At 38.5% G+C, this 121,896-nt stretch overlaps 4 protein-coding genes across 6 annotated transcripts; 2 read left to right on the top strand and 2 right to left on the bottom strand.

Annotated features, from left to right (window-relative positions):
• Positions 1–8,274: 8,274 nt before the first annotated feature.
• On the bottom strand, positions 8,275–21,962 carry LOC145989971 (uncharacterized). 2 transcript variants are annotated; one of them, XM_083125525.1, is made up of 6 exons: positions 21,832–21,962; positions 16,568–16,646; positions 14,822–14,933; positions 12,594–12,679; positions 9,584–9,740; positions 8,275–8,563 (listed from the first exon to the last, which is right to left on the bottom strand). In XM_083125525.1, exons 1-6 carry the CDS (start codon positions 21,885–21,887, stop codon positions 8,325–8,327), a joined length of 729 nt encoding a protein of 242 aa, XP_082981651.1. In that variant the 5' UTR covers positions 21,888–21,962; the 3' UTR covers positions 8,275–8,324. The 2 variants fall into 2 exon arrangements, with proteins under 2 accessions (XP_082981651.1, XP_082981652.1); XM_083125526.1 differs by having other exon boundaries at positions 21,847–21,935.
• Positions 21,963–22,047: 85 nt separating this feature from the next.
• LOC145990299 (uncharacterized) lies at positions 22,048–31,036 on the top strand. Of its 2 annotated transcripts, none has more exons than XM_083125991.1 (5): positions 22,048–22,213; positions 25,134–25,215; positions 27,382–27,464; positions 28,497–28,650; positions 30,843–31,036. In XM_083125991.1, exons 1-5 carry the CDS (start codon positions 22,145–22,147, stop codon positions 30,983–30,985), a joined length of 531 nt encoding a protein of 176 aa, XP_082982117.1. In that variant the 5' UTR covers positions 22,048–22,144; the 3' UTR covers positions 30,986–31,036. The 2 variants fall into 2 exon arrangements, with proteins under 2 accessions (XP_082982117.1, XP_082982118.1); XM_083125992.1 differs by having other exon boundaries at positions 27,382–27,449.
• Positions 31,037–33,011: 1,975 nt separating this feature from the next.
• Positions 33,012–45,678, top strand: LOC145990301 (uncharacterized). The gene is made up of 6 exons (XM_083125993.1): positions 33,012–33,156; positions 34,388–34,471; positions 36,982–37,111; positions 41,783–41,868; positions 43,489–43,642; positions 45,494–45,678. The coding sequence occupies exons 2-6, from the start codon at positions 34,409–34,411 to the stop codon at positions 45,595–45,597; spliced, it is 537 nt and encodes a 178-aa protein (XP_082982119.1). The 5' UTR covers positions 33,012–33,156; positions 34,388–34,408; the 3' UTR covers positions 45,598–45,678.
• A 5,163-nt stretch (positions 45,679–50,841) lies between these two features.
• Positions 50,842–103,728, bottom strand: LOC145989970 (uncharacterized). The gene is made up of 11 exons (XM_083125524.1): positions 103,452–103,728; positions 98,491–98,649; positions 94,972–95,555; positions 84,777–85,065; positions 82,007–82,530; positions 78,266–78,578; positions 75,948–76,462; positions 68,885–69,173; positions 65,420–65,566; positions 58,071–58,286; positions 50,842–51,722 (listed from the first exon to the last, which is right to left on the bottom strand). The coding sequence occupies exons 1-10, from the start codon at positions 103,596–103,598 to the stop codon at positions 58,113–58,115; spliced, it is 3,141 nt and encodes a 1,046-aa protein (XP_082981650.1). The 5' UTR covers positions 103,599–103,728; the 3' UTR covers positions 50,842–51,722; positions 58,071–58,112.
• Positions 103,729–121,896: the final 18,168 nt, after the last annotated feature.

Genomic DNA, 121,896 nt, shown 5'->3' on the forward strand with positions numbered 1-121,896 from the left:
AGCCCCACGAACCATTCACGGTGGTTAGATTAGATTAGGTTAGGCAAGGCAAGCATAATTAAAATTAGGAATGTATATTTCTTTTTTTTTTAAGTATTGGAAACACAAAATTTTCCGGTAAATAATGAGCAATCGTGCCGATCGCGGACCACCCAATTTCGCTTATTTTGCAATTTCAACAAGTGACCCCCAAATTTTAACTTCAAATTCGTGAGTAGGAGGCCTCAATTAGTGAGTATGCGAAATATTACAAAAATCGGGGAGGGGTCCGGTATTGTAAATTCTGCGCCATCGGGGAGGCTGATAGCTGCTATACTACAAGAAAGCAAGTCAAAATTAAAGTAAAATTTTAACTACAACGACCCAACGACATTTACAATATTGGAAGGACAGAATACTTAAAAATTGATGCTTCAACGGAAGGTAAAAGCGTGGTGTAGTGGCTAGTATTCTCGATAGGGCTGCTAGCGGTCCTAGAATCGATCCTCCTTACGAAGTGTTTCCTTTTTTTCGATTCTCATTTTATTAAACAACGGCATGGTGGCATTATTTGTAATAGCAGTGTAAAGTGGCTACATTGTTATGCATCTGGAATGTATATATAAAAAAAAAACAAATAAATGAATTGACACACGTTCAAAGGGATATTTTCATGTATAAAATCATGAATTATGATACTCTAACGATAATTCTGTACTCGTTTAAAGACATTGACAAATATTAATGAAATAACTCTTTATATTTGTGGCAATTCAGGATATACTAATTTTACCCCTTTTCCCACTCGAGATCAATGCAAGGATACCTCCGCAAATATCGAATGAAAAGTTTTCAACATGTGCAATTCTCCGTTAAATGTTTTCGCCGATTTGTTCTACCTTCGTTTTATTTGTTACAAACAAGTTTTCTTTGCACATTACATGTAGGAGGAGAGTTGCATCTACATTTCACGTTGGTCAGCTCCTTCTACCTGCTTTCAGGAGCGACAGCTTGTATGGTAATGGTTACCGTTAAGGATTGTCAATCTGATGGTCGTAGGTTCAAACCCCTCCGGTGGCAGAAAATTTTCGTAAGTTTTAGACATATCCCATTGTGTTCATTGTCCACGCTGTGTGAAACGGAATGATTCAGTTTGGAATTAACGATGGGGGGAGGGGAAATATTAAATTACATCTTCATTTCAACGAACCGAGAAAAATTGGATAATTCTTATAAATGTTAAAATTACTTTCATGTTTTTAGTTGTATAATCGCAGGTAAAATCAATGATCTTACGTGAAAGATTTCATCTTGCTCTGAACTCAGCCAAAAGGCATATGGCACCGATCTAATACATTCTCCAATATGTTTCAAAACGTTATTGAGTGTTTTGTTTCATGTCGATAATTTGATCAATGCATCAATTCTTGACGCCGAGACGATATTTTCTCCAACTACCTCTTCTCTCCTTTCGTCTCCACTCTCTTCTATTTTCTCTTCTCCTTATTCTTCTCTCCCCTCCTTCTCCTCTGCTTTTATCTCATATCACCTTATCTATTTTTCTCGCATCTTGTCTCCATCCCACTCTTCTCCACTCCTCTTATCTCCTTTCCTGTCTTAGATTTCCGACTCCACTGCACTCTTCTCCTCTTCTTTTCATTCTTCCCTTTTACTCTACTCTCCACTCCCTTCTACTTGTCTCCTCCTCTCCTCTCCTCTGCTCTCCGTTTCCTCCTCTCTTCTTTGCTCCATTTTCCTCATCTCCCCTCGATTTTCCTTTCTTCTCACTACTTCTCCTCTCCTCGTCTATCCTCCTTTCTTCTCTCCTCTACTTTTCCTCTTCTCCTCTCGCTTTCTCTTTCTCCTCTCCTTTGTCGTCTTTCGTTTCCTCTAACCTCTTATCCTTCTCCTTAGGCTCATCAGCGATGAAATACTAGAAAACTTAGTTTCTTTTCTTTTAGAAAGAAATTCGTCATTTGCGATATAATATTGACATTTTTAATAATTTTATACTAAAATACTTCTTTTCATTTCTTTCGCGTATTTCACAAATATCTATTGTGCATGTGGGAACCCTGAAATTGAGCCTAACTCTACACGCAACCCACCAACGCCTTGTGTAAATTGGGTTGCCTAGTTTAAAATGTCGTTGTCCTAAAACTTTTGAGAGACACTGTACAATCGTATCAGTATTTTTCAGGAATTTTGAACCATTCGGAATTGGAACCTACTTCAGTTTTTTTCGACCCTAATTTAAGATTTTTAGAACCTATTTTAGTATTTTAGAACCTAATTTAATATTTTTAGAACCTATTTTGCTATTTTTAGAACTTAATTTAAGATTTTTAGAACCTGTTTTAGTATTTTTAGAACCTAATTTAAGATTTTTAGAACCTATTTTAGGATTTTTAGAGACTAACTATTTTAGTATTTTAGAACCTAATTTAATATATTAGAACCTATTTTAGTATTTTTAGAACTTAATTTAAGATTTTTAGAACCTGTTTTAGTATTTTTAGAACCTATTTTAGGATTTTTAAAAACCCATTTTAGTATTTTAGAACTTAATTTAAGATTTTTAGAACCTGTTTTAGTATTTTTAGAACCTGTTTTAGTATTGTTAGAACCTATTTTAGGATTTTTAGACTATTTTAGTATTTTAGAACGTAATTTAATATTTTAGAACCTATTTTAGTATTTTTAGAACTTAATTTAAGATTTTTAGAACATGTTTTAGTATTTTTAGAACCTATTTTAGTATTTTTAGAGACTATTTTAGTATTTTAGAACCTAATTTAATATTTTTAGAATCTCTTTAATATTTTTAGAACTTAATTTAAGATTTTTAGAACCTCTTTTAGTATTTTTAGAACCTGTTTTAGTATTTTTAGACTATTTTAGTATTTTAGAACCTAATTTAATATTTTTAGAACCTATTTTAGTATTTTTAGAACCTAATTTAAAATTTTTAGAACATGTTTTAGTATTTTTAGAACCTGTTTTAGTATTTTTAGAACCTATTTTAGTATTTTTAGAACTTAATTTAAGATTTTTAGAACCTGTTTTAGTATTGTTAGAACCTGTTTTACTATTTTTAGAACCTATTTTAGGATTTTTAGACTATTTTAGTATTTTAGAACCTAATTTAATATTTTTAGAACCTATTTTAGTATTTTAGAACTTAATTTAAGATTTTTAGAACCTGTTTAGTATTTTTAGAACCTGTTTTAGTATTTTTAGAACCTATTTTAGGATTTTTAGACTATTTTAGTATTTTAGAAACTAATTTAATATTTTTAGAACCTATTTTAGTATTTTTAGAACTTAATTTAAGATTTTTAGAACATGTTTTAGTAATTTTAGAACCTATTTTAGTATTTTTAGAGACTATTTTAGTATTTTAGAACCTAATTTATTATTTTTAGAATCTCTTTAATATTTTTAGAACTTAATTTAAGATTTTTAAAACCTGTTTTAGTATTTTTAGAACCTGTTTTAGTATTTTTAGAACCTATATTAGGATTTTTAGACTATTTTAGTATTTTAAAACCTAATTTAATATTTTTAGAACCTATTTTAGTATTTTTAGAACTTAATTTAAGATTTTTAGAACATGTTTTAGTATTTTTAGAACCTGCTTTAGTATTTTTAGAACCTATTTTAGTATTTTTAGAGACTATTTTAGTATTTTAGAACCTAATTTAATATTTTTAGAATCTCTTTAATATTTTTAGAACTTAATTAAAGATTTTTAGAACCTGTTTTAGTATTTTTAGAACCTGTTTTAGTATTTTTAGAACCTATTTTAGGATTTTTAGACTATTTTAGTATTTTAGAACCTAATTTAATATTTTTAGAACCTATTTTAGTATTTTTAGAACTTAATTTAAGATTTTTAGAACATGTTTTAGTATTTTTAGAACCTGTTTTAGTATTTTTAGAACCTATTTTAGTATTTTTAGAGACTATTTTAGTATTTTAGAACCTAATTTAATATTTTTAGGATCTCTTTAATATTTTTAGAACTTAATTAAAGATTTTTAGAACATGTTTTAGTATTTTTAGAACCTATTTTAGTATTTTAGAGACTATTTTAGTATTTTAGAACCTAATTTAATATTTTTAGAATCTCTTTAATATTTTTAGAACTTAATTTAAGATTTTTAGAACCTGTTTTAGTATTTTTAGAACCTATTTTAGGATTTTTAGACTATTTTAGTATTTTAGAACCTAATTTAATATTTTTAGAACCTATTTTAGTATTTTTAGAACTTAATTTAAGATTTTTAGAACATGTTTTAGTATTTTTAGAACCTGTTTTAGTATTTTTAGAACCTATTTTAGTATTTTTAGAGACTATTTTAGTATTTTAGAACCTAATTTAATATTTTTAGAATCTCTTTAATATTTTTAGAACTTAATTAAAGATTTTTAGAACCTGTTTTAGTATTTTTAGAACCTGTTTTAGTATTTTTAGAACCTATTTTAGGATTTTTAGACTATTTTAGTATTTTAGAACCTAATTTAAATTTTTTTAGAACCTATTTTAGTATTTTTAGAACTTAATTTAAGATTTTTAGAACATGTTTTAGTATTTTTAGAACCTGTTTTAGTATTTTTAGAACCTATTTTAGTATTTTTAGAGACTATTTTAGTATTTTAGAACCTAATTTAATATTTTTAGAATCTCTTTAATATTTTTAGAACTTAATTTAAGATTTTTAGAACCTGTTTTAGTATTTTTAGAACCTGTTTTAGTATTTTTAGAACCTATTTTAGGATTTTTAGACTATTTTAGTATTTTAGAACCTAATTTAAATTTTTTTAGAACCTATTTTAGTATTTTTAGAACTTAATTTAAGATTTTTAGAACATGTTTTAGTATTTTTAGAACCTGTTTTAGTATTTTTAGAACCTATTTTAGTATTTTTAGAGACTATTTTAGTATTTTAGAACCTAATTTAATATTTTTAGAATCTCTTTAATATTTTTAGAACTTAATTTAAGATTTTTAGAACCTATTTTAGGATTTTTAGGGACTATTTTAGGAACCTAAAAGCACACTTTTTAGAACCTAAAAGTCCGAGGTCTACTCATGAGCATGACGAAGAAGCCATAGACGAACTTGTGTTTTGTGCGATCGTGTTCACATAATGAAGTAAGAAATACCTTTCTTCTTCCTGCTGCTATTTTTACTTTTTTAGTATATGAAACAGGTTCCCGCGTAGCCAAATGATTAGAGTTCTTGCATTTGGGGTGACCGGCCCGAGTTCGATTACCGTTTGAAGCCCCAAAGATTTCGGTGTCGACCGAGCATTTTGAGGAAAATTGGGGAGTTACAGGAAGTCAAGCACTACGCTCAGGTATCGAAAGCTACAAGACAGCGGTGATGGGATTCGGTGCGAAGAGCACGCGTTACCAATTGAAAAGGCCGTTTTGCAGACCCCGTCTCTTAGAGCACTGTTGCGTCATGGAGTTTTGTATTTAGTATATTACATTTTCGTATTATCTATTCCGTCTATCAAACCTTTTAGTTGCATGCTCGTTAGCGATATTCCCTTGATATGTAACTCCTCTGGGTCCTCGTTGGCTGATTTGCCACATTCAGCGGCGGCACCAGAATTTATCATCTATGGGTGCTGAGGAGGTGCGAAACAGGGTGCGAAATTCTGGGTGGATGGGGGTAATTTCCCCCCACCAACAATCTTGGCCTCAAAAATCCCCCCCACCAAAAATTTCCGGGGGAGAGTTTTTGTTACAACAAACAAAAGATAAGCAATTATTTTTAATTTCAAATATACTGTACTAAGAATAATATCGAAAACCTACACAAATTAGTGTAGTTCTGAGTGTTCAATGCTTTTTCTCTCAAGAGATCATTAACATATCTACATCAATACGCACAATAAAAGTAAAACAAGAATGCGAGACAATAATAACTATGACATCTAATTGATTTATATTAACATAAAGCAAAACTAAATAAAAACGTACACATAAAAAAACCACTTCAACTAATTCATGTTATTAACATCCTTAACCAGTTAGTAAAGGAAGTAGTTTGCTACATTATAATAGGTATCTGATATACATAAAAGTAACTAATTTTTTGTGTAATTAATAATAATAATATTTTTAATTTAGTAATTTATTTTAACTTTTAATAACATTATAAATATGTATATCGTATAATTTATATGTATGTTTGTGAGGGGAGAGGGTTTGTAGATTAAGATCTTTCTCCCCCCACCAGTCTTAAATGATTTCGCACCCTGGTGCGAAATTAAATTTAGGGGGTGAAAAAAGGAAACATGAAAGCTTTACCCACTACATCAAATACCAATCAACTTTCAGCCCGCTATTGGTCCATGGGCCAGGGTTCGAATCTCGGCCTGGGCATGAGTGTCACTTCATCGTTTCATCATATTATCTCTCATCTTCATCTTCGCGATTAGCGAGAGGTGGCAGAAAAGCGAAGTAAAAATAAATTAAACCAATCTCAATCAAAAATCAGTCAACCAATGGTATAGTGGTAACTAAGTCGCCTTTGATACCCGGTGGTGACGAAAGTCAACAGCCGCTGATCTATGTGGAGACTTTCGTCCAGTGCAGGAAAGTAAATGCAGCTTCCCTTTCAGATTTGGATGAAAGCCTGTTGTAAAGTTCACGCGTTTACTTCGTTAACGTCGAAGAAAATAGCGGGCGAGTTGTTTTCGTCCAAACACACTGAACCTTCAGTCAATGGGCGCAGCTGTCATTCTGCTCGTCTACTCCACGTGGAGTCTCAGTCACATGACTGCGGATACGCTGTTGCCGTACTTTGCAACTTCAATGTGAAGACCGTTGGAAGGTGCTTGTGCGCCGAGGGACAACGTGGCGTAAAGTAGATGTGTGTGGCAACACTTTGCGTTGGATGTGATTGTTGCAGCTGGTGGGCGCGCTCCGTGGACTTCAAAGCCAGCCGGTCGTTGACGTAACTAGCGCGTCGACTATAATACCTAGGTAGCGTTCTCATTTGAAAACAAAATTTTAAAAAGAGGTTCGGAATGGGCTGCGGAAGAAAATTAAGGGCTGTGCAAGCATCCCTTCGCATTCCCTGGTCACACTTACACCGTGGCGTTATGCAGATCTTGGTGCACAACGAAGCCACACGTCCCAGGTTCGAAGACATTGTGTCTATTCCCTCATCTATTTCATTAGTTCGTCACTCATTCTCATCGTCGCGATTAAGCCAAGAGGGAGAAAAGGACGTGAACTGAACGAAAAAGAATACAATACAACCATTATTTTTTAAAAAATAAATTACTTCGTTTATCGATACAGTGGGTATCCTTATTATCTCGGAAGAGAGATCATATGGAATTTCACTTTTGAAGATCGAATGACAAGCAAGTATCTCCACGATAAATGAAAAAAAAAATCAAAGTTGATCTTCTTTAAAAAAATTACGCTCTAGGATTTTGGTCTTTCTAGATTTTTGTCAGATGAATAGTAACCTAGTTATGATGTGATTTTTAACAGGATCTTTCAGTTCGGCGGCCATTTTTCAAAATGGTGCCCATACAATTAGCTGTAGTATATTTGAACAGATTTTTAAGTTAATCCAGAAAAAAACATAGATTTAATACTGTATAATTTATTTAAAGAAAGAATCAAGTTTTTACCTTTAGTAGATGAAATTATATTTCTCATGAAATGGTAAACATTATATCGGATTAAATTATGTTGTTTGCCATTTTTTTTTTTAAAAAAAAATGCCACCATATTTTTCAAAATCGTACTAAATGAATAGGACGTATGAAGTAACTTCCGAAAATTTACAAGTTCATAGTACTTTTGTTAACCTCCTGGAAGATGAGGACTGAGGAGCAAAGTGACGTGTAATTTTTATGATTTTGCAAATGTAAAATTTATTTATCAAAATAGTCCTTGGTGATATTTTTATGGGCTTGAAAACGTTTGGATTTTGACCCACCCCCCAAGTTACACTTATGCTTGAAGGTGCAGTGTAGTCTTAAAAAAGTAACTCGCATAACCCTTAACAGTTCAGAATAATAATTATTGTTGCTATTTCTATTTGTTTTAGGACCTTACCCTTTTTTTTTAAAAAAAAAAAATTGACGGCGTCCATACTGGAATCCTAAAATTAAGCGATCCTCCTGAAAACGGAATGTAAAACTAACAGTAGACCTTGAATGAATCTTAGCAAGCAATAGGAAACAAAGGTTTAATCGTCCTCCACAGAGAGAACGTAAGCCGTCCGTTCAATAAAAAGGAGTGACCTGTTTCCCCCAATCTGATTTATTTGAGCGTAAGCCTATTTCTAGTTAATGGTACACAGAACATCATGACGATCTTTGCCCCAAGATTGAATCTTCTGTCCTTGCACTGCTTCCTGAGGATCCCTCATCAAGTTCATTCTCTCCCCACTCTTCAGTTTCTGTCCTCACGTTGGCAGTTGCTTGCTTTGGAGATAAACTGGTTTCACTGTCGTCTGGAATATGCCTCGTCACGTTAATAATATCTTGCATTACTTCACTGAGCGTAAACCAACTGACAGTTTCCCACACTGTGAGGAAAGCACCTGTGGAATGTTATGAAAATTATCAACTTTTAACGTAGCATAAGTAAATGTTCTCAACTGCAACAATGTTGAAAATCAACGCAAAATTTACAGTATTCCACCGTTAAAATTTAACAGTCTCTCTGTTAATTTACGAAGAACAGGACGCAAGCGTTTTTTCGTGAGCGCATGCGCATCCATGTCGTCATATCTATGTACTATGGGTCTCACTTATCGCACCAAAATCAAACACCTTCTTGGCCAAGCGCTGTATATCGTCTTCTGACGTCAGGCTAAACGCTTTCCTTGTTAGGCTAAAATGTAGTGTATTTATGCGAATACAGTTAAACCTAACCTAACTACGAAAGCATTCCGCGCTTGCGTCAGAAGATGAAATACGAGACTTGACCAGAAAGGTATTTTAGTTGGTGCGACGAGTGATACCCCTATACTATAAATAGAATAAGAAGCAAACATGGTGTCGGTACTTTTGTTATATATGCAGACCCGTTGTACAGCAATTCGACATACAAGAATCAAACCTTTCAAATTTAAATACTTTATCTTGCATAAAGATAGATAATGGTTATAAATTCCAGTTGTGTGCACCATATATATATATATATATATATATATATATATATATTTAAAACTGAATCATTACAAACACATTTATTACGGTTGGCTATGTACTGCAATCGGGGTTAATGTTAAAGAACGGCTGTGGTCACTTTATACAGTATAGTTGGATGGGAACGAAAATTGCCCGTCATTCCGTCATTTATCCAGTCAACTTTTTGTAGTTCTCTTTTGAAAAATAAACTTGGGCGGCCGACTGCATGGCGGAGTGGTTAGCACAGGGCGCTACAAAGTCAGGGGTTTGGGGTTCGAATTCCGGCCTGAGCATGAGTGTTCCTTTATCAAAATCATAATTTCATCACCCATACTCATCTTCAGGTAGTATAACAGTCCCAGCCTAGTCCAATTTCAACAAGCGAGATAATTGGAACAAAAATAACTTTTCAGTTTTCACATACTTACGTATCAGCAGGAAACCTAATAGATGATGAATTATTGCATATTTGTGGACTTCCAAGCTGCAGAAGATGCTCGCCCACGTGAAGATGTTGAGAAGAAGCAAATGAAAGATTTGAAGAAGCGACAGGACAAGCCACTGTGTTCTTAGCAAAAAGTGGTTCTGGAAAAACAAGACCATGCTTAGGCTACATGATTGAATTAAGAAAAAAAAACGAATCTAGCGGGAATTTTGGAGTATCAATTGAGCTACACGGTCTTGAAAGTGAGTTGTCTAGGGTCTGGGTTGAGCACCATATAAAAACAAGCACCAATTTTGAGCTTTGAGCTGAAATTTGTAGAACAGCTACAGCCAAAACTTATATATTGCATTTGAGCGAAATCGGTCAACGATTTCAAGATGGCGCACGTAAAACATATGTATAATACACTTCGCAGCTTGTCAGTTGACAGCCCCGAAAATAAATGATCATTTTCCATTCAATAATGCACGAATAAGATGTCTGAATGTAAAATGCATTATTATTTTTGGAGCTTTTTTTTATTTTCAAGATTACTAAAAACGCCCTTGATACTCACAAATAAATTTGTTCTGTATAAGTAGTAAAATTTTAAGCATATTAGAAATTAAAAGCAGGAGAGCTAATACTCTGTAAATACGTAACATGTCATTACAACAAATTTCTAAAATTATATTGCTTTCAGTTAGGAAAGAATTGTTCAATTATTTTTACATCTTCTAACGAAATACTTGTGATTTATTGGAAAATGTGATGATAATGTTATTGAAACGAAATTATATTTTTTTACAGTAAGAGTGTGCACTGCAACCACACTTCCCTATCAGCCGAATATAGTATTTTGAAAGGTTAATTTCGCAGGAGTAGGTAATGTTTATCGCTCTTCTATGTAGTGTAATTTCCATTACATGTGTGCTGTAGGTAGTAAGTTTGTGAATATTTTCAAATTCGTGCTGATATATTTATTTCATTACACAATGTGAAATATGTACTAGAGTGCCACACACATATCTTTGCCGTTGCGTAGATACGAGTTTTCGTTTCGTCTCCCTCTCTCTTAGCATCACGTGTTCTACCCTGCTCTACAACCTTCGCTATTGTTGCCATATTGTCATTCCATTCCTGGACACACTCGCGCAAACATCATTGAAAACAATTGAATAGCGCTCCAGCTCACGGTTCACACCGTTCGGCAGGGACGGTAATGTGGCAATATAGCACGGCGTAGTGGTTGCTTCTTTTATGCAGTGCATGTTCATTGGCTAGCTAGTAACTAGTGTCGCCAACTGTAATAATGAAGCACTATTTCTGTCACGGAAGGGGAAAGGCAGCTAAAATGACGGTGAGTTTTGTTGGATTGGAAGCACCATATTTTTATTTCTTACTAAGTATTTTACCGGTTTGACGTTGTGTGCGTGTATTGCGTGTGTGTATGTGAAAGTGTGTGTTTGTTAATGAACGTTAAATTCCATAATGCCTCCAGTTCTGTCAAAGTTGAAATCAAAAACCTTGCATAGCCAAACTCGGGAAATTCTAAGCAACGTGCACGAGTTCATGAAGGAGGAAGCCAGTGAAGGTGTTAGCATCCCAATACAGCATTTTGGCAAGAGAGCAGCGGCTGCGACTGGAGTTCCTGAACGAACAATAAGGGCTATCATGAACGAAAGACAATCTCTTGAGATGTCAGAAGGCCCCTCCACATCATTCCACACTCCCGGGAAAGAACGACAAAGACCAGTGACCAAATCGTCAGTGGACGCTTTCGATGAAAACGTTATCCGTAGGCGCATATACGACTACGCTCTGCGTGAAAATGAAGTGCCGACATTGAAAAAATTGCATGTCAAATTACAGGCGGACATAAATTTTGCAGGGGGTCAAGAGAGTTTGCGACGTTTGCTGCGAAAGATGGTATTAATAATGAAATACTAATGATGATAATACTATATCATAATAATGATGGTAATAGTATTGAAATAGCATAAGAAGTCTCATTATTTATTTTATATTTTGATGTTTTACTTAGGAATATATTGATTTTCAATTTCCCGTTGCTGCGTAATGACGGGGGGGGGGGGGTCGAAATGGAGCGGTATCAGCCGCCAGTGTCCAGGGAGGCAAAATGACTAGCGCCGACCCTGGTTCATAGCAAAAGAAAAAGGCGCGCAGCTGAAGCCGGCATCGTTTGTAAATGTACAACAAAGGCAACCGACTGTCGCCGATCTCAGAGAGGAAATAATAATACTGCTTGAGGAGGAGTGTTGTGGTGGAATTGTAGCGGTTTAACACGTTGGCATGTTATTATCTGCCGTTGCAGTTCCATACCAGTGTATACGGGTTTTGGGAATGAACCGGTAGAACGCCACCAGTGCATTAATGCAATGAAAAATAATAGTATTTTTTTTTATTTTGTTTGAAATCACTCAAATAAGGAATCGTATAAAGAAGTCTTCTTTGCAGCATTTTTGGTAATTTTACTTATGTTTCAGTTCATATTTTGCGAATTTTTAGTCCATATGTATGTAGCTACATACAAAGCCACTTGTTAGTACATATTAATCCTAGTCCTGGTATAATGCATGACGTTTAAAACTCAACGTTAGATAGACCTGAATTCTCTAATTTTCTTGTTGTACGTAACAGCTGTGCATCGGCGCACTGCAGCGATTTTTCTATCTGCTCCATTAGCAACACTGGTTCTTGAGTTGTGTCGCGCATCGCACGGCAGAAATATCTGTGCTGGACTCTGCTACCTATATTAATCCTTATTTGCACAACAAAGCAATTTTAGAGTATTTCAACACAATATATATATATATCCTGGGCTTCCTTAGTAGCGATCTAGTATTTGGTACGAGAGGTCCTGGGTTCGATTCCCGGTGAGAATTATGTAAACTTATGTAAAGGCTGAAATTGACATGAATTTGATGAACGTGTAAAAAAATATTTTTTTAATCGAAACTATATAATAATTAGTTAGCATTTAATGAACATACCAACAGTGTTCCAACAACAAGCCCCATGTTGCTGATGGCCATCACAAATGGAGAAGTGAAGTGCACCAACGAGCAAGTATACCACACTGAAATGGGGCAGAATCATAAAGAAAATTAGTCATAAAACGCACTGAATTTTCTTTGCACATGCAATGATATTTTAAACCAAGCCGTATTTGTGTAAGAGCGCTCTCCTATGCACGCGTGGGCTGCAGGGCGGGCAGCATTGCTGTAGGGTTGTAAGAGGGGCTGAAAGAGGGAGTGAACGAGGCTTAAGGCTTCGTCGGTCGCGTTCGTTCAGTGTTAAACCTCTCGTGATCTGATTTCTGAGCAACGGGTGCGATGGGAATTGTAATCATGGCGGAAGAAATAGCAGTTGGTTCAATGAATAGGGAAGAGGCGCCCTTCACCGTAGCTTCCCTATTCCTGTTCGCCTTGAGGTGCAGGCGAGAAGCTCGCACCGCACGAAGAGCTCGCTGACCTCCACAAGTGCAAGCTAGTTGCCCAAGCCTGTTTTAACTTGTCATTGACTGAATACTTTGGTTTAGCCATTTTACAGAAGGGACTACAGATATACTTCAAAGTTGAATGTAGTACAGTCAACGGCAAAGATGATAGTAGGCAAATTGTCCATCGCTATTTTCATTACTTCTTTATTTTGCATTCAGTCTTCTTTTAAGAAAGGAATTCTGTTGATTCGAAGTGGGATATTATCCTCTGCATATTGACGTTTTAGTTTCATTTCAATATCATCAGATTGTGTACAACAGACCTAATGAAAATGGCCATGGACAATTCGCTAACTGTTTCTTTTGCCGTTGGGTGTACAATACATACAGGTTGCCGTACAGCACGGACATACTCTCCTGGACTCTGGCGGAGATAACAAAGATATATTTTTACCAAATTTTGCTGTATATAAATAAAAAAGCTGAATCATATTTCATGTATATTATTTCAAACATGTAAAGTCACCAGCAGTAAAGATGGGACACCTAGATCTTGAAATAATTGCTTCCCTGCAAGGCGTTATGTGTGTTGCATAAGTCTAGGATGGTAAGTGACTTTCAATAGCAATTTTTTAATTGCAACTTCTACCACCGCCGTAGAGTTAGGCAACACACATAACGACTTGCAGGAAGCGTGTACTTCAGGATCTAGGTCTCCCATTTATTTTGCTGGTGACTGTACATATTGTTACGATTATTTCATATTTTATGCACACTTTGATGTGCAATGTAGCTACTTTACATTATTCCTTTCTGTATAAACTATAGCACTACTTTGCATGCCTCGTATTCTAGGTATAAGGAAATAAATATTAGTATTATTATTTTATTTCTATTTAGATTTATATTTATAGTTTTGGTTCGCCCAATACATAGTGGAATATGGAAGTGAATTATGGAACGTAGCAGCAAATAGTCACACCGAGACAATTGAATCCATTCAGAAGTTATTTTTTAGATTACTTTGTATGAAAATGAAGTTAGATATCACTAAAATATATGGAGTGGTTGGAAATACTTAATTTAACAAGTCCTTGAGCTTAAGAAGGAGAGATAAAATTAAAGTATTGATACAAAATAGTTGTCAAATAGGATTGATAGTGAATACTTTAGAAATATAATAGGTTATAAAGTTCCTAAATATAAAACAAGAAAAAGTTCATTATTATCAGTAAAATTGAAAAATGGTGGTGAATTTATAAAAATATTAATTGTTGATTTCAATTATGACTTTCCTTAAATATTATATTAAGGTATAGGATGTGATTTGCTGTAAAAACCATTATGAGTTGATCCTTTGATATTACTCCTTGTGACATAGTACTGTATAAGTTTTTTTTACTGTTCTCAGTACTTTAAATAAACTATTATTACTATTATCATTATTATATCGCCGTCACTTATTCAGTGCAAGTCTTTGTATCATCATGAAGAAGAAAACCGCACATATCGAAAGTAGAGACAATATTTAACGTTGTTAAATTATACATATGGCAACACGGGGGCACTCGGGCACAAGCGAGGGAAGAAAAGAATTTACGGTCTACTTTAGTTCGCGAGTTTACAGAGTTTTTCCCATCCTAGTTGAACTGTAGTTGGAATTACTCGATTAAAACATAACTTACCTCTAAACATTGGAATTATTTGAACAACAGAAAGAAAACGGCGGATTTATGAAATAGGATTTGCTAGAAAGATAGAAATAACAACTTTACGAACCTGCTGTCATTTTATCCTGCAAATAAGACGGTTCGTAGGAAACTAAATGAAAGTAGAGTTCTTGTAGAATGTCACTCTTCGGGGAAGTTACATGAATAAATGTGTACAGTATCTGAAAACATACCCAATCAGTTCTTTAATAAAAATTAGTAATTATTAAAAGATCTCATTATGAATATGTATTAAATATAGGGGTAGCATCGACACTTTGCACAGTCTCGAAAGCAACGTTTATTCTTGGTCTCGAAATATACAGGGTGATTCCGAATTCCTATTACACACTTCTAGGGGTTGTAGAGGGGAGTTTGTAGATCATGTTTTGATAAGAAACCCATGTCCGGAAACGTACCGTTTTGGTACTACACAGATGACAAGATCACATAATTTCACATCTCCGCTTTACCTGCGTCACTACAAGAGCTGCTCGATGTGGCGACCCTGAAGTTCGTTGCAAACAGTGTACCTCCGAAGGATGTTTGCACACACACGCTCAAAAATACCTGGTATGTGCTGAATCGTGTCTGCTGCAACCAGGTCTTCCTCCGACACTACAGGAGTCTCATAAACAAGACTCTTCATGTGGTCCCATACGAAAAAGTCAAGAGGAGTTTGATCCGGCGATCGTGGTGGCCAAGGAGTTGGTCCACCGCGACCTACCCACCTGTCCCTGTATGTTTGATTGAGATGTTGTCGGACGACATGGGAAAAGTGTGCTGGTGCGCCATCATGTTGGAACCGCATGTGCTGTGTATACAGAGGACGTTGGAAGCAGCACACATGGCATCAGGTGACTTAAGACGTCGCCCTCCGTCAATGTGGGTTGCATACCGTGAAGCGGGAGATGTGAAATTTTGTGATCTTGTCGTCTGTGTAGTACCAAAACGGTACGTTTCCGGACCTGGGTTCCTTATCAAAACTTTCTCTACTAAGTCCCCTCTACAACCCCTAGAAATGTGTAATAGGGATTCTGAATCACCCTGTATATACACTCTGTCTCGGAAATCTATGGAGCAAGAACGCGCATAGCAGTAGAAACGGGGAGAAAGGGAGTGAGCGGAGCAAAGCAGTACTCTGATTTTCGCGTTTCCCCTCCATGCAATCCCTTTCCCTCTCAAGCGTTCATTGGTCGAGCCCTCTCGAGTCTTACTTGCGCAGAGGGATTGTTTTCGATCACTTGCTCCAGAGACTTCTCCACAATCGTCGCGATTAATCCAAAGTGGAAAAAACACGGCGTTAAATAGATAAGATTTTTTCAGAAAAATACTCCAAGTTGCGGCTGCTCGTATAATTATTAAGGTTCTGCAAATCATAAATTATATTAGTATGTGCAAAATCATATTAAACCTGATACAGAAAAGTAATCAATGGAAATACGAAATAAGTAATTTTTAAAAATCGTGTTTTGACGTTCATTCTGCAGGTCTAAGACAACAGTACGGAAATACAGGATGTCCCAAAAAAATCTCCGATTTCAACTGACACACACACATCAAATTCTGTATAGAGTTAGACGTTTTTTCACGCCACTTCACGCGTGAAATATGGGCGCCTCTGGTGATATGCAAAATGTCAAAACGATATTCACCTCACACCACAGATTGTGTAACATTTGTAATGAATCTAGCGCTCCTGGTGGTGGAATTGGGAAAGTTATAAACCGCTACAATCAGGGTATTGCTTTTGGGACACCTTGTATAGTAAAATAATGTACTGGCATGTTAACTGTAATAATTACAATAAACTTACAGTGCCACAGAGTCCAATCGCTGTAATTCTGCACGCAGTAAATGTGACCTTCATACCCCGGCCACACTGCCTTTGAAATCTGAAAATAATAATAATAATAAAAATAGATCATGAACTTACACTGCCAACCAGCTACGGTATAAAAAAACCAGCTGTTTTTACAGTATTAACGACTTTACATAGTCTTCCTATTGTAATTTTAATGATCAGTTTCTAAAAATACAATTACGGTGCACAACACTAAACACCGTACCAGCTAACTGTAGACCAGGTGAACGAGAACTGGTCTCTGCGCAAGTAGTGACGCGAGACGGCTCCACCAATGAACAGTGAGAGAAATGGGATTGTGTAATGGGCGACGGGAGTTACCCGATTTCCTCCTTCGCTATGCAGCGTTGCAAACTTTTGAAAAGGATAATACCGAACGCACATGGCAAACGGACCGTATTTTTGTCTCCAGGTCCGTACGATTGGTTCAAGAATTTCTTAGGGGAATATTAGGAATACAACTGCAAGAGCAAATGTTGGCAAGCCGTGCATTTAGCGTACGGACTAAGGTCTGGACCATACGGTTGGCAACGCTGCACTTTCACCACTCGATTTTCCTCCGCCTCGCCCAGGTGTTCATTGGTCGAGCATCCTCGCATCACTACTTGCGAACAGAGCTTCTTTTCGTTCTCTTGCTGCACAGACTCCTGGTACAGAGTACAGATTGTAATAGAAAATTTGATAGTTCATATCGATCAGCAACGCATACTAAGGAAAATGTTCATATCCATTGTGAAATTAAATCAAATGTACAAGGTACACATCGTTGGAGATATGTCTTACTTCAAATATTTTTTTCAAGATTCTTGTAGGGAATTTCCAATAATTGGCGTAGATTTAATTTTGATTTGCCCAATCTCCATAATTTACAGGATATTTGAAGGTTCACGTCGACACTTTACTACGTGGGGTACGCGGACAGTGGCGTACACATGACTTTCGAAAGGGGGAAGGGTATAACCATGAGGAGTATAGAAGTGTATTCTTTTTTAGTAACCAGCCCTGTAGTTTGCCGTCTGTTCTGTTTTTTTTTATTACGGGCCAAAAAGGTGGGCTTTATGACCCCATCAAAAAATCGAAACAGTATCCGCTAATTATCAGTGCTTGGATGTCACAAATATTGATACTACTGATATCGTCCTATATTGATATACAGTAAAACCTCGTTAATCCGAACTCCGATAAGCCGGACAGGCAAGAGGCCCAAAAAAAAGCAGAATGCAAGGTTTTAAATGTGGCTAGAAGTCAACAAGAGAACTTCCCAAAGAAAGACCAATACTACTCCTATCACCTGTCTATAATCTGTGAAAAAATCATCAAGGACAGATTATTCAGATTTACATCTCCGCATATCAGTACTGCCCAACACGGGTTTCTTCCAGGTTGCTCTTGCTTGACTAATCTTTCAGTTCTCCTTTCACATGCCACTAGGGCTATTTCCAAAAAAAATCAGCTAGATGTGATATACTTGGATATTTCAAAAGCCTTTGACAAAATAAACCATGCTCTTCTTATTCACAAATTACGAACTAGATTTAACATACATGGTAAATTTCTCTCCTTAATCCAGGATTATCTACACTCACGGACACAGCGTATCACCCTTTCAAGCGCCTCTTCTGATTTTCTTCCTGTCTTGTCTGGGGTGCCACAAGGGAGTGTCTTGGGCCCTCTCTTGTTCATCCTACACATGGACACTCTCCCTCAAAGACTTTCCTCACTTCCTGTCAATATACTCATGTTTGCTGACAACTGTAAACTTTTCAAAGAAATCTCAAATCCCACAAGATTCTGTGATTCTCCAGAATGCTCTTTCCGAACTAGTCACTTGGTGTAAGCAGTGGAATCTACAACTTAACCCGCAGAAATGTCCCTCCCTCAAACTGTCTTTAAAAAAGAACAAGATACATTCTCACTATGTTCTTGAAAACAATTATATTACTACAGTTGCGACCCAAAAAGATCTAGGTGTTATCATAATTGAAAAATTGAACTTTAAGGAACACATCGCAGCTACAACTAAAAGTGCAATGAGCCTCTTAGGCCTCCTCTACAGATTCACTGAAATTGATACTCAAACTTCACTTAGCCTATTTTTCAAGTCATTCATTTCTCCGATTCTCGAATACTGCTCTCCAGTCTGGGCCAAGGCTTCCAATACAAATCTTTCTAGCATGGATTCCGTCCTCAGCTTCTTTACCGCCATTGTTAATCATAGAATTCCTTCTCTGCGGGATCTTCATAAACCTGACTACTTTGAACATTCACTTACTGCAGACCCGACGCGATATGGCCGATATGAAAATTTTCTACAGAGCATTCCCTGACATTCGCTACGAGACTCGGCGGCAAGCGGCCCGGCATCAGCGCTTGTCTTTCCCGGTGAACGGATCCGCGACAGTCGGTAGAATCTGCTATTAAAATTACAGTTTTCATATTGTGTACTAACCTTGACTACAGAAGGTGTTGAAAATGATGACCCTCTGCTGCAATACATTCCTGGCATCTCCCAAGGAAATTGGCATTTACACGTGCAAGTTCGTCTACTGTAATTCTCCCGATTTCTCGTACAATACTCTCTTTTAACTCACGGATGGTGTGCGGATTGTCTTTGTATACTTTATATTTTATATTTCCCCATTTTTCTTTCTACTTTTATTCAGAACTGACCATGTTACTCTAAACCTCTTTTTTTTTTTTTTTTTTTTTTTTTTTTTCGAGGTGTAATATAGTGGTCCTATGTGGAACGGGAACACCAGGAAATTTCGTTGCAAAACGTCGTCGCACTTCTCCACAATTCCTCTTTCCGAAGTAACACTCGATAAGATAAATCCTTTGTTGTAATGTAAACTTTTGTGGTGTCATATTAAGCCACAATCTTCAACACCCGGACACGACACAACACAACTTCCGATGGAGAATTATACTGGCGTCAGTCTGCAACGTCAACAGAAAGGGAAAGAGAGCGAAGAAAACAGACTGTAGCGTGCGACTGTCGCGGACCCCGTTCGCCGGGAAAGGCAAGCGCTGACGCCGGGCCGCTTGCCGCCAAGTCTCGTAGCGAATGTCAGGGAATGCTCTGTATAAAATCATCAATGGAAAACTAAGATCTGAATTTCAGAGTTCCCTCTCGATCGACCAGAAACACTCAATTGTTCCACAACTCTACCGCTAGGCTTTCCCTTATACAGCGCTCTCTGATCCACAGGCTACCACAGTTCTATAATAAACTACCCACAAACATAGACATTTTTGCCCCTCAAAGTATTTTCCGATCTTCTCTAAGAATGAATATGTAAATCTTTTGTTTGTTATCTTGTTTATGTCTTATCATGTTTATATTTAACCTTTGTTGTTTTTACCTAAAACCATCTTGACTTGTTCTTGTTAATTTATTAGAGTTTTCAGTGTAAAATGACCTTACAAGTGCTGTATCTGAAACTTGGAATAAATAAATAAATTAAAGGCAGTCAACCACTGATGAAATTCTGTTTCCCGCAGACTTTGTACTGTACTGTATTTAGGCCTATGCCCTTTAAATACACCATAATAAACGTGTTTTGTTGCTATAAACGGAGTTTTAATGCACTTTCTACGGTTCTTTTAGGTTATTTTAGTTAATCCGGACTTTCGTTAAACCGGCCAACTTATCCCCCCCATTAGTCCGGATTAACGAGGTTTTACTGTATTGGTATCGAAAATCTGCTGAAGCCTAGTCTAAGTTGATATCATATGATCTTTGCAAATGTCAACCTACGTGGTAGGCTGGTTATCACAGCGCGTTACGACGCAAGGGGTACAGCAGAGGCGTATATTCGGGGCTATCTAGGAAGCCCAGACTCGGGGAATAAAATACAGAAAAAATATCTATCAAAAAATGTGCATACAATTTTTCATTTCAATAAGAAGATGAACCTATTTCTTAGAAGTTGGAAACATTGCCCGCTTTCTTTGAATTCGCGAAACGGCTGGCCCAGCTGGCGGGCAACTCCACGGGGGTGACGGGTAAGCTTGACAGGGCTCCGATCAATGTTGCAAACCAATTTTTCCCACCATGTAATTTCCCCAGGATCGGGGAATTGTGGAGTCAAACTGTTACAGGAGAGAGAACGGGTTGCATATGGCGGGGAAAAAACCCTCTGAACTTCCTCAACAGTCTGGGTCAATGTTGCAAACCAATTTTCCCAGCACGTAATCTTCCCAGGAATGGGGAATTTTGAAGCCAAATTATCGCGCAAGGGGAAAGTGTCATGTGGCAGGGACAAGAACATAATTGAAAGCTTGCAGAGGAGTTGAAAAAGAGGTCGTTGACATTCAAACAACTAGAAATACAGTGGGGAGTAGAAAATTGTTGGCTGAGCGGGAATGGTTTACCGAAATGACAAGGACCAGTTTTAGTCTAGATCGCGTCGAGTGGTCTTGGTGCGTGGAACTTATTTAGAGGCAGCGTGTGAATACAGTAGCGAGTGGATTGTATTTTTGTGAATGATATGTGCTGTGTGTTGTTTAGTGAACTGAAATGAGGGACATAGTTAACAAGCTGTCTTTTCGGCTTACGAATTACGATAAGCTGCAAATCGTTGTGGATTTTTCTTGTATGTCCACTTTATGAACAGATAAGCTAATGGGGATCGGACCTACAGTTAAAGTGGTATCCAAACCACCATGCATCGAACCCGGGACCCCTTAGTTTCAAGGCAACGACGTTATTACTGCGCCAACAAGGAGTACCCGAACTTCAAATCGTGAAAATCGGTAGGTTGAAATTTTATTTTTATTCTCGTATATAGGCCTACATAATATTTCACAATATGGGCCTCTTATTTATGCAAATAAGAATGGAATTTTTGAAATCCTTTCCTTACTGACAGTGTATATTTCCATGTTTTATTTGAGGTATATATTTTTAATCACAGTCACATCACTTCAACCCGCCACCCCAAATGATTTTAAAAAAAAACACCCCCACCAGCAAATTTCTGTCCATTCGAACACTATGATATGGTGCGATAGTCCAGGTTCTTAACCCAGTATACGCTACTGGGGTACAGGATTAGTATCCCGGCCTGGGCATGGTTGTTCTTTGTTAGCGCCTCTTCATCGATTTCATAATATCATCACTCATCCTCATCTTCGTAATTAGCCAAAGTGGCAGAAAAGCGACGTAAAATAAACCAAACCAAACGAAAGAGCAATAGCTAATTTAAGTGACACACCCTACACGAAGGTACCAGACTCGTAACCTCTTCCTACTAACAAACCGGCTTGTCATCACTTTAGAACTGATATGAGTGACAATAGAGTTCTTGGCACTCGTCCGATAATAGCCAGCCGTGTCAAAGACGCCTCAGACAATGTAACAAAGCCTATACCAGTATCCATGAAAGCTTTCTTCATTGTTGGAGTGGTTTCATTCTTGTGAGGCATCCACAGACATTTTGAAAGAGTCACTTTTCAACGTGCGGAGTAACAAACCATACGACGAGCGCATCGATACAAAACTGAGTCCCACTGGAAGTCAGTCTGGCGATGGACAACAATGGGAATGCTAGTGTGCCGCACTGGTTAAATGTGGCAACAATTACGGCGTCATCAGTGGTAAGTTTCCCATGGCCCACAGAGTTACTGTGAGACATAGGCTCTGTCCGAAAGGTACAAAGTAGATACTTGAAGTATGGTCTTGACGGAAGTGACGTCACCTAGTGCAGTTGGAAAGCGCGAAGAACAGAAGCACACAAGTACGCTGCTCGCAGCACAGATGGTTGGTGACTCGGTCACGTGATATCCACACTCGTTGTTCATTTTCGTTTAAAATCGCGGAGATAGAAAGCCAGCAACACGGGTTAAATATACGTTATGGGTCAGCAAGTTGTTGGTTAAAGTGCTTCTAATGTGTGGATATGTATGTGTAAGAACATTTGAAAGTGCTATGTGATATCTATGGTGACAAAACAAGTGTTTAAAACGCGAGGAAAACAACGTGTCCTCAGTTATATCTACTGATCGTATTTGGCGCTGCAGTCGAAGTGCAATTAGAAAGACTTTCACTTCCAGTCCACGACTTCAAGACCGCACTGCAAGAGCATACTCGGAGGATGCTCGCTTGAAGTATGGTCTTGCACTTTTCAGACCCGACCAAAATCTGGGCTCGAAATGGACCGGAACGGTGTTCCAGTTCGTGAATATCTGGAATATTCCCGTTCCGTCTCGTAAGAAATGGCAAGGCAACGGACCGTTCACGTTCGTTTGTGTATTTGATATTTCACCACTTTTTCTTTTCAGTGTGAACTAAATTGTTAATACTCTTTAATTATAGCCTTCATACAAGTTTACCTTCACATGGAAATATGTGCTTGCCGCGAGGGTGTTTAAACGCACAGGCATGTAATTAGGCGGGTGGCCACGTCGGAGGTTTAAGAGGATGAAAAATCTTGGTCTTTGTAATCCATTAATGCGATACAAACTGACAATGTTTGCTCGAAAGGTCAGGACAAGAGTGCCCCGGAGAGAGGTCGGTCTGACGCTCGAATTAGACAACGCACGCAGCCTGGTTAACATTGCCCCACAGTGCGCGGGAACCAGAGACTTCGGGCTCTCGCTTTGCTTTTCCCGTATGTGGCACCAGCACAATTCTGCCCAGCTGCCTACTTTCATGGCCGTGCATTTAGCAGAGTATAAGGGCTTCTGTTGGAGACAAGTACGGATCGCTGGAATTGGAACCAGCACATCACCTGCAGTATTTGTTTCTTCTTGAATTTACCTTTACAGTGTTTTACTGTGCCCTTCCACGTCGTATGCCATGGACTGCATTGTGTAGGCTAGCGAGGCTCTGGCGTCTGGACTCGCTGCCAGTATAATCCTCTGTAGGCAGGGGCGCCGACTTTTCAAAATTATTGGGGGGGCTCTGATCACTGAAATAAATTAATGACTCACTCCCTCCCTTTTTTTAAGTTTTGGCCTCAGTATTCGGAATCTCGTAAAAGCCCATGAATTCCTCAAAAATATCAAAATTTTCTTTAACAGTTCGAATGCAGAATGTCAATTGTTCACATTCCCGACTTTTAATATCTACTACCACGGAGCGCAAAACAGATCTCCCTAATATATCAATGATCTCGTTCTGAATGTCATGCGAGAGCCATTTGTAGCTCGAACGTCCCTTCCACTACCCTAGTTCATGCACATCGTCTTTTGAAACTCTTTCGTAAAAATGTTAATTGTTAACAATACTCATAATTATATACTTACAAGGGAGGTTATCCAAGTGTCCCCCTCCGATTTCCATGAAACTTGGCAGGTGTATAGAGGGGGCCAAAGGAAGAAATACGTGTTTTTTTTTTTTGTTTCGGCTAAAAAACGGTATGAAGCAAATCCCCCCTCCCTCGAATGTCAAGATGAGGAGAAATTGAAGTGGGGATCTGACCTCGAAACCACGTAAATCTGGCATAGGAAGAACACGCACATATAATTGGAACACACAGCACAGAAGTGTAGGATTGTCGGCACCAAATGCAATGCAATTGTAGAGAGATGCCGAATTCATAGACACCGTTGTTCCCGGATAGGCATGGGCATAACAATAGACGGAGCAAAGCAGGGTAACGGAGCGTGGTTAGCCGAAACAAAAAAACACGTATTTCTTCCTTTGGGCCCTTCTATACACCTGCCAAGTTTCATGGAACTCGGAGGGGGACACAGGGGTCAGTCAGATCCCCAATTTAATTTTTCCTCATCTTGACATTTGAGGGGGGATTTGCCCCCTAAACCCGTTTCTTAGCCGAAACAAAAAAGCACGGATTTCTTCCTTTTGGCCCCTCCATACACGTTCCAAGTTTCATGGTAATCGGAGGGGGACACAGGGGTCAGATCCCCACTATAATTTGTCCTCATCTTGACATTTGAGGGGGGGGGGGGTTGCACCCTAAACCAGTTTTTTAGCCTAACCAAAAAACTACGCATTTCTTCCTTTGGGCCCCTCTATACACCTGCCACGTTTAATGGAAATCTGAGGGTGACACTTAGATAACGTCCCTTATGTGTTTTGCTGTCTCTGGTCATAGCCTGCCCCCAAAGTTGGTGGTTCAGCGGTCTCAGCCCCCCAGCGTTGATGGTCTAGAATATTTCAAATGTGTATTTAAAGTTAAATTCATGTGGCACAATTCAGAGTAAACTTTACAAGAGAAGCAAAGTAATACATTAGATCCTCTTAGCAAATTATTTGGGGGACTCTGCCCCACATCGTTAACATTGGGGGGCTCGCCCCCCCCAAGCCCCGTGGAGTCGGCGCCTATGTCTGTAGGGCTAGTGTTGTCCATATATGTTTGTGATTGTCACTTCATCCATCTCGTTTTATCACCATTTATGCTCATTTTCGCCATTATCCAATAGTGGCAGAAAATAAATCTACTCAATCAATCAATAACAGTGCAATAGTAGGTAGCAGTAGCTTTTATTTTTTTTTACTGTAGCTGAATGTGAAATGCTGTATTAAAAATACTAAAATTCTTGTCTGTTGCAGATATTAACTTGGTCTTCATATCTCATCCTTATTCCTGAACTGAGAAAATTGGTTGGCGATGTTCATTTCACTGAAATCCTTTGTAAGTACTTTACGAGAGGTGACTGAAAAGTTCTCGGCCTACCCATGATGCATTTATCGTAGCTGAATGTTACTTTAGCTAATCATAATATATGCCTTTGCAAAGCCCCATACCAAATTTCATAGTACTACCTTCTTTTGTTTTTCATATTTTGATGTTTGAAGTGAAGACTGTGAACATTTTATGAAAAATGGATAAAGTGAGCATTCGTGCGGTTATACAATACCTCCTGAAAAAAGGCATGAGTGGACAGGACATCCACAAGGACATTATGGAAACATTGGTGGAGGATGCCCCATCGTATTCTACTGTGAAAAAGTGGGTGGCGGAATTCAAGAGGGGGAGCACCTCTGTCCAAGATGCACCTCGCAGTGGAAGGCCGGCAACGGCCTGTACTGAAGAAAACATCACAGCAATACAGGATCTTGTTATGGCAGACCGGCGAGTGTCAGAACGTTACATCGCAGAGAAAGTTGGGATGTCCCAGGAGCGCGTTGGACACATACTAACAGTTGTGCTGGACATGCACAAGGTGTCATGTCAATGGGTCCCGAAAATGTTGAGTGCTGAGAACAAACGTCAGAGACACCTCTTGTCTGCAGCAAACTTGACCCTCCTTCAGGCTGATCCTGAGACATTTCTCCAACGTTTTGTAACCATGGACGAAGCATGGGTCCACCACTTTCAGCCAGAGCCCAAAGTGCATTCAAAACAGTGGAAACACCCCTCCCCCCCCCCAAAGTTCAAGTCAGTGAAATCAGCTTCCAAGGTGATCATCTCTGTTTTTTGGGATGTGAGGGGTGTCATCCTGGCTGAGTATCTAAAAAAAGGTGAAACGGTGAACGGTGCATATTATGCTGCTCAACTGAAACGTTTGAGGGAGGCCATCAAGGTGAAACGTCGTGGAATGTTTAAGAAGCGCGTCATTTTCCACCAAGACAATGCACCCGCGCACACGTCCACCATCGAGTCCTGCGGCTTCGAACTGCTTCGACACCCTACCTATTCGCCAGACTTGGCTCCCTCCGACTTTCATCTGTTCCCTAAACTCAAGCAACACCTCGGTTGAATCCATTTTCCATCAGATGATGACATCATGGCTGCGGTGGAGGACTTTTTTGCAGTGCAGGATGAAACGTTCTACAAGGAAGGTATCATGGGCCTACAGCACTGGTGGTAAAAGTGTGTGGCGCTGAAAGGGGACTGTGTTGAAAATTAGCCATGAACGATTGAGCCCCTGGCAACCCTTCATGGGAAGGCCGAGAACTTTTCAGTCACCTCTCGTATATTAGCTGGATCTTTTGTGGTTATATGAAAGTTTTAGTTTTAAGTTTACTTGATTTACAGATTGGCTAATTGGGACTGGACATAAAATTTAAAGTGGGATCCGAACTACTATGTGCCTCCACCAGTATCAAAGCCAGGACACATTGATTACAAGGAAACGCCATCGAAGTTGTATTTGTACATACACATTACACACATTTGCTTGTAAAATACATGTTTCTTGGGAAGCTTTTAGTCTCCCCTTATCTTTTTACTGTGTTGTATGTCCTGTGAAGGTCCCTCTACAACCTTGTACTTTTAATCTTTCTGAACTGGCTATTTACACCCCCTTCTAACTTCAAGGTAAGGGTTTTTATAAAAGAGGATTTTTCCTCCTATTCTTTGAAGGGTGAAAAATTGCCTGTGTGCTGACACATCCAAAACTTTTTGACTCATTCATGCATTAATTTGTTCAAACACACATACCCGTATTATACAGTGCTGTTCACGGTCGAGTTGTCATTAGAGCAGCACACTAGCTGCCAGCATCAAGGCCCACAGCTGTGTGTTGACCTTGGCCCATGCATTTTGGGGACATCTGAGGGAACCCAGCAATACAGCAGTGCATTGCAAGCCACAACCAACATCATTACATGCATGAACTGCCACTTCCTATTGAAGAAAACTGAAGATCGTCCACATTATTGGATCTACAATCCCATTTATTTATTTATTTACAGTCCTACACTGACACCAAAAAGAGTGTACCATTGTTATCCCTGCAGGCCTGTATCAACAATTCTGGCTAGATGTTGAAGATAAGATATCCTAAGTATTGAAAATGTCTCACCTATTTTTGGCTACGGCCAATCTAACAAGACTCTATTTCACATTCCGTAGATTGGATATACGATAATAAGCTGGTGATGGTGCTGTGTGTCATGATTGCTTCCCTGTGCTCATTTCTGGTAAAGAAAATATTTGTGAGTATTCTAGATATTATTATCTTTTTGGGTTTATGTCTGGATGTGTTATGTATTTCTTTAAAATTTTGTCTTTATTTAATAATTTGACAAATTCATTTGATACTAGATTATCAACAATGAAAATATAATGTTCAAATATACATATAAAATGTAAAAACAAAAAGTAGGCTAAAGTTGTCACCTGTGCATTATATACATTCTCGACAAATAGTTATGGCAATTCAATCACTGCCACACAAAACATTTACCCCCATCATTTTATCTGATATCAGTGCAGCCGGCTTGGTGGCGTCACCAAAGTTTCCGGGTATGAGCCCCAGCCTAACCATTGATGTTCTTTGTAAGTATTCATCAATTTCATCTGTATGTCAGTCATTCTCATCATCGTGATTAGCCGAAAGTGGAAGAAAAGCAACACTAAATAGGCATAAAAAAAAATACAAACACATGTATCCATCAATGTTTATCCTGTGGTTGCCAGATATTATACGAGGTTTTTCTACATGTAAAAGTTTCTGTTTTATATTTTAAAATTTAATTTAGTATGTAATGTAATGTGCTAAAATATACAATTGTTGTGTGTTAGTGTATAAAACAAGGATCACGGCAAAGAAGAAATAGGGGAACCCTTTATTCAGAATTTTACTCCTTGAGAAATGCCGTTTTAAGGGGAAAGTTAAGGTAACTCTTGTGTCAAAATGACCATAAATTATTTACCTTTGTGAAAAATTTTCAGGGTACTGTTGCAGAAAATTAAAAGTTCCACAACATTCCTCAAAACATATATACAAAGGTCCAATTTATGGTTATTTTGGCTCTAAATATACCCTTGCACACCCCTCAATACGAGCCTACACTTCCTCCAGATGAAAGGTATGGATAACCCCCTTGGTGAGTGGATGCTTGCACTTCTTATCAATTCTAAGTGAGTAAGGGCTGTCACGTGGTGGAATACAAATGGTGACGACCGTGTCGCCATCTTGCACGCTCTCTCGAAAGATGGTAATCCAAGAAATTGATCTGTTCCAGACAAATCCTTGGGCATCTGCGATGCTTTCCCTCGTGGCGTTCGGTCGAGTCAAGTGGACGAGCGACATCAAAGACCAGATCCGCTCCTTCCACTATGCCATCTGCTGTAGCCGGATAGCAATCCTGCTCTTCAAGTTGGCGTTCATCATGATAGGTAAGGGCAGCGTGCAACAGCAGCATTGCAATCTCCTCGCATCCACAGCAATGCTGAGGACAGGTTGTTCTCAAAATGTTGTTCTGTTTTATGAAAAGTCATCTAAGAAAAACGTATTAAATGTAACATCTAGATGAAAGTGTATAGTTAAGTAACATTAGTACCGAGACCTACAAAATTTAACACTGAAGTGTGTGTCGCAAGTCTTGTGAGGGCCAAGCTCTTCTAAGTGGCTTTTTGTTGGACAGTGTAAAAATTTCATCCCCTCTCTCTATATATACACCTGTCTTCAGGGACATACAGGAGTGGGCATAAGTAGGTATACAGTAATGAGAATTGTAAACGACAAATAAGAAACTGAAAAGAATGAAAATTAACAATTAGTAAACAAAAGACAAACTGAGCAAAGCTGGGAAACTTAATAAAGAGAAATTTTCCTCTAGCCACAAACATATGGTCAAAATACTCATCTCAATACACCTCATATATCTATTATACAACTGTATACCTACTTATGCCCACCCCTGTATATTCTCTCCCAGGAGTCTGTGGAGCAAGTGAACGAAAACCAGTCCACTGCAAAAGCAGTGACTCGAGAGGGCTGGAAAATGAATGTGTGAGAGAGCAATGAATGCATGTTACATGTTGTCTTTTACATATGATATTATGAATATTCTCATTACCTACATATGAGGCGCATCCAGAAAGTAAGTTTCCCTATTTTTTTCCCGTGAAAGTAAACATAATGAGTCGTGTAAATTGCGCATGCGCAGCAGAGCTAAGACGTATCAATCATATGCCAGGCGGACAGATCCCGCCTGGCGCCAGTAGCGAGACAGCAGTGGTCCGAAGTGGAAGCTCGTATTCCTTCTTCCGCCGCATGCCAGTAGCGAGGCAGCAGTGGTCCGAAATGGAAGCTCGTATTCCTTCTCCCGCCGCATGCGAGGTTCGGTCGGTGATAAAGTTCCTGAATGCACAAAGCATTACGCCAATTGACATTCATCGTCAGCTCTGTGAGGTGTATGGGCCGAACATTATGAGTAAGCAGATGGTGCGTCGCTGGTGTCGGCAGTTTTCAGAAGGTCGTTAAAGTGTCCATGATGAAGAGCGCAGTGGGTGTCCGTCCCTCATCACTGATGATCTGGTTGAGCTGGTGCGGCAGCGCATCATAGAGAACCATCGCTTCACGATTACGGAGTTGAGTAGCCTTTTTCCGCAGATATCGCAATCCGTGTTGCATGAGATTGTCACGCAGCGCCTGCTGTTCAAAAAATTGTGTGCCAGGTGGGTGCCGAAAAACCTGACACCCGAACACAAAATTAAACGTTCAGGAGCAGCACTGACATTCCTGCAACGGTACCATGATGACTGCGATGATTTCCTCGACAGGATCGTCACGGGCGATGAGACGTGGATTTCGCACTTCACCCCGGAAACCAAGCAGCAGTCAATGCATTGGCGGCATAGTGGATCTCCGGTCAAGAAGAAATTCAAACAGACGCTGTCGGTACAGAAAGTGATGTGCACCGTGTTTTGGGACAGGAAGGGCATTTTGCTCATTGACTTCCTCCCCAGAGGTGAAACGGTGAACGTTGACCATTACTGTGAAACACTAAGGAAATTGCGACGTGCCATTCAAAACAAGAGGCGTGGCATGCTTACTGCAGGTGTTGTGCTCCTCCATGACAATGCTTGTCCACATACGGCTCGGCGCACAGCAGCTGTTTTGACGGAATTTGGCTGGGAGTTGTTTGATCTTCCACCTTACAGTCCTAATCTGGCTCCCAGCGATTTTCACGTTTTCTTGCACCTCAAGAAATTCCTGTTCTCCGGTGAGCGTTTTGGCAACGACGAAGAGCTGAAGACGTCTGTCACACGCTGGTTCCATTCACAGGCGGCAGAGTTCTATGACAGTGGGATCCAAAAGTTGATACCACGATACGACAAGTGTCTCAATTCTGGTGGTTGCTATGTTGAAAAATAGCTGAACCTTTGCTGTACCTGTTGCCAATAAATGGTTTCCTGAAACTGTTTTGTTGTTTTTTTTAAAAAAAATAGGGAAACTTACTTTCTGGATGCGCCTCGTATTAAACACATGCATATAGTGTAATTTATGGGCCATATTAAGTTTATATACGAACAACAAGAGCTTATTAAGAACTTAAAGTCAACCTTTTCTTTCTTTATTTCAGCCATGAAGGTTGGCATTGTGCTCTTTCTCAAAATAACCATCCAGTATGGAATTCTTCTAGAGTTGATCGAGAGCAGCATGGAGCTGGCATTTCCCAGCCAACGTGCTACCTCGCCAGCAAACTCTAGCATGAGAGTTTACTGACACCGGATGCATCAAGCCACGTACATCCCTATGTTTTGAAACAAGTTCGAATAAAATTTTACATACCCTTGTTATTCGTGGCTTATAATGAGAGCATTTTTAAATTTTAAAAGAATACTGAGTGTTCTCACCAAATCCATGACAAGCTAATACATTTTCATCATCCACAAGAATATTTTTCCTTTTTCACTGTAGAAAAAATATACTTCTTACACAGTGTGCTAAGAGTTCTCAAAAGTGTACTAAATAATAACACTAACCAGTGGTGCAACAGCCCATTGAGGGCCCGGGTGTACCTACTGACTGCTGACCTCACTCATATCTCATCCTAATCACTCACTCACCCAAGGTGGGAGAGCATACGGGGTGACGTGTGATCAGCACAACGAACCCCTATTGGTCATTGTGTTTCCGTATTTATGACCAGCTTACGCTACTCATTTGTAGCTCCCCAAATTTCTCTCAATGGTGGGTGGCCAACGGTTCCTTACACGGGCTGAAATATCAGGACAAAAGTTGTTACGCTTCCCCAGGAGACTCGAACCAGCGTGGACGAGCCCAAAGCATGTCGTCTTAGATCACACGGCTACGGTGTGAGATCAATAGTGTACTAAAAGAGTGCAAAAAGGAGGCAGAAGCATGAAACTGTACTACATTCCTCACAAGTCAGTTTATTTAGTATGAGTATAGCCTACTTTGTATGAACACATTTTTTGAGTACTCCATTTACAAAACTATAGTTTCTGAAAAGAGTATGAAATCGAAGGGAGCATATTTAGTCTCATCTCATCCTTCACAACGCGATTTCCGAAGGAGCTTCGAGAGCTGATCGTAGAAAGAGAGCCACACCACCGATGTCATTCCCGTTAACCCACCAACTCGAAGTCCATCACCCAGTGCCTCCACCATGGTACGAGCTAGCTCCCTGGAGACTCAAAAGGGGGCATTAACCTTAGCCGCACCAGATTTCAGACTATCGTGGAGGGTAGGTTCCGTTGACCGATGGGAGACGAGTCAGAGGTAAAGCAGTAAATTACATAACACAATTTCAAATTGACTATGTTTTATGTAGTTATCAATTAAGAACACTCCTATAGAAAAGTTTAGGAGTGAATGGATGAGCACTCTAAAGGAGCAGGTACCTATCTCATTGAGATTGCAACTGTACATTACTGAGTTTCTGCATCACGATATGCGAAAGATGAACAGAGTATTATACAATTTAAAAATTGGATTTTAAGTCCTTAGCGCTCAAGTTTGTTTTCATAAGTTGTGTAGCAACGATTTTTTTAAAAAGTTCACACTTCTTGAGGAATTATTTCACTTGAAATAATCATTTACAAACTCAGTGTGCATTTTTAACACAAGACATTACTTGAAATCAATCTTCCTACTAAACAAAATGAATCGAAATCAACAACTATAAAAACATTGACATTGTTACAGCACAGCTACTTGTTTTATTCAAAAAGTCAATGATTCGGAACTTAGCCGCCGGACTGTGACAAAGATCCTCGCTACGGGAGATTTGGAGTCACATTTTTTGGAGTTTAAAACACATTAAAACTTATATAGTTTTAAAGCTTACAAATTAGGCTACAACTTTTATTTCAAACAATTTCTTGTCACTTAATTTAAAAAGTTACAAGCTAAAAAGTTTTATAAAGTACTAAGAAAATTACATTTCAAATTACGGCGAAACCACTGGCATTAGCAAAAAGGACGACGACTAAAAAAGGATTATCTGCTTGTGACCTTTAGTTATGGAGATATAGGTCCAAGACTGAGAGTTTACAAATCTAACATTTGAGGGGAAGGGGCTCATCATGGGGAGGGCAGAGACTTTTGGGATTTTGCACTCCTAGTAGTGTTCCAACAACTGGCCAAAATTCAGCTTTTTCGGGATTATTCCCGACATGAAACCTTTATTGACTGGGCTACAATCGTATATTATGCATATGATGAACAGAACTATTGTTGGAACAAATCAAGAATCATATCCATAGATACTAGATATCTACGTCTTGTTCGCCAATGTAAAAAAATATCGTGGTTAAAATTCCCTGTTCTTTTTCCTCGTCCAAAAGCTGCGCTGTTAAGAAAATTAATGCTTAAGTCACTGATTGTTTACTAAGTTAATACTTCAATTGCAGGAATTCATAGGAGCACAGGTGTGTTTATAATTTTAAAAAATACATACATGTGTATGCAGGCTTCTTTAGTGGGAGGACATCTTATAGTCAAATATTTTGAGCATGATCTTTTGTAAAGATTATTTTGGCTCTCAAATCCAACATCTAATCTTTACATAAATTTGAAAGAAAAGGAAAGTTCATTAAGCAAAGCTGCGTTTGTAACTTGATTATATATATATATATATATATATATACTAAAAAGAATAGATTCATATTTTGAAACTGTGCTATATGTTGTATAAGTATAGTAGAATCAAAAGTATCTATTTATTTTTAAATAATCAGTACACATACACACAAACGTGTAAAAACATACTGTTTTAGCAAAGGAAACATCACTCTCTTGAATTCTGAGGATGATTTAAACCCAATAAACCCTTCACAGGCTTCACCCATGAATATTAGAATATGTTAATAAGGCACTACAACTATTTTGAATTTAAATTTGATTTTAAAATTTTGGGTGCGTCAGCACTTAGGCTATTTTGTACCCGTCATATTATACGGGGTCGAGCCCCTTATCGTTACAAATAACAACTCCAACTCCAATGTTACATGAATAAAATCTTAAAATATTCTGACTTCCATTAAAAGCTGAGGCTGCAAACGGGCACTCAGCACACATAAGGACAAAAAACAGGACAAAACACAGAATTATACTGGCCATAGGGTCAGTTGCCAGAGCCTCGTTTGTCTGCAAAATGCAGTCCTGGGTGTACTATGTGGAAGTGAGGTTACAATTGGGTGTACTATGTGGAAGGTCACATCTTACACCCCACTATTTAATGCAAGAGCAAAAATTTCACGACAAATCAATGGCGTTAAAAAACACTATTTTAAAAACAAAAAAAAAAAAAAATGGAACTAGTAAAATAATCGTACTCAGAGTACTAACAACTTCTCATCCCAAAAGAGCAAAATGAATACATTTTTGTACGACATCCTGGAATCTAAGAGAAAGGGTAGAAAATGATAAAACTGGGGATGATGGTCTCAAAACTCCATTACTGAGATCCTAAATTGGAATTGTCGTTAACTATGTTCTTTAATTGTGGTAGAAAATGGATCCCTTCTTGCCAACCAAATGCTGCTTATGTTTATGCATGTGAAACAATATGATCGTGCGTTTGTACTGTAGCTATTATACTTAACATGTTGTAAAGCTACAGTCTGTCGACTGACATTTGTTGTTCTCCTTATCTTACAGCCAAATAATCCACATTTTCCAATGATGATTGTGAAAGGGAATCCAATAAAAATCAAAGCAATCTTAGCTCTGGTGGCAGGTCTGGTGAGTAAAGTTATTACATTTAACATTAGCATTATTTTTTTTGCGTAGGCTCAATTACAAATTCATTGATATTAGTTATATGCAGTGACCAAAGCAAGGAGGGATGGTAAGCCTCAGCTATACTCTATCCCGGGAATCTCTGGATCAAGGCCACGTGTAATGGCAGAGAAGGGGAGAAACCGAGTGGGCAGAGTGAAGCAGTTCACGCTGCTGCAAAGGGTGGTAACTGCAGTCGCTCCCTCCCTCTACGCAATCCTGTTTCCTCGAACGTGTTCATTAGTCGAGTCACTACTTGTGCAGAGACTTGCTTTGTTCATTCGCTCCAGCGATTTCCAAAACGGAGTACAGCAAAATTTTATAAAATCATGCCCCCAGTTGTCTCATTGTCATTAATAGGAGCATCCCCCCCAGCTAATCCGAAGGCTCGACCAAACATCTCTCTACTGTCGGATTAAAAATTATAGATACTCTAGTTTGGACTACAATTAAAAATTAACCAGTAGACCTACATAAAAAAGAGTTACATGCAAGTTTAGCTTATTCAATTCTGCGTTAATCTATGTTAACCATTTTTTTTTCATGAGGTGTTGGTACATTTCCACGTACGAGGGTGAATCAAATATGAACGAGCCTTGTGCGGAAAAACAAAATTTATTGAAGGAAACAGAGACATTGCCACATCCTATTTTTCTACATAGTCTCCGCCCTTAGTGATACATTTTTCCCAACGTTGTGGTAGGTTCTTGATGCCGTTCTCGTAGAATGAAGCTGGGCGGGTAGCCAACCAGTTGCGCACAAAGGTTTCCACCTGATCGTTGGTCGCAAATAGCTCGCCCCCAAGTGCTTCTTTCAGGGGTCCGAACAGGTGAAAATCACATGGTGAAAGGTCTGGGCTGTACGGTGGATGCGGAAGCGGTTCCCAGTGCATTTCCACCAGTTTCTGCCACATAACACCTGCTGTATGGGGTCTGGTGTTGTCGTGGAGGAACAAGACCTGGCGGATGGGACAGCCTCGTTGTTTGCGTCGATACTGCACCTTAACTTGATCCAGGAGGCTGCAGTAGTAGGGTGCGTTGATGGTCCGACGTTCATGTAAGAAATCCACCAGTAGGATCCCCCTCCAGTCCCAAAACACCGTGGCCAACACCTTCCCCACAGACAACCGAACTTTGGCCTTCAAGGGGTTTCCTTCGCCTTTCCTTCTCCACTCCATGCTGGCACGCTTGGATGCTGGGGTGTAATGATGCACCCATGTCTCGTCACAGGTAACGATGCGATGCAAAAATGCTTCCCCTTCCATGTCAAAACGAGTGTGAAGCTGGGGAGCAATGCGAACTCGGTCATCTTTTTGAGCAACATTCAGCAGCTTGGGAACCCACCGAGCTGTGATTTTGCGGAAGCCCAAGTTCTTTGTGATGATTGATTGGACACTTCCATAGCTCACACCAAGTTCTGCTGCAATTTGCTTCACAGTGACTCGTCGATCCTGTTCGACAAACTCACAAACACGAGCCATGTTGTCATTCGTCACACTGGTGCGAGGACGACGGGGGTGCACTTCATTTGCAACACGTTCATGGCCTTGCTGGAATTCCTTACACCACACCTTCATCCTTGGCCATGAGAGGGTACCATTCCCAAACCGGGCTTGCAGTCTCCGGTAAATTTCGGCTAGTTTGACGTTTTCCTGGGTGAGAAACTTGATGATTATGCGTTGTGCAACAGACACTGGCACACTCTGCTCACTCATCGTGAGAGCTACTAAACGAAGCATGCGACACGCCGGCTGTTCTGGTTCCTGACTCACAACAGCCCCACCTACCGGCCGCACATGCCCAATCACACCCTGCTACCCATTCCGACGCTTAGCCAATCAAGGCTTGTTCATATTTGATTCACCCTCGTACATCTGTACTCGGTTGACTAAAAATCTGTATAAAATCGGTTTAGCAATGTGAACTGTCAATTAGCCTATGATAGATTTTAAAACCAGAAGCACAGAGCTTCAAAACAAGACCATGATCATATTAGTAGGACTACCCAATACTAACAAAAAGTTGTTTTGCAAAATTCATAAGAACAGTTTTTTTACAAATTTTAAAAATCTGAAAATTAAGAATTATGTTTAAAACCTGTCTGCCTGCACTGTTCTAAAATTTCATCCGGATCGGACAACCCGTTTTATATTTATAGAATTCCAAAGAGAGCAAAACTGAAAAAAAAAAAGACACAAATAACAAACAATAGAAATCATACTGGAAATATATTTGGTTAGCATAGATTAACGCAGAATTGAATAAGCTAAATTTTGATGTAAATTGTTTTTATGTAGGTCTACTGGTTAACTTTTGATTGGAGTTCAAACTCTAGTATCTATAATTTTTAATTCGACAATAGCAAACATTTTCCACTTCAAGTGCTGGTTATATGTATTAACAAAAATCATTTTAGCCGACCTCTTAAACGGAGTGGTTATCGCAGCATGCTATTATCCTTTTTTTTCTTAACAGTGTTTCAGTGTCTGGAGTTTGTGGTACGGGCAGAGTGAGTGGTTGGTGGAGGCTGACGGCAACATTCTGGCGAAAACTGATAAGGGCAGCAGAAATTTCTTCTTCCTTCCCAAAGGACTTGATGAATCGCGTGAGTATTTTCCATCCAAAACGAGGCACTGTCAATATCAAGCTTCATTTTGTAGATCCACCACCATATTTGAAACCCTGGTATGGACGCAGTGGCGCTAGTGTCCCTCGCTAGGTTAAGCCACGCGGAAGTCTGTAGTTTCTGAGGTTTCAGAACTTCTGGCACTAGTACATAAGGGTAAAGTTGTAGTTGTTACACTTATTGAAATATGCTCTGGAATTCCTACAATTTACACACTATTCTATCCTCAAAAATAGCCTTGCATCATTTATTGTCTCATCTGCCAAAAATGCATTCTGGCCGTCCTTCGTGGCAGAGTGGTCAGTATAGGGATGGACAATATTGGGAATTTGATATCGCGATATAATGCCAAGAAAATATCAACACAGATGTTACGATACGATATTTTTTTTCCGCAATATTGGCAATATATCGTCTCCACGATATATATCGCCAAATATCGTGATGATATATCAATGACATGATATACATCACCAAATATCGTGACAATATATCGATGACACGATATATATCACCAAATATCGTGATGATATATCGATGACATGATATATAATGCCGTGACGATATATATTTTGCCAAACTATTGTGATGATATATACCACTGACACGATATATACACCAAAACATCATGACGATATATCATCTAGTTGCTATCGCTTGGATGATATTTTTTTCAATATTGCAATATATCCCTTCCAGGTTCGAACCCCGGTCACGCATGGATGCATAATTGTGTTTGTCACATTTCATAAGGTCATGCATCATCATCGTTGCGATTAACCAAATAGGTAGAAATGTGCATATAATAACAATAAGCATAATACAATACAAATAGAAACGTAATGTAGTTACAGTTACTTACACGGCCGTAGCTACAGGTGAGCCATAGTGGGAATCGCCTATCCTGAACTTTACAAATTGATGCACGTAAGTGTAGATACCAGACATAATTATCCACCCTTAAAGATAGTCGCCCACCAATAGAACCTTGACTATGGCCCTGGTTGCTTGGTTCAAAAGGAAACTTTGTTAGAATTCTCATCTTGAAAAGTATGAATTGGTCCAGAACCACCGAAAATCCTATTCCTGTGCACATTTAGTGTAATTTTAGTCGTAATTGTATACATGTCATACCTCTGATGTGGAAATGAGGCTCCTATTTACTCCATGTAAAGGAAAGCCAAATCTAAACAAATTAGTGGCTCTTCTGAGACTAAAGAGTTAAGATATTTCAAATTCTAAAAAATTACATCCATTTAGAATTCTTCCTGAAACAGTCAGACACTACGAAATTATTACGGACATCTTAGAAACAACACGAACATTCAGCTGAAATGATTTGTGTACTCTGCTACTTCTTTCTTTGTCAGGTTAGTTGGTAGAGTGGGATACATGAGTATAACCATGCAAATTGTCCATCAGCATGTTCGTGCACTTCATTTGACCCAATAAGAGCTTCAAGAATTAAAAGAAAACTGAAAACAAGCTGTTGATAACTTCTGCACCAGCACACATAAAAATCTATCTCTAAAAAATGTATATTTTCTCCTATATAATGTAAGAGAAAATTAATGAAAATACTCATGGATTCCACTGTACATCAGCTCTTGCTGAACCTCGCGCAAGAATAAAGACCATTGAATTGAATTGAGATGAATTTTCGAAAAAGTCTTACCTGAATTAGGCCAAAGGTACAGTTGCACCTTAACTCTGATAAGTAGCGTGTGTGGAGAATATTATTGGGGGTGGGGGTGGGGGAGACAAACTATTTACAGTTGGACTAACACATGGAACAAGTGCGTTACGACTCAAAAGCAAACCCTCTCGGTCAACTACTTGCTCCAGTGCTTGTACAGTTAACGAATTTGGCAGTACTGTATAATTTATACAGTGTAATTTTGATACACTCATTTTAACGTTTTGTAACATCAATTAGAAATGTTTACACCTTCACTAAGATGAATTAAAGAGTAAATACACGATATAAAGAAAATTCTACTTAAATACTCTCGAACAATGTCGTCGGACATTCACTTTGGACAAAAGCGCTGTATAAAGAAACGAATTACTGTACTCAGTGGCGGATTACCAAATAGGCCCACTAGGCACGTGCCTAGGGGCGGCAACTCTTGGGGGCGGCAAATCTTTTTTCCAGAATATCAAGAATAATAAAAAGTGTCTTACGTACACAGTGACAATTTAGACCTACGTAACCAATGTTTCAAATCAACGGTTTACAACACTTTCGCTTCATATGAAAGAAACCTTGATGTATCGGATTTATGTGTTATCGGGAAATGTTTCGTCTGCTCTGCCCCCTTTCAGGCACCAATCAATTTATTTCTTACCCGTGCTGTGGCTTTTATCGCTTACAATGACAATGCAAGTCACCCAGCCTTTGTTGGTTTGTTTTTGTAAATACATACCCCTCGATCTTCGACTAAGCATTTGTTAATGACCAGGCAGGAAAGAAGACTGATTGTTTGAAACTCGCATCTGTAACAATGCTAGTCTTAAAAAAATAATAAACACATAAACACTGCTGATAAGTGAGTGGGCGAGTACAGCTTTCGCGTGAACCGCAACTAGTTTTTGTCTTACTGTATTCTCTGGCTGGTGCATTGAGTTTGTTGCTAGTGCGTTTCCGATTTGGTGTTTTTTTTTTTATGCAGCAGGCAGCATGAAGCGAACAAAGTTAAGTGGGGCAGCTTATCGTAAACTTGCAAACGAAAAGCGTGAAAGAGAAGCAACCTTACAGAAAAAGCTTGGTACAGTGGACACGTTTTTTAGGTGAAAGGAACAAGTGATTTCCGAAAGCAGTTCAAAAATTGAAGTGGAAGTGGCTACATCCAGTGAACTCTGTGAAACGCAAAATGTCGAAAACATTGTGGGTTTAGTGGAGGAAGAAAGTGCACCTGAGGTAGTGTCCCCTCAGTTCGTAGGAGTTCCTGATTGTGACAGTGAGAGTGCAAATTTCGTTAGTGATGATTCTGCCGAGTGGTGTCTGAATGAGTCTACAATTGACATTCTTCTAAGACATGAAATTAATCAGAATGCTGAAAACGGTTTTTCCCATTCGCAAAGACTCATACCAGGTAAGACAAGATTTTTAAGTAATAGTGTTTTTTGTGTACTGCTGTAACAAACTGTTCAGCTGAACGTTCGTTTTCGGGCCTAAAAAGACTGAAGACTTATCTCCGTTCAACCATGTGTAATAAAAGACTGAACGAGTTATTTATTATCCACATGGAAGCAGACATCTTGACTGATGGACACAGCAACCAAAGTGAGGCGGAAGCGGCTTCATTTATGACTGGTGAATTTAATTTCTAAATACATTACATAATTTTAGGTATAGCACATACAGAAAATGAATTGTTTGTTATTGATTTTTATCCTTTGTTTTTTTATTTCAGTATGTTCACTAATTTTTATATTAGCCTGTAAAAATACTGCAAATAAGTTACTACTTTTCTTTTGAGAAGGGCGCATATTAAGTTTGTGCCTAGGGGAAGCGAGGAAGCTTAATCCGCTACTGACTGTACTACTAAGTGGGGTGAATGTACAACCAATGGCGAACATTAGCTGTAGGCAAATTGTCCAACCTGTTCATTTATTCTGATTTCGCAACGTGGGGTTCAAGATAACAAAAAACACAAATAAGCAGAGAACAACCTCTGCTCCAGCACAAGCACAATTTGATTCCCTAAAAATACGCGGAATAAAAAAAAAAGAAACAAAAGGAAAATTGTGATGTTTTAAGTCCACTTTATGCACAGCAAGGCTAATCGGGACTGGACCTACAGTTTAAAGTGGGATCCGAATCACTATGTGCCTCCCTTGATTACAAGGTGATGGCGTGTTATCTTTGAGGCTGAGTGTATGCCATTATCTGCCTGCAAATCCTGTAAGAACTAATCACAGAAGTGGGCTCAGTGAGCATTGATTTGAGCTGTTTAAAGTGGTGTGCACACAGGCGAGTTCCATCACGGGCACTGAATGGTCATTGGCTGATGAGTTTATATGTGAGTGTTTAGGAAAGAACATCAGCAAAATCACAACTAGATTTTCATGAAATTCGGTACAAAAGGACTTCAAGTAGTAAAAGGAGCAATTTTTTACTATTATTATTTTAAAAATCCTAGGTTACTGATTTCCTGAATACAGTGTCGGCAATTGGGGGGGGGGGGCAGTTGCCCCCACTTTTTGCCACTTCTGCCCCCGCACTATGCTAAACCTTATGAACCAAGTGAAATTAAAGTGCCTGTGCCTTCCTAGTTTTGGAACCCAATCGCTGCCACTGCCTGCATATATGGTTACCTTATGTGATTAGTGGAACAGAAAATTTGTTAGATATAACTTTTTCTTTTGAGCATGTTGTATGTTTTCATATTGGGGGGGAGTCGAACAAATAAGCATCTACCATAAGGCTGCATTGGACACACCTTTGACATTGGCAACTAAAGAACTGTTGCAGAAACGCCTCTTATTCAGATCAGAAACCAATATCATCGAAGATCTCAAATGCACAAAATGCAAGATGGGCTTCCAACACGTAATCAGTTTCTTGTCAGCTTAGAACTGTTTCCCTACAGGTAAATTACATATATTATATAATTGTATAAGGGCTTTACAATTTTCATTTTCCAGAGCTGGTCGTGATTGCTGGTTGTGGAAAGCTTTATGCTTCCCTTTCGATCACATGCTTCTTGATAGCTCTTTGGGGAATTGTGCAGGTAAGATAAGCAACAATATCATGTCTGTCTTGTAGTTATTTGGCACGCAATTAGACTACCATGTGGTAAGAACGAGTGGCATTATAATATTCTACATTTCAAGGTCTGGCTAAACCACTATCCCAAGTAACCTCCATGGATGAAAGATGTTTTGGGAATTCCTTATGGTTTATCTGTAACAGAACAAGAACATTCTCACAGGTATTCTTGTGAAGGTGCTTCATATGTAGGAAAATAAACAGTGATTGTGCAGACTAAATTCCATGAAATATAGAAAACTAAGTAAGCTCTAGAAAGTGTTTTGTGCTATCACTTGAAGGTACCTTGAAAACAATGATACCATATGATTGAGAAAGTGGTGTAATTTTTCCCAATGTAAAAAACCACATGTTGGGCCAATGGGATCACGGCCAAAATTACCATTGTCCAACGGTACGTTCTTACATTTGGCCAATCATTTTTAGTACAGTTGGCCCAATGTTGGGCCAACTATTTTTAGTACAGTTGGCCCAATGTTGGGCCAACCATTTTTTGTACAGTTGGCCCAATGTTGGGCCAACCATTTTTAGTACACTTGGCCGAATGGTGGGCCAACCAATTTTGGTTACGTAGGATGTCTCTCCACCAGGTACTGAATCCAGGACCCACTGATTACAAGGCAATGATGCTACCTACCACTATGCAATCAGGGAGGTCCAGGCTAGGGATGAGATTAATTAATATTTGATTGATAATGGCAGTGACGTCTGCTGACCTTGGCACTTGAGGTAGCAAATTATTATGGGTAATCTTTAAAGTATTGTGTACACACGTAATTTTTCAAATTTTGCAATATCAGAGCAGTTTTCGAAAAGAGAGAAAAATTCTAAGAAAGCTACCCTGGCATCAGCCAAAGGTCCAATCAAGCCTTAACCTGTATCACAATGTCTCCTGCAACAGCTACACATGGTTGTCCTTATCGTTCCACATAGTAAAGTGTGTGCACCAGCATTCAATCTGATATCATCACTTCAATGTGTAGAAATAACATTGGGGTCATGTATACTTCTTTTTTTTTTTTTTTTAGTAGTCTCCCTCATTTTGCTATTCTTTCCTGCCCTTTACTTTCTTTTTTTAGGAACACTGTGGTGGGGAGTTATGACTCCCACCACCAACACCCCACAGTGGCCACTGCTTGGGCTGCAATGTTTAGCCTTTCTGCGACTGAAGAGCTACAGACAAAGTAATCTACGCACTTGCCCTAAAGGAGTTGAACCGAGTGCTTATTGTTACTATTGTCATTTCCTTCCGTGCAGTCTTAAGAGAAACCCATTTTCTCATTGGAAAGATGAAGATAGGAGAAGGATGTTTTACATTTTTTTCTATTAGCTCTTCACCTAACTTCAGACCCACTACAATTTACCTATGGAAATACAACAGTTCCCCTTACCTCCAATGTCTGTTATGGGCACTGAATACAAGCATGAGGCATATCACAGATACCGAAAATTTCTGCACAAGTATAAAAAAAAAAAATACTCTCCTCTGAGTTACTTTTGCGGGAATAGATTAATTTCATGTATTTTTTTCTTCAATGATTTTTGTTGATTTATTGCAATTAGTTCCTATTAACTATTGCAGAACGAGAGAAATTTTCTGATGCCTGCGATAGTTCTGCTGACGTACAACGCCATGATGGACTTTGTGAATTCAGTCATAGCAAGCAGCATTGCTTATGTCTCTCTCCGATGCTTCTACGGGTCTCTGTTCTTACTGCTTGCACTTTCCACAATAAGTAAGTCTAATCATATCTCATCTTAAAATAGTATGTGCACATAGTGGTAAAAATATATCACAGCACTAACTACTAAAAAAAAGGAGGCAACACTGCACCTATGAAATTCCTGGGCATACCACTTATGTATAGTCCATGGATTCAATATGCAGGCCGAGTCAAAAGTCAGGTTACATGGGAAGTTTCAACAAGACTGTACCCCTCCTCGTTAGGGGTTAACTGTCCGTTAATGGTTCAATGAACTTTCCTGATGCATGGATCGATTCTGTTGAGCGGCCACCATGGTCTCCAGATCTGTCACCAATGGGTTTCTTCCTTAGGAGTCATTTAAAGTTGAGATTCAGAACATCCAGCATCTGAAGGAATGCATTGTGCAATGTATAGACATAATTATGCTGGATGTTCTGAAAAGGGTTCTGGAGAAAAGGGTTCAAGGTGCACACATTGAGTATACACTATAAATCCCTACGTAACCTGACTTCTGACATCCTGGAGGATGTATAATGTTAATTCACTATGGAAATAACAATAAACTAGACCTCATGAGAAATTTTGGGTGGATTTACTGTAGTGTAGTATCTATATACTTGATCTATAAAATATAAAGCTCCATGTGCTACATAGATGTGGTTTGGAAAAAGAAGAAATTATATTAAAAATGTGATGAACACAACTCACTGGCCTACTAAACCATCAGCCTTGGTTTCATCAATTTTTTTTAACTTCGATGTATTACTCCCAGTGCCTGAAGTGGGGCATCCCCTGTAAAGCAGCCCCAGCTCGGATAATTTGCTTAAGTATCGCCCCACCTGCTTCACTGTCTCCAAGTTGAATCATACAAACATATCCCCTTTCTTTCAGCCTGTTCCACTTCGAGAATAGATTCAGGATACTCTATTTTTGTTTAGTGAAAAGATTTTTATTGAGTTCAAATATGACTGAGAAAAGTATCCTCAAAATTCAAATATATGAAAGAGAATCGACTGCAAGCAATGTATACAGAAGAAAAAAAAAATGAACATACAGATAAAAGCATTTGAGTTTTGTTTTCGAGTCCACTTTATGCACAGATAGGCTAATCAGGACTGGACCTACAGTTTAGAATGGGATCTGAACCACTATATGCCTCTAACAGATATCGAGCCCGGAATCGCTTGATTGCAAACGACGACATTACACTGTGCCATCTGGGAAGCCCCATGTATACAAGCAGAGAAGGGATATGAGAATATTTTGTTTCTGTTAATGTGCAAGGGAGACTTCTCAATGAAGCAATAAGCGACCAATTGAACGCAGGCTTGTGTGGCCTGTCATGCCGCTATGGTGGGAAATGTTGCTGTTGATTCGCTAGTATCCAAGAGACATGTTGCTTAGGTGTGAAATCTCAGAAGTGTAAATTACACGTAAATATGCATTTAAACTGTTTTTCATATCTGTCACAAGGGGAGCACAGGAAGAGTGGCAGACTGTCCGACTGTGGAGTAGATTACCAATCCTCTTGGCCACTTCTAGCATCCTCAAAATAAGTTTAAAAATATAATTTTCTTCACCTTTTTTTCTAATTTTCATGAAGGATGCTAATTTCCAGGGTGGTTGGTGATGTCTTCACTTGATTATTATTGTAAATAAATACGATACTCAAATATCAATTTCATTAAAATTTACTCCACAAAGCCTGGTTAGTTACACTAGCCTTGTGAATATGTGCATTCATTCCCTTGATAATTTGGCTAGAGAGAGTCACAAGAAATTATGTAGAACATGTAAAGTATTTACCATGAATTATTTTCTAATAATTGCTCCACTAAATAAAATAAAGTTGCACCTTTATGAGCACACTTATCTTTCAAGGGCTTGAAATTGCATTGTATACCATACTGGTTGATTTCTACGTGCACACCTCCAAGCCGCCGGCATCAACTACAGCTCAGGCAGAAGAAAAAATAGCTACATAGAATACTCATCATGTTCAGATCTATATATTATTGTTGAAATTAATGTATGTAGCTTAATGTAATTATGTAATCTATTCTTTCCTTTCCCAATAAATATTTATCTGAACTGAACACATGAAATATTAAAGTTGAAGAAAAATTGTTGGTAAATTTATGCATATACCATATTTGCTGGCGTATAAGATGCACTTTTTTACTTTTAAAAAAGGTCTGAAAAGCAATGTGCATCTTACACGTCAATACTCAGTCAATACTGAGTTGGACAATTTCTTTTGTGCTTCCTTGCAGTGTGTGACGAAGTTTAAAATGTACGAGTGCTATTTTTTTTATCAAGGTCCGATCGGTCGCGAAATAAAAACCACATTGAAAATCCGATGAAGCTGTGCGCCGATGTGTTGCGCAGTGTCTCTAGTATGCCCTTTGATCGCGTCACGTCGCACGTGTCAGTTCGGAGCGTGCAGTGAGCACGGAAACATGCCTAGAACATTAGAGTCGCACGCCAAGTGTGAAGTGCGTGCAGTCATTCTATTTCACCATCAGAAAGTGTATGGCTACTGTGTTCTGGGACAGAAAAGGAGTGTTGATGATGGAATTCATGGAACGTGGCACGACTATCACTGCAGCCTCATACAGCGTGACGCTTCAACGTCTACGAAGGGCAATTCAGAACAAGCGAAGAGGAATGTTGTCATTAGGCATTGTCCTTCTTCATGACAATGCTTGGCCGCACACTGTAGCTGCACTACAGACGCTCCTGCAGCATTTTCGATGGGAGGTGTTTGATCACCCACTTTAGAGCCTGGACTTGGCTCCCTCAGATTTTCATCTCTTTACGCACATGAAACGCTGGCTAGGAGGACAGCATTTTGGCACAGACAACGAGCTGCAGACCAGCGTAGAGAATTGGCTGAAAGCACAGGCTGCCTTCTATGATGAGGGTATTGGAAAATTGGTACCACGCTACGACAAATGTCTAAATCTGGGCGGCAACTATGTAGAGAAGTAGCTGGAAGGTGTAGCTAAATGTTGCAAATAAAAACATTTTTGATTTCACTGTGGTTTTTATTTCGCGACCGATCGGACCTTGAAAAAAGAATAGCCCTCGTATTATTTCCTAGTTAGATTAGGTAAGTTATTTGTTGAAAGTTGACCTATTATATTTGACATACTGTAAATCTTCTTCTATACATGAAGGGCTCAGGTGTAAAACATGGTAAGTGACATTGTGGTCATTTTTGAGTTACAAAGTAAAATGTGCCATCCTTCAGTTTTCGAATGAAATTGCCATGCCATACAATTTCCTCATAAAGCTTTCTGAAATTGGTTAACACAACACGAAAACAATTTATCTACAGTGTAGCTCCTAATAACCTTTTTTCTTAATGAGCTCAGAAATAACCAAAATGTTACTTACCATGTTTTATACCCGAGCCCTTCATATATAAAAATGGATGTGTGTGTGTGTGTGTGTGTGTTTGTTTGCTCCGGCATAACTCTCAAACGTTTGGAGCAATTTCAACCAAACTTGGTACACATATCACTTGCAAGCTGGAACAAAATGCTTCCTTTTCTTTTCTTCCTCGATAAAAAACTAAACTGTGAAAAACTTGCCTCAGAGCATTAATAAATATTAGGAATGGGACCGATTAATCGGTACTCTATCGGTATCAGCTGATATAGGCATATCGGTGTATCGGTAAACTTACCAATTATTTTACCGATCCAATATATCGATAAATATCTTATAATTTAGTGCAAAATTCTGCCATTTTGTTGTAATTTTTATGGATAATCTCCATGCCCTTCTTTCTAAAAAAGTAAATGTCTAAATATTCAACTTCTTTTGCATTGCAGTCACCTTGAAACACGCATTTATTAAGGAGACGAATGAACATTTCAGGTTCTTCAAGGACCATTTCTAATTTTATATTGGATCGGTAGAATATTGGTTATCGGTATCGGTAAATTTTATATCGGCCCATCCCTAATAAATATGTATAAATTCAATGGGACTTGGATTAATAAAAGTTGCACTTTTTTACGTCTACGGAGGAAAATTCAAGTAGAATTTACGTATAATTCCCGGAGCCAATAATTCATGCATAATTCCCAGATTTCAAGAAATTCCCGCTGAGTAGCCACCCTGTGCACCATTAAAAAGTTATGCACCAAACTAATGGGGCTGCCTATGACAGTGGAAGAAGACAACTGAAAGATGCGGCTTGTAGATTTAATACAGACGTTACTACAGTGTAGCGTAGCACTCGACAACGAAAACATTACGGTAATTGTTCAAAATGGCGGACCCCAGCATCGCAAGGATTCTTGCCAACAGGTCCTCTCACTCAAATGGTTGACGATTGGGTGCTGAACTGAGGGACACCTCCTGGCAAGAATCCTTGCTGCCTGTGATATCGTCAGAATGCCTCCAAGGATGTTAGAGCAGATGCGAGAGAGCTTCTTGCGACCATGTCGTGCCTGCATCGATGCTGGGGGCTGCCATTTTGAACAATTACTGTAACATTTTCGTCGTAGGGTGCTACGCTACACTGTAGTAACATCTGTATTAAATCTACAAGCCGCATCTTTGAGTTGTCTTATTCCACTGTCATAGGCAGCCCTAATTAGTTTGGCGCATAAATTTTTAATGGTGTGTTTCCAGACCGAGGTTCCTTATCTCATATTGATACTTGGGTGAGTCTCCATCCACACTGCAAGTTTGAAGGTCACGGAAACACCCTGTATATACAAATATATACCTAGTCTTACCATAAATACTGTCACAAAGTATTAAGGAAATTGACACAAAATGCTGAGAGATATTTTAATATCCTAATAACATTACTGAAATGGATGCATGACAAATCAAAATCACAAATCATTATTCAAAATGGCCACGCTTAGCACACACACATTCCGTAAGTCTTTGTGGCCACGCATCAATTGAATTACGCAACACATCGACTGGAAAATGAGCAACTGCCTTCAGAAGAGACCACTTTAAACTTTCAATATTGGGATGTCTCTTCTTGCAAGCCATCTCCTGAAGCTTGGACCACAATTTGTAGTCCAAAGGGTATAGGTCCGGACTTGCAGAAGGCCAATCCGAAGTGGAAATTAAGTCTGGTACATTTGCCTCCAGCCACTGCTGTGTTGTTCCGGCATCATATGTTGGGGCTGAATCTTGCTAGAAGCTCCAGTTCTGACCATGGAAGACAGTGTTGTTGACATTCTTGACTAGTCTCTCAAGCACTGTCTGCTGGTACACTTTGGCTGATGTTTTTACCCCTTTTTCACAGAAATGGAGCGTGCCCTCATAGCAAATGTTCCAGACTTCATTTCCACTTCAGATTGGCCTTCTGCAAGTTCGGTCCTATACCCTTTGGACTACAGATTGTGGTCCAAGCTTCAGGAAATGGCTTGTAAGAAGATACATCCCAATATTGAAAGTTTAAAGCTGTCGGTCTCTTCTGAAAGCAGTTCTCATTTTCCAGTCGATGTGTTGCGTAATTCAATTGATGCGTGGGCACAAAGACTTACGGAATGTGTGCATGCTAAGGGCGGCCATTATGAATATTGATTTGTGATTTTGATTTGTCATGCATTCATTTCAGTAATGTTATTAGGATATTAAAATGGCTCTCAGCATTTTGTGTCAATTTACTTAAAACTTTGTGACAGTATTTATGGTAAGACTAGGTATATCCACACTGCCACTGGCAAATTCACCCTCTACCCCAAAGAAACCTGCCACACCTCTAACCTCATTTATATCCTCATCTGAAATATCTGTGGTGGCTTCTATGTTGGGGAAACATCCACAGCCTTCAACCTCAGAATCAACAACCACCACTCGTCCACCCAAAACCTTGACTTCACTGTTGCTGTGCATACCAACCACCATAATATCCCCTTCAATGACTGCTTCCAGGTAGCGATCATCCACCCCTTGCACCAATCCACCAACACCTCAGTACATAAAAAATGGGAGGGGGCCTACATATCAGCCATGATTGCAAGCAAATCCCCTGGCCTGAACAAGGCCACCCAGTAATGTCTCCCATCCTCACCCCTCACTTATATCACCATCCTTTGCCTCCCCCCACATTCCCCACCACTCACAATTTTCGACAAGCCTCGTGAAAGAACGATATTTTTCTTGGCACTCTCTACAACTTCCTTCTGGACCTGGCAACACTGCAGGCCACTCTATTGCTCCATCCGTGTCATTAAATTCACACGCTTTGTTTCTAGATACGGCCGCGAAAATTTGAATTTTTCCTGTGTCTGGTGAGTGTTCCCCCCTTTTCTGTTTTACTTGTTATATATATGTAAAACGTGATGGGACTGAATATGCCAACCAACCAATGAAAGGCTGCTTGAGAGGCTTTGGTCCTCAACCGGCTGTTGCACACTCAGTTTAGTTTTTGGACAGACACAGGGTTGGCAAAATTTGTATTTTTTATAAAAGAAACAAAACTAACCTTTTTTTGTTTTAAACATGTTTTAAATGTTTTAAACAGGAACCAAAAAAATTTGAACAAATAAAACGTTTAAAACATAATCCATGAAGACTCATTTACTAAGAATAATGATTAAAAACAATCTCTTAATCATCCAAGGATGGACTGTGTTCCTATTATAAAGTAAATGTTTCACTAGTAAACGTTTCACTAACTTCCTAAAATACATGTTGCCTGTTTGAGAAGCTGCAACTAATCCACAGTTTGCCACTCAGTTCACGTGGTAGCTACTCTGTTGTTTTTTAAATATATTTTATCGTGAATGCAACTAAATATTGACATTAACAATTATGTGCAGTATGTTAAATAAGGAACAAAACTGTTTCATGCACATAGTATTCAATTTTAAAAATGTTTTAAACACTTGTAACCAGGTGTTTAAAAACGTGGCCCACGGGTATTAATCACGATATGTTTCTTTGTTAACTGATGTATATTTTCAGTCACTGAACAGATTTCTACGCACAATAAACAAAATGACACGGATTGAATAAAAAGGCAAAGTTACAAAACATGCAAATAACCACAAACTATCAAACACCAAGTATGAAAATGTATTTTAAACAAGTCTGAAAAAAAAACATGTTTAAAACACTTTGTTTTAAACATTTGTGAAAAAAAAACAAAGCCGTGTTTTTTAAACATTTAAAACAAGCTGTTTAAGACACTTTTGTTTTAAATATGCCAACTCTGGAGAGACATAGCAGAGAAAAATGGGGAAGAGAGTTTTGAAATTGTTAAAATAAACACACATCAACTACCAATTTTGTATACTTCATTTTTCTTTATCCTTCAAAGTTAGACAAAAAAAAGACGACTCTACAGAAAGTGATTTTTCTTTTTCTTTTCTTTTTTCTGGCTTTCATCATTCACTGTACAAAACAGGTTCCTTCTAAACTTTATAAAGCAACTCAAAAAGAGTATTTAATTTGTTTCCAAACAAACAGATTTCAAGAAGAACATATAATTTTCCAAGCATGCAAGTTTTTCGAGATCACATACATTTTCATGTATTTGTTCAATTTTTGCAACAATGTCAACAGTTCAATTTTTGAAACAATTGTGTTTATAAAAGCTGTACAAATCACAGATACAGTTAAGAATGATTTATATAGATATGTAATTATCAATATCTAACATAGCACAACAATTGCACTAAAGTTTCTGTATGCATAAGTATATCTGAACTTTGAAGAAAGAAAGAAAAAAGAAGAGAGAATTTTCTGAACATGTAATGCTATACTCTCTTGAAACAAAAACACGATAGTGAAAGGAAAATTATTCACAGCATATACACTACAGCACATCTATCATTACGATTTAACACAAGTACAATGCCTGCATACATGTGTGCTGTTGCAATGGCAAAAATCAGCCAATTGAAGTATGATCTGCTGCCACACCATCTTATTCACCTGACCTGGTATCATCAGAATTCATCTCTTCCCATAGAAAAAAAATCCTCAGCGGAAAGCGATTTTCATCATATGACACGAAGGCAGCAGTGGAGGACTATTTTGCAAGCCTTGAAGAATCTGCTTTTCGTGCTGGTGTCACGGTGCTGGATCATCGTTGAACAAAGTACATTACTCTCAACGGAGACTATGTAGAAAAATAAAAACAAAATTCAACAACTAACTATGTTCTTTGACCTTTGTCATTCTTAGAACTTTTCAAGTGCCCCTAATTGTATGTAAATAAGGGTGCTCCAAAATCATATTTAAATGACACCAATGCCGATAATTCTTACAGATACAAACCTATACTGATACTTACAAAATTATAATATTCAAAATATTTATTAATTTTAATATGTAAGCATATTAAATTATTTATAATTTCATGAGATAATAACTTAATCACCCAGTTCACTTCTCTCCACAATGTTGAAAAAATAATGAAAATTATGCACTACATGCACCTCCCCGCCAGAGATTACTCAAAATCTCAGAAATATTTTAACGTCGCCATGTTTTCAGTGTTAGTCAGATCTTCAAGCCACTAGGGTGCGTTCGTTAAAATTCCCCGGTCTCCGAGTCCGTGCGCGACTATCAGCATACCTAGTTTTTATTGAAAATCTGGTCTGCCGTTCCGTGCCAACTAACAAAGAAATTATATATATTTTGTTTATCTGTGTATTTGAGATTTCTATTAAACTGTTATACTTGTGCAATAACTGAACAGTTGGTCTTGGTGTTATAAGATTGACATGAAGGAAGAAGAGTGGATAAAACAGCTATTCCTAGAAATTTCCAGGGAAAGTGACTCAATAGTTGGGCAGTTTGATTCAGATGATCATTGAGTCCCATCAGCATAACATTTGTTCAAAGTGCTGTGAAAAATTAAAAATATTGTAAATCGCTAGGTACTTTATTTGCAAAAGAAACTAATTCTTTCAAGTGCCTCCCCAACGTCACAGTGGCAATGACACTGCATGTAATCAAAAGGTCTCAAGTTTGATACCTGGTGGAGGCACATAGTGGTTCTACTCACTATAAACTGTAGATCTAGTCTCAATTAGCTTTTCTGTGGATGGAGTGGAAATATTAGTTTTTCCAATTTCATGGTCACACATGTAAAACTAAGATTTTCATTACGTGGAATATTACTTATTTTGTCCCGTGCATTTAATATATTAACTAAAATGTACATTTCATGGTTTTATAGAATCTCAATTGTTTGCAAAAAACTATTTAATCATAATAAGTGAGGGTTCGGAAATGGAATCGAAAGCTTGGAAGAACTCTTAAAGTGTTTTCTTCGTGCTGTTTGTGTGTTTTTGTTGTCTTTAACAAGACTGTACATTTGCTTATGTTTTAGGTGATAAAGATGAATGATGAAACAGATGAAGAAACCAACACAAAAAGGCAATTACTTCATCTCTTGTCTTCAGGTGAATAAATTTATTTTTGCTGGTGGTGGGGATCGAACCTACAATAGATCTGTGATTTCACTTGAAATCTGGCATACTAACTAATTATTGTTCATGAAAAAATATAAATATGCTGACCAAGGCAGTAATTTATTTTATTAAAAACATAAACTAAACGTAACGTTTCAACCTTCTAGCAAGGTCTTCATCAGACTCTGTATCAAGTACAAAAGTAACAAGATACACAAAAAGGGCATTATATATACACAAACTTCACTCCCTCCAGACTATTAGAAAGTTGTTAGGAACTTTCTAGCAGGTGGCTTTCACTTTCCAACTGTACTTTCACCTAAAAGGCTAAACATAATTACTTTCATATAGAATGTGAAGAGATATTCATATAGAATATCTCACGCTCTTTTTCCTTCATTTTTCTCCCTTCTCCTCTCCTCTTTCTCTCTTGTTCTTTCCACTCTTTCTAACACTTTCTTCCATTCTTTGTTTAACTTCAGTCCCCCATTCCAGTTCATTGTGTCTTCTTCACCTTTCTTCTCTATTTCCTTGGCTTCCTTCCATTTTCTCACTAACATTCTCTTCTCCCTTCCTATCTGCTTAGCCTCATCCCACTCTATGTCATGTCCTGTTTCTCTCGTGTGTTTAAATATCGCATTTCTCTCTCTCTTAAGTCGTACATCATCCCTATGTTGTTTCAACCTACCTATTTTTCATTATTAAAAAGATAATGGGAAAGGAAATTATAGGAGAATGGGATAGTGAAAGGGTAGTGAAGGCGCTGGAAACCATTTGGAATAACGGTTACAGTATAATGGGAGATAAAATAATGTTAATGAATGAAGGACTGAATATAGGTTCTAGCCTAAGCCCAGCATTGGCTGAATTGGTTATGAATGAATGGGAAAAGAAAGTGATAGAAAAAGGAGGTGACAAAATAATTCTGTTTTGCAGATATGTGGACGATTGTTTTGGCATATGGAAGGGAACAAAGAGGCAGTTCGACATTTTTGCCAAAGAAATTCAAGATGAAGAAAGAGGGATTTTATTGGAACTTGAAATAGAAGAAGAAGGCAAGTTAAGCTACCTTGATATATTGATGAAAAGGAAGAGAGGAGAAGAAATTGAAACAGTTTGGCATCAGAAGAAGTGTGCAGCAGGGGTTTTCTGCCACAAAAGAAGTGATGTAAGTGAGGGGACAAAAAGAAATTTCATAAAGAATATGGAGGACAGAATAACGAAAATATGCACGAAGGAATGTGAAAAAGAAGGCAAAATAAATAGCCTATGGAAACAGCTGGAAAAGAATGGCTATGAGAAACAGGATAGACTAGACATAAACAGAAGAAGGAAGAAAAGAGGAAGAGAAAGAAAAAGATGAAGAGAAAGTAAAAGAGAGAAGGTTTGGAATAAGGAGTATGGGGAAGACCACGGAAAAGATATGCAAAGTGCTTAGGAAAGCGGGCATTAAAACTTACAGGAAGGGAGGAAGAAGCATCTTAGGAATAGCGAAGAATGCAAACAAGAAAAAGGAAAACAGAGAAGAGGAAGAGGAAGGGATTATCTACGAAGTAAAATGTAAAGAATGTCAGAGTGTGTACATAGGAGAAACAAAAAAGAGACTGAAAGATAGGTTGAAACAACATAGGGATGATGTACGACTTAAGAGAGAGAGAAATGCGATATTTAAACACACGAGAGAAACAGGACATGACATAGAGTGGGATGAGGCTAAGCAGATAGGAAGGGAGAAGAGAATGTTAGTGAGAAAATGGAAGGAAGCCAAGGAAATAGAGAAGAAAGGTGAAGAAGACACAATGAACTGGAATGGGGGACTGAAGTTAAACAAAGAATGGAAGAAAGTGTTAGAAAGAGTGGAAAGAACAAGAGAGAAAGAGGAGAGGAGAAGGGAGAAAAATGAAGGAAAAAGAGCGTGAGATATTCTATATGAATATCTCTTCACATTCTATATGAAAGTAATTATGTTTAGCCTTTTAGGTGAAAGTACAGTTGGAAAGTGAAAGCCACCTGCTAGAAAGTTCCTAACAACTTTCTAATAGTCTGGAGGGAGTGAAGTTTGTGTATATATAATGCCCTTTTTGTGTATCTTGTTACTTTTGTACTTGATACAGAGTCTGATGAAGACCTTGCTAGAAGGTTGAAACGTTACGTTTAGTTTATGTTTTTAATAAAATAAATTACTGCCTTGGTCAGCATATTTATATTTTTTTCATAATCATGGAAACAAGGCTTCATGGTGTTATAATTATTGTTCACCTGAAAAAGAGGAAGGGTTTTTTGACCCAGAAATATTACCATTGGAGGTTTCTAGCAAATGTGTGGATCCCAAAAAGCAGGGGAAATTGGTTGGGGGGAACCTGTTGGGGTGAAGGTGAGACATTTGAATAAAACATTCTTTTTGGCAGTTGTGAGTTGATGATCTGCTGAAAATTCTGTTTTCTGTTCTGTTCTGTTTTTTGTAGTTCAATAGGTGTTTTGAAACATGTACTGTGTTCAGATTTTCAAACACATATAAATTAAAGTTGTTAATAAGGAGGAATGAAATGTTATATTTACAGCCAACATGTTGGGCTAGACACACTATATACAATATTACATGTACTACTGAAGAGAATATTTCACTTGTAGTTCCTCTACTAAAACCATTGTTTCAGATGATTTCCAAGAACCGCAGTAGATTCTGTCTAGTGTAAACAGCAGAAATTTCCAGCAGGGGCCCCAAAACACCACAATCGACCAGACTGTACTTAATTTATCCAGCCATGTTGGTATCGTCAATATCAATACGAGGGTCACTATTTATATTTTGAGCCTAACAATGAAAAAACAGGAATTTGGCATTGAAAACTGCTTTATTGTTTTTCGAAGTATTCTCCTTTATGGTCAATACACTTTTGCATTCGTTCGAACCATTTGTCAAAGCAGTTTTTTCAATCTTCTTGAGACACCTCCATAATATGGTTTTTGAATGCATCAACGGCATCTTCCGCCGACGAAAATCGTTGTCCATGCAATTTATTCTTGACTTTCGGGAACAAGAAGAAGTCATTGGGTGCCAAATCAGGACTGTACGGTGGATGACCCATCAATTCGATTTTTTGATTGTTCATAAAGTCGGTTGTTAGACGAGATGTGTGACAGCTGGCATTGTCTTGATGAAGAATGATCCGACGGCGTTTGTTTGATTTCCGTAATTGACCGAAGACCTCTGGCAAACAAATTGTTGTGTACCATTCAGAGTTGACCGTTCTACGTTCCTCTAAAGGCACAGTTGCAACATGACCAGTTTTTCCGAAAAAACAGGCGACCATTTGTTTCGATGTGCTTCGAGCGCGAACAACTTTTGTTGGATTGGGTTCATCTTGAAACACCCATACAGTCGACTGCTGTTTACGTTCCGGCTCACATACATATATCCATGATTCGTCACCTGTTACAATCTTATATACGTCTTTTGAAGCACCACGATTGTATTTATTGAGCATTTGTTTGCACCAATTGATGTGAGCGTCTTTTTGAGTTTTTGTCAAATTGTGTGGGATCCAACGAGAACATACCTTTCTCACAGCTAAATGATCATGTAATATTTTGCCTAATGCCTTAGGTTGCCTCAATTTCACAGTATGTCACATGACGATCTTGCAGTATTAGGTTTTGCACAGCATCAATGTTTTCTTGAACAACAACTGATTTTGGACGACCTTCGCGAATCTCGTCGGTGAGCGAATGGCGGCCACGATTAAATTTGTTATACCAGCGTTTCACAGTGGCAAAGGATGGGGCTTCATCGCCAAATGTGGAAGTACGTTGATTGATGCACTCTTGTCTTGATAATCCAAGTCAAAAATCGTAAAAAATCATCGCACGAAAATGTTCACGAGTTAATTCCATTTTATTGTTGTCGCGCAATCTCCAAGGCAACATAAAGAACACAAATGAAGCTATTGACAAAACATTTGAAGTACGTTATGGTCAATAATGCCAGACGATTCCGTGCAAACGTCAAATCGCGCCTAACTTCAATCAGAGTTGCCAAGGCTCAAAATATAAATAGTGACCCTCGTATTATCATTGATATTTTTTATATTTAATATATAGGGACATTGAATTTTTGCGATGCGCGAAATGTGAAAAAAAGAAGCAATTTGAACATTCTGCACGTAACTACACCCCCAATGATGAAATATGCATGAGTTTTATTTGCAAAATAATGCGAAATGTGTGCTTTTCCACGAAATGAACGCTTTTTCGCGAAATAACTGTGAAATATCATCAAATTAAGTAGAAAACACGCAAAAACCGCCATTCGAGGTTTTGCGCGCAAACTGTCGATTTGTAATGAAACGTTTGCCTAAAGTTTCCTACCACTTGCAGCTGAAGAACGTTTTATCTTGGATCACATCAGGAAGACGCTGCAAATTGGGATTTCCCATGCACATAATCTCAGTTCGAAAACTTCGCTCCCTGTCAAGCTGCATTCTTTTCTTCCCCCGAATGTCTACTCAACTTCCAGTTTCATTGAACTTGCTAGCTGTAGCAGCGATAAGATTAGTCTGTTCCCGCACATCAAGGGAAACAATGGTGTCATTTGTGTTCAGTCATGAATGAATTTTGTTTATCATCATGTGATTTTCAACATGTGTTTGTGTATGTGCAGTAGTGATTATTTTATTTGTTGGACAGCAAGGATATCCTTTAAATACATACAATGAATAAATCACTTGAGACTTGCAATTTAGAAATAAAGTGATTTTGTGTTGATGTTTTCTTTTTGGTTGTACAGCTAAGTACTTGTGTATGTGTACAGTATATAAAAATGAAGTAGTTTATCAATTTATAGTTCTTTTGTATGTTGTTTCCTCTCATAATGAAAAAGTGTGTACCAATTTTTTTTTTCCAACATTTTATTTACCGCTCTCCTCAGTTTTTATTTACCATAAATTTGTTTCCCTAATATGTATCTCGACTTGATATTCAATCGATGTCAAGAAATTGCACTCAGGAATAGAAACCATGATGACTACAACAAGATGATAAAAACTTACCTTTACTGCCCATCTTTAACCCTTGCGATTGGAAATTCACATTCACCTTGCACAAGTGAAACCCATCAGCATTTTCCTCCTCCGGAATGCTCGTTCTATTACGATGGCTTCCTTCGTAGGTTCAATGCGCCAGTATGAGCCTTTGCCAGGGTCATCCTCGGACCTCGGCACCTTGAGGAAATATCGATTTAGTGACAAGTTGTGCCTAATCGAATTCTGAAACAAAAGGGAGAACAATTCAAAAGTTAGTACCACAAGCATATACGAGGGTGGATCAAATGAAAATGCAACAGGGGCCACAGAATTAAATTAACAACGTTTATTTCAAACGTAATCTCAAAAGTTACACGAGAACTTGTTCCACTGTTTCACCAAATGGTGGATACCCTGCTCGTAACTCCTTTGGCTGAGATCGGAACCAGTTGTGAACATTGTCCATGACTTCATTGTCCAAGTGGAAGAACGGACCCTTCAATGCCTTTTTCAACGGACCAAAGATATGGAAGTCACATGGTGATAGATCAGGGCTATATGGTGGGTGTTCCAACACTGTCAACCCAAACATCGCCAACATGTTGTTTGCAACAGCTGATGTATGTGGCCGCACGTTGTCATGCAGCAAAACCACTCCAGAGGACAACAGGCTGGGCCGTTTGGCCTTGATTGCTGCATGCAAATGGTGGAGGGTACTGTAGTAACAAGTCCAGGAACTCAAGGAGAAGGGGTCCTTCATAATCGAAAAAACATGTCAGCATCACTTTGCCATGCCACAGCTCTACATCATCTTGGGACTTCTTTGGCGGTGGAGAGCTCCGATGTCTCCTCCACTGTCTGCCTGCTCGGACGATACTGTTGCCTGACTGCCTATGCATATCACGTGCGACTATCTAGGGCAAGTCAATTATGCATTTTTTCCTTCCTTACCTCCGGCTCTACCTCTGCACAGGGTTGTCGGCACACACATACATACATACATAAATATAATCCAATACATCCACAGTTCCGTTTTCATTTGATCCACCCTAAAATGTAGCAAAGTACAACAATCAACTGTACATAATAATGCATAGTCTATGCCATGTACCAACATAGTCTTTTATTCAAAACTCTCGATGGGACAGATTAATCGGTACTTTTTCGGTATGGGGCAATATAAAAATGTCAGTTTATCGACTTATGGGTAAAATTACTGAGTAATCTATAAATACATTCATTTTAGTTTCTTAACCTTTAGAGGACCAAACCTCTCTCGTTTGTTACCCCTCTTACAGACCAGATTTTCCAGGTGAATGCTTTTCAATTGTGCAATGAAGTACAAAAAAAATTTCCCAGCAGGAGAACTAAAGTGAGAATCATAGAACTTCAGACCTTCTGTAAACAAAAGCTTGTGTACCCTAACAGTGTTGCAAACTTATGAAAAAAAAAATAATCCACATAGCCTACAAGGTGTAAAAACATTTCCATTTGTCAACAGATGCGGAATAAGCAGTGTATCACTGATGACCTGTTGAAAGTTATTGAATGTATGTAAAAAAAAAAAAATAATAAAAAAATGTACATCTTGCCTGGTGGCCGACTTTCAGACTCATCACCGAAGTTCCCTGGCTCGAATCCCGGCATGGGTGTTATTTGTGAGTGTCCCTTCATCAATTTCATCTGGCGATCACTCATTCTCATCGTCGGGATGAGCCAAAAGTGGAAGAAAAGAAACGCTAAATTAGAAAAAATACAAAATTGACATCTTATCCCCCAGGAGTAAGACGGTTCCGTACCAAAGGATTAATTTTCTCTCATATTTTACTAAAAAAAAACCTTGCTAGAAGAATGTGACACATTGAGATAAATGACGTTTTGAAACCGAGGTTTCTTCATTAAATTTATTTGATGTTTGAAAGTGTTATGATTTATTATTATAGATAATGAAAGTAAGCTAATACATATGATTTGATTGACTAAATTAATAATTACACTAGTCAACAACCATTTTGCAACATCAAAGGTAACATGTGTTCTTAACTAATTCGGATGTGCTGAGTTCAGATCTGCAACTGAATTTTTTGTATCACGTAACATTTCAGAGATACACGTGACGTCATATCTGGCATAACGTGGATACGTTATTTACATTTGGATTCCAATTTATATGATTTTGGGGAACAATAAAAATAAATTTTGCAAGAATGTATAAACAAACACACTTATAAAAATATTTGTTTCTTTTTCTGGCTATGTTTCCATTGATGACGTTCAAAAAGACTGCTTCTCCCTCCCCCAGAATGAGTTACTGATAAGATAAGATAAGGGAGAATGCTCTACAGACTGAAGGGAGTGTGATATAATGAGTTCACTATTACATGCTTTAAGGTAGAGAAGTTGTGTTGAAGTTACTTGGGTGATACTGCAATGAAGAAAAACCGACGTGGTTGTGTAAATTTACCAAACAATTTCTGCTATGTATACGGGCAGTACACTTTAAAAAGTCAACGCCGAATGTTGACAGAAACGTTGAAACAAGCGTATTATAGCTACTTCGGGTGCAATGTTGGTGATCAAGACAAAGTGTGGGCTCCCCATGTGTGCTGTGTGACTTGTTATTCAACTCTTGTGAGGTGGTTTCGTGGAGACAAAACCCGTGCTATGGCATTTGCGGTGCCAATGGTTTGGCGTGAACCGAGTAGCCATGCTGTGGACTGTTACATTCTAAACGAACAAAATCCAGTATTGTGTACCCCAATATTCCTTCCGCTATGAGACCCGTACCACATGGACCTGAACTCCCAATCCCTAGCCCACCCTCACATTTAGAGGAATCTTTTGCAGAAGAAGAAGAGCCACCCATCCCGTACACTTCCAATGATCCAAGCTATTTTCCACAACCAGAGATGGAACCACTCCTTGTCGACCAGTCCAGACTGAATGACTTGGTTAGAGATATGTATCTAACTAAGCAGCAGGCTGAGGTGCTTGGATCTCGACTTCAACAGTGGAATCTGCTGGCTTCCGGAACTGGAATTACCCATTTCAGAAAGAGACATGAACAGTTTACAGGCTACTTTGAAATTAAAAATTCCCTCTGTGTATGTACAAATATAGACGGTTTAATGGATAAGCTTGGTTTGGAGCACATTCCTGAGGAATGGAGACTGTTTATAGACTCGTCCAAAAGTAGCCTTAAAGGAGTGTTGTTAGACAATGGCAACCAAAAACCATCCATACCAGTCGCACATTCTGTTGAGATGAAGGAAACATATGACAGTATGTCTGTCTTGTTAAATATGATTTAATATAATAAGTACTGCTGGCAGATTTGTGGCGATTTAAAGGTCATTGCCATATTAATGAACTCCAAGGTGGGTTTACAAGGCATTGTTGTTTCCTTTGCTTGTGGGACAGTAAGGTTACAGAATTGCACTACACTGTGAAAAACTGGCCTCCGAGAGAAACCTATATACCAGGGCAACAAAATGTGAAGTATGCTCCATTAGTTAATGCCAACAACATATTGCTTCCTCCTTTGCATATCAAATTAGGCCTCATGAAGAATTTTGTAAAACTCTATGGACAAAGATGGAGATGGTTTTGCATACCTCAGGAGCTTCTTCCCAAAACTAAGTGATGCTAAAGTGAAACAGGGAATATTCGTTGGCCCCCAAATTCGGAAACTGTTGAGACATCACAACTTTGATAGGAAGTTAAGTGTCAAAGAACTAGCTGCCTGGAAGGTTTCTAGTGCAGTGGTGAATGGATTTCCGGGCAATACTAAAGCACCAAACTATACTCAATTAGTTCTGGAACTCCTTGATTCTTATGCAAAGCTTGGATGTCGAATGTCACTCAAAATCCACTTTCTCCACTCCCACCTGGATTTTTTCCCAAATAACTTAGGAGCCGTCAGTGATGAACAAGGGGAACAATTCCATCAAGACATTCGCACAATGGAGCAGAAAAAATTAAGCAGATGGGATCCTCACATGATGGGCGATTACTGGTGGTTGCTAGTTAGAGATAGTGATAAACATTACAAGAGGAGGAAATAAGGGTAAGTGCATCCATTGTGATAGCTGTATATTGTGTATATTACTTATACACACACACACATATGTGTGCGTGTTTGTACCTTGATCTTTTTTACATCTTATTGATGATATTTACTCATACAAATGTAATACCTGCATTCGTAACCTAGTTAAAAATACAAGTCACATAATATATTTTCATCGCCTTCACTACAAACCTCTTTACCAGTGTAACACAAAAACGTTACGTGTTATGACATTTTTACTATCATTTTCGTGTTCAGGAGGTTTGATTTAGTTAAACTGACTCTTTTTTTCCCGTGTTGCAGAAAAAAAGTTTAAATTTGTTGACTAGTGTTATTAATTAGATAAAATAATGAAACTAACTCATTTGATTTGATTGATTTGCTTTATTTTACTTCCCCTCTTGTGCCTCTTATGGCTAATTTGCGAAGATGGGGATGAATGATGATGATATGATGAAATCGATGAATGGACATTCACAAACATTCATGCCCAGGCCACGATTCGAACCCGGGACCCCTGGCGTCGTACCCCGATGTGCTAACCACTCCGTCACGGGGACGGCTAACTAATTTGGAATTCAAATATCACCTATCCCTCATCGTCTCGTAACTAATGACAAATGTGCGTGTCACAACGTGGTCGATCTACACCTCAATGTCACACATTCCAGTATCCTCCAGAGTGTACTTCAACATATCTAAAGTTACTTCATCAAAAACACACTCGTATGTCCTTTTCATCCCGTTCAAAAATGATGGATTATGCAGAAAGACACCAAGGGAAACTAAAACGGCAACTTAGAGAAGCATAAAAGTGGGGAAAGAAGACTGTAGAATACAGAAATATTTGGAGGCAGTCACATTTTATTGTACGCTACATATAAAATAAAATGCATATTTGCGGGTGAATTTTTAAATATTGTCACATTTTTCTTCTCTCTTGTTGAGAGGTGTTCATTTTAAATCAACCTCCCTCACCCTACGGCCTGCCCTCCTTCACCCACAAAAGTATTCCGGAGTGTGAGGATGTCACCATCCGGATGGTGAACACCTCTGAATTATAGATAGACTCCTGCGTCCCACCCCCTCCCCCATTACGGAGGATCGTCACTGACAATGTGAAATCGCACTATCATATGCCGACATTCGACATACCACAGCCTAATAACGGATTTCTTCCGCATCAAGTAGTCCGTTCTATGAAAGTACGCTAATAGAAGAGAAACGTGTAAATTACATTGGATTATGCATTTTAAAATATATTTTCATTAAAGGTTTCTATTTATAATAATAGAATAGGTGGCCACGGTGGCTCAGTCGGTAACGCGTCTGACTACCATGCTCAAGGTCCCGGGTTCGATCCCCGGCCGGTTCAAATCCGGGAACTTTTCTAATTGTGGAAGCGGCCCCGGCGCCTACCCAGCATCGAATAACATGGGTACCTGGGGAAAACCCTGGGGGGTAAAGGCAGTCAGGGGCGTGATGCTGATCACATCACCCCCACTCACGACCGGATCAAGAAAGTGTGGGGCGTTACCCCCACACCCCCTATACGCCTTAATGGTGTGGTGCTATGCACAGGGGAACACTTTACCTTTTACCTTTTTTATTTATAATAATAATACGTGATTATTGTATAAATTACTATCGATCACGTGAACAGCAAGAAAATAGCGCCAGTTTCGAACATGGCGACTTCCATGCGTGCAGGAATGTCTCCCGTGTTTTCAGAGTAGTCATTCGGAAATACAGCCGTTTGAAAAGTGGCAAGAAGCAGGTTGTTCTTAACGTTTATGTGACGTTGTGTCGGGGCTATCCTGAACAAGCAGTGAAGTTGGTGTTTAAGTGTAATTGTGTGTCTGCGTCTTTGTGTTTTCGGTGCGGTGAAATAAAGGAAAACGACCGGTCAAGTTGTGAGTCCCGCGAAAAAAACACATTGTTGCTCGTATAAACAAGTACACCGATTTTGAGATAAGTGCAATACAACGCGAAGTGTTTTCATATTCTTTCAATCAAACAGCCATCCTGTGTACTGTGGGGAAGATGTTGATAATGATGATTGATGACGATCTTCCCAATTTTAGCAGTCGGCGTTAAATCGCCTCTTGTGCCACGTTGCGTTCCTTTTTGGGAAGCAAATTTGACAGACCGTACTCTGACAGGATGATGTCTAGCGCCGAAAATGCCTCAAGTTCAAAAAGGAACTGCTGAATCAAGGTAAGAAAATACATTACTTGCATGAGACGTGCGTAAATAATGCGCTTATTATTGCCTTCTTGTGCACGAGAAACCGAGAGAAAGATAAACAATCTCTTTTTATTCCCCAGCTTATCTTTGTTTAGCTTCTGCTAAAACTGGCGGTATATTTGTTGCACAAAGGAGAAAAAAATACTCTACATGTCGACAATGTTGGGCAATAAAGGCTTGAATTTACTGAAACGAATCTCTCACTCTCTTGTATAACTTTGGCTCTGTCATACTGAGAGAGGAGGGGGGGAAGGGGGGATCTGTTAACCCAGTGTCAGATAAATGGGACTTTTGGCGTAGAAAAATATGTTCATTCTTGAACAAGAACACGTATTTAATCACTTGTAGAAAATTTATTATACTTCAATGTGTAGATTATCAGTTAAAATAAGAATACGTTTTTCCATGTTATGTAAAATTAAAGGTTGCGAGTGAGCAGCATATGATGGCCGCACCATTCACGAACAGCTGGCACGGAGTGATACTTACTTGAAGTGATACGGTTGTTTACAGAGGGTCGCAAGGTTCGTGATTCTTACTTTAGTTGGTTTTATCTTTGTGCTGAATGATGGTCCGCTCAATTATGGAAGATTTAAAAAGATTGGTAGGTCACAAAGGCCTCCACAAAAATGGAAGTGAATGAAAACCCTGTCATCTAAGTCTTGAATATCAAGTATCTTTGATAGGGCCACCAATTTCCACTAATCAAAAATAAAGGTCCCCTGACATGTGACAACAATCCATTAAATCTTCATCCACCTCAATTCAATAATAGAGAGACAGTTTAAAAATAATAATAATTGCAATTAGAATAAATTAGTCATCTCACGTTGATAAACAGAATTCCAAAAATTTGGTTGTACGATTGGCTCTATGGATGCAAATAGATTGAAATTTGCAGATAATCACCATTAAATACCACTTTTTTGATGACATATCACATGTCACTATTTGGATTTACATTTTGCATATCTCTTTTTTCCCTGCTTTCACCAGAGGTAGTTGTATCGTGATAAAATAAGTGAAAAAAAGGCAAAAGAACAAGACAAATCTTACTGACCTGCCACCCTCTGTCTGCTCTCTTGTAGTAAGGATAATTTCTGGAAATGTAGGAGTAGATATCACTCAGTGCTAATTGTTTGTCAGGAGTGGAGGCAATGGCCTGAACTATAAGCTGGTTATACGAGTAAGGAGGTTTTGAATCTTCCTGAAAAAATTAATCAAAATAAACATACTAATTACACTGGCCAACACACAATTTGCCTTTGAAAATAAAATAGCCATTTCTTACTAATTTTGAGGTGAAAAACACGAAAATGACAATTATAAGTATCGATTGGCTCTTGTTTAGGAGGTATGCGTACTTTATTTGGTGTTTGTACTCTGTTCCTATCGTAAACACAGGCATCACAAGCTGGCAACACTGTTGTATTTTGTAAAGGTGGAAACACAGATAAGAACAACAATCAGTTTTTCCATACTTTCAATTGTTCATTGTTGTTCCCAATCTTAAAAATTAAAAGCACGAAATTTCACAATCGGCAGGAGATATTGCACAACATTCTACTGTAAGATGCAATATCTTCTGCTGCTGTCAGTGAATTAGTTCTTAGCGGAATTTCTTTATGTGAGGGTGTAATTTCTTGTGCTGCACCTTGAACTGCTACTGTGTGTGTTAAAGAGATTAATTTATTTGTGATCTGTGTAGTTGGCAGATACACTAGTGATGCCACGTAACTGTGTTAATAGTCCAAATCTCATTTGTTACGTTTGTGGAGAGGTCACGTTTTCAACAGCAAAGACCTATCACCCTGATAGTGAAGAAAGCGTACCAACTTTTCTTTTGGGTGCAGATTGGAGACACGGACAAGACCTGGGCTTCCCACGTTTGCTGCAGTATGTGTGTTAGAAATCTTCCTAAGTTGATAAAAGGGGGTAAAGTTTCTATGCCATTTGCTGTTCCAATGGTGTGGAGAGATCCAAGTAACCATGTAAATGATTGTTATTTCATGGTTCCACGTCTTTCTGGAGGAATAACAAAGAAAAAGAAAAGGACAATTCAGTACCCTAGTATACCATCTGCTATTAGACCAGTTCCTCATGGTGAAGGACTGCCCGTTCCCGTACCACCAACAGAACTTTCCAGCAAATCAGAAGATGAAGATGAGCCAATGATTTTGGAATCTAATGACATTCCTTACGCTGACGAAGAAGCTTCATCTGTGCCACACAAAATCACAGTACAAGAGATAAATGATCTTGTTCGTGACCTTGAATTGCCTAAAGGTAAAGCCGAGTTACTCACCTCAAGGTTTCAAGAGTGGAACTTGCTGGAGGAAAATGTCCATGTAATGTCATTTAGGTCTCGTCATGAGAAGTTCATGCCTTTCTTTCGAAAAGAAGATAACCTTGTGCTCTGTACCAATGTAGATGGTCTGATTAATGCCTTGGACTTCACACACAACCCACAAGAATGGAGTTTGATCATTGACTCATCAAAATTAAGTCTGAAGGCAGTATTGTTACACAATGGCAATGAGCTTTCCAATTGGATATGGTGTCTACATGAAAGAAACTTCCAGCAATCTTAAAAAATTGTTAGACTGTCTCCAGTATAGCTGGTATCTGTGTGGTGACTTGAAGGTAGTCGCTGTGCTCATGGGTCTTCAGTTGGGATATACAAAATACTGCTGCTTTTTGTGCGAATGGGACAGCCGAGCAAAAACACAGCATTACGTGAGGCGTGACTGGCCAACAAGATCTTTGACTGTCGGAGAGAAGAATGTGCAGAACGTGCCATTGGTTGGATCGCACAAAATCCTACTACCTCCCCTACATATAAAATTAGGTTTAATGAAGAGCTCTGTGAAATCCATGGATCAATCTGGACCAGCTTTCAGATTTTTCTCTTGGAAAAGTTTCCTTGACTTAGCGAAGCTAAAATTAAAGAAGATTTTTTTTATTGGGCCACAGATTAGAAAACTCTTCTCTGATGACACATTTGACAGCATACTTCAAAGTGATGAGAAGATGTGTTTTGTCAAGTGGCAACAAACTTCCTAGGCAACATCAAGATAGGTTGAGAACATGTTGTCACTGTATCATAAACTTAACTGCAATATGTCTCTGAAGATGCATATTCTTCATTCACACTTAAGACTTTTTTCCAGAAAATTGTGGGAAGGTTAGTGATGAGCATGGAGAACGCTTCCATCAGGCAATCGCAACAATGAAAAAGAGATACCAGGGGAAGTGGTCGACTTCGATGTTGGCTGACTATTGCTGGATGATTGTTAGAGATAACGCTGAACAACGTCACAAGCGACAGGCAAAGTAATGCAGCAAACAGAAATTCAAGTGAGCTCCAGGAACCATGAACAGGACACAGACACAGAACAACTCATAACCCACCAACCCAACATCCCATTTCCATGATAACACTGTATAAAGTTTAATTATGTACTAATTATAATGTATTCTATTTCAGGAAAACTATGGGCAGTTATGGCCTGGATATTATCACAGGTGCCAGGCCTCGATGTACAAGGCAGCATTATGAAAACACCACATAAACATTAAAGGTCTATCTCTCTTAAACCAGAGCCAATTTTCAATTTTATCTTTCATATTCGTGTTCAGCAGGTTCAAATCTATAAGAATTGGCTAATTTTATGCAGAAGACAAAAAAAAAAGTTGAAAATATGTTGATCAGTGACCATTATTTTTACATGAGCAACCAGATTTGTCACATCACTACTTTAAACCAAAAAATGTGATATGATGGTCAACAAGGCTCTACGAGGATGCTGTGACATGTGTAAGATATTTGTTTGCGTGAAGTAAACTTTCTTGACCCTTTTGTCTTTACAACCATTTGCAACATTGGGAATCTGTGACCGCCCTCTCCAGTTTGATGAGCCGTGTGATAGAAATAATAAAGAACATATTAATTTTGCAGCAATTACAGGTACACCCAATGGCAAAAGAAATAGTAGGCAAATTGCCCATCGTCAGTAGTTTCAACCAGTCCACAATGTAATGATCATGAATTGAAATAAAAACGTCAATAAGAAGTGGACAACATCCGCCTCTCATTAATAGAATTCCATACCTTAAATCATCACTGGCTGTAGAAAAAAAAAAAAGAGAATGAAAATATTGAAGGACAATTTGTCTATTATTATTTTTGCTGTTGACTCTACATTATTTATCGTATTTGCGTGCTAATAGAGAGATTAAAATATATATTCTGCATGTTAATTGTTCATTATTATTATTGGATTGTACTGATTAATGCACAATGAGGACCGGTATAAACAGCGTAATATTTGTTTCTTGTATGTGTTCAAAAAACTGAACATAACACAATGAAATATAAATTCAAAAATTGTAAACTGGCTTCAAAGTGTGAACAAATATAGTAGTTGAAGATGTCAGTAAGTTTTAAATGTTCTGCAAGAACACAAAATATAAAAATATTACATTATTTCTAAGCCCGCACTGTGCTTTCAAGGGTTAAACATACCTTTGAAGGACCTTGTGCTTCTAATGATGGCGGGGGTGGGGAGGGTGCAGCTGTCTCATTTGGTCCTGTCCTGTCCAGTTCCTGATTGGATGGTTCCTCATGACTTGGCACCAGGTGTGGGGGGCTGTGACTAGTTCCATGGCAAGTTGGGCTCATGTTCTCTGCTGTCTCATCTGCTCCCGTGCTGTCAACAGCCTCCGCGGCATTTGCTGTTTCCATCTGAAGATCTGCGCAGCTGTTCCGAGATCCCTGATCACCAGGAGGACTGGTTGGACATGAGTTTGCGGCACTGCAAACAAATAGAGAAGGAATTTATTCAATTCTTTCTGTGCACAACTACTACAGCTAGGCAAATACCTCTTTGAACTGACATAAAACACAACTGATTTTTGCAATTTGCAAGTGATACGTATTAGCAATATCACTCATTTCACATTTCCCACTGAAAGAAAGTGGCATCCAATTTCAAATGTATCAAATAATATCAACAAAAGATTAAATATGATGTATGTGACATAATTTCCTATTTCCTGAACTTCTATTTTTTTGTCAATAGAAAATGACAATCTCAAAATGTGCAATGGAAGAGATTACTTTGTTTTTCCTCTTGCAGTTGATGACTGTTACAAGGATTTATTGATTGATAGATTTGGTTCATTTTACTGCATTTTTCTGCCACTTTTGGCTAATCACAAAGATTAGGATGAGTGGTGATCATATGATGAAATTGATGAAGTGAAACTCATAAAGAATACCCATGCCGGAATTTGAACCCGGGAGCACTGTTACACAATTTTCTATGTAAATTGCAAGAGGAATAATTCTAGAATGAAACCACATGTACAAGAAAATACAAGAAAAAATTACTTGTCTTGATAAAGAAAGAATGTCTCAAGGATAAGCACACCATTATTATGTAAAATTTTCCACTGACTTTGTACACAACAAAAAATACATAATGTTTACAAATTATTTGTTACAGCTGTTCAAAATGAGTCTTGGAATCGCTAGTTCTTCACACTTATGATTAAAAATTATGCAAAATGGAATGAGCATCACATAATGTTGTGACTGAGGTTAACCGGCAGTTGGCAACATTGTGTGTGCCAACAGAAAAAATGTATGTCGAAGGGAGGAAGAAGGAGGGTACACTCGGAGAGAAGGTGGTGTCTTGAGCACCGTGTGCATTTGGACATCCGCTGTGGGTAATTGAAACAAACCTTTTTACTGAAATTCTAAAACTAGTGGGGTCAAACTACATGCATGTGTGTGTTTTTGGTGTCTATATCAAAACATAAAGTTAAACGTTCAATGCATTATTGTATCTTCAAGAAATTAATGACAGCTTTCAAACATGTCACACAGCTGAGTGATAGAACAAGCTTGGCAGTCCAATGACTGCTTAAACATTAAATTTTTATTTGTGGAAAAGAGTATTGGACAAGATGGTGACCATTCATGTTTTCACATTCAACTATTCTTGAACTAAAGTTTTCGATCACTCGCGGAAGCATTGCACGAAGAATAGCATTGATTTCATCTGTAATTCTTTGCTTCAATTCTCTCAAATTTTGTGGCATTGGGGTGAATACCTTACTCTTAAAAGTCAAATCGGGACTTCTCGGTGGCCATTCAATGTCCCCTCTGTGACTGATGACCCTTTCTGGGAATAACTGATGAAACCATATGTTATTGTAACCATTGAAGCAATCTCTCATTGTCTAACAGAGCTCTAATCGATTGGCAGGATCTTGTGGTTTTAATTCTTGTGTAATAACAATTTTGTATGGGTGGAACCCAGGGCAAGCCTCAGCTACTGGGCAGGTCGCAGGTGGCAGATAGCGAATGGCCCCCAGATATGGGGGTTAGCTGCGAATAAGGGGAAACCCGAATAAGCAGTCCCGGACCGAGGCAAACTGCTGCCTTGCAGTGAAAGGGAGAAACCTCAAAGGCTAAGGGAAGAAACCCTAAAAGAAAATCTAGCAGGCCGAGGGCTATAAGGGAGGCAGCCCCTCCCACAAGGCTTTGGAACTATGGCTGATAACCAGAGTGTCCGAGATGAAATTATTAAAAGAAACTACAGAGGAGAAACCGGAATGATTAAACTGTTGACGACCAAGAGAGGGAAAAGGATAATGAGAGAGAGTGGCAACTTGGAATGTACGTGGACTTGCTGGAAAGGAGTTTGAATTAATGATGGAAGTGGCGAGAGCAAAGTTGAATATATTGGCGGTGACAGAGACCAAGAAAAAAGGAAATGGATATGAACAAATAATAGAACCAAATAGTGGTGAAAGGTTTCTAATGTTTCATTCAGGAGTAGGCAAAGAACAGAGAGCAAAAGGAGGAGTGGCTATAGTAATCTCCGAGGCCTACAGACATTATGTTAAATGCTGGAAATTCATCAATGAAAGAATAATCTTGGTAACTTTAACCTTTAACAGTAGCATAAATGAAGACACTACTTTTATTGCTATATATGCACCAAATGAAGATGATATAGCAGAAGAGAAAGATAGATTTTACGAAGAGCTGCAGAGGACAGTGGATGACACCATGGGAGCTGTCTTTGTATTAGGTGACTTTAATGGTAGAGTTGGAAACAACATAGAAGGAATGGAAGGGCTGCTAGGGAAATACGGCGAGACGCACCAGAATAATAATGGGAGAAGATTACTAGATATGTGTGCAGGAAATGATTTTGTAATTACGAACACAATGTTCCCACATAAAGAAACACATAGATATACAAGAGAAGTCCCCAGCCGAAAGGAAAAATCTATTATTGACTACATATTGACACAGAGGAAACAGTGGAGGTTTATCTTAAATGCAAGAGTATATAGAGGTTACGAGTTTGGAAGTGACCACTACTTAGTAATTATGCAGTTACATGTTAATATCAAGACCAAGGACCCTGGTGATAACAAAAGGAAACCTAAAGAAAGAATAAAGGTATATAAATTGAGAGAAGAGGCAAGACAAAAAGATTATCAAGAGGCTGTGAAACAAAGGGTGGAAACATTGGAATGGCCCACTATGAGAGAAGATAAACTGGAAGAAATATGGAGTTTATATAAAGAGGCAATCTTAGGAGCGGCGGCCGAAATCTGCGGAAAGTCCAGCGGAAAGCAACAAGAGAAGAACAGCATGGTGGACGGAAGAGATAAAAGAAATGGTAAAGGAAAAGAAGCAACGGTGGAAAAAATACCTACTCACAAAACATTTAAGTGACTATGAAGCTTATAAACATCAAAGATTAGTAGTGAAGAATATAGTGAAAGATGCAAAACAACAGTCATGGGAAAAATTTGGAGAAGCAATGGAAGGAAACCTACAAAATAACCAAAAGCTGTTCTACAAAGTATTAAAATCGATGCGAACAGAGAAGCAATGTCCTCTTAAGTTCATAAAAGACAAAAGTGGTAACCTCCTCCGAAGTGAAAATGACATTATGGAAAGGTGGAAAGAATATTTCCAAGAATTGCTGGGAGGAAATATGGAAATTGGAGAAAAGGAGAAAGATCGGACTGAGGAAGAAAAACAGCAACACCAAGAGGAGGGAGAAACTGAAGAAGAAATAACTATGGAGGAGCTAAAAAGAGCACTAAAGAAAATGAAACTAGGCAAAGCGGCAGGATATGACCAGATAGCACCTGAGATGCTGAAATTCATGGGCAAAAATGGTCAAGAAATACTACTTAAGATTATTAATCTCATCTGGAAAGCAAAGAAGATACCAGCTGAATGGGAGTGTAGTGTCATTGTGCCAATATTCAAAAAAGGAGACAATAGAGACTGCAAAAACCATCGTGGGATATCGTTATTGAGTGTGCCGGGGAAAGTATATGCGAGGATACTAGAAGATAGAATAAGGCAAGTGGTAGAGCCACAGTTAGATGAGGCACAGTGCGGATTCCGACCAGGAAGAAGCACACAAGACCTCATATTTACCATCAGACAGATCAGTGAAAAACTGATGAGATATGGAAAAGAGGCACATATGGCTTTCATAGATCTAGAGAAAGCCTTCGACAACTTTCCGAGGGATGAAATATGGAAAATACTAAAACAAAGAAATGTTAGCAATCAACTAATTACAGCAACGCAGTGTCTGTATAAGAAATGTAGAAATTATGTCCGCACTGCAATGCAGAGTCTCAAGAGTTTGAGATTATAGTAGGACTTAAACAAGGATGTATCCTTAGCCCACTCCTCTTTATTACCTTAATGGATGATGTTATTAAATCATGCAATGGGAAGGTACAGAAATTCAAGCTGGGGTATAGGTTTTTAAAACAAATATATATAAACCATTGTGCCTTCGCCGATGACATATTAATATTGGGAGATTCCGAAAGAAATTTACAAAAGAACGTGAGAATCTGGGAAAAAGAGTTAAGAAAGAGGGGCATGAAGATAAATGATAAAAAGACTCAGACCATGATGATGGCACGACAGCCAAATATACATCAGATTGATTTGAATAATGGAACGACATTAGAACAGACTACAGATTTTAAATACCTCGGGGTTATAGTGCAGCAAGATGGCAGAATAGATGGTGAAATTATAGCTCGATCCCAAGACTCAGGGAGACTCTTTAATGCGCTAAAGAGAAATTTCCTAAATAATCCATTAGTGACCAAAACTACAAAAATCCGTGTGTATAAAGTGATATATCTACCTACATTACTTTATGGTAGTGAAACCTGGACATTGACAAATAAACATAGGAGTAAAATACAGGCTTCAGAAATGAGATTTCTCCGTAAAATAGAAGGGAAAACAAGAAGAGACAAAATTAGGAATCAGACCATTAGAGCTAGCCTGGGCGTATTACCAGTGCTTGAGAGAATCGAACAGAACCAGTTACGATGGTTTGGGCACATACAAAGAATGGAAGACTCCAGAATAGCTAAACAAGCCTTGAATGCAAAGATGCAAGGAGCAAGACCACGCGGGAAACCCAGAAGAACATGGGAAGAAGATGTGAAGGCGGCTGTAGAGACTAGAGGAGGAGAGTGGAGGAGAGCAAAGGAGCTGGCCCGAGACAGAATCCGATGGAAGACCCTCTGGGAAACCTCAACACCGCAAGGTAGAAGAGGATCGACTAAGTAAGTAAAGTATGGGTGGAAATGAATATTCTTGCGAATAATGCAATGAACTCTGTCGACTTATCAAATTTAAAGAAGCTGCACACAGTCTTAAAGATTGGCGAATATTCTCACTAACAGACTGGCGCACACGGTCAACGTTTCTGTTTGATCTTGATGACCTAGGACGTCCCGGCAGTTTACTTGTCCTAGTGCTTCCAGTGTTTTCAAACTTTCTCGCCCAATATTTAATTAAATTTGCACTTGGGACGTCTCTCATTCCTGCCAGGTTATGATGATGCCGGTACAAATTACGCACAACAACATAACGATCATTATTTTTATTAAACACACAAGCACAAAAAAGCACATTGCTGCCCTGTCAAGCACTCCATGCCAACTAAATATTAACAATGTTGCCAAGCGTTTGCGATCTATCTCATTTCTCCGTAATGTGCAAGTTGCCCCAGAGGGAGGATTTAAAAACGAAAATATTTCTGATATTATTTTTCACCCTTTATAATTATTCTTTATAGCACTAAGAAGTCAGGGGCCTTGGGTTCGAATCCCAGCATGAGCATGTGTTCTCTCTGTGAGTGTCCCTTCATCAATTTCTTCATATCACTCATCCTCATTGTCGCCATTAGCCAAAATTAGCAGAAAAGAGACATAAATAACAAAAATCAAATCACATCAAATTATTATTTTTAATTTCTCTGCAATATAATTATACAGGCTGTCATTTCTGAAAGACTTCAAAACTTGTAAATATTTTTCTTACAAACACAGTAAAGTTTTAAAAACTTGCCCCTAATCATCATTATCATTTTGCTTCTTACCATGTTAATGAACGGGCGGCGCTTCGGTTCCAAAATTGGGGGGAAAAGAGGCAAGGACACTTTACTTTCCCTTGGCAGATACGGTTTAGCATAGTGCGGGGGCAAAAGCAGGGGGGGGGGGGGTGCTACCAGTAGCTCGCGATCCACGGTTTGGCGATCCCTGGTCTAAGGCATCAGGCTTTGGGTTCCGACTGGGCATGCTCGTTCAAGTCTCCTGGGGGCAAGAGCAACAACTTTTATCCTAAGTATGGGACCAGTGCCAAACCATAGGCGTCGACTCCATGGGGCTTGGTGGGGTTTGAGCCCCCAAATGTTAACGATGTGAGGGCAGAGCCCCCCCAAATAATTTCGCTTCAGAGGATCTAATGTATTATTTTGCTTATCTTGTAAAGTTTACTCTGAATTGTGCCACATGAACTTAACTTTAAATACATATTTGAAATGTTCTAGACCATCAACTTTGGGGGGCTGAGACCACTAAACCAACTTTGGGGGGCTATGACCACAGGCAGCAAAACACATGACTTATTACTATATACTAAGTATGTAATTATGAGTATTGTTAAAATTTTTACTAAAAGGAGTTTCAAAAGACGATGTGCATGAACTAGGGTAGTGGATGGGACGTTCGGGCTACAAATGGCTCTCACATGACATTCAGATGGAGATCATTGATATATAAGGGAGATCTGTTTTGCGCTCCATGGTAGCAGATATTAAAAGTCGGGAATATTTTGCTATTATGGTTAACGAAACTTGTGACATATCCATCCGTGGACAATTAATATTCTGCATTCGAGCTGTGAATAACAATTTTGATATTTTTGAGGAATTCAAGGAATTTTATGAGATTCCAAACACTGAGGCCAAAACTTATAAATGGAGATAGTGAGTTATTCATTAATTTATTTCAGTGATCAGAGTCCCCCCCCCAAAAAAAAAATTGACCCACCATTATGATGGAATTGGGGAACTACTAATGAGTAGCATAACCCAGTCATGAAACATACAACAACTGGGGGTTAGGTAACTTTTTTTTCCAAAATGTGGATAAAGAATTATTAAATATATATATTCCATTGTGCATGTGAAAATAAACTTCAATGTAAAAAAAAAAAAATATCTCACCTTTGTGAAGTAGATCCCTCAGTGTCATTCTCCTGGTTCTTCTCAACTATTAATTGCTTAACAATAACATTTAATTGCTTAATAATAACTTGATCAGTGTTATTTTGCTCAACGCTAACTAACTCAATCTGGCGTGACTTAACTGGAGAAATTGACACTTCACTCGCGTTATCAGGTGCAGAGCTTGTGGACAAGTCCTGAGCAGCGATATTGGTTTCTGGGAGATCTGTGAAATTATCTGTTGACACATTTTCACTTGGAACAGGTAGAATTTCAGTCTCTCTCTGGGCTGGCTGCTTTTCAATCTGTGTGCTAGTGCTTGGTATTTGAATGATTTCAGTCTCCAGGATAGGAACTGAAGGAACATCACTTTGCACAATTGCTTCAGGCTCATGTCTGTTACATGATGTGTTCATTATTTCTGCTTGGACTTTACACCTTGGCTCTGTCCTTTTCAGCCTGGCTGACCTTCTCTTGACACGTTCCACAATTTCAAGCTCACTTTCACTGTTTCTCTGAAATGAAAAACAGAAAATTATGTTACAAACTTCATGACCCATTGATTTGTGAAACAGAACAATCGCTACAAAATTTGAAGCACAATATATACATCGCCATGGCCTTACGCAGGAAAGATTATCAGAGGGGGGGGGGTATTCATAATTGTTCCATGGGCATCGCCAGAAATTTGAATAATAGAAATAAGAACAATAATTAAGGTATTGGCCCAAATATAAGCCACATTTTATCCAAATTTCAATTGTGAAAAATTAGGATGCATCGTATATTTGCGACCTTAAAAAAATTATGACATTTCGTCAAATCATATGCTGTTAAAAGTGTGCTGATTTCTCATTTGAAATAATGATAATGCAACAATAGCATCGTAGAAACTGGCCACACTGTAGATACCATAATTTTATCCAACAATAGCATTGTTGTTTCTAACTGGAACAATAGCATTGTTGTTTCTCACTGGGCATTGTAAAAACTGTCCACATTCTTGATTATGGAAAACTAAATATGCTGACCAAGGCAGTAATTTATTTATTAAAAACATAAACTAAAACGTAACGTTTCAACCTTCTAGCAAGGTCTTCATCAGACTCTGTATCAAGTACAAAAGTAACAAGATACACAAAAAGGGCATTATATATATGCACAAACATTACTCCCTCCAGACTATTAGAAAGTTCTTAGGAACTTTCTAGCAGGTGGCTTTCACTTTCCAACTGTACTTTCACCTAAAAGGATGAACATAATTACTTTCATATAGAATGTGAAGAGATATTCATATAGAATAACTCACACTCTTTTTCCTTCATTTTTCTCCCTTCGTCTCTCCTCTTTCTCTCTTGTCCTTTCCACTCTTTCTAACACCTTCTTCCATTCTTTGTTTAACTTCAGTCCCCCATTCCAGTTCATTATGTCTTCTTCACCTTTCTTCTCTATTTCCTTGGCTTCCTTCCATTTTCTCACTAGCATTCTCTTTTCCCTTCCTATCTGCTTAGCCTCATCCCACTCTATGTCATGTCCTGTTTCTCTCGTGTGTTTAAATATTGCATTTCTCTCTCTCTCTCTTACGTCGTACATCATCCCTACGAAGTGAAATGTAAAGAATGTTAGAGTGTGTACATAAGAGAAACGAAAAAAGCCTGAAAGACAGGTTGAAACAACATAGGGATGATGTACGACTTAAGAGAGAGAGATTCTGGGAATGAATAAATCCTGTTTCACTCAAGTTTCAGAATTCCAAATTTATGCAAATTCTAGCTCGATCGTTTTAACATTGTCTCTGCTAGTATTTTTGTGAAGCTTTGAAAAAAATGTTTGAAAATTGAGTTACAGATTTTGGTTTCTGAACTTCAATTAATCCAACATGTCTGAAGTTTCGGGGGGAGGGGGTTGAACCCTTGAGACACTAAATACGGTCATGTGCATCGCCACCTGAAAACCAGAGGAGCATACGTCCAATGCAGTGTTGGGCATTTATCAATAAGGATAGCCATTCTATTTCGAAAAATTCAAAATCGAACAATCTTTTTTCCAAAAACGTATTTCTTTTTGAAAAACAAAAGTATGCAATTATGAAATGAATAATGAATAATCTTGCCCAGGATACAAACAGATGGAAGGATCGGTTTGCTGCAACCATAAACCTTAGGGTTTAAGAAAGGTAGAGAGTTAGTTAGTTAGTAAGTGTGAACAAATATAGTAGTTGAAGGTGTCAGAAAGTTTTAATGTTACACAAGAAAACAAGAAATAAAAATATTACATTATTTCTAAGTCCTCACTGTGCTTTCAAAGGTTAATCATACCTTTGAAGGACTATGTGCTTCTAAAGATGGTGGGGGTGGGGAGGATGCAGCTGTCTCTTTTGGTCCTGTCCTGTCCAGTTCCTGATTGGATGGTTCCTCATGACTTGGCACCAGGTGTGGGGGACTAGTTCCAGGGGTTGGCACCAGGTGTGGGGGACTAGTTCCAGGGGAAGTTGGGCTCATGTTCTCTGCTGTCTCATCTGCTCCCGTGCTGTCAACAGCCTCTGTGGCATTTGCTGTCACCATCTGAAGATCTGCGCAACTGTTGTGAGATCCCTGATCACCACAAGGACTGGTTGGACAATTTGCAGCACTGCAAACAAATAGAGAAGGAATTTATTCAATTCTTTCTGTGCACAACTACTACAGCTAGGCAAATACCTCCTTGAACCGACATAGAACACAACTGACATTTGCAATTTACATGTGATACGTATTAGCAATATCACTCATTTCACATTTCCCACTGAAAGAAAGTGGCATCCAATTTCAAATGTATCAAATAATATCAACAAAAGATTAAATATGATGTATGTGGCATAATTTCCTATTTGCGGAACTTCTATTTTTTTGTCAATAGAAAATAACAATCTCAAAATGTGAAATGGAAGGGAGTACTTATTTTTTTCCTCTTGCAGTTGATGATTGTTACAAGGATTTATTGATTGATAGATTTGGTTCATTTTACTGCATTTTTCTGCTACTTTTGGCCAATCACAAAGATTAGGATGAGTGGTGATCATATGATGAAATTGATGAAGTGAAACTCATAAAAAAAATACCCATGCCGGAATTTCAACCCGGGAGCACTGTTACACAATTTTTTATGTAAATTGCAAGAGCAATAATTCTAGAATGGAACCACATGTACAAGAAAACACATGAAAAAATTACTTGCGTTGATAAAGAAAGAATGTCTCAAGGATAAGCACACCATTATTGTGTAAAATTTTCCACTGACTTTGTACACAACAAAAAATGCATAATGTTTACGAATTATTTGTTACAGCTGTTCAAAATGAGTCTTGGAATCGCTAGTTCTTCACACTTATGATTAAAAATTATGCAAAATGGAATGAGCATCACATAATGTTGTGACTGAGGTTAACCGGCAGTTGGCAACATTGTGTGTGCAAACAGAAAAAATGTATGTCGGAGGGTGGAAGAAAGAGGGTACACTCGAAAAGAAGGTGGTGTGCATTTGGACATCCGCTGTGGGTGATTGAAACAAACCTTTTTACTGAAATTCTGAAACTGGTGGGATCAAACTACGTGCATGTGAGTGTTTCTGGTGTCTATCAAAACATAAAGTTAAACGTTCAATGTGTTATTGTATTTTCAAGAAATTAATGATAGCTTTCAAACATGTCACACATCTGAGTGATAGAACAAGCTTGGCAGTCCAAAGACTGCTTAAACATTAAATTTTTATTTGTGGAAAAGAGTATTGGACAAATGGTGACCATTCATGTTTTCCAATTCAACTATTCTTGAACTAAAGTTTTCGATCACTCGCGGAAGCATTGCACGAAGAATAGCATTGATTTCATCTGTAATTCTTTGATTCAATTCTCTCAAATTTTGTGGCATTGGGGTGAATACCATACTCTTAAAAGTCAAATCGGGACTTCTCGGTGGCCAGTCAATGTCCCCTCTGTGACTGATGACCCTTTCTGGGAATAACTGATGAAACCATATGTTATTGTAACCATTGAGGAAATCTCTCATTGTCTAACAGAGCTCTAATCGATTGGCAGGATCTTGTGGTTTTAATTCTTGTGTAAAAACAATTTTGAATGGGTGGAAATGCATATCCTTGCGAATAATGCAATGAACTGTCGACTTATCAAATTTAAAGAAGCTGCACGCAGTCTTAACGATTGGCGAGTATTCTCACTAACAGACTGGCACACAAGGTCAATGTTTCTGTTTGACCTTGATGACCTTGGACGGTTTACTCGCCATAGTGCTTCCAGGGTTTTCAAACTTTCTCACCCAATATTTAATTACATTTGCACTTGGGACGTCTCTCATTCCTGCCAGGTTATGATGATGCCAGTACAAATTACGCACAACATAACAATCATTATTTTTATAAAATGCACAAACACAAAAAAGCAGGTTGCTGCCCTGTCAAGCACTCCATGGCAACTAAATATTAACAATGTTGCCAAGCGTTTGCGATCTATCTCATTTCTCCGGAATGTGCGAATTGCTCCAGAGGGAGGATTTAAAAACGAAAATATTTCTGATATTATTTTTTCACCCTTTATAATTATTCTTTATAGCACTAAGAAGTCAGGGGGCCTTGGGTTCGAATCCCAGCATGAGCATGTGTTCTCTCTCTGAGTGTCCCTTCATCAATTTCTTCATATCACTCATCCTCATTGTCGCCATTAGCCAAAATTAGCAGAAAAGAGACATAAATAACAAAAATCAAATCACATCAAATTATTATTTTTAATTTCTCTGCAATGTAATTATACAGGCTGTCATTTCTGAAAGACTTCAAAACATGTAAATATTTTTCTTACAAACACAGTAAAGTTTTAAAAACTTGCCCCTAATCATCATTATCATTTTTCTTCTTACCATGTTAATGAACGGGCGGCGCTTCGGTTCCAAAATGGGGGGGGGGGAAAGAGGCAAGGACACTTTACTTTCCCTTGGCAGATACGGTTTAGCATAGTGCGGGGGCAAAAGCGGGGGGGGGGGGGGGGGCTACCAGTAGCTTGCGATAGACGGTTTGGCGATCCCTGGTCTAAGGCATCAGGCTTTGGGTTCCGACTGGGCATGCTCGTTCAAGTCTCCTGGGGGCAAGAGCAACAACTTTTATCCTAAGTATGGGACCAGTGCCAAACCATAGGCGCAGACTCCATGGGGCTTGGTGGGGTTTGAGCCCCCAAATGTTAACGATGTGAGGGCAGAGCCCCCCAAATAATTTTGCTTAAGAGGATCTAATGTATTATTTTGCTTCTCTTGTAAAGTTTACTCTGAATTGTGCCACATGAACTTAACTTTAAATACATATTTGAAATGTTCTAGACCATCAACTTTGGGGGGCTGAGACCACTGAACCAACTTTGGGGGGGATATGACCAGAGACAGCAAAACACATGACTTATTAGTATATACTAAGTATGTAATTATGAGTATTGTTAAAATTTTTACTAAAAGGAGTTTCAAAAGACGATGTGCATGAACTAGGGTAGTGGATGGGACATTCGGGCTACAAATGGCTCTCACATGACATTCAGAACGAGATCATTGATATATTAGGGAGATCTGTTTTGCGCTCCGTGGTAGCAGTTATTAAAAGTTGGGAATATTTTGCTATTATGGTTGACGAAACTTGTGACATATCCATCCGTGGACAATTAATATTCGGCATTCGAGCTGTGAATAACAATTTTGATATTTTTGAGGAATTCATGGACTTTTATGAGATTCCAAACACTGAGGCCAAAACTTTAAAAGGGAGAGTGAGTTATTCATTAATTTATTTCAGTGATCAGAGGCCCCCCCCCCCCAATAATTTTGACAAGTCGGCGCCCCTGGTGGCAACCCACCATTATGATGGAATTGAGGAACTACGAATGAGTAGCATAACCCAGTCATGAAACGTACAACAACTGGGGGTTAGGTAACTGTTTTTTCCAAAATGTGAATAAAGAATCATTAAACATATCTTTCATTGTGCATGTAAAATAAACTTCAATGTAAAAAAAAAAAATCTCTCACCTTTGTGAAGGAAATTCCTCAGTGTCATTCTCCTGGTTCTTCTCAACTATTAATCGCTTAACAATAACTTTTATTTGCTTAATAATAACTTGATCAGTGTTATTTTGCTTAACACTAACTAACTCAATCCGGCGTGACTTAACTGGAGAAATTGACACTTCACTCGCGTTATCAGGTGCAGAGCTTGTGGACAAGTCCTGAGCAGCGATATTGGTTTCTGGGAGATCTGTGAAATTATCTGTTGACACATTTTCACTTGCAGCACTTGGAACAGGTAGAATTTCAGTCTCTCTCTGGGCTGGCTGCTTTTCAATCTGTGTGCTAGTGCTTGGTATTTGAATGATTTCAGTCTCCAGGATAGGAACTGAAGGAACATCACTTTGCACAATTGCTTCAGGCTCATGTCTGTTACATGATGTGTTCATTATTTCTGCTTGGACTTTACACCTTGGCTCTGTCCTTTTCAGCCTGGCTGACCTTCTCTTGACACGTTCCACAATTTCAAGCTCACTTTCACTGTTTCTCTGAAATGAAAAACAGAAAATTATGTTACAAACTTCATGACCCATTGATTTGTGAAACAGAACAATTGCTACAAAATTTCAAGCACAATATATACATCACCGTGGTCTTAGGCAGGAAAGATTATCGGGGGATTTATTCATAATTGTTCTCATGGGCGTCGCCAGAAATTTGAATAATAGAAATAATAACAATAATTACCCTATTGGCCCGAATATAAGCCACATCTTATCCAAATTTCAATTGTGAAAAATTAGGATGCATCTTATATTCGCGACCTTAAAAAATTATGAGATTTCGTCATATCATATGCTGTTAAAAGTGTGCTGATTTCTCATTTGAAATAATGATAATGCAACAATAGCATTGTAGAAACTGGCCACATTGTAGATACCATAATTTTATCCAACAATAGCATTGTTGTTTCTAACTGGAACAACAGCATTGTTGTTTCTCACTGGGCATTGTAAAAACTGTCGGCATTCTTGATAACGTACTCTTTGATTTTATTAAGATTGCGTCCGTTCTTCTCTAAGCTTATACAGGTATTCATTTCTACTGAAGTGGATCTACAGGTTTGTCGCCAATATGAACTATCGTGTGGAGAAGAAAGCATCATGAAGCCTGGGAATAAGGTGTAGTTACGTTGCAAGTTTGAAAATTGCAGTTGTTCGTTACGATAAAGTCACAAGCAACAGAGAGGCCAGAAAGAAATATGGACTTGACGAATCTAATGTGCAACATTGGGTTGTTGCTGAGCCAAGAGAAATGCACTTTCAACAAGATCTTTCAGGAGACCAATTTTCTTTTCTTTCCTTGGCTTATATTCGGGTATCATCTCTTTTTCTCTATTTGCTCCTTCAAATTTTAGGGTACAGCTTATATTCAGGGGCAGCTTATATTCGGGCCAATACGGTATACAATAATAATTATAATTTGATAATAATAATATATTTTTCCAAAATAATAATAATAATTATTATTATTATTAGTCTATTATTGCTGTTGTTATATCCTGAATCCAGCAGATGAGTGAATATCCAGCACAAGTTTCTTTTATTTACATTTCATACAGAAATGCATAATTATTATACTTGTTATTAAATTTTAGATACCTTCAAGAAAAAGCTTTAAAAGTTAGATGGACATTTTAGTCATAAAGTTTTTGTTGTTTGACCTTAAAACGTAATTTTTGGAATATTGAAAACTAACTGTGGAACCAGTAATTATTTTTAAAAACATAGCCTGGTACATGTATTGTAACCTCAATCGTGAACGTAACGTGCTACGAAACTGGAGATCCTAGGTTTGAATTTCTATCAAGGACTTTAAACCTTATTGGACAGGGAATTTAAAAGATGAAAAGGGAATATTAGGACAATAGTAAGGGAATTTTCAGAGAAAACTAAATATATGCTTACAGGTTGAAACCAAGTGTTAGGTAATAATCAAAATTTGATTATTAATAACAACTCGTTTGAATCAGTTTCAAAATTCAAGTACCTAGTAGTAATACTAACAAATGAAAATTATATTAAAGAGGAAATAAAAAGCATACTTAATTCAGGAAATGGAAGTAACTTTTATCTTCATAAATTTTTTATCTTCTCGTATGTATCTAAAAGTTAGAAACTAAAAGTTAAAATATACAAAACAGTAATTTTGCCTATAGTATTATGCGGCTGTGAAACTTGGTTCCTTACATTAAAAGAGGAAAATAAATCAAGAGTACGTATTGGAAATAAAATCCTTAGGAAAATATTTGGACCTAAAAGGGTTGAGGAGACAGGTGAGTGGAGAAGGTTATATAATTTAGAACTGCGCAATTTAAATTCCTCTCCAGAAATTATTAGAATAATTAAATCAAGAAAACAGATTGGTAGGCCATGTGGCACAAATGGGATAGGAAAGAGGAGTCTACAGGATTCTTGTTGGGAAACATGATTGTAAGAGACCTGTAGGAAGGCCAAGACGAAGATGGAAGGATAATGTTGAGATGGACCTAAATGAAATCGGTAATAGGAAAGATTGGATTGATCTTGCCTAGGATAGAAACAGATGGAAGGATCAGGTAGCTGCAACCATAAACCTTAGGGTTTAAGAAAGGTAGACAGTTAGTTAGTTAGTAACTGTGAACAAATATAGTAGTTGAAGGTGTCAGAAAGTTTTAATGTTACACAAGAAAACAAAAAATAAAAATATTACATTATTTCTAAGTCCTCACTGTGCTTTCAAAGGTTAATCATACCTTTGAAGGACTATGTGCTTCTAAAGATGGTGGGGGTGGGGAGGGTGCAGCTGTCTCATTTGGTCCTGTCCTGTCCAATTCCTGATTGGATGGTTCCTCATGACTTGGCACCAGGTGTGGGGGGCTGTGACTAGTTCCAGGGGAAGTTGGGCTCATGTTCTCGGCTGTCTCATCTGCTCCAGAGCTGTCAACAGCCTCCGTGGCATTTGCTGTCACCATCTGAAGACCTGTGCAGATGTTCTGAGATCCCTGATCGCCACAACGATTGGATTGATATGAGTTTGCGGCACTGCAAACAAATAGAGAAGGAATTTATTCAATTATTTCTGTGCTGACCAACTACAGCTAGACAAATACCTCTTTGAACTGACATAGAACAGAACTGACATTTGCAATTTGCAAGTGATATTAACAATATCACTCATTTCACATTTCCCTCTGAAAGAAAGTGGCATCCAATTTCTAATGTATCAAATAATATCAACAAAAGATTAAATATGATGTATGTGGCATAATTTCCTATTTGCTGAACTTCTATTTTCTTTTATCAATAGAAAATGACGATCTTAAAAAATAAAATTTGTCAGATGGGGAATCCACAGAAATATATAACATAATTTGTTTGTGTCCAAAAAATTATGTAGAAAAATGGCAACATGATTTAGACATCACAAATTTGGGTTTGTCAGCTCACGTCATTGAGGAGAAACATTATGACTAATAAAAAGAAAGGTTTTAAAAAGAATAACTGGAAGAAATTAAATAATGAGAATGACACTATAAACTCACTGTGGAGTTCCCTTTCTCACTAGTGGGGTAAGCCATCATCTTCGAAAATTATTCCTCCAGAAGAGGTCAATAACATTTGTAGAAAGGAGTAGCACTTGAATTATCAGATAATATTTGCAATCCACAATTAAAATTTAAAAAAACTCATTAAAATAATAATAAATTGCATGTTTCACAGTTGAATTGTTCAAACAATGTAGTAATATTATTCACAAGATTCATTGTGTAACTGCTTCGTCAAGCTTTTGCTAAATTCATTCCATTCCTATAACATTATTGAAACTAAAAATAAATATCTGATGAAGGGGGTGCGTTGTTCTGAAACATAACAGCAAAAATTGTGATTATGTGCTTGTAAGAACCATAAAGTGCAAGAGAAATAATAAAATGAATAACATAACTTTTGTTTATTCGTCTTTTAGTTGATGATTGTTACAAGAATTTACTGACATTGATTTTGTTTATGCCACTTCTGACTGTTCAAAAGAACAGAATGAGTGATGATATGATGAAATTGATGAAGTAATGTTCATAGAACATCCATCCCCATGCCAGGATTCAAACCTGGGACCCGTAATGTCCTAGTGTGCTGTGTTAACCATTCCGCCACACAGGATGACTGTTGCACACTTTTTGTAAGAACCGTAAACTACAAGAGGAATAATTCTAGAATGCAACCATATCCATATGTACATACAAGAATAGTGTTTGTCACATTAAAAAAAAAAAAAAAAAAAAAAATTATGGAGAAAACATACTCATTGATACTGTGGAATGGTAAAGGTAGTTCCCCGTGCACTTTGTACCATGCCATGGGGCATATATAGCAGGATGTCGGGGTACGGCCCCACACATTCTTCCATCTTGGGCATTTTGGAGGTGATGTTATGACAATAAAGTTAATATATTGTCATATTTACATTGGAAAATGTTAGGCTACGTTCAAAGCTCCACATTTGTGCATTAACAATAATAGTTTTTGTCATGAATACTCCAAATTTATTCATATAATGCAATAAAATATGTCTGAAATTACTATTTGAGCTAATTCTGATAAATATGATGTTTGAAAAAGCCAAATTGTATTTTAGGACAAAATTATCAAGTTGTGTAATATTTTGAATTCATATTTATAACAATTATTTTTGACTGATAATATGAAAAAACAATCTTCAATCATATGTGTCCTTTCAAAGAAGCAAGATTTTCGTGAACTAGTTTCTGTGACAATAAGAAATCTCATGATGGAATAAGGATAAGTACACATGTATCAATTTGTGATGGCTCAATTTTTGTACAATTATTGTTGCTTTTAAAGCATTAGACTTTGCAATTTAATGATAAATTGGTTGCTTAAGCTATATACATAAAAGCCTTTTCTGAATCTTGAAAGATGTTTGATTATGGTGTAATCTTTCAAAAGATTGGAAAGTTGTGGAATGGCACTCATATGTATAAAATATGCCATGTTGAATGTGAAGCAGTTAATTGATATCTGCTTTAATCTCCATTAACAAGCAACCTTACAAATGCTACAAATAACTCAAATGGATTTTTTTGAGGAATGTTACATAAAGTGACACAAATATATTCTACATTTGGACGTCACTCAGCTAGATGTTAAGTTTTGAAAATTGAAGAAAACCTGCATGAAGAAATTTACTCTGAAGTAGATCTCTTGCATGCACAAAATATATGGTAAAAACTGATGTGTCTAAGACATATTTCCGTTATTTAATTTTCACTTATATGCAGGGCTCGAAAAATCCCGGTCGCCAGGTCGCCATGGCGACTAAAAATTCCAGTCTGGCGACTGTGATCTTTTGCTGTTATATGTACGATATTTTGATGATTCTAAGTTCAAATTGCAGTACAGCGTAAGTTAGCATATGATTTTTTTTTATCAACGTTGTGAACATTCCATAGAGTCCGTAACAATTTCTTACCCATTGTTCCCCAACACCCCATTTCCTGCTTTCTCAAATAATGTAGCGATGTTTTGAATACCGTGATGCTCAGCATCTTATACTGAGTGTTTCAAAAGTCACACAACCCAAACTTTGGAAATGTGGTATATCATGACAATCATAAGAGATATTTACACCGGGTTTTCTGCATTATAAAGCCTCATCCATTGAGATATTTTTCAATGCTTAAAATTATCAGTTCACTCCATACAGAAAATTATATAAATTAATAACTGACGGAAAGCACCATTCAAATTTATCCAGAAATGAACTTCTGAGTAAGAAAAATATGTAAGAAATTATTGAAGGGTCATAATCAGACATGATGCCATGTCAGTCTGTCATTTCCGACCAATATTGGTCATGTGCAACGTTTGATGAATTTTTGACTGGCAATTTTATGGGTTGAGCGAAAAGTGCCATTTTTGGGACATATCTTCGTATATGGCAACACTAGCAGGTCGAAATATTGCCAACAGTTGCAAACATGTGTCTAAGTATTGGCTATACATTTACGTGAAAAATCGTAAATCAAGATTTTGTGCCGAAATTGGACTCTTCAGAGAATCCTAGGCTGTCCCTGTTTACATTGAATTCTCTTCTCTCACTTCTGCTGCTACTGTGCCTGTTTGTTTTAATTGATTCAGTATGGCATATTCATTGGAGCAGTACATGTGCATTGCTGAAGAGTATTTTACTACTCATTCTTACACTCATGTGCAAGAAGTTTTCCAATACAAATGCCCTCCCTGCTTCTGCTGTAGCTACCTCACAAAGCAACTGTTTTACAACCACACACCAACAAATTGTTTAAGTGTTGGCATTTATTCTTGAACATTAGTTCTCAGATGTCTTCAGCAAATTAACAGTTCTTTTTTTAAATAATGTAATTGCTTTTATTTAGATAAATGCTAACATAAATTTATGCACCCAGTGATGGCCTACAGGATTAGTTTAGTACAGAAAACCTGGTGTAAATATCTCTTACGATTTTCATGATATACATTTTCAAAATTTGAATTGTGCAACTTTTGAAACATGCTGTAGTAGCACAATTGCTAATAGGTGTTTTCCTGGCACCTAGCTTTGAAGAAAATTTTTCAAGCACTGCTTATATGTTATAAATAATTGTTTTCCAATGTATAATTTGATGTTGTTTTAACTATAGGTTCTTGCTTGATTATAACAATATATTTTACATGAAAATTACTCCCCTGTTTTAACAAAAAATATATTATCTTAATAAATGTAAGCTGACATTACCTTTTCTGAATATATTGTACCTACTGTGCTAACACATTAATTTGAATTCTGATTGGCTGCCATTACACACCAGACAGATATATATGTAAAATGAGATATCAATCAGGACTTCAGATTTAGCCGAGGGCATTTACCAAGGTGATTAGTGAGACAGATTACCTGAATTGGTTGACCGCATGGTCTTCTCGATTTACTCTCGCTGTCCCTTTGCTATTTTTATTTTTGGTAATAATGTGATCAGCACCATGCTCCAGCCACCTTTACCTTCCAGGCAGAGGTTTATAACAATATACAGGGTTCCCACGCAAACTCCAAATGCATTTTCCCTGAGTTTTCCAGAATCCTCATATTTTTTCCAGAGTATTGAATGCACAGTAAATTACTATAATTTTACAATGGTCTCCTCCATTTCCCCTCAGCCATACCATCCTCACCTTCTTTATTACTGTTGTTTTCTGATGCAAATAACAAAACTAGTTCAATAATAAAATAAAATTACACTTCTTTGCATGTAATTAAGAACAAAGATGACCAGTTTTCTAGAACTGTAAACAACTCTGAAACAATTTCTAACATATCTGATATAGAACATTGAAATATTTTCACACTTTTCATACATGTTTATAAATGGATACAATATCAATTAATCTGTAATGCATACAATAATAGTTAAGACAAACAAATTATTGGAATTTTTAAAACATAAAAATGAAGTGACAATTATTAGTACCGATTTAAAAAGGAATAATAAGTTACTGAAATATAAAACAAGAAATGTACTTAATGTCTGATACAGCAAATTAAGAAACTTTACTTCTCAGAAGCTTAAAGTTTTTTTTTAATTGTTCTGCAATAGCCTTTGCTTCTTCTTGCATATTTTGTTGTTTGGCTTGTAAAGTACGGATCTCACTTGCTTTATGTTTCATTTCTTACCTTTTGTCTTCTTTGTGATCACATTTCTTTCTCATCTTCTGCAATGCTTCTTTGTATCTAATACGTGCACCTTTAACACTCTGGATCATATCTTTGCTTACTTCTACATTTGACACTCCTCCTACCACTTATAACAACTTTGTCAGTAAAATTCAAACTCAGTATCAGCACAATAGGTAGCTATGGTGCTACATTGAAAAGGAAATTTAAATTTACATATACTGATAACTTTATAATTATTATATTGATAAAAAAAAACTAGAAACAACAAAAATTACAATAGCATCAAATTATGCATATACACTATGTGGAAGAAAGTCATTGGACACCACGTGTCAGCGAATACCATAAGTTTTCTTGCAATCAATAGAAGGGCGGTCTGCCTTTGGCAGCGATAACAGCAGCCACTCGTCGTGGTAAACTGGCCACAAGGTCGTGTAGTACACAGAGTGGAATATTCCACCATTCCTCCTGCAGAACAGTTACCAACCCTGGAAGTGTAGAAGAACGAGGCGATCGCGACCTCAATCGGTGCTCCAGTTTGTCCCATAGATGTTTGATAGGGTTGAGGTCAGGGCTCTGAGTAGGCCAATCTAGTCGGGTGACATTATTTTCTGCATACCACTCCATGGTAGCCCTGGAAACATGACAAGTCGCCTTATCGTCCTGGAACACACATTCTTCGTTTCCATAGAAACGCCACAACGTGGGGAGCATGGAGTTGTCGAGAATATCTCGGAAGGACGCAGACATCATGTAGGCATACACCAGTACCAGTGGACCCACGCCATACCAGCTGAAACCACCCTAAAACATGATGCCGCCACCACCATATTTCACTGTGGGCACTGCATACTCGGGTAACAGACGTTCTCCGGGTAATTGCCATACCCACTCTCTCCCATCTGATCGAAACAGTGTGAAGCGTGATACATCGCTCCATAGGACCTTTCGCCATTGCTCCACCGTCCAGTTTCTCCGCTTTTTACAACAGCATAGTCTCTGCCGTTTATGTTTTTGTTTTTTTTGTTATCAGAGGTTTAGGGCAGCAGCTCAACTATGATAACCGAGCGCATAGACCTCCTTGAGAAGTGTCTTGGTCAAAACAGTCAAATTGGTTGCACTTTGAAACTCTTCTGCAATCGAATGCATCGGACGGGTTCTAGTTTTCCGAATCTCCCTCTTCAGCACTCTCCAGTCCCGGTCGTCCAATCTCGTGGGTCTTCCGCTTCGTGGTGCATTGCTGCAGTGTCCCTTTTCCTTCCACTTCTTGATGACAAAGGCTACAGTTGATTTAGGGACCTGTCTGGCATCAGCTATGCTACGTATACTCATGCCTCCTATGGAGCAGCCTACTATGATCCCTCTTTCAAAGATGCTGAGCTCTTTCCTGTCCGTCATTTTATCAGCGAGTGATCTGAGAAGCCTCCTGCTGCCGTATATACACCCGTCTGTACTCTCTTTTCCATGATGAGTTCGTTTCAGACTTGGTGTCCAATGACTTTCTTCCACATAGTGTATTTACAAGAACATTTAAAAGATATCAATGCTATACATAAAAAAAAATATATCTTTGTTATCTCCTTCCAGGATAAAGTAAGTCTTTGTATCTACAATTCTGAGATTCAGTTTTCGAAATTCATCATCTGATCAAATCACCTCCAAACGTAGAACATATAAGTGTCACTCTATGCGACCTTCCTCAAAGCAGTCATTGGAGGAACTATAACTTTTACAAGCCTGCCCGTTAAGGAAGATGAAAACAGATACCTATTCACTGCTTCCAATTCAACATGGCATCTTTTATACATATCAGTGTCATTCCACAACTTTCGAATCTTTATAAGATTATATCATATTCAAAGTTCATTCGAGTCATAAAAGGCTTCTATATAACTTAAACATCCAAGTTATTATAACATTGTCCAGTTTAATGCTTTAAAAGCAACAATTATTGTACAAATAAATCACCATTCCATAATGCTCAATCTGTACTTATCTTTTTTCCATCCTGAGATCCCTTTAAAGTCACAGACAACTAGTATTAGAGCAACTAGTTCAAGCCAGATTTTTTAGTATGAGTTATCTTCAATTGTTTTTGTTTTATATTTTTGTCCATAAGTGCTTAACAGCTTGAATGTTTGTGTAGTAAATGTACATATTTGCTCTGTTACAGCTATTTTTCTATGTATATCACAATATACTTATCTAATGATTACAATTACCATTTTTTGAATGTTGATACAAAATACCAAGTATGACATCATATTCTACATTGAACAATTTTAAAGAGTTGACCTTTGTATATAAACCTTGATGCCAATGCAAATGTACATAATTTCAATAAATTTAATTATAAATTTGAATGTATCATATCTTTCTTGTCTGAAAGAACACATATGATTTAAAATATTTGTTTTTCATTTTGTCAGTCAAAAATAACTGTTATGAATATGAATTCAGAATATTTCACAATTTGATAATTTTGTCATGATATACAAATTGGCTTTTTTAAACATCATATTTAATGGAATAGGTTTAAGTAGTAATTTCAGACATTTAATTGTATTATTTGAATAAAATTTTGAGCAATCATATGACTAAATTATTATAAATATTGCACAAATGTGGAACTTTGGACTTAGCCTAACCATTTTCAAATGTAGTTATGACAATGTATTATTTTTATTGTCATACACTTTCACTGCATCATAAACTTGCCGAATAGCCACAACAGACTCTACTTTCAAGTTTTCTATTAAAACCTGCTTATTTACAGAAAACCCACTTTCCACATAAGCATTGCCATGTGATAAAATCAAAATTAACTTAACAGTGCTCCAAAACAAGCCTAAGATGAAGAAGTGAGGAATGCTAGTACGTAATGGTAAGTTAGTGACAGTTGCAAGTGCAAGTGTGATGGGGTGTTAAGTATACACCATTCGACTGGCCTTCACCTCATGATATTCAATTTCTGGCATATCTGTTGAGAAAACTATTTCACTACATGACATTAATGAGCTTTTGAGGCATGTAAAATTTCACATGTCATGTCATGACTATAACAATAGTTGAACATGATCAAAAACTTAAAATATGAACAAGTATTTATGAAAAGTACATAATTCATATATGGCACTAGTAAGTAAATATTTAAAATTCTGTTCTAAATGCAGTAAATACACAATCAACAATATTATACACAAAAGATGGCAGAAAATAAATATTTCCCTGAACAGGACACTCCATTTTTTTACTATTTTTGTAAAAAAGAAGGAAGAAAAAACTTAAAACTACTCCATAATAAGGGAAATCAGATGAACACTGGTTAACTTTGGTCATCAGGTTATCTTTATTATGCATTTTCCACATCTTGAAATATATTTTACGTCATGTAAAAGATCGAAATCAGCTAATTAAATTTTAAAAAGAGCAAAATTTATGAGGGTATACACTTGCTCACCAGCCCTGGAATCACATTTAAAAACAAGAAACAGACAAACAAATAGATACGAGTTCCTTGCTGAAAGAGACACAGACAGGAGCATATTATAATCCCTCAGTTTTGCTTCATTGGGAACTATTAATCAATTACAAGGGTCGTTCAAGGTTGACCAGGACTTTTATTTCTGCAGAGGAAATAGGTAGCAGAAGAAACACCAAACTATGTCAGTTTTTCAAAGTATTCTCCGTGCGCGCTGAGGCACCGTTGCCATCGTTCTGGCAGCTCATGAATTCCTTTGGCGTAGAAAGAACTTGGTTGTTGTCGTAGCCACTGGAGGACATCGCTCCGCAGTGCTTCGTCTGTCGTGAATTTCTTCCCTCCCAGATGGTCTTTAAGGGGTGCAAACAAATAATAATCACTGGGGGCTAAATCCGGACTGTAGGGGGGATGGGGCAGAACTTCCCAGCACATGTCGGCCAGAGTTGTTGTTGTCACATTGGCCGTGTGAGGGTGGGCATTGTCATGGAGAAGAATGACATTTCCAGACAACATCCCAGGTCTTTTCTTGCGAATGGACTTTCGTACAGCACCACTCAACAATGTGGAGTAATACTGGGCATTAATCGTGCTCCCTTTGTCCAGAAAATTCACATGGATAACGCCCTTCATGTCCCAGAAGACACTTGCCATGATCTTTCCAGCAAACGGCTGTGTTTTGCTTTTCTTGGGGGGCAGGGAACCTTTATGCCGCCACTCCATGCTGCGTCTTTTGGTCTCTGGGGTTGAATTGTGCAACCATGTTTCATCACACGTGATGATGGATTGCAACAATTCATCACCTTCTGCTCGAAACCGATTCAAAAGTTGTTCACAGACCATCCTGCGTGTCCACTTCTGATCGAATGTCAGCTGGCTGGGAACCCACCTTGTACAGATTTTGCGGAAGCGTAAGTGGTCGTGAATGATTGTCTCAACACTCCCGACACTGATATTCACCTCGGCAGCAATATCCCGCACTGTTACTCGCCGGTTCTCAAGAATCATTTGCTCAACACGTGCGATATTCACTGGTGTGACTGCAGTCGGGTGAATGTGTCCATGCGCTTCATTTGTCACCAGCTCCCGTCCTTCGCGAAACTGCTCATACCATTCGTACACTCTCGTCCGCGACATCGTTTGTTCACCATACTGTGCTTGCAATCGTCTGAAAATCTCAGCTGGTTTCACTTTCTCCTTCACGAGAAATTTGATTACACACCGCTGCTCCACAGCCACAGACACACTGCTTGCTGCCATGTTCGCTGCAACTGCTGCGCATGCACGAAATAAGTCATGCCGGGCGCTAGTTACTTGTGAAGGAATACATTACGTCACCCGCACGTTTCATCATGATCCGGCTATTCATCGATTTTTTTACGTACAAAAATCCTGGTCAACCTTGAACGACCCTTGTACAAGATTTTCCCTGAGATTTGTATTTTTTTCAAATTCCCTGAGATTTCCAGGTTTTCCAGGTGTGTGGGAACCCTGAATATATAATGGAATCGAACCTGGGTGTCCCACGTGGTAGTCAGATGCCCTACTGGCTAGAGAACCGTGGAATGAGAACCACATAATTTGAGGATTCAAGGAATTCCTAGTGAGTAGGTATCATGTCACAGTTAAGTAACTGTATTTTTTCAAATATAGATAGAGAATCATTAAATAAAAGAAGGGGGCTATAAAATTGTATCACGGAAACCTTTCTTGATGCATATGAGAAAAAACTGCAATGTAAAAAGAAAAAAAGATCCCTCACCTTTGTGAAGTAGATCCCGGAGTGTCGTTCTCCTGACACATTTCACGGATTACTCGCTTAACAATAACTTCATTGCTGTTCTCTTCCTTAAGATTAACTTGCTCAATCTCCTGCTTTACAATAACTTCCTCAATCTTCTCTTTCTTAACACTAACTAACTCAATTGACTGCGACTTAACTGGAGAAATTGACACTTCACTCTCGTGATCAGGTGCAGAGCTTGTGGACGAGTCCTGAACAGGGATATTGGTTTCTGGGTGATCTGTGAAATTATCTGTTGACACATTTTCACACGCGGAACGAAAAACTTGGCTCGCAGCACTTGGAGCAAGTAGAATTTCAGTCTGTCTCTGGGCTAGGTGCTTTACAATCTGTGTGATCGTGCTTGGTATTTGAATGATTTCAGTCTCCATGGTAGGAACTGAAGGAATGTGACTTTGTACACTGGTTTCAGGCTCAGATTGGTTACATGACCTGTCAAATATTTCTGCATGGACTTTGGACCTCAACTCTGTCCTTTTCGGTCCGGCCGATCTTCTCTTGATACGTTCCACAATTTCAAGCTCACTCTCACTGTTTCGTCTCTGAAATGAAAAACAGAAAATTATGCAACAAACTTGATGACAAATTAATTAATCTTCTTAAAACAGATCAATCGCTACAAAATTCCGAGCGTGAGAACTGGATGAGCAATAATCCAAATATGTTGGGTGTTTTCAATAGGGATGGCCACCGCCCCCTTTTTTTTTTGCAAAAAATTCAAAATTGAAAAAACATTAAAAAAATGAAAGATTTTTCAAAAAACCAAAAGAAAATCAAAAGACAAGTTTATTGAAAATTACCATCCCTAGTTTTTAATTTATATACTAACTCACTTCGAAGAGTTCTATTTGAAGTGAGATCGACGTATTTCTGTCTCTTCTTCTTAGCAGCAGTCGATAAACTAAAAACAGCAGAGACATGCCACGCAACAGTGGAACAAGTTCCAATAGAATAGAGGCAGTGGTTATCGAAATTAATAGAACAACAATAAAAAACCTGTTTCAGGTGAATGTGAATTAATAAGTTATGTATAAAAAAAAGAATATCAAAACCTGGCAGCCTTCCAGTACATGTCAAGAAATTATATTTTGCCAGCTATGTTCTTACAGACTTTTTTCTACAAAGTGCAAATAGAATTATTTGTACAGTCACGGACACGTCTGGGTTATAACAATTCAACTAACTTTCAATGGAATCGTTACAACCCAGAAGTGTCCATGACTGTACAAACAAATTAGATAATATGGAAAATGTCCAAGCATTTGGCAAAGGCATCAATTCCAAGATGGCAGGGTTTTCTTGGTCAAACAATCCTAAGATTGTAGCCAGTGGTAGCAATAGAACTTAAATGATTTTGCTTCTTACAGACAGATGTGTCTGTTCCTCAAGTTGGTGACAAGGTTATCCATTGATTATCAAGTATCAGCCATTCCACTTGCTGAATGTTCACGGGGTTATCTGCAGTGAGTTCAGTCAACTTGTCAGGGAACTTCTTGCACCAATGTATAGTCGCCTTTAAACCTCTCGCACCGTTCATATGCTAATCGGGACTGGACCTACAGTTTAACGTGGGATTTGTACCACTGTGTATAAAACAATTGGTATACCACTATGCCATTGGGGAAGCCTCTCGTATGCATGCATGTAAATTTGTGTACGTTGTTGCACAAAAATTCATAGTTAATCTTTTTCCATAGCCATATATGCAACCATTGCAGTGGCAAGCCCATAAACATCCCCCTCCCCCTTTGGCCCCCAATTCCTAAAAGAAAAAAGGAAGGCCAAAGAAGAAAAAGATAGTAAAATAAGGGCTGACTACTAAGGATATGTGGAAGAGACATTTTTGGCTCAGAACGGGAATTTTTTTAATCCTAATGTTCGGGATGGGAAAATATCGCAAATTTCCCAACAAAGTCCTGACTTATCAGGATCTGGCCATTAATCTGACACTCATATTGACTACTAAAAAAGCATACATAACCACCCCACCCCACATTTGAAACTCCTGGGCATGCCACTAAACCATTGTCACTTACTGTTGAAAGAACTGCGGGGTAGCAATAACCTGATTATCTGGGTATCCGGGTGCTCGAATAGAGACAAGCAACGAATTCTGTATTTGACTCACTTGTTTTTTCATCAGCAGTGTTAAGAAAACTTCTGTCTGTGCCACCTTATACTCATTGTACTGGTGCAGAGGTGTTAAAAACAGATAATGTGTGTGAGTAGGGAGGGTGAATTGTTTGGCCAATACAATAATGTATCTGAAATGTCATGAAAATACTATATTTTAGCTGTCATATTTTACTATATTTCTTGTAAATGACATACTCAGGTAGGGGGGTCAACCCCCCCCCCCCCCAGGCTTAAGGGTCTGGCAACCTGAAAAACTGCACAGGAAGCTGTCCTCAGGAGGGTGCCAAACTGGGGAATTTTATTTCTGATTATACAGGGTGGAGCATTTTCGACTACCTATTTTATAATGAAGACAGATGATTGGCTGATTACATTTACTTTCATTATTCATTTCTAGAACAAACATCGCACCTTTGGATTACAGAAAATGTATACATGAACAATGTGCACACAATTATTTCTTGAAAATAACATCTTTCAAATGACGTCCCTGGCAGGCAACACATTGTGCAAGACGGTCTTGAAAGCTACGCATGACCCATGTTCTCTGGTGTTCTGACTGTTCTTTTTCTCCCCTGCGGTTTATTTTGAACACTTCCAACTTCACGCCATTGCTTCCACCATTCATTGATTGTTTTCCTGTTAGGAACTCGTCCACGGCATTGTTGATCACCATACTCCCTGCGGAATGCACGCTGCACCGCTACAATTGACTTCGTCAACACGAACTGCTCCACACAAAATATATGTTGCTGTAGAAGGCAACGTTCCATTCCTACTGAAATCCAAAGTCACAGTGTACACCAGGCAGGAGGAAACCACCCTCCCAATGCATCTGTTTTGTAGTGTTGCCAACCTCAATCTGTGTAGTCGAAAATGCTCCACCTTGTATAAGTGTGACTATTTGTTTTAAAAAAGTTGAATGTGTGTTTACAAAAAATAATTGAAGTTACTGCTGCATAACGTAACAAGTACATTGCAAATTCATGTAGAAATGTAAGCTAAGGGGTATATACCTACAATAAGCATGTTCTTTAGCTGTAACACTTAAGGTATTTAAAAATAGAGCCATTATTTGTCCTAGTTAAAATCGTAAATACATAAGATGGTCATGTTTTTTTTTTACTGAGGGAGTTGTGGAAAGTTAGGGAGTGGTTGGGTAAAATTAGAGGTAGAAAGAGTGCCAAAAATACATCTTGCCGGGATGAAAATTTTATCTTGAGTTGTTCATAACCTCAATTCATGGTGTTAATAAATTCAGCATAATTTCCAAAATGCAAGAAATGATTCGCTCTTACAGAAACTTCAAAACGTTTGTAATCTCATGCAACACAAACGTACCTTTTTGGATCCTGTGGCTGGTATTGCTTCAACAGAAGCTAAGTAGCTTGTCAGTCTTTCTTGTGCTTCAACACAACTTTCACGGAACTCATCGAACATCTCTAATTTGTGAAGACATCGGTGACATATTAGTTTCGGCAGAGGATCGCCTTCAGAAACCTAGGAGAAATAAATATATTTAATTTATTAATGTTACTACTACTGCCTAGTACTAGTGGTACTCACATATTCTCACAAAAATGCCTTGTACCTTCTACATTAAAAATTACTGCATGTGTAGCATCTAAAATACAATTTATATTGACAAATATGAAAAACATACAGTATTGGCCATATGATTGGACTCATTAGTTGAAAAAATTAATCACAGATAAACTCAACTTATGTAGAGAAATTTGACAGACTTAATGTTTTGTGTTAGATACACATTGCATTGTTCAACACACTGCACGTAATGTCAGTACTTCGTGTGACCACATTTGTCTCTTTTTGAGCCCATTTTAATCATTGTTAGTGTACAATTCCTTTTTACATGGTTTATGAAATTACGCGTTGCTCTAAAGATACAAATACAGAACACTCTTACAACAACCAGAATTAATATTATTTATTTCTTTTGTTAGAACCAAAAAATTGCATAGATAACACAGTGAACAATGTACATATTGTTACAGGCATTTTTGTGAATATGCAAAGAACCGTGCTGCCACCTATTGTTGGGACACAGTAAAAGAAAGGATTGTAGGAAACAAGATTACATCGAAGCAGACAAATAGTTTAATCCCATAGGAAGTTATAGCAATCGTAAAATATATTTAGTTAGAACACTTTCAAAACAAGGAAATGTACTTCTTTGTACTTCAGGCCCGTAGCTAGAATTGATCTCCAGGGGGGGGGGGGGGGCTCACAGGTTATCAGGGGAGCTTTGTAAACAAAGTCCATTTCTCAAAAGTTTAAAACAGTGTTAAATGAAGGTATCTTATGTGCGTGTGCGTGTGTGGGGGGGGGGCATTAAGTTACATAACAATTAGAAATATACAAAACATCGCTTGAAGTGTTAATTGACTGCTATTGAAATCATCCCTTACTACACAATCCATACTACTTTTGATGATACAGATATTTATAATCACACAAAAAAATGTACAATATTCAATCATAGTGCCTACTGTACATTCCACCCCTGGCCGAAGCAATGAAACTCCCCTTCGTTCCCAAAACTTGGGATCTGTTAACCTTTGATGCAGCTGTGCAGGGAATTTGCATGATGACATCAAAGTCACAGATTTCTGTATAAATGGGAGGTCGCAACAGGGGTAGCGAAGGTACAGATAAATAATGTATGTGCTGTCTACATTATCACTCTTCACTGCAAACAAATTATACAAAATGGTTTTATCTAATTGGTTGGTAATTATGGTAATTATTAGATTTAATAAACATCTGCACTTCTAGAAACAATAAAGCATTAACAAAAATAATTTTCCATTTTGTGACTTTTAGTGAATGACAGAATATATATCGAGACACTCATGCAATAATTGGTTATTACATATATAATCAGAAAAGGAGGCAGTGATTCAATAATAAAACTGTTTCTCGAATTTTAATGATAAAACAAAGCGTGGGCCTGTGAGCCGGTAAGTAAGTTTCTCGTACAAAACGGGTAAGCTAGGGTTAAAACTAAACGTATAGTCCTGATGAGCACATGTGACCATGAAATGGATTTAAGACAAGCTTTTACATGTTTATGTCTCAATTTAAATGTTGTTGTCATAAAATATGAAACAAATGTTAATATCAAAATATTCGATGTTTTGGGACAATTTAAAATCTTTACTGTTCACAACACATATGTATTACGTGAATTTGTGTATATATCCTATTTAACAGAGCTGATACGGAAGCGACACGTGGCTCTTGGAAACCAACCCTTAGTAGTAAATGCAACCTTTCGAACCGAAGCAATATAAGCTGCAATTGTGGCTTGTCACTTGGCCTGTACAGTTTTCTCAGTGAACTTTCAGACCGAAGCAACAAGTGACATGTGTCACTTGAAAGCAGACTACCAGTAATTCATTCAACCTTTTGAACTGAAGTGCGACAACGAAGTAAACATGTCACTTGCATGTTGCTTGGAACACACTGTTTTCTCAATGGCATGCATCGTGCAACTTCGGCCTGTTATTCTCGCATGCACGGTGAATGCTTTACTTTATACTGAAGGAGCCTGTGTCACTTCTCATCTATGACTTCACAGTCTGAAAGCCCCTTCAATGGCATGCATCATGTCGCCTTGGTCTAGTGGATGCTTGCTTAAACTGAAGGGGCCCTCGTCACTTCAATGTGACACCCACCCCCCCTGTCATGTGTTGCTTCGGTCTGAATGTTCTCCATACTTAACAAGTTTGTTTGCTACTTCATCAGAGATTAAGATTTAATTTAGCCCATACATCACAGAGAACAAATTGCAAGTACTATTGTTGGAAAACGGCCAGCTTTATTTATAGAAGATTCCTTTCATAATCATGAATGGGCCTCTGGAGTGGAATAAAGTAATGCTGTTGCCTTGTAATAAGAAGGGGTCTGAGATTCAATCCTCAGTGGAGGCAAAGTGCTTTGAATCTCATTTCAAACTGTACGTTCAGTCCTAAAAAAAGATCTATACATAATTGAACTATGATTATACCATAATTGATATATTAATATTAATTAAGGGTAATATATTAATTTCCATATAAACTTTAAAGATCAGAAATGTCTTTATAAGTGAAATTTTTGGGTTCAGGACATTGACTTGTATTTACTGGGCTGTGGTCTCGTAAAGGTTTAGAACCACAGCAACAAGCAGCCAAAATACAGCTCACTAGTTGCTCCGTGACCAGGTTTAGCGGCCATTTAACCAAATTATACATGATGTACTGGAAAGCCAGAATACAAATATATTTTAGTGAACACAATTTTGGTACTAATTTACTATTCCACAAACAGATTTCTTAATTTTTAGAAAAGAACTACTTACGGTAATAAGTTCCTGTAGCATTGACTAACATCTGGAAGGTGTTTTCTGGGTAAATGTCTGTTATATCGGAGACACTCTTCTCTTCTAACGCATATTTTCAGTTTCAAATGGTTCGTACTTACCAATTGTGTATTGCGGAACCTATCTCAAGGTGCCATTATGCTTTTTACACGAAAATAACTTCGATTTTTCACATTACGAGTAATTCTTTTGGGTCCTTTCTTCCGTTGCGGAACATAGAATATTTTGCGCACAGCTGTAGATCATCATGCGTTGTACTTGTTTTGTCGATTTGGAGTGGGCATGCAGTGTTGCAATCTTCTTAAACCGAAAAATACCTACTTTCGTGTTCATTATGTCATCACAAACCATTGACAGATAGCTCTCAAAACCATTCCCGATAGCCCCAAAAACCATTGACGGATAGCCCCAAAAACCATTCACGATAGCCCCAAAAACCATTCACGTTAGCCCCAGGAACCATTTCCGGCAAGGTTAGGTTAGGTAAGCATAATTAAAAAATTTTTAAAACAATTCTGGTAAAAAAAAGGCACGTTTGGGAACACTTCTTCCTCTCGCGAGACCGCGTGACTTTCGAAACTCGCGCCATCTGCAGGTTCATAATGGAAACAACGGCATAATGTTGTCGCTTCGCACAAAAGGCTACTTTATTACATCAAAAGTGCTTAATTTCTGTTGTGCAGCGTTCCATAGTGACAAAATACCTCCACGAAGTTTGATAAATGCAACAGAAACTCATTTCCGTAAGTAGTTTCTCCTGTAAATTTGAAGAAAAGTGTCTCCGATATAACAGACATTTACCGTTTTCTGTCTTGTGGGAATATATCATAGTGGAAATTCATGTATTTTGTTGAAAATTAATTCTCCGACGGACAATAGCCTTTGGAGCGTATACCTTCCTAGATCATCACGCATCGTGCTTGTGTTTTGTTGATGTTCATTGGGATGCAGTGTTTCCAACCAAAAATACAAACATGACGTGTCGTGGATGCATGGTGAAATTCATAATGAAAGCCCCACGAACCATTTCCGGCAAGGTTAGGTTAGGCAAGCATAGTTAAAATTTTGTTCGTAAAACAATACGAAGTGAAAAAAAAATACATGAGCTTTCTTCACGAGTGTTTTTTGGGTTACGAAGGTTGGAAACACTTGATACCGAATGAAAATCGACAAAACACAAGAACGACGTGTGATTATGTACAAAGGTGTACGTGCCATACTGTGTCATACGCAAGTGAGACAACGCACATAAAGAAGTACTCGTAATGTGAAAAATTGACATTACTTTCATCAAAAAAACCTGAATATACCTTAAAGAATATTCCGCGAAGCACATTGGGGCCCAAGTTCCTTTTGTTTAATTGCGATTTCATCATGCTATGAATGCAATTTTTACATGGTTCAATTTCGATATATGTCTGTTAACACATACTGCGGAGTTTTAGCGATTACTTAAGGTTTTGTTCAATATATGCTTTTGTGGTTAGGTTAGGCAGGTTAGGTTTGGTTCCCTTAGCATTAAAAATAACTCCCTAAATGCATTCTACTAAGGTTCCGATTTACTTCTACATTCATTCCCACGCTTCTATGATATTTCGTGTCACTTGTCGATGAAGAATATCTTGTCCATGAGAAGTGCGTAAGGTAATTTTCAAGTTGTCTTTTTTTTTCAACATAAATAACTTTTTTTTTCGAGTCCAAACAGTGCTTATTACTCTAAGGAATGTTCAAATTTCGTGTGACAATGATTTCCAAAATTCTACGATAATTTGTCTTTGTGCTAGGAGAAATCATAAAACAATCAGAACCGTTACCCAGATAGGCAAGTATGAATGTTAAAAGTAACGAAACGAAGTTACTGGTGTTTGGGGAATAGTAAATTTTTACCGAAAAAACTTTTGATACGACCAATACTTACCGATAAAGGTAAACAAGTTTGAATTAAAGAAGATATGCGCCGCCGTTTCCCTTCATCATCAAATATATGAACAATTCTGATTCCATCATCTGATGAGCATAACCTGCACAACACATTATAAACATCGGTTCCATTTCGCTGTAACATTGTTCCACAAGTTCGGGCAAAACTTGTTGTCAATCACCCTCAAAGTTTATTCCTTTTATTATTCAAACACGGTGTATTATTATTATTATTATTATTATTTTCATAAAATGTTTTCGTAGCGCACTTGATATTTCTTTGAAACAAAAGTCTTGTCCAAATGTTGCCAGGCCAGATTTGAAAAAAAAAAATCAAAGATTGTTCTTTGGTAAACCTTGTGTACTCCCCTAGAATAAACCTTGTTCGATCCTCCCTGGAAAAATCCTGTCGATAGTCTTGCCAAAAATTCCGGAGGTTTTATTTTCAGCCTTCAACCCTTTAGTTTAAAACGATGATCTGTGGCGTGCACAAGGGGTGGTTGGTGGGGTCATAATCCTCTTTTGGTCCAATATTAGAAAGAAGAAAGTCAAAGGCAGGAAGATATGGTAAAAGAGGACTCCCTACTAAAAAAATATAGACTGTGTTAAAAATGTAAACATAAACATTGGTGAGGTCTTGCCCGGTCCCCCCGGAACTTCCGGTTTAGGCCAGTCCCCATTGTTTCCAGTACAGATTCACCGGCATACGAAGTAAGAAATCATCAATTGTGCGACGATAGTCAAGAAAGTTATTTGTTAAAGTTCTACTATGAAGGAGTGGACGTCTAGAATCCGTCGGATGATCAACTGCAGAGCAGATTATTAAAACACGACGTGTCTTTGTGGCCGCCGCCAGTTGTATAGCAAGCATACAACGCATACACGCACGACGAACTGAAAACGTACGAAAGTTTAGATATATTGAATTATTTTGTAAATGGAAAAGTGAGGGAAAGAGAATTCTATAAAACTAGAGTGCGCGTCAAATCTCCTGCATATGGCGATAGCCAATAGCAGCCCACTGCAGCGATGCCATGTCGAAATCTCACACGGAAAAGAGACAGCGTGGTTGAGCGAAACGCCTTGTCACGGCGAACACGGAACATTTGATAATATAACATATAATAAACTCCATGGGAGAAAAAAATATACCTGATTATGCCAGAGGGACTGCCAGGGACTCCTCGTCACTCCAACAACTGCCGTCGTTGTCCTCATCGTCACTGACCACACTACTTTCGCTCTCTGCCACTGTCCTTCAAATGTATTATAATTGGGTCCAAAATTTCGTCCCGACCTATCTTCCTTACAAAATCGTTTTCCTGTAATTGTTGTGCATGTTTTAGTGATATTATTATATTATAAAGTATGCTTAAGTGAATATTTGCCAACAAATCTGCAGAAGTAATGAGAGCTAGGAATTTTAGGTGCAGCACCTTAAATTTTTTTGTGTGAAAATGGATAAAAAAGTGACTCATCCCCAAAATAAGCATGTATTGAACTCTAATCATGGTGTTTCAGTTGCACCTTTTTGCACTTTTTTCACAATCTCGGAACCTTTTCCACCTTTTTCACAATCTCAGAACCTTTTCGCCCTTTTTTCATCTTTATCATTTTTTTAAATACAACTCGCGCGCTGTTTAAAACCACCTACATTCGAGGCACGCGATTCTTGTTTACCGCACAACAATGAATCGGCTTTCTTCAGTTCTTGGACGTTAATGTAGTAAGCGCGCGGACTTTAAACAGTGCCAACAATGACGCACTACAATTGCTAGAAGTTGTGCTCCTTTTTGTCCTATCCTGTATTGTTTACCAATTGTTGTAGGAAAGCTGTTTTGTTTTCGTTTCCTTCTCCCGTCTCAGCTAGCAAGGTAACTGCAGTCTGTGACCGACTGATCGATGCATCGGATTTGCTTGTTCACCATGCCAAAACATACAGTAAACGTTCGGAAACTACAGGACATTGTTAAACAGTTTAGCAATGACGGCATTCAGAGTGATGGATCTGTTCTGAGGTGTGATGTGTGTGATATTTCTATTGCTGTAGATGACAAACACCATACAAACACCAACGCAAGCGGGTTGTGCAGCATCTACAAAGTGGGAAGCACGTCAGGAATAAAGAACTACGAGATGGTAAAGGTGGGAAGCGACAGCAATTCATTGGTGAGACGCTTGCATCTTCGAGTTCCAGAAATGCAAATGAATTTTTCAGTGAGACAGCAAGGACATTTATAGCGTGTGGAATACCTCTTTCGAAACTTAACAATCCTGTCATGAAATCATATTTGCAAAAATATACTGGGAAGTCAGTTCCAGATGAGAGCACCTTAAGGAAATCTTACCTTCAACCTCTTTATGAAGCTAAAATCTCGCAGATCAGGCAAATAGTAGCTGACCATCCAGTCTATTTCATACTAGATGAAACCACAGCTAGGCAAAACAGGTACGTTTTGAACATTTTAGTAGCACCTCTCAATGGACATCAAGTGAAACCCATGCTTTTAAAAACTTATTTTCTCGGCAAAATAGATAATGCAAGTGTAATGCAAAGTTTCAATGATGCACGTTTTGTATTGTGGCCTGGCCGGAGGGCGTAAAATATGATAGTGTGTGGTTAGTTCTTCAACCAAGCATCTTACATGTTAGCTGCATTTTCTAATCTGAAGAATATGTATCCTAACTTAAAACATGTGACCTGCATTGTTCATGCTTTGCATCGAGTTTGTGAAGCTCCTAAAGATGAATATACATATGTGAACGAATTTGTTTCTAGCATTAAGAAAATACTGAAAAAGGCTCCTTCTAGAATACAGAAGTACGTAGAAATTACGAAACTTCCACTACCACCCTCTCCCATCCTCACTAGATGGGGTATATGGTTAAAAGCTGCAGTGTTTAGTTGCAATCATTTCCATACAATATCGAAATTTTTAGATGCTTTGCCTAGTGATTCCTCAGCTGTAGAAAAAGCCAAAAAACTTGCACTTAAACAGGAATTGCAAGATGAACTGTATATTGTACATGGCTTCTCTTTCCTTAATACTGCAATCACAAAACTGGAGGAGCAGTGACCTGAAAAGGAACGACAGTGGGCTGTTTCCAAGGATGTGCAACGAGAACTGCAAGGGGTCGGGAAAGAGAAGTTAGAACAAAGTTAAGCCAAAAACCCTGATGTTCAAGAAGTCGCAACCAACAAGGATGTGGATTACCAGTTGAAAACAAAATACGCACCACTTGTATCTGCTTAGTGACCGCAGATGTAGCCTCACTCAGAAGAACATAGAAATTTTGAATGTAATCTATTTTAACAATTTTCTAGATGACTAATTCTAAGCAAGTAAGTAGAAGCATGTTTTCCTTTATGTCGCTTTCTACTGTATCAGAGAATTGTCTTTGCTTAGTTATATTAAACGATTTAAAACCAGAGAATACTCTATGGGTTTATCCAGACAAGTTGTAATGATGCGATCATTACTGGATCCTTTTTTATGTTATAAATTGTGTATGGCTATGTATTCCTGTACTTTTGGGTTCTTGGCCGTTGGGGAGCGGTAAGTTTCCAGTAGCGGTTTAGGTCATTAGCGGGGCCTATAAATAGGAAGGGCAGGGGAGCAGTCGGCCTCAGATGTTTGGCGGAGTACAGCAATGTAAGAGGTATATTTTTTCTCTGAGGGGAGCGGCTGGGCGAGCATTTCTTTCCTTATTATGTGAACCGACGGCGGGGATGTTAACTTTCTTTCTTTTAATACACACACTTGCTCTTTTCACATTATTCCAATAGTTTATTTCATGTGGGAAACCGGGTACACAACACACATACCTTCAGCCACCTTTTTTGGTACTGAGGGTTATATTTTTTTTTACTCGTGGAGCCAGTGGCTACGCGAGTCTACACACTCTCTTCGGGAAGGGGGGACAGGGTACACCGGAATGTAATTTTGTGAATAACGGCCAAGAATTAACTTCTGTAAATATAATATGAATAAACCTATATATATCTAAAAGGAAATGGGCGTTAAGTTGTAATTTGAAGAGGTACGTGTCTATTGCCTAAACTAGCATCCACAGAACTTCAGGTACTGCAAGTTTTGAACCTCGGGACAAGGATTCAAAATTTGTATGGTTGTGTATATTGTGTATGTTGCTGAGAATCAGCTTAAAAGCACAAACTATACCGTTACATACTGGGGGCTCAGAGTCAGGGATATCTTTTTGTGAAAAGTACTGAAGGCATATGTTATTGCGAAGTGGAAAGAAAATAATAGAAGACAAAATGGCAATTCAAATAGACAGGGAGCTCATTAGCAAGTTGGTAGGCAATGCGAACTTGGAAGGAAGGCCTGAGGAAGATATTGTGGGGGAACTTGAGAGACTTTCTCTAAATATTACACAAGGAACTTCGATAAGGACCGGCGAGAAAAAAATGAGCAAAATCTTGGAAAAAAGCAACATTAACATTCCGATCTTTAAGGGAAACGTCGGCGATGTAAGTCCACAGGATTATTTGTATGAATTACGCAACTATCAGGATATCATGGAAATTGAGGATACTTTTCTCTTAGATAGAATCTTGCCGCTTTCGTTGAAGGAAATCGCTGCAGATTGGTTCAGATATTCGAGACCTTTCGGCACTTTTAGGGAATTCGAGAAGGCTTTTCTTGAGGAATACTTTAGTGTCGATTATGATTCGGAAATAGCAAGGATCATTCAGAACAATTACCAGTCACGAGACCAGTCTCTTCTTGCATTTATTCGACACACCAGGAAGCTTTTTGCAATGAGGAAGAAACGGGGGACAGAAGACGAGATTATTCAGCATGTTTTGAAATTTTCCCACCCTAAATTCAGAACACACCTGTACGATAGAACCTTTGCAACCTTGAAAGATCTGGAGATCCGCGCTATGGACATTCAAAAGAGATTGTATTCAGAAGCTCTGTACTATTGTCCTGAACTAAGAGATAGCAGTTTACCACTAGCGCCAACTTCAGGGAGTGTCGCAAAGCAATTAGTAGCTGCGGGGGCAACAAACCCTTTCGACCGCGTGGGAACAGAAGTATCAATGAGTGCTATAAATCCAGGTCTTTTCAACCGCTTGAGCCTTTCCGGGAATATTGGAACCCCGTCGAGAGCAGAAGAACCGACGAGGAGAAGGGGGTATGATGGTTTGCAGAAAGGCGCCACCTGTGTCGTCTCTAAAGATACCGCTAGACCAGAACAGAAAACCCCGGTTCTTGCACACGTAGAAGGAAAGCAAAACAGAGGGAGGAATAGGGAAATACGCAACTGCAGAAATTTCACTTCTGGCGACAAAAAACCGTTAGTCACCTGTAAGGTTCAGGGAAAGGACTTCTCGCTATATTTGGATTCCGGTGCGTCTGTGAGCACCGTGTCTGTTGAGATCGCAAGAGAACTGGAAAAACAAGGAAATAAGATTAACAATAAATGTATTAATATTTCTTTGGCAGTAGGCTCTGTACAATCATGTGGGGAAATGTATCTTACTGTACATTTGAATGGGATGAAATTTAAGCATAAATTCGTCGTTCTGCGCAATTGTTTCACGGGATTTATCGCAGGTCGTGGGTTCATAAGGAAGGCCGGCATATCACTACATTTGAAGCAGGGAGGCTACAGTTTTGAGAACAGTAACGTCATTCATTTATTTTCTGCGGAGAAGAGGTTTCCGTTCTCGCAGCAGGGGAGGACGTCGACTGTGGAAGCTGGAGCTGGGCTAACCGCGACGATGACTGCGACGATGGAAAGAAATGAAACTGTAGCTGAAGCAACCGCGACGATGGGAAATTGCAAACCACACCCCGAAACTGAGGACATGATTGACCGTGTGGAATGTTCGACTGACACTGTGCAGAAATCAGTTGCAGATTTCAGCGCTTTGTGTACTGAGGAACGTGCAAAGCAAATGAGGAAGCAACAGAGGGAAAATTTGCTTCGGAGCACAAAACTGCCCATGGTTCGTCTCTCTGGAAGTAAAGATATGGAAGATTCTTCATTGTTGCCATTCTCTGCCACTGAGGGAAATGAAGAATACAATTCTGAGGAGCCACGTAGGCTTCTGAACACAGCCTCCCTCATTTCCGAGCAAATGAAAGACAAGTTTCTTGCTGACGTAGCGAGGGTTACAAGGAATGAGGAGGTGGAAGGAACGAAGAAGTACAAGGAAAAGGTGAAGACCCAGGCCAAATCTTCGTATTTCGACAACGAGGGAATTCTTAGGAGAAATTTGCCTACGGAAAAGTACAAAGAGAAGGGAAAAGGGAAAATATGGGCACCTACTTCTCTACGTTCGCAAATTCTCGTGTCGTTGCATGATAATGCATTCGCTTGTCATCCTGGGAGATTAAAAACGTTAGCGAAGGTTAAGGAGGAATACAGTTGGATAGGTCTAACTAAAGACGTTATCCAGTATTGTAAGTCGTGCCAGCCATGCTGCGTATTAAAAGATGACAGGAATAAGCAAGATTTCATGTCAAGTAAGGAGGAAACGAAATTCAGGATAGAAGACGCCAAGAAGAAAGCTTGTGATAGGAAACGCCGCAAATGCACGTTTGAGGTGGGGGATAAAGCTTGGCTTAAGGAACATCCTATCTCTGGTAAGGCCCGCAGAGTAACCAGTAAATTCTCGGGGAAGTCCTCTGGATCACACTCAATTGTGGAGCAAACTTCGGCAAATACTTTCAAAATGAAACACAGCGGGGACGGAAGAATATTGAGAGCCAACAGTGACCAGTTAAAGCCTTATTCTTCGCCACCTGACTTTGCAAGGAAAGTAGCCGAACCCAATTCAGCAAAGAGAACGCACGTAACTTCGGCACAGGAGGAGCAAGACGAAGATATATCCCGGATGCGTTACAAGCTGAGAAACAGATTCTAGTCTAATTTCAAAGGGGGATTTTTTGTAAATATTGTACATAGGGATTTATCTATCTTTTCTTTATTCTATCTTTCACTTATTTTTCTATCCCATACCTCATACAGTACTCATACAAAAGCGTCGTTCTGCAGTCAATTTCATCGCGAAAGTAACGCAAAGTTAGTGCGTATTCTTTTACCGTGTAATTTCGTCGAGAAGCCGCAGTTCGGTGGCGAGTGAACGCAGTTCTAGCGCCGGGCATAGCAGTGACATCTTCGGATGTAGAGCCAGTTCGATCCATTCATGTGGAAACCGGTCGAAGCGGTGACTTCCGATCTCGGCAGGAGCGCAGAGCAGTGGCGTTGCCGGGAGTCGAACCAGCAGCCTTGATGACTTGGATGGATTTCCAGGAGACTGTCTCTCATTGGTCCAGGAGGAAGGATGGAAGAGATGCTAAGTGGGTAAGAATCGACGTGTGTTAACCAGCTCCAGTGCTGAGGGAAGATCGCGGATCTCGAAGTACACTTGTGGACAAAATTAGAGTGAACATTGACAGTCAGTGTCGTGTGATCTAATGAAAGTGTGTTTGTAGTGAACAGAAACTGCGGACAAGTGCTTTGTGTATATTATTATTATTTTTCTAGGTTACAGAACTTTGATTTTTCTCTCTTCAGGAAGGGGGGACTATGTAATGATGCGATCATTACTGGATCCTTTTTTATGTTATAATTGTGTATGGCTATGTATTCCTGTACTTTTGGGTTCTTGGCCGTTGGGGAGCGGTAAGTTTCCAGTAACGGTTTAGGTCATTAGCGGGGCCTATAAATAGGAAGGGCAGGGGAGCAGTCGGCCTCAGATGTTTGGCGGAGTACAGCAATGTAAGAGGTATCTTTTTTCTCTGAGGGGAGCGGCTGGGCGAGCATTTCTTTCCTTATTATGTGAACCGACGGCGGGGATGTTAACTTTCTTTCTTTTAATACACACACTTGCTCTTTTCACATTATTCCAATAGTTTATTTCATGTGGGAAACCGGGTACACAACACACATACCTTCAGCCACCTTTTTTGGTACTGAGGGTTATATTTTTTTTTACTCGTGGAGCCAGTGGCTACGCGAGTCTACACACTCTCTTCGGGAAGGGGGGACAGGGTACACCGGAATGTAATTTTGTGAATAACGGCCAAGAATTAACTTCTGTAAATATAATATGAATAAACCTATATAAAGGGTGTTCCATTAATTTGGAACGATTTGAAATGTGAAATAAGGTTAAGTGTTTAATGTTTTTTTCTTTTTCTTTCAGATTTTAACAACTTCAGCCTTTGCCAATTGCAACCATGGAAAGATTAACAATCGAGCAACGTGTTAAAGTTATCGAAGCGTATTACGAAAATGGACGTTCAAACAGAAATGCATTTTGGGCATTTCGCGATTTTCTTGGTGAACATAATCGACCAACTGAGAGTGCAATTGGCAAAATTGTTCGTAAATTCAAACAAACTGGGTCGGTGGCAGATGTGAAAATGCCGTTCAGCTGAAAACATTGCTGCAGTGCACAAGAATGTGGCCACGAATCCAGACACCTCTATTTGTCATCGCGTGCAGGAATTGAACCTCTCCACAACAACGCTACATCGAATTTTGACAAAGGATCTGTCTCTACACGCTTACAAAATTCAATTGACACTAGAATTGAAGCCTGCTGACCATTTGATGCGCCGTACATTCGTCAATTGGATACACTAGCAAAAACAAGCCGATGATGACTTTTCGCAAAAAATCATCTTTAGTGATGAAGCCCATTTTCATCTTGGTGGGTTTGTTAATAAGCAGAATTGTCGCATTTGGGCTGATGAAAACCCAAGGAACATTGTTGAAAAGCCACTGCATGCACAAAAGGTCACTGTTTGGTGTGCATTTTTTGCTAGCAGAATCATTGGCCCGTATTTCTTCGAAAATGATGCCGGGAATTCTGTAACGGTCGCAGGTGAGCGATACCGTGACATGATAACCAACTTTTTATGGCCTGAATTGAATGCTATGGATGTCGAAGATTTGTGGTTCCAACAGGACGGTGCCACAAGCCACACAGCCAATGCAACAATGACTTTATTGAATGTGAAGTTCCCAGGTCGCATCATCTCTCGAAACAGCGATGTCAATTGGCCACCACGATCGTGCGACTTAACCCCATTAGATTTCTTCCTTTGGGGTTATCTCAAAAGTAAGGTCCATGCCAACAAGCCAACAACAATTCAACAGCTGAAGGATGAGATAATAAGGCATATTGGTGAGATCGACGAGCAACTATGCAGAGACGTCATCAAAAATTGTGGACATGTGTCGCCGAAGCCTTGGCGGACATTTGGCCAATATTGTTTTTCACACATAATTGCCATGCCTCTAATAACATGATCCAAAAGTGAAATCAATAAAGTTTCACCAATAACACCGTTTCATTTACTGCTAACTTTGATCCGTCTTAATGGAACACCCTTTATATCTAAAAGGAAATGGGCGTTAAGTTGTAATTTGAAGAGGTACGTGTCTATTGCCTAAACTAGCATCCACAGAACTTCAGGTACTGCAAGTTTTGAACCTCGGGACAAGGATTCAAAAATGTATGGTTGTGTATATTGTGTATGTTGCTGAGAATCAGCTTAAAAGCACAAACTATACCGTTACAAAGTTGAATCATATATGTATGCACTGCTCACAATAAATTTTACATCTGAAAATTAGCAGCTATTTTAGCACCTTTTTGTGCAAAAATTGGCACCTTTTTTGCACCTTTATTGGCAAATTTTTGCACCTAAAATTCCTAGCTCTGGGACACATACAAATGCTAGTAAATATGTGTGCTTTCAACCTAGGATGGCACGCCACTTTCAATTGCACGAATTTACTTCAAACAACAAGGGACTTTTCAGTGAAGCGACAAGCGATATGGGGATTTCGTACAGAAGCATTCGATCTAAAGCAAACCATTCACCACGCTTGCGCAAATAACAGGCCGGGGCAACACGATACACGGTATTGATAAAACGGCCTAGTTCGAGCGACATAAAGCGACACCTGCAATTTGTCGTGTCGCTTTAATCCGGAAGGTGTTGCTTATTTTTTAATGTTGGTTTCCAAGAGACACGTATCGCTTCAGTGTGAAAGCTTCCTTTCGAACAAATTCACCACGAGAAAATGCACGTGTCGCTTGGACTGGACTGTTTTCTCAGTACTATGCATCGTGTCGCCTCGGTCTGTTGTACTTGTATGTGAGGTGAATTGTTACCTTTAGAATAAGGGGCCGTTGCTTGTCGCTTCGGTGTGTAATCTCCGTGCCACTTGAAAGTGAATCCTCAGTGATCAATGAAATTTATCGAACCGAAGGGACACGACAAGCTGCACGTATCGCTCAGATTCCCAATGGCGTGTATTGTGCCGCCTGAGACTTGATTTCCCATGCGCAGTAAATGCTTATTTATAGACTAAATGGGCCTGTGTCGCTTGTCACTTCGGCGTGAACCACTGCTGTCGCGTGTCGCTTCAGTTTGAAACCTCACCAAGACGCGTGCTTTTCACCACAACACAATACGCAGATAAAAGATCAACATGCTTGTAACAAAATGAAAGTCGTACAAATCCTTTCCGGGTAGAGTCCAGCGCAGATAATTCTGCCGTGCAATGCGCGACAGAACTAAAGAAGCAGTGTTGCTAATGGAGCAGATAGAAAAATCGCTGCGGTGCGCCGATGCACAGCTGTTACGTACAACAATAAAATTAGAGAATTCAGGTCTATCTAACGTTGAGTTTTAAACGTCATGCATTATACCAGGACTAGGATTAATATGTACTAACAAGTGACTATGTATGTAGCTACATACATATGGACTAAAAATTCGCAAAATATGAACTAACACATAAGTAAAATTACCAAAAATGCTGCAAAGAAGACTTCTTCATACGATTCCTTATTTGAGTGATTTCAAACAAAATAAAAAAATATATATATTATTTTTCATTGCATTAATGCACTGGTGGCGTTCTAACTTTTCACTCCCAAAACCCGTATACACTGGTATGGAACTGCAACGGCAGATAATAACATGCCAACGTGTTAAACCGCTACAATTGCACCATAACACTCCTCCTGAAGCAGTATTATTATTTCCTCTCTGAGATCGGCGACAGTCGGTTGCCTTTGTTGTACATTTACAAAGGATGCCGGCTTCCACAACAATAACAAGTACATATACTGCCACTAGACGATAAGCTGCGCGGCTTTTTCTTTTGTTATGAACCAGGGCCGGCGCTAGTCATTTTGCCTCCCTGGGAGGTGGCGGCAGATGCCGCTCTATTTCGACCCCCCCGGTCATTACGCAGCAACGGAAAATTGAAAATCAATATATTCCTAACTAAAACATCAAAATATAAAATAAATAATGAGACTTCTTATGCTATTTCAATACTATTCAGCGCAAAAGAATATCTCGCTCGATCACAGTTTTCAATAGGCTTATTTTTTTCTTCTCTTCAAATTTTGCCGCTCTGGGCGATGGGACGGTTCGCCCTCCCCTTCCGCCGGCCCTGCTATGAACTTGGTCACCCATCAAAGCATGGCAATTTTAACACAGAAAACAATATGTATCGCATTAAGCAGCAAAAATGACAGCCTCCTCTATGCAATTTCTACAAGAACACGTGCCGGAGCCAGAGTTGAAATGATGTTGGAGCCACATAATTTATTTATTTTGAATAATTCCAAAATTATGAAATATGAACAATTTGTTGCTGCTGTTCGCTGCTCTCTTGCCAAAATGCTTTATTGGGATGCTAACACCATGACTGGCTTCCTCCTTCATGAACTCGTGCACGTTGCTTAGAATTTCCCGAGCTTGGCTATGCAAGGTTTTTGATTTCAACTTCGACAGAACTGGAGGCATTATGGAATTTAACGTTCATTAGCAAACACACACTTTTACATAAACACACGCAATACACGCACACAACGTCAAATCGGTCAAATACTTAGTATAAAATAAAAATATGGTGCTTCCAATCCAACAAAACTCACCGCCACTTTACCTGCTTTCCCCTTCCGTGACAGAAATAGTGCTTCATTATTACAGTTGGCAACACTAGTTACTAGCTAGCCAATGAACATGCACTGCATAAAAGAAGCAACGACTACGCCGTGCTATATTGCCACATTGCCGTCCCTGCTGACCGGTGGGAACCGCGAGCTGGAGCGCTGTTCAATTGTTTTCAATGAAGTTTGCGCGAGTGTGTCCAGGAATGGAATGACAATATGGCAACAATAGCGAAGGTTTTCGAGCAGGGTAGAACACGTGATGCTAAGAGAGAGGGAGACGAAACGAAAATACGTTTCTACGCAACGGCAAATTTACGTGTGTGGCACTCTAACAATCCTTTTTTCGTTCTGCTTGTATTCACAGGTCTCGTCTCTCTATCCTTCGGAAACCTACGAAGTGATATTTGACTCAATAAATTTGTTCCCGATCGAACTGTGCAACCACATGCTACATAGCTGACACGCTATTTCCTTGCAAAAGAATCTCCACTTTGCCGTTTTATCGTCCATAGCACAGTAAGCGTAACCGGATGTTCGAGGGGAGCCAGACGAGTGCGCATGCTCCGTAGTAGCTCCGCCTTTAAAGATAGAGAAAGAAAATTAGGTGGAGGGAAATAAAAGAAGTCGAGACTTAGACGCAACAATGTTTTGAAACATTCTATATTTCTCCCTCCTCCTACTAATTTAAACAAGGACTCATTTGTTACAAGCCTTCAAAATAATATTGTGAAGTATAATTGTTTAGTTTGCGATAAAAAGATAACAGTAAAAATTATAATAATATTAAATCTCATCATTCCCGGAGATAGTAACAAAGTTTGTCCTGGAGACCGGAAGGGTGAGCTCGATTGCGGGAGACTCCTGGCTGGCAAGCCTGCCTATGGACCATAGGCGTGCGCACGGGGAGGCAAGGGGGGGGGGCAATTGCCCCCCTAATCATGGACGTCCGCAGATTTTTTCCACGGAAGGACAAGCAAGGTATTTTTCCATGGGGCATATTACCCCGATAATAGTGTTGCCCCTCAAAAAACACCACTTGAATTTGAAATTATCGCATTAATGTAAATTACTACGACTGAAATCAAATTATACGTGTGAAATATGTAGAGGAAAGGAGCCAAATATGGCATACCATTTACATTTTGGTTCATACGTCAGTCAGATTTATTTCCAAGTGTGTGCAATGTACATAAATAGTTTTAGTATTGAATGTTGTGTAATTATTGATAATAGTAGTCACATCGGACAACACAATTAGTCATGATATACAAAAAATACAAACACTGCACAATTTCAGACATGGCAAGTAGGGTTACTAATATGGCATACCTGTAACTTCTGTGAACAAAACAGTTTTAGAACCTGATAAACATAACCACATTGCGTTACAGAATATTAGAAAACAGTACGGTCTATGTCAGTGTTTTCAAGTTGTGATAGTCTCTGCCATAGACCTAACAGAACTCATTCCTAGTCTATTGACAAAAGTCACACACATAGCATTCTTCTTTGATCCAGCACACTCCACGTGGGCCCACAAACGACACAACATACACATAATCCACTGTTCACCATGAACATCATTTGAAAATTTCCCATCACAGAGCATACAGATGGCATCAGAGTCCTGTGGTTCGTGATCGCCATTACTGCTAAAATTAGAGCTAGATGAATCATCCCTAATGCTCATAACGTCATCTTCCTCCTCGGAATCTGTTGATTGCTGGTCGATGTACTTCATTTTCTTTTTCTTGTTTTTTGCTACCGCAAGAGGAGTCTGCACAGATTTCTCTACTTCGTTAGGACTAATCATTTGCGCCAATTGAAGTTTCTTCTTTGTTGACTTAGCAGGTTCCTTATTTAGTGAAATTTCCAATGTGTTTTTGTATGGGGAAGATGTAAGAACAGCTGAGGAACCAGCCTTCCTTCCACGACTTCCAGCACTTTTCACAATTTTGGGAATGGGAGAGATGTTCCATGGTGTTACCCTCGATGTTGAAGGTCCTGCTTCATCCGTTGCTTTCTGGGATGAAGTGTTGATGTCTGTAGTCAAATCTTCAGCAGAAGCCTCCATCTCGGCATTTATGAATTCATCGGCAAAAATGTTGGGGTTTAGAGGATAAATCCCCGTTACCTTAAATCCATTCACAGCAATTGCCCTTGTTTGAACTTGTAAGTATGGATTTCCCAAATAGTTCTGCAATATCAAAGTTGTTTAGGGGGCGTGAATTGATCTCATCCAGAGGCGGATTTCTTCACTGTGTCTTGCTTTCAGTGGACTCATAAAACTCCTATCTAAAGGTTGAAGTTTATGCGACGCATGTGGAGGAAGGCATACAATGCAAACATGATTCTCTCTTGCCAATAGCAACACCTGCCACTTGCCGTTTACCTTGCCAACACCTGGCGAACTCTCGACTGCACTATGCTTAACCCAGTTTCATCAACGTTAAATATTCTCTCTGGTCCATAGTTTTTCTTTTCCATCTCTTCTCCTGCAATATGCTATTGCTCGACTCATGTTGTCATGGTCCCACTGCTTCCTTTTGGGTGGCATGTCTGAAAGAAGAATACAGACCCTATAGAACCTCCACTAGCATGTTTAGGTAGCTGTTATCGTTCTATTATAGAGGTTAACGTTCGGTTTTCTTTCATATTCCTTCTTAGGCAGTGTGTGGCGGTTCCCTATTAATGTGGCTGCCTGCATCAATTAGGCCCATGGGTCATCCTCTAGTTTCACTGTAGCATTTTTCTACCTAAGACTGCGCAATACTCTCTCTACTTCTCTTGCGATTGAACAACGGGCAAAAACGGTTCTTTCATATGCCAACGTTAACCTTTACAGTGGGACGAGTACAACTTGCTTTGTATCTGGTATGGTCTGTTACAGGAAATTATTTATTTATTTCATTTTTAAACAAAACAAGTAGTTGATATTTATTACCTAGACTAATGGATACATTTATTTATTATTATTTTATACTTATTGTCACTTTTCGTAGTGTTTGTCATGAAAATAATTAATGTATTCCTACAAATGAACATTGAATAGTAGAATACAAACATGGCCGTATTTAGAGGGGGGGTTTCTAGGGTTCAACCCCCCCCCCCGAAACTTCTGACATGTTGGATTAATGGAAGTTCAGAAACCAAAATCTGTAACAAATTTTCAATTTTTTTTTCGAAGCGTCACAAAAATACATGGAGACAATGTTGAAACGATCGAGCTAGAATTTTCATACATTTGGAATTCTGAAACTTGAGTGAAACAGGATTTATTCTCGGAATCGTAGCCCACCCGCTACCCCTCCATTATCACTTCTGCTGTCATCTTTCGAGTGTTGCTCCCGCGTCACAAGGAATATAGACTGAAGATTCCCTTAAGATTGTCCCAAAATTCCCTTTCCAGCTTTTAAATTCCATGTCCGATAAAGTCGAAAATCCCCGTTGATAGGAGTTCAAACCTAGGATCTCCAGTTTTGTAGCGCATTACGTTCGCGATTGAGGTTACAATCCATGCACCAGGCTAAGTTTTTAAAAAGAATAACTGGTTCCACACTTTTCAAAATTCCAAAAATTTAATTTTAAAGTCAAACAACAAAAGCTTTATGACTAAAATTTCCATCTAACTTTTAAAGCTTTTCTCTTGAAGGTATCTAAAGTTTAATCACGAAGTATAATAATTGTGCATTTCAGTACACACTATATGAAACTTAAAAAAAAAAAAAATAATAAACTTGTGCTGGATATTCACTCATCTGCTGGATTGAGTAAGCCCCCTCAAGGATATAACAATAATAATATAATAATAATTATTAGTATTATTATTATGGAATAAAATTGTTTTATTATTATGAAATTTTAATTATTATTGTACAATTATTGTTATTATTTCTATTATTCAAATTTCTGGCGACGCCCATGGGAACAATTATGAATGAACCCCCCCCCCCCCGAATTTTTTTCCTGCCTACGGCCATGAATACAAATATGGCGTGGTGTGGGTACAAATATGGCATACTACTATGCCATATTTGTAGCCTCGCCATCTTTGATTTCCTGATCGAATTTTTACTGAACCCTGGCAGCACACATAAAAAACAACTTTGCTCATTTGTGCTTCAAACAATAGCCTTTTAAGTGCACACACGGTTATTGCCACTTTGTTGCAACCAAATAAACTGCCGATGGAAATACAACTTACCTAAAAACTTCTGAAATCTTCGAAAAACAAACAAGGTTCTCCTGTCTCACAATACACGTGCGGTGCTCAACGCGATAACACTCACAATGCAAAGACCTTCCAAGGGTTCGTTCCAGGAAACACCCAACAGAGGATAGTAGTTACCAGCAGAGATAATGCACCATGCCAAATTAGTACCCCTATGCCATATATCTCTCCTTTCCTCTACTTTTAGGTTGACATTCGATTCTAAGGAGGAGGTGTGGCCATCCTTGCCCCCCGTCCCCTTTCCAGATGTCTATGTCCCTACATTGTTAAAAGAAGCAAGACTAGCATAATCTAAGAGTAGCAGGACAAAAGGATACTCAAGATGGAATTAGTTTTCACGTCTTTCTTGAATTATTTCTTCCAGACGGCCAAGAGCACCTGCAGGGGGCACATAGGGGCAATTGCCCCCTTGATATAAAATTTTGTACAAATAAACATATATTTCGTAAAATTTTCTTGCTCGCAATTTCTACTTTACAGTCTTGTGTAGTTCAGAGTCGTAGCTAGGGGTTGGCGGGAGTTGGCCCTGTGTGCCAAAATGAAAAAAATTGTAAGATAATGACATGGCGGCCCATGACATTTGTTGTGCCATATAAAATCAATATTGTTTTCGGTTTGCAAAAATTTGGATCTAAAAATGTTCTTGCTGGCTTCGCTCGCAATTTTATTGTTTTCTGTAATGCATTGTAAATTATCAGAGAGAGAGAGAGAGAGAGAGAGAGAGAGAGAGAGAAGTTGTAACTACCAAGTACTTCAGACTCTTGCTGCTAAACGGTTTTGTCTTAAATGCACAATTGTTTGGAGGAAGAGAAGTGCAGCACACTTCAGAGACAATTTATTTATTCATTATGGTGTGTCTATGTTTGCTGCATTAGATCATAGTGTGTGTGTGGGGGGGGGGGGTTGATGGTGTATGTGTGTGTATATATATTGATGCGTTCACTGGTTATATTGATGAGGTTTTTCTATCCCGCCTGAACTGTCATCAAGGCTTTGCCCCCAACCCATAATCAGATGGTCTGCGCACGCCTATGCTATGGACGTACAGAACCATCATATTTTGTAAATTTGTCTTTACTTTTAGTTAACAAAAGATGCCATAATTACTCTGATGTTATTTTTTAATTTTTTATAATTTTGTACGCCAAGTGAAACGATCCCATCCCGCTCCGAAGCCGATTGGGTGTGAATGTGAAGGTAGGGATCCACATATTCATAATCTCAAGCGTGGGCGTAACTTGGCGGGGGCAAGAGAGGACATTTGCCCCCAAAATTTTCAGATTTGTTAAAATGTACAAGTTAATGATTCTTTTGTTAACCTCCTGATACATGAGGAGCAAAGTAATAAATAATATTTGTAATTTCGCAATGTAACAGTTATTTAGCAAATATTCCTGAACGTTATTTTTGTAGGATGAAAAACTCTGCTCTCCCCAAAGTTAAGCCACAAATTCGATCCAGTCCCCCCCCCCCCCGAAGTTAAGTCCTAAGTTACGCTCATGATCTCAGCCATTTATGGAGTTGAGGAGATGTGGTAAGCACCACACTTTGGCTGCCTTTACTGCTCCCAGGTCGTAGGCACCTATTTTTGGAGGCTGTGTGAAGCCCATAGCCGCTTCATGCAGGGAAATCGCTAGTAAAATTCTCACATCAATTTTTCTATCCATCTCTAAAATAAAATCATAAAATATAGTGGCGTATTCTGAAAATTTGACCTGCTTTACCGCAATAATTCTTACTTATTATATATCTTTATCATACGTCACATAGAAATAAAAACACCAATGCAGGCATGAAAATAAAACAAGAACAGAAATCCGACAACTTCAAATTTTCGGGCAATTTCTGCATTTTCATAAAAATCTCCCTTTTTACCAACTAGATTTCCTTTCACCAAGGGAATATTCCCTTCATGTAGCAACACTGCCTCTGCCAAGTGAGACATGTCGTTTCCTTGCAATCAAGGGGTCCCTTGTTCGATAGCAGGTGGAGGCATAAGTGATTAGGATCCCTCTTTAAACTGTAGGTCCAGTCCCGATTAGCCTTACTGTGCATAAAGTGAATTTAAAACACCAAATCAACCAACCAGCCAAGCGAGACACAGTTTGAGTGTTTAAGGGGATGAGGGACAGTTGTGCATTTATTTCAATATCGTACGAATGGGCAATACTACTGAGGAAAAAGCTGGTGTTCAATAGAGTATGAATTTCTCCACATGTTGCAAGTGAGTGTTTTTTTTTTTTT

This window comes from Lepisma saccharinum, chromosome 7 (genome assembly GCF_977018435.1).
Source record: "Lepisma saccharinum chromosome 7, izLepSacc3.1, whole genome shotgun sequence".
Taxonomy (NCBI): Eukaryota; Metazoa; Arthropoda; class Insecta; order Zygentoma; family Lepismatidae; genus Lepisma; species Lepisma saccharinum.

Coding starts and splice junctions, on each gene's coding strand:
- LOC145990301 (XM_083125993.1), top strand. CDS start 34,409: ATGATGATTGTGAAAGGGAATCCAATAAAAATCAAAGCAATCTTAGCT. Junction 34,472..36,981: donor TAGCTCTGGTGGCAGGTCTG/GTGAGTAAAGTT, acceptor TTTTCTTAACAG/TGTTTCAGTGTCTGGAGTTT. Junction 37,112..41,782: donor CAAAGGACTTGATGAATCGC/GTGAGTATTTTC, acceptor TTCATTTTCCAG/AGCTGGTCGTGATTGCTGGT.
- LOC145990299 (XM_083125991.1), top strand. CDS start 22,145: ATGGACAACAATGGGAATGCTAGTGTGCCGCACTGGTTAAATGTGGCA. Junction 27,465..28,496: donor TTCTGGTAAAGAAAATATTT/GTGAGTATTCTA, acceptor GATCTGTTCCAG/ACAAATCCTTGGGCATCTGC. Junction 28,651..30,842: donor GTTGGCGTTCATCATGATAG/GTAAGGGCAGCG, acceptor TCTTTATTTCAG/CCATGAAGGTTGGCATTGTG.
- LOC145989971 (XM_083125525.1), bottom strand. CDS start 21,887: ATGACAAGCCGGTTTGTTAGTAGGAAGAGGTTACGAGTCTGGTACCTT. Junction 16,647..21,831: donor GTCTGGTACCTTCGTGTAGG/GTGTGTCACTTA, acceptor TATTATTTTCAG/ATTTCAAAGGCAGTGTGGCC. Junction 12,680..14,821: donor GCAGGATAAAATGACAGCAG/GTTCGTAAAGTT, acceptor GCCCCATTTCAG/TGTGGTATACTTGCTCGTTG.
- LOC145989970 (XM_083125524.1), bottom strand. CDS start 103,598: ATGTTACAGCGAAATGGAACCGATGTTTATAATGTGTTGTGCAGGTTA. Junction 85,066..94,971: donor CCGGGATCTACTTCACAAAG/GTGAGGGATCTT, acceptor ATTTGTTTGCAG/TGCCGCAAACTCATATCAAT. Junction 76,463..78,265: donor AAGCACATAGTCCTTCAAAG/GTATGATTAACC, acceptor TTTTCATTTCAG/AGAAACAGTGAAAGTGAGCT.